Genomic DNA, 144,179 nt, shown 5'->3' on the forward strand with positions numbered 1-144,179 from the left:
CAAGAATCAAAACTCTCAAGGTTTTAACGAAAGATCTCCTTTGATTCAATTTAGATCGGCTGAAGGCCACATCGAGAATCCAAGGCACAAAGCCTAAGCAAGAAATAGAGTTACAAGAGTTCTTGTGGAGGTTTCAGTTCTTTAGAAAAAAAATTATGTCTTCAACATAAATACCCTGAAAGCCTTAGCTTAAATTTTTCCCATAGAACTCTGCTGAAGGCCACACATTAATCAAGAACAGTGATACGGCTTAAGGTTGACACAAAGATTTTCAAAGTTTAATCAAAATGGCCTGAAAACAAGGCCGATGGTCGAATATACACAAAACAATTTAACGGCTTAAGGACTAGGAAGATGAGCTTTCAATTTGAAAAGGCTGAACGCCTTATCTTAAAATGTTTCTTGTAAAACTTGGCTGAAGGCCTCATACTAAAGAATAACAACCTTATGACTTCAGGGCAAGACAAGGATTTTGAGTTTTTAATGTAAGAGAGATTAAAACTCGGCTGAAGGCCACACCATGCAGTAAAGGGAAGAGCTTCTAAATTTCAACTAAAATAGGCTAAAGGCTTTATCTTAAAAGACTTCACACAAAACTCGACTGAAGGCCACATACCACCTTGGAACAAATTTACTGCTTAAGGCCTAGGAACAAGGAATTTTCAATTTTAGTTTTGAAAGGCTGAAACTCGGCTGAAGGACACATACCAAATAAGAAACAATTTTTTTTTGCTTCTTAAGGCCTAAGAAGAAAAGCCTTCCAATTTTGGTAACCTAAAACTCGGCTGAAGGCCACACGGAGTACTTAAGGCTAAAAAGGAAATCACTATGTAAAACACAAGGAGCGGCGCTCAGAAGGTTCCAAGGATTGGTCGGGGAAGGTAACACTAACACATGTTTAGGTGAGACAGGCAGACAAACCGACAACCTCTTAATCTGAAGGCAACCCAACCGAAAGCCAGCCGATGAACCAACCAACAAGATCAGTTCTGCTCCACCCGACCAGCAAAACGACAACAAGAGGTCAATAGCACAACGTTATGGATACTCGTGCACAATCCAACCAAGTCAGTATAAACGCCCAAAACTACCGACAACACCTCACCTGTCGAACTACACGCCGTGCTGGACAGCATCAACACGACGAGGAAAATACACTGCCGAAAACTACATCAACGACCAGGGAAGGTAACCGAAACGTCAACGGCCACAAGGCAGAAGATACCGCTGGTACATTTCATTAATGAAGGAGTGAATTTAATTAAGTTAAACACCGCAAAGGGAGATGGCTGGAATTCTAGCCGACTTCAATGCAGACACATTGTTGCTCGCGGCAATCTCAGAGAAAGCGACAACGAGGATCCAACGAAGAGGAGTAATAGCAGTTGAGGCTTGATAATAGGCTAAGTGAGCACTCAACTTTAGTATCCAGGATCGGTGGGAGACGGACTTCGCAACCCTCGCAAGAAGCGCCTCACAACTCCAGCGGGTCCGACTCGGCTACGCGCTACGGAGACTTCCTCGCTGCTCTGCCGCAGTCTACCGACTGCCTACACCCAGAAACTCTCAAAGGACCAAACACAAGTCGGCGGATGAGACGACCGACTGAACGACCTACCAACGGTCGTTCCGGCTCCAGTCTCCTTCCATTGGATAGATGAAGTGTGCCGCCAGCGGTCAGTGAGCACTGGCTGTCCGCGCCTCACAGGCGCACCTTCCCCGACTTCACTGCTGCTGCGTCCCGACCGAACTCCAGACACACGGCGACCTGGAAATACTATCAGTCGCTGTAGAAATGGTACGACAGTGCACTTATCGATAAGCGCTGCTGCTGCCACTCATGGCAAGTAAGAAAGGAAGTTAGTGACGCCAGTAAATGGAATAAGAAACCGTGAAAGAAGATGACAAACAATAAACTGCATAAACACAAGCTACTATACCATAGATGAATTTTTGAATAGGAATCAATAAATCTATTAATATACTATATGCATAGTGTGCCATTTAATGGAATAGGATAAATAATAGAAATATTAATCTTAACACCATATATATATATCGGATGATCGAAAAGTTAGCATAAATTTGAAAACTGAATGAATCACGGAATCATGCAGATAATACAGAGGTACAAATTGACACACATGCTTGGAATAACATGGGGTTTCATTAGAACAAAAAAAAAAAAACAGTTAGAGATGTTGGCCTCTGATGCATTGTGTATATGATTGATGTTAAGCCCATCAGCATCTGCTGAGAGCTGAAGATGGTGCACTGAAGCACTGAAACTGGTAGCCATATGATGAACAACATCATATGGATGGCTGTAGGTGTTTCGTTTTATAACATAAGTGAATGGCCGATGTCCCGCAGACCTCCACACACAAGGAAGGACACACCAAAACAAAACAAAAAATTACTTGTAACCTAACATGGAAATTTCTTTCAGTACGACCTAGTGAGGTCATTCATTAATTTTATTTTACAACAGTTTACGTAACTGACAACGCTCAGTTCACTGAGGCAACATTGAGGAATAAACAAGGAACACGTAGCTGAAACTTCCTGCCTACTGTTCTGATCGACGACGTTGCTGTCATCAACCCGGTAGTCACCTACAGAAATGAACCATTCCGAAAGCTCGGCACTCCATGTACTTTGACCCTTATCGTTAGAAAAAAGAAAGGAGGCTATAAATGCTGAACTGTTACCACCTAGAGTACCATGTTATAGTAACACTCTACCAATTACAGTTGCGATCGAACCATCAGTACTCACCTTGATTAAAGAATGTATAATATTTATCGTACACAGCACATTAATAACAATAACATGAACTTTGAAGAATCAGCTGGTGAAAGACTACATCGATCTTAGTAAATCGTACATTATGACAAGTGGTCAATTTAAGAAATGTACTGTGCAGTCATTAAATCTCAAAAGTAAACCATGTTTTTTTTTCGTTCTTTCAGTGACGGAAAATATATATCATTTTAAAATGTTAACATCTGAAGGCCACATCACAGTTTTCTCATCTTTGGTGTCGACCGTGCCCAGATGGGGGAGGGTAAATATTTAATTAAATAGTCCTGAGCTCATTCAAAATTCCAGGAATTAACACCAACACCTGACATTTAACATTGTGTTACCATAGGATCGAATAATCCATTGTGATTCACAGCTTATTTAAAATGTCATGATAAACGAAACGCACTTATTGATGTGTGCAACCAGCAAGAAATTGAAACTCCTTAAAAACATGTAAAGAACCCATTTGTTGAAGATGTAAATATATCAAAAAATATCTTGTCAGAAACCTAAACTGGGCAAAACTGTGTTATTGTTATATTTTATACTAATCTGACATGTCATTATTATGTTATTTTTTATTCTACAATTCGTGAAAATACTCAGCCCCTATATGAATTACGATTGAATGACGAAAACAAATTGTTGTCAATTGTCATTCAAAGAGGCATTATAACGAATCACCGTGGTCGTAATGTCACTGACCAGATTGTTTTGAATTCAAAGCAGAAATTATGTGTCTGGAAATTAATGCATTTATGTTTCATTTTAATTTATCCTATGTTTTACAAAAACAGTATAATGCGTTAAGTCTACTTCTTGTTGCCCATTTGTCTCCAGGGTGTCAGCCTGAAAGGTATGAGTGGTTATACGTAATTTGCTTTTAAGAACAATCATAATGAACTAAAACATATTTTCATTTATGGAGAAAGTAGTCCATTCCTTTTTCTGGCAATATGTGAAAACAGTATCTGAATGTTACAGCTAATTAAAGCATTGAAAGTGAAAGGTTTGGTGGCGTGAAAATCGTGTGCCTCCAGTGCCCTGTGCGATGTCTATTTCCATCTTGTGTATGTTGAAGCTTCAGTCTGATTTTTCGTTTATGATGTCTGATTGTTATTACTTTTGTCATGCAAATAATTTTTTACATTGCAATTTACTGTGATCGTGGATGTAAGACACTAAGCTATACCATTCACTAACGACGATTTCTGCACCTGGCCTGCACCAGAATAAGAGAGTTCAGGTAATCATTTGTACCTGATGTGGCAGGAAGTTAATTTCAATCATTAACATAACAATTTTACAGTTTCCTTCATGCACATGGCCAGATGCGGTGATTTCTGAATTCCAGGAACGACAAAAAGTGTTTTCGAACAGAATGTGCAGTGATCCTCTACTTGTTGTCTGATCAGAAGTATCTGTACATCTACTAGCGGAGCGCCTTTGTGACTGTGTGAACATTGCTGGGGACTCGTTCGGTGAGGAATCTGAATCTCTGTGGACGAATGTCAGCCCATTCTTACTCAAGAGCTGATACCAAGAAGGTAGGGATGTTAGATGCTGTCATCTGCAGTCAAAGCAGCGTTCTGACACATCCGAAAGCTTCCCCATTGTGTTCAGGTCACGGCTCCAGACAGACTAGACCAATTCAGGAATGCTATTGTCCAGAAATCATTGGCTCATAGGTTCTGCTTCAAGACATGGCGCAGTTGCCATGCTGATACAAACCATCACACACTACTGGCCATTAAAACTACTACACCAATAAGAAATGCAGATGATAAACGGGTATTCATTGGACAAATATATTATACTATAACTGACATGTGATTACACTTTCACTCAATTTGTTTGCATAGATCCTGAGAAATCAGCACCCAGAACAACCACCTCTGGCCGTAATAACGGCCTTGATACGCCTGGGCATTGAGTCAAACAGAGCTTGGATGGCATGTACTGGTGCAGCTTCGCATGCAGCTTCAACACGATACCACAGTTCATAAAGAGTAGTGACTGGCGTTTTATGGCGATCCAGTTGCTTGTCCACCATTGAACAGACGTTTTCAATTGGTGAGACATCTGGAGAATGTGCTGGCCAGGGCAGCAGTGGAACATTTTCTGTATCCAGAAATGCCCGTACAGGACCTGCAACATGCGGTCGTGCATTATCCTGCTGAAATGTAGAGTTTCGCAGAGATCGAGTGAAGGGTCGAGCCATGGGTCGTAACATATCTCAAATGTTAAGTCCACTGTTCAAAGTGCCGTCAGTGCGAACAAGAGGTGACCGAGACGTGTAACCATTGGCACAACCATACCAACACGCCGGGTGATACCCCAGTATGGCGATGGCGAATACAAGCTTCCAATGTGCGTTCACCGCGATGTCACCAAACATGGATGCGACCATCATGATGCTGTAAACAGAACCTGGATTCATCCGAAAAAATACGTTTTGCCATTCCTGCACCCGGGTTCGTCGTAGAGTACACCATCGCAGGCGCTCCTGTCTGTGATGCAGCGTCAAGGGTAACCGCAGCCATGGTCTCCGAGTTGATAGTCCATGCTGCTGCAAACATTGTCACATTGTCGCACTGTTCGTGCCGTTGGTTGTTGTCTTGCAAACGTCCCCATCTGTTGACTCAGGGATCGAGACGTGGCTGCGCGATCCGTTACAGCCGTGCGGATAAGATGCCTGACATCTCGACTGCTAGTGATACGAGGCCTTTGGGATCCAGCACGGCGTCCCGTATTACCCTCCTGAACCCCCCGATTCAATATTCTGCTAACAGTCATTGGATCTCGACCAACGGGAGCAGTAATGTCGCGATACGATAAACCACAATCGCAATAGGCTGCAATCCGACCTTTATGAAAGTCGGAAACGTGATGGTACGCATTTCTCCTCCTTACACGAGGCATCACAACAACGTTTCACCAGGCAATGCCGGTCAACTGCTGTTTGTGTATGAGAAATCGGTTGGAAACTTTCCTCATGTCGGCACGTTGTAGGTGTCGCCACCGGCACCAACCTTGTGTGAATGCTCTGAATAGCTAATCATTTGCATATCACAGCATCTTCTTCCTGTCGGTTAAATTTCGCGTCTGTAGCATGTCATATTCATGGTGCAGCAATTTTAATGGCCAGTAGTGTAGTTTCGGACTGTTCCTCTACCACTCTACAGTCGCTGTCTGTCATTGCATGAGGTATGCCAGACCTTGGTTTTTCTGTAGTTGTTCCTGCCGGTTTCCACTTCACATCACGAACAGTTACTTGGGGAGCCTTAGAAGGACTGAAATCTCTTTGATGGACTTGTCGCTCTGGTGATATCAACCTAGCTACTCTACACTGGAAGCCACTGACCTCTCCTTATCGACCTGTTATACTGGCGCTGCTTTTCTACCGATAACGTCCGCAACTCCTGGTCTAGTGGCTAGCGTTGCTGCCTCTGGATCACGAAGTCCCGGGTTTGATTCCAGGCCGGGTTGGGGATTTTCTCTGCCCATGGACTGGGTGCTTACGTTGCCCTCATCATTTCGTCATCATTCGTGAAAGTGGAGGGATTGGACTGTGTGAACATTGGCACTGATAACCGCTTTGTTGAGCGCCCCACAAACCAAAGATCGTCTACTGATAACACAGTACTTTCGGCCTCCTTTTATAATGGCGGATCCTCCTCTCATGATATCTGGTGGCCCGCTCCCCGTCACATAGGGACGTCTGGATAGTGTGGATCAGATAGTTCATTTTACGTCGCCCAAACCTCTTCCAATACTGAAACGTCACCTGAGGCTATAGAGCGGGTGGAGCCAGTTACCGCACAGATGCAGCCACAGCATCGCCGGCTTGCCCGCCTCCTCTGCTCGCCCCCTCCCCCTCCGCTCTCTCTGCCGCTAGGCAGGCCATCCATCACGCCGCTGGCGTGGGGGCGGCTGCGGAGGCGGCGCTGATGGAAAGCCTGTCGATGACTTCCTGTTGCGTCACACCAAGTGGACGGCGCAGCCCCCACCACCCCAGCCCAGCGCGCAATTATGAATACAGCCGCCTCATCGCGACGAATGCCAGTGTCCCACTCTAGAAAAATAGCGTTACGCGAGTAGCCGAGGGGCGGAGGAATGCCGATGCTTTCAACATACACTAATGTATTATACGTAGCAGTTGGTGCATCACAGATAGCAGATACTAGTCAGAATTCTTCAACGAAAGCCTTTATTAGTGAACCAGTTTCGATTTTTGCTTATCATCATTAGGCAGAAGATGTTTTTAAATTACAGTGTCAGTAGGAACGTCATGTATGCACGAGGTGTGTGAGGAAGACTAATAACACTGCGTGGAATCTGGGAAAGTTATGTTGTTGTACTTGTGTAGGCTGGTGTTTTCATCCCTCTCGTGTGTGCTCTTGTGAGAACAGACCGAGGTTTCAGGATAGAGATGTTGGGTGACAAAATGATGCCCTTGAAAGGCTGAAGAAAAGGGTGGACCGAGTGAGACCGGCCATTGCAGACAAGGGAATGGTGCATCGTGACAACGCCCCATGTTACACGACCACTTCCACCACGGAATTTTTGACCTCGAAAAGCATTCCTGTTGTTACGCAGTTCCACTGTTCACCTGTTCTGAGTTGTTGTGACTTTCTTCTATTCTCGAAATTAAAAATATCTTAAAGGGGCGTCATTTTGGAACAACGGGGAACATTCAGAAAAGTGCGACCGACATGTCACAAAGGCCCTACCAGTTGAAGGTTTCCAGCGCTGCTACCATGACTGGGATCAACACACAGGTACCGAAAGGAACTACTTTGAACGGGGCAGTATTGTTGTTTGGAAAAAGTAAAAATCTTGGTAGATAAGCAATCAGTCGCATTACTTTTCTCACACTCCTCATATACACACGTACAGTAACTGAAAACCTTCTTCTGCCTGATAATGATCATGGTGGAGTCCTAAATCTGTTTCTCAAAGAGTGCGCTGCAGCACTGGTCCCTTACTTAGCTTGCATTTATTGTTTATCTCTCGCCCAGCGCGAAGCTCCAAGGGACTTGAAAGCAGCACATCTGACTCCTTTGTACATGGTGATTTTTTCCTCCGTGTACGAACTCTACGGATACGTCGACAAGAGGATGCGGAACAAAAAAGTTCTAACGAACGAATGTCCGGAAATGCGTGGTTTCCATGCTAGAGACCATTTATTAAACCATACATTGTTCCAGAGACTGCGGTCTAATACAAACTGTACCATGCAGCCACAGTTACAGCACGCGCTGAAAATAATTTCCATGTGCTTCAGTACATGCGTAGTTACCAACCGTGCACAGGCAGAGTGAAGACTCCAGCGAGCGACAAAATGGTGTAAATTGCCCTGAAGATGACCCCACCGCGGATTGAAACCGGTTGGCGGCAAAATAAATAATGCGATTGTGACTGTCATTTTGAATAATTGATTATTAGTGGCTTTTCCCTTGCTGCTGTTGTTAGACGAATGATTAGCAGAGGTGCAAAGTACCCTTCACCATGCACCGTTTGTTGCCCTGCGGAGTCTAGATGACCAGTAAAATCTAAAGTGGCAGCAATAATAGAGGTATTTCGTAGCCGCTAATGATAGTACAACTTACTTTTCGACAAGTTCTTTCCAATATGGAAACGTATACAAACAGACCTAGCGTGCCTCACTGATTTATGCTTTGAATCCAGCCCATGAATGACAAAAACCTGGTCCGAAACGTCTGTTTCCCTCTGTGGCGAAGTGGCTTCTGAAATATTTAACTAAACCAGGGACCTATTATAAATTATGTGTCTCACTGGAAGTCAGGTCTGGACGCTGGAGGGATGTGGAGAGATTGAGTATCTCTGACCGTTCTTTCCACCGACCTGTTGTCTTCTAAAGTTGTGTCCCCAGCGCAGGAGACAGCTCGTCGGTCGTGGGATCTTCTTCGGCGAAGGCTGCTACGCTGTCAGTTCGAACCGGCGATTGTGCCTTTCGTGAGATGCCACTAGCTCAGGTTAGTCTCTGTATCTACGGAGGGCAAGATGTATAGTACTGTCAATGATGGTACGAAGCACTTCTCATTAATGTATCTTGTTTGGTTATTATTCAAATATTCACACATTTACAGTGTCTTTTGCAACACTCTACATAGTTTTCTTAATTGTGTGTAACTTTTCCATCCAACTTCAGAAATATGATACACGTGTCCAGCTCTCCAGTACGCACTAGACAGAGTGAGTATTACATTTTCACAACTAAGTTACGCCCGTTGTAGACTACAACACGTCCGGCTCTGAAGAACAGCCGAAACATGGTGACTATTACAAATTCACATCTAAGTAACGCACTATACTGAGATACGTGTCCGGCCCTCCAGAACGCCTCAAACAGAATGACCAGCAGCCGGACTTTTCGTCTCCCCAGGCACGCCAAAGTGACCCGAATGTGTCCGAAGCAGATCGGTTGCACTATCGGTACTCTTATGTTTCTCAAAACTCGTGAAATTTAATAAGAAAACGATAGGCTCGTAGGGTAACCATGAGAGAATGTCATACTAATAACTGGGTTAAATACAATGAAAAGTAAGCAAATATTTATTAAGAGTAGGAGTTTTGGCGCCTCTCACCCGAACGTCCCGATCAGTTAGAAGCAGTTCAGTACAACTGGCGCACTCTCCCACGGGACTGGTACATACTGTACCATCTGTCGCTTGTACCTCACTCCACGTTTATACCATATCCCACTTCACGTGTATCAAGTTACATCAAGGCGAGCTTCTAGCAAACTAAAATACTGGTGACCATAGCCAGGCATATCACACTATTTACGCACATGTTATCATAGCAGCAACTCAGGGACTCGATAAAGAAAAATACAGAAAAGTCTATGTTTCAATAATCATGACTCATAATGCGGCTGGTCCCGGCGGAGGTTCGAGTCCTCCCTCGGGCATAGGTGTGTGTGTTTGTCCTTAGGATAATTTAGGTTAAGTAGTGTGTAAGCTTAGGGACTGATGACCTTAGCAGGTAAGTCCCATAAGATTTCACACACATTTGAACATTTGATTTGAACTCTTAATGGTAATTATTCTGTACTGGCTCATTTGGATGGGTTTTTCAGTGGACAGCTGATGTGAATAAAGTCAGTATTCACATCTTTAAACTTGCTCTCTGAAGCATCAAACTGTCGATGACACCCAGTCGCGTGACTCGTGTTTCAGTTGGCAAAACCACCAATACCTTTGCCTGAATGTTTAATGGAATTCGGGAATTTTGCGGTGAATTCCACTGTGCACGAAGTCGATTTCTTCCAAATCTCATCTCATGCAACACAGAACTCATGAAAGTCAAAGATGGTTTCCCTAGTATCGAGATCGGACCAAGAATATATCTGTCATTTATGACTGAAACTAGCTTAGAACCTCCATGACAGAAAAGAGGCTCAAGGCTTTGGCTCAGCTCAGTATCAAGAGCGATCTTTTTAGACAGTTGACAGTTTTCGACGCGGATATGCACTTAAAATTAATGTTCCTGTTTAAATACTTGTTCACATGCAATGTTAATTAATCGTGTTGTATACCTTAATAATTTCAACTCTTTTCATTTTTTTAATCTCATCAGAGCGTTACAGCATAAATTCTACAGTAAAAATTTATACAACTAAATAATAAATGTTAAATGGTTCGTTATAGGCTTTTACTTCGAAAATTGGACTCAAGTGCCGTTTTTGAGGGTTAATCATCACAAAATTTCCCGACGCATTGGGGCGCAACAACAAATTCAGCATACTGCTTACAAATCCTGCATACAGCCAATAACTAATACAAGCAGTGCACCGAATTCGACGTAGAACGAGCCGTCTAAGGTACTACTGTGTCTACAAGGCTCGGTAGTAAGTAGTTTTATAACTCAGTTATCAGTGTAATCGAAAATTAGGAAGTAAATCACTTTACTGAAATCTGTGGAATACAGTGGACACAAATAATATATCGCTGCACATTTGATACGGCACTAATTGATGGTGTTGTCAGTTCATACAACACAATTACATGGCGTCATCGCCTTATTTTCTGGCGGACGTAAAGAACAGAAATACCTTTATTCACAGAAACGTATCAACAAATTAATAATGCATTAAGACGCATGCACATAACACAAAATGATTTACACAAGTTGTTTAATGCAATGCAGTTGAAAGTCGTCTGTTGTTAGAACATTTTCAATCGCGTAATTATGCGCATCGATGAGTATTTGGCTGCATCAAAGGACCTGTATTCATCTAGCTGTCCGTAGGGATTGTATATCGCTGATTAGAAACCTTGAATTAGGTCTGAGGAAGTCATCTGAGCTTTGGCATGAGTCTGCCAGTAGGCGAGTTTGGCGGCAAAATCAGTTTGTATGACTGCGTGGGCTACAGAGAAAGGCTCACTTTATCCCGGTCATTATCTTTCTCCCCTTGCTACCGAGATGACGTGCCGATCTCTTCAGCATAGACGCTTTGTCTAAACCAAAATGTTACTGATATGAGAACAGTAAAGTGATTTCGTTCTGGATGATAATGAGACGGTTGCTGGATTGGAAGCTTGTGCTGCATTTAAGGAACTGTATGTCACGTAAATCTTCAAATTAGGGAATATTCCATTTCTCTACGCGAGGTACTTTGGAGTTGTGTCTAACTTGGGCGATGTTAGGGTTCCATTCGAGTTCACACCTTCCTTAGAAGGCGTAGGAGTCAACACCGAATTTTTATTGAGTCATTAGAGCTAGCAAGTTGCAATACCTGTACAGAGTCCGCTGGACAAGAATTATGTATGAAACATATATTCAATCACTGAGCAATACATAAAAAGTGAATATAATTTTTGACCCTAACGATATTATTTGGGAATCTCTTTGGTCTTTTTCGGGTTAATCTTCCACGTGCTCCATATCTGCACCTATGTTCTCTTAAGAACTACATTGTGGAATATACCACATTAGCTTTAGCGGCAGTTAAAGCTGAGAGGGAATAAGCTGTCTTCAGTGCTGATGAAATTTTTATTTTAAATTAAATTTTCTGCTGTATAGGTAAATTCTCGTTGCTGATGAACTTCAAGACTTATGCTTAGGGAGACGGAGGATTCGAGATAACATTATGTTACCAGAACGGGCTAGATCACTACAATTTATAACGTCTTGTAGAATACAGAGAGCAAAATTATTTGTGTCGTACGAAATTTATCTTTCAGGTACAGTTCACACACATGTATAGGGAGTAGCTGCAAACCGTCTCTTGTAAGAGTTGTGGTTTCAATTTTGGCTGAGCTTTTGAAACCCACCTTTAATTATTCCACTGCGCTCTTGGAAACGTCGACACTTAAAAACAATGTTAGTCAGATTTTGTTTACTCACATATCGGCCACATTTTATGTAGAGGAAGCCTGCTGCGCCAGGGCATTAATGCCGGGGTCATAGTATCTTATCTACGTAACGATCAAAGAATAAAAGCGTGAAAACATGGAAGTTAATTACCCGACACATAGGAATAGATCCAAACGAATAAACTGAACATTTAGGTTCAACCAAACGTCATCTCTATTTCGTCATATCGAGTGGTTCATGTTTACAAAAACGGTAAACTCCGAAAGAAGATCCAAAAGAAAACGGTTAACTCTGAAACAAGATGCAAAAGACAATGCTGACGTGTTACAACTATCACGGAGTTGCAGCAGTCCCATATTTACTGGGAACTCAGAGCACTTTTAAACACGATGGACGTTATCCTGTTGTGGCTGGAACATCCTGAACAGACCAGTGAACGACTCCTTCTGGTCCATTCATTGATGACTGCTCTGGGTTGTTTGCCTCCTTTACCAACTTGAGATACTGCTTAATTATTGCGCATCCTGCTTGCAGCGAAGACGCACTTCCAGTTTTCCGGCTGAAACTTTGTCCTTTTACTCCAAAGGCGCCACTTGTCTCTCATCGCCTGTCCCGGATGAGCCGCTTTCGATAATGTAACTAAAGGCAGATGACAGAGCAGCGGCCGTAGTCAAACTGCGACTCGCATGACTTCTTCTTGCGGTCCGCGATTGTTTCATAAATACTGGTCTTATCGTTTGGAGTTATTTCAGTTTCGCACCAAAACTGGAATGCGAGTAATAATGACGACCAAACAAAACGCCAGCTGCGACGACTACTGCCGCCCGTGAACCTCCGCCGCCGGCCGATCGAACGTAACGAGTTAGCTGTGCATCACTGTACGAAAGGAGCAACTACTGTATAATGTTTTGAATTTCAGTAAATGTGAGTGTTCTTTTATTAGGGACACTTGAGTTCACAAATCGTGCATGCAACCTAATAATCATTCTTCTGTTGCAGTATTTACTCTGAGTTGTAAGCTTAATAACTTTCACAGCGTCCATACATATTCTAACAGCTATTGCTTCGTCGACGCAAACTCTCTCTTATGTAATTGCATATTCCTTATTTGTTCCATGTGACTGTCACATCCTGTCCTCTGCTTAGTGTCGTCGTAGGCCGTCGTTTTCCGTTCTTTCCCAGCACTTTTCCTTCAAGAATTTTAATGATGAAGGTGTTATGCTTGATGACAAGTCCAGTAAGTTTTATGTCCTGTTTTCCATTACGTTTAATATTCTTTTTTCTTCGTTGACGTCCTCGGGAATAGAGGTTAGTTTTCCTTTACGTCCAATTCGTTCTTGCCATTTTCCGCCATATCCACATTTCCGCAGCTTCAAGTCGATTCCTTTCCAGTTTACCCACAGTCCAATTTTCACTTCCACCCAGCAGCGTACTCCATACAAATGATTCTGTAAAGAATGTTCTAACATCTGTATTCATATTTTTGCTGGTTAAAATATCTTTCTTAGTCATAAATGCCGGCTTTGCTGTCTTCCTCTTCACTTCCATTAGGTATCTATTGTCCTCTGTGATTATACTATCGAATAACAAAATTGTTTCACCTACTTAGTTCTGACGCCTTCAATTTTTGTGTTGGTTTTAATTTTTGGCATGCATTTCCGTACTAGCATTACTCTTATTTTGCGTTTGTTCACTTAGGTCACTTTTAATTTTCGTAGTTTAAGAGTGGCTGACAGGATTTTCAACATTAATTTTTTTCGAGGTCTGCAATTATCACGACATCGTCAGCAAATCTTATACAAAGTATCCTTTCATCAGTGGCGTTTCTTCAATTCGTTTTCTCCTTCGTCAGAACAGCTTCCTCAATTAACACCATAAATAAATACGGGAATGGGGGACATTCTTTTGTAACTTCTTTTCTATACTTGCCCTTCCTTTACCTTATTGACTTTTATTTTTGTGATTTGCTACTGATGCAGTTGAATTACAGTCACGTCGTGTTCTTTTTCATAATTGTAAAGAGTAGCTCCCACTTCACACCGTCAAGAAAGTAAGTCCTATTTATATCCGTCCTTCTCTCCAATAGCATTCGCCAAGCCAAAATTGCTTCTCTTGTTCCTCTGCCTCTGCCTCCACTAAATCGCTTTTAACTGTATTTTAGAGCCACGTGATAACGCTGATAGTGTACTGTAATTGGTAAAGTTAAATGCTTTTCCTGTTTTATTTGCGATAACGGTACCACATTGTGTGAAATCTTCTGGAGTATTTCCTCTTTGTAGTATTCATTTACTCTGAATAACTGATGACATCTCCTGTAGAACAGCTGAAAACTGTAGGTAGCAACTTTCAATGTTTTAAAAAAGGACAAAAAAAGATATTACCGGAAGAAAATACTGTTTAACGATGCATGAACACATTTATACTTTCTATTTACGCTTAAGGAACAGACCTGTACCTAACATGTCAAAAAACTCGACGTATGTGGTTCATATCAAGGCTGCACAACAAGACTGCCACAATCGGTCACATTGAGTTACAATTTCAGCGGTTCATACTTCGCATACAAGCCTCATTCATTCCCTGATCCACTCAGACCACATAACAGACCAAAAAAGCAGTATCAAGGAAATTGAAAAAAAATGGGTTTTCTAAGCTTTTAACAGTATGTAACTTACGCTGTTAAACAAACCAGTGTTTAGTGAACTACTTTGGCTACTTAATATTGAATTTATGTCATCATATGGCTTTTTTTTTTATTGTGATTTTAAACACCTTATACAAAGGCGGGCTGTCAGCAACATAGTACGCCGCTCTTCAGCCTTGAGTTTCACAATGAGTATTACAGATAGGTAGCACAGAGAATACAATCAAAATGGCAGGCAAAAAATGTAGACACTAAAAAACAAAAATCATGGAGCCCTTCACGCTGGACGAGAAACATCACTAACACTAGTTGACACGGCGCACATAACACGGATGATGGCGACGGCACACGTGAACAGTGGTGGCGTGACGGCAAACAACCACTAAACACAAACGAAGTCACACACACAAGACACTGATGGCGATGATCTCCGGCGTGCGAATGTTCACTAACCGTGTACGAGTCCGGGGACCTCCCAAGAGAGGAGGAGGGGGTTGGAGAGGGAGAGGGGAGAGTAGAGATGCCATGGGCAGGGGAGATAGGGGGAAGGGAGGAAGGGTAAGGGGAAGCCCGAGGGAAGAGGGGTGGAGGAAGGGGACGGGGGAAAGGAAAGAGAAGGGAGGGAGGGTGCCTAAAGGAAAGGACACAGGAAGTGGGGGGGGATCAAAGTTAATAGGAGGGGTAGATGGAGGGCAGGAGGACATCATCAGGGAGGGGGAGCTGGCGGAAGCCACCTTTGGAGAGGGTATGGAGGGTGTAGAGATGGAGACCGGGTGGGACGTAGGAATACAGGCGCGGCAGTGGGCGGGGGTGGGAGAGGGTGGGTGAGACAAGTGGATGAGAAGGATCGAGTTTGCGGGAGGTGTACAGGATCCATATCCTTTCAAGGAAAAGGAGGAGGTGGGGGAAGGGGATGAGATCATAAAAGATCCGCGTGGGGGAGGGGAGATGGATGCGATAGGCGAGGCAGAGAGCATGGCGTTCAAGGATTTGGAGGGATTTATAAAAGGTAGGGGGGGGGGCGGAGATCCATGCTGGAGGGGCGTAAAAAAGGATAGGGCAGACGAGGGACTTACATATGACTTATTTCTGACGCCGTATTAAAGTGTCTGTATGTTGACTGTAGTAATAAGTTATAAAGTCTCGCTTTTAGGTAATTTTTGAAAAACCCACAATTACTTCACATATGAAACAGAGATCCTTAAAATACTTTACTATTGTTGTTTTCAAATTCGCTAGAAAATTTCCCATCGAGTAGTGTATGGCAAAAGTCTTTATTAATTCTTTGGTTGATGTGTAATTTATCGACAAAGCGCTGTCCGAAGTGGCCGTGCGGTTAAAGGCGCTGCTGTCTGGAACCGCAAGATCGCTACGGTTGCAGGTTCGAATCCTGCCTCGGGCATGGATGTTTGTGATGTCCTTAGGTTAGTTCGGTTTAACTAGTTCTAAGTTCTAGGGGACTAATGACCTCAGCAGTTGAGTCCCATAGTGCTCAGAGCCATTTGAACCATTTTTATCGACAAAGCATACGAGCGACGCTGTACCTAGGAAAGCAAGCAAAGCACGGAACGACAGATGACGCGCACACAGGGTGACGGCGCGTTCGGCGGGGCAGCAAAGCTTATGCTGCATCCACGAGACGCATTTTTTACTGTTCATCTTCGCGCATGCGCATACATTTCCAACAGCAAAAGTACTCATGACCATTTGTGCACGCGTAATTTCCCCGAAACCAAGGCTGTGCTAGAAGCGCATTGCTTCCCGCCTTTCGTAGTACACTGATGCTTTTTAGCAGACGGCAGTTACCTGCAATCAGCTGTTGCTCACGGGCGTGTCCTTGTACTCTGCTTTCTTATTGTGTCGCAGGCCACTAACTGGCGGCACTGATATCTTTTGCCTGGACAGAGTGCACTCTCGAATTCAAGAAGACCAGCCGAGTACCCGCCGTTGCCCGGGTATGTATTTATTCCGATCCTCTCTTCGTCCATCTCCACTTATCCCCCTCTCTGACCATCTTCTAAACCCCCCTTCTCTGTCCATCTCCTCCTCTTCCCTCACTATCCATCCCGTCCTGTCCCTCTCTCCGTCAATCTCCTGCCCTTTGCCTTCTGTGTCCAACTTCTCTCCCAGTCCACCTCCTCGATTGACCTTCCTCTGTCCATTTTCTCCTCCCCCTCTCTCTCCACGTCATCACACTTGCCCCAATAGAGTCCTGTGGTTGTTACCCCTACAGTATTCCTTTCCAGAGCGTAACTAATATGTGTACCAAATTTGAAATCGTTCCAGGCTCTTAGGGCGAGCTTTTTATTCGTGGCTTTGTCCATATATTTAGCATATTTCACACGTATTTGTAGGCGGCCGGTGTGGCCGACAGGTTCTAGGCGCTTCAGTCTTGAACCGCGCGACCGCTACGGTCGCAGGTTCGAATCCTGCCTCGGGCATGGATGTGTGTGATGTCCGTAGGTTAGTTAGGTTTAAGTAGTTCTAAGTTCTAGGCTACTGATGGCCTCGTCCCATAGTGCTCAGAGCCATTTGAACCATTTTTTTTTTTTTTTTGAACGTATTTGTACACATTTTTGTCTGCCTGTCTAGCCAATTTCACCCTGTAGTTTAATTGTCACGCAGCTCAATGTTTATGAATTATGTGCTGAATTGTGTGCTGTATGACAATAAAATTTTGCGAGTACATCCAGTGTTATATCTGGCTACAGTTTGGAAATATGTTGTGAATTGAGTTAATAGTAAAGAAGTAATAAATTTAAACGTCTTACATGAGGTGGCAGTTTTCCGTGCGTCTCCGTGTTTATGAAGTCATATCTCATGACCTAAGTGTTATACAATAATGTAATTTTTCTTGTTCACTCAGTGGTATATGTGAATGCAGTCTGCAGAATGTATCACGAATACCGCTAGTAGTAAGAAAAGTAATACATTAAAAGGTAGTGCTTAATGCTATAAACTTTTTCGATTTCATCTCTTTGTGGGGTAAAGCGACAGGAAGTTTTGTGAAGATTTAAAATTATATTTAAAGTTTGTTGCATGTCTGTGAGTGTTCTTATCTCACGTACTGGATGACTGAAGAATGGATATTCGCCCGTCGTGCTCTACACTGCTGTTTCCTCCCCACTTCCACCCTTTTGATAAGTCGGTGGTTCATACAACCATCTACATTTACAAAAATACCCTGCAAATCTCTCTTAACTGCCTGCCAGAGAATTCATCAAACCACTTTCACGAAAATTCTCTGTTATTCCACTCTCGAACAGCGCGGAAAAAATCCGACCACTTCCGTCTTTCCTTGCGAGCTCTGATTTCCCTTACTTTATTGTGATGATCGTTTCTCCCTGTGTAGGTCGGCGTCAACAAAATATTTTCGCATTCGGAGGAAAAATTTGGTGATGGAAATTTTCTGAGAAGATACCGCAGCAACGAAAAACACCTTCGTCCAGCCGAAGTCCTGTATCATTTCAGTGACACTCTTTCCCATATTTCTCGACATTATAAAACGTGCTGCTCTTCTTTGAACTTTTTCGGTGTACTCCCTAAACCTTATATCAAGACTTTAAACATGGCTGAAACAGCACTGTTGAAATTCTTCACGGTAAATGATAACAGCCAAACAGTTGCAGGATAGAGATTTATTAAAATCCTTGACCACCGTTTCGGTATATCTACACATACCTTCATCAGAAGTAAAATACACCTGAACAGGAAGACACCTTCATTAGCAAAAGCTTGGCACCGGAACTTACAGTATACGCCACGTAAACTGGATGACGTGGAATTGCTTCATGAAGCGAGTAAGGGTTACAAACTGGACCTGCTCGAAGAATTAGAGATCTTCAAGCATCTGTCTCAAAAAGATGTTTTTGATCTTAATGAACAGGTGCAGTTTAGAAACAAAAATATTTTAGATAGTTTTAAACCCCTCCTTGCTCTAATGTAAGATATATTTTCCTTTATTGAGTTTCGATTCCCCCCGAAGGGGGCGGGCTGGCAGCAGCTTAGTATGCCGCTATTCAGCCTACAGACTTTGTTAAAAAGATGAAGAGAATAATTGATAAAAACAGGCGATAAAATCGGAGACTTAAATGGTAACATGCCGGAAAATCGTGGAACTTAAAACATAGAACAAAGGGTTGATGTTGTTAATAAAATACATATGAAGCAGACAGGTAAAATAATAGACAGATAATTAGAAAAACACGGCGACAGTCTGGTTACTGCTCGCAAGAGATATAAAATTCACACCCAGCGACAGCATGATTTCTGTTCGTTAACACTTGGGAAATACGAACAACACTTAATATTCACTTGAACACTGCACTAAAAAATTGGCACAAATATGATACACCACAGCCGAGGGCAGATGGGGGGAACATGGACAGATGACGGGAAAGGGGGAGGGGGAAGGGGGGGGATGTAACATTTTTTTTTTCTTTATTGTTATTTCAATACCTGAACAATCAGGTAGGCTGTCAGCGGCATGCTACGCCGCACTTCAGCCATAGTGGTAACAATAACAGTACATAGAATGGAGAATTAGAAAGAACATAGTGATAGGCAAAAAATAGTGGAATAGGAGCAGATGGGGGAAAGGAATGAGAACATAGAGGATCTGCGTGGGGGACGGGAGGCGAATACGGAAGGCGAGGCGGAGTGAATGACGCTCAAGGATCTGGAGGGACTTACAGAATTTGGGGGGGGGGGGGGCAGATATCTAGGCGGGACTGGCATAACATAGGATGGGACGGATTAAGGATTTGTAGGTGTGGAGGATGGTAGAGGGGTGCAACTCCCACGTCCGTCCAGAGAGGAGTTTGAGGAGTCAGAGGCGGTTGTGGGCTTTGGATTGGATGGAGCGGAGATGAGGGATCCAGGTGAGGTGACGGTCAATGGTGAGGCCGAGGTAGGTGAGGGTGGGGGTAAGGTGGACAGGACGGGTGCAGACAGTAAGGGAGAAATCCAGGAGCCGGAAGGAGCGAGTGGTACGACCTACGATGACGGCCTGGGTCTTGGAAGGGTTGAGTTTCAGGAGCCACTGGTTACACCATGCAGCAAAAAGGTCAAGGTGATTCTGGAGAAGGCGTTGGGACCGATGGAGGGTAGGAGCGAGAGCGAGGAATGCAGTGTCATCAGCATATTGCAATAGGTGTACTGGTGGGGGGGGGGGGGGGGTTGGGGCATATCTGCTGTGTACAGGAGGTAGAGGAGAGGGGAGAGGACAGAGCCCTGGGGCACACCTGCAGAGGGGTAGAAGGTGAGGGAATTGGCATTATGGATGGTGGGAGAGGAAGGAGGCCATCAGATGTAGTTGATAGGAAGGGCGTAGGTTTGGAGTTGAAACAGGAGACCGGGATGCCAGACACGGTCGTAGGCCTTTTCGAGGTCAAGGGAGACAAAAATGGCGGAGCGACGGGAGTTAAGCTGGAGGGAGAGGAGATGAGTGAGGCGGAGGAGTTGGTCATCAGCAGAGAAGGAAGGTCGAAAGCCACATTGGGTGTTTGGGAGGAGGTGGTTTTCGTGGAGGTGGTGATGGATGCGCAGAGAAAGGATGGATTCCAAGAGCTTGCTGGACACCGATGTGAGACAGATAGGACGATAGGAAGAGGCATCAGATGGAGGCTTGTTGGGTTTGGAGAACATCAAGATACGGGAGGTTTTCCACAGGTCGGTATGGAAGCCAGTGGCAAGGATGACATTGTAGAGGGTGGCAAGGATTGAAAGGAAGGAGGGAGGGCAGTGTTTGAGGTGGCGGTAGGTAACGCAGTCCTGGCTGGGAGCAGTGTTGCGTTTAGTGTGGAGCGTGAGGCTGATGTCCTGTGTAGTGATGGGAGTGTTAAGTGCAGATGGTGGGGTGTGGCCCAAGTATTGGAAGCTAGGAGCAAGGGGAGGAACAGAGGTATTCGTACGGTCCATGACATCAGGAAAGAGGGAATAATCATAGTGGGGATGATCTGGGATGGAAAAAACATCAGAGAGGTGGGAGGCAAAGTGGTTGGCCTTACTGAGGTTGTCAGGAAAGGGACGATCATTAAGGAGGAGAGGGTACTGGGGGGGTGGGGCGGTTCCCAGTAAGGCAGTGGAAAGTAGACCAATACTTGGAAGAGTTTATGGGGAGCGTGGTGTTGAGTTGTGTACGTGTCTGGCGCCAGGCATGGCGTTTCTTCGCAGTAAGCAGGTTGCGGATGTGCCGTTGTAATTGCCGGTGGCGGGTAAGGGTATCCCGGTCACGAGTGCGGAGAAAAGAGCGGTAGAGGCGGCGGGACTCTCGAAGGAGAAGGACAGCCTGTGGAGGCAGGGTGGGGCAGTGAGGGTGGATGGCTTTGGTGGGGATATGGGTGGCGACGGCGTCAGACAAGGTCTGGTGCAGGAAGGCAGCAGTGCGAGAGATGTCATCAGGAGATTGGAGGGTAAGGTCGCGGCTGTCAACCTGGGTGTGAATGGAGTCCCGGTAGGCATCCCAGTTGCACGGGAGTGATCATGGACAAGTTTAAGAGGGACGTCAGGGCGCGGAGCGTTGCGGGGATGGCTACCATTAGATATAGTGAGGAGAACAGGAGCATGGTCACTGCCAATGAGGTCAAGGACATCTGCGGTGATGCGCCCAATGAGGTTGGGAGAGGCAAGAACCACATCAGGAGTGGTGTTGGATTCGGGTTGTGTGTGCTGAGGCAGGGGAACCAGGTCTCCCTGGAGAGTGGTGAGAAACTGATGCCACCACTGGAGGTCGGCAGGATCACAGCTGTGGATATTGAGGTCGGCGGCAATCACGTAGGTGGAGAAGGTGCGGTCAATGTGGGCCAGGAAATTGTACGGGATGGGGGTGCGAGGGTGGACATAAATGGTGGCACAGGTGATGGTAAGGGTGGGGAAGAAGAGGCTGAGGGTGAGATGCTCGGCAGGATTGTTAAGGAGAGGTTGGGGCCGGACAGGGAGGTGCTTGAGGTGGCGTATAGCAACTCCGCCACGCGCCAGAGTAAACGGATTATCCGTGTGGTGTAGGGTGTAAGGAGCCGTGGAGACGGAGATACGGGGTTGAAGGAAGGTTTCATTTAGGACAAAGGCATCCACGCGGTGCTGATGGAGGGTGTGGAGGAAGAGGAGTTTGTGGGTGGGCAGGGAGCAAATGTTGTGGTACAGGATAGGGTTGTTGTACCATGGGAGGGGAGAGTTAGAGGAGGGTGGTGAGGGGGGTGAAGGTGAAGTGGGCCTGGTTGTGGGAGTATGTGGCATAGGTGGTAAGATGGAAGATGGAACGGGCAGTGAGGGCGATTTGGGAAAGAGTGTGTGAGCGCTGGAAGGGGTGGATGTTTTGGAGCACAATGGTGGTGAAACAGATGATGTCCTCGGCAGTAGGGAGAGGGCGGAGCGAGTTGTTGGGGTGGATGGGGTCATCAACAGGATGGACAGGGATGGTGAGCTCAGGGGTGACTGGTGGAGGTTTCGCTTTACACTTTGAGGAGTAGGTAGGATGTGGTTCGTTGCAAGTGTTGCAGGAGGGGGGAAAGGTGAGGTTGGGGCAATTCTTGAGGAAGTGTGAACCTTTGCAGTGGGGACAAGTAGGGATGTTCTTGCAGGCAGAGGTAACGTGGTAGGTGAGACAGCGTTGGCAGCGGTAGGATTGGACTGGGTAACGGGAGGGGTCCACCTTATGGCGCCGATTGTAGATGAGGGCTCCCTCAGTGAGGAGGCAGTCAATGGAGGAGGAGGATTCTATGAATATCCGCATGAGAAAAGTCGGCCCGGCATCATTGAAGATGTGATGGGCTGAGCGGATTTCAATGTCGGGCCGGGAGTAGAGTTCCGCCAACACCTCAGCCTCCGTGATCACAGAGCTAAGCTTTGTGATCACAGCGGTGAAGGTTGGCGGATGTCGGGGAGGTTGAGGCTGATGGGGAGAGGACGGGGTGTGGTAGGGGGTGAGGGTTGCACGTTGGCCTAATTGGATATGGGGGATGCAGGAGAGGAGATCGGTGTGGAAGGAAGCATTGGGGGATTTAATGAGGACTGAGTCCTTGCGAGGAATCAGAAGGGAGATGGGGGCATTGGGATAGTATTTCCGGATGGCGAGGGTGAGGGAGCGGGCATCAAGAAATTCAGGGTCAGGATTGGAGAGGACAAAGGTGTGGGTGGGAGGCGGGACAGGGGCGGGGGTGGGGGCCGCGTTCGTGGGGGTGGGTGGGTCATGGGGCTCGGGTTTTTTTTTGGAGGAGACTTCGGGGGAAGGGTCAACATTAGGGCGCTTTGAAGGTTTCGTGGTCACGATTGGGTGGAGAGGGGGCAGGGGGACGGGTTGCAGGGGGAGATGGCGGGGGGCAAGACCACCCTGAGCAGCGGATGACGCAGACAGAGGGGGCGTGGGCGTCACAGAGACTGTGGAACGTCGAGTCGAGATCCGTGCTGGCTTGGAGCCCGTCGGAGGCGATGCAGGGAGTGGCGGAAAGTCAGTAGCTGTCGATGGGGCGACAGTGATAGGGGAGGAGGAGTGGGGGTGGTTACAGCCGAAAGTGGCGCAGGGGTGGGGTGGACAGGGAGAGAAGGAAGGATGGGAAGTGGGGTGGAGGATGAGCTCCATGTGATGGTGGTTGGAGCAGCGGAGGGAGAGGTGAAAATGATAGTGGTGGTGGGTTGGGACATGGTGGCGGCGCGCGAGAAGGGCGGCGGCGGCGACCAGATGGCGGCGGAGACGGGCACCGGCAGGCGGCGGCGGCGGCGGCGGCGGCGAGCACCGGCAGGCGGCGAGGACCGGCAGGCGGCGGCCAGCCGGCAGCGGCGGCGGTGGCGGCGGCAGGCAGCGACCAAACGGCGGCGGCGGCGAACACCGGCAGGCGGCAACCAGGCGGCGGCGGCGGCGGCGGCGGCGGCGAGGAGGGCCGGACGGCGAGCAGTAGTGACGGCGAGCAGACGACACGGCAAGGAAATGGTGGGGATCTTCCACGTCGAAGATGCACCCTGAGGGTAGCCCAGGCAGTGAAAGTCTTCGATGAAGAAGTGAGGGAATCCAACCCTCGAATGATGTAACATACTCTGGTTGACTAGAAGTAATTTTCTTGCCTGTTGATGCTGGTGAGATGTGCTTTTCCTGTCTTGTTGAGATTTTACGTACTTTTGGTGTTTGCTGTTTGTTGCTTTCGATGTGTATGTGTGGTTAAATGACTCTGTTATATTTTATTTCACAACGACAGATGGTTTCGTTTTACTTTATCATTTTGGTTGTTTTCGCTAGTATGTATTTTACCTTTTAAGTTACGCGAGATTCTCGCGCATACCACTAGTGCCCTCTCTCGTTAGATGTGTTCCGTAGCGCAAGCTTCATCTGATTGACACTAGGACACAGGTAAATTGGCTTCGTATTTTCTATTTTAGGTAGATGTTTTTAAATGGTTCTGATACGTTGTATTTATTTATACAGTAGGTTTGAATTAGCACAACTTTTAATAATTTTGATGCGCATGAGTATGTATCCATTGGTTTTAATGTGCGCGAGCGTCTAGCGCATGCCAGAAGTGCCCTCTCTTGGTGAAACTGTCTGCCCTATGGCTTTCACACACACTTCACGCTAGTTCACAGGCGAAGTACTGATGCTATACTGTGTTCGAATCGACCCTCCATTCATAATTATATTGTATAAATGGAGATGATGTTTAAACTACTGACGACGCCTTTGGCACGATTGTTTAATGTATCTCCAATGCAGGATGTGATTTTAGTAAGTGACTAAGAGTTTTTGTGCTTGTAATACTATGGTAATTTTACAATTACTTAAGCTATAGTGTTATTTCTTTCTCATTTTTCCTTTTTCTAAACAAAAAAGTCTGTAGGCTGTAGAGCAGCGATAGTAAGCTGCTGCCAGCACCCAGCGTCCAGCAGCGGTCCCACCCAGCGTCCAATCGCCAGCAGCGGTTCCTGCCAGCATCCAGCAGCCGTCCCAGCCAGCAGCGGTTCCTCCCAGCGTCCAGCTGCGGTCCCAGCCAGCGTCCAGCGGCAGCAGCGGCGGCAGCGGCAGCAGCAGCAGTAGCAATAGCGTCCCCACCGGCCTGCCAGCCGGCCAGCTCGCCTCTCCCGCCAGCAGCAGCAGAGTGGGGCTTCAGCCCCAGTCTTCTTCATAGTTTCTCCGTCCCATCTACTCTGTGTTTCTCGTCGCCTTCTTTGTCCTGTCCTGTCCTGTGCTTTTCCGCTTCTCGTAATGTCGACCCCCACCACCGCCACTACTGCCACCACCACTGCCATCATATACACCTCCCCCTCTGCCGCCGCCACCACTATCACGTGGTGTGCCGCATCACTCCCCCCTCAGTCCATCCCCCCACTCCTCATGTCTGTGGAGGCCCACGTCCCTACTGTCGCCGTCCACCCCCACCGTCCTACCTTACCCCCACAGGCCGTCCTCCTCCTCCGTGAATCCTGTCGTCTCTTCCGTGCCTTCCTCCGCATGCGTGACTCGGAGACACCATGACGCCACCGGCGACTCCATTCTTAATTTGCTCACGGCTAAGAAACGCCGGGACTTGCGACAAACATACACCCGTTTAAATGCTACCATACCTATCAACTCGTCCAAGTTCTGGTCAGCCTTCCGTCGCCTTACCGGAACTAAACACTCCCCCTACTATCCTCTTCTCCATGATGATCACCTCTTCCTTGACTCCCTTAGTAAGGCCAATCACTTTGCCTCTTACCTCTCCGATGTCGTTTCCATGATCCCCAGTTTGATTACTCCCTCTTCCCGGATGTCCGCGACCGAACTGACTGTCCCTCCCCCCGCTCCTGGTTTCCAGTACTTGGACAACATTGCACGCACGGAACTCAATGCCCCTATCACTACACAGGATCTCATTGCTATACGCCCCACGAAACGCAACACCGCTCCTGGTCACGATCGTGTCACCTACCGTCACCTTTGTGAAGCTCCTGTCTTTCCTCTCCACCCTGCCCAGGCTCTACAATGTAGTCCTGTCCACCGGTTACTACCCTGACCTGTGGAAAACCTCCCGTATCCTGATGTTCCTTAAACCTGGCAGACCGCCGTCCGCTGTCTCCTCCTACCATCCCATCTGCCTTACCTCGGTCTTCAGCAAGGTCCTGTTATCTATCCTCACCCGACGCATCCATCAGCATCTCCGCCATCGCCGCCTCCTTTCCATTACCCAGTGTGGCTTTTGGCCATCCTTCTCTTCCGGAGATCTTCTCCTTCACCTCACTCATCTCCTTTCGGACCAGCTTAATTCCCGTCGCTCCGCAATCTTCGTCTCCCTGGACCTCGAACGCGCTTATGACCGCGTATGGCATTCCGGTCTCCTCTTCAAGCTCCAAACCTACGTCCGTCTGATCGGCTCCTTTCTCTCCCGCCGTCCTTCCTATGTCACCATCCGTAACACAGATTCCTACACCTTTTTCCCCTCTGCCGGTGTGCCCCAAGGCTCCGTACTCTCCCCCCTTCTGTACCTTTTGTACCACCTTCTCCAGTTTGCCAATGACACCGCCTTCCTTGCCCTTGCCCCCACCCTGCAGCGCTCCCAACACGTTCTCCAATCCCATCTTGACCGTTTCATCGCTTATTGCAACCAGTGATTGCTCAAGGTCAATCTGTTCAAAACCCAGGCGATCATTGTAGGCAAAACCACCCCTTCCTTCCGCCTCCTTGATTTCTATCTCACCATCTATGGCTGTCCTATCGCCCTCACTCCCACCCTTAAGTTCCTTGGCGTCTGCCTCGACCGTCGCCTCTCCTGGACTCCCCAACTCCGGACAAACCAAGCCAAGGCACGCTCCCGGCTCGGTCTCCTCAAGCTCCTTTCCGGCCATACGGGGGGTCTGGACCCCTCCACAATCCTCCACACTTATAAATCCCTCATCCGCCCTATCCTTTGTTACGCCCATCCAGCCTGGATCTCCGCCCACCCTACCTTTTATAAATCCCTCCAAATTCTTGAACACCATGCTCTCCGCCTCGTCTATAAAATCCGTCTCCCCTCCCCCATGCGGATCCTATATGATCTCATCCCCTTCCCCCACCTCCTCCTTTTCCTTGAAAGGATACAGATCCTGTACACATCCCGCAAACTCGATCCTCCTCATCCGCTTGTCTCACCCATCCTCTCCCACCCCCGCCCGCTGCCGCACCTGTATTCCCACTTCCCACCCGGTCTCCATCTCTCCATGCTCCTCACCCTCTCCCAAGGTGGCTTCCGCCAGCTCCCCCTCCCTGATGATGTCCTCCTCCCCTCCATCTACCCACATCCTGTGTCCTTTCCTTTCAGCACCCTCCCTCCCTTCTCTCTCCTTTTTCCCCATCCCCTCCCTCCTTCCCTCTTCCCCTGGGCTTCCCCTCCCCCTCCCACCTCCCCCCTATCTCCCCTGCCCATCGCATCTGCTCTCCCCTCTCCCTCTCCCACCCCCCCCCCCCTCCTCCTCTCTTGGCAGGTCCCCGAACTCATACAGGGATAATGAACATTCGCGCGCCGCAGATCAACTTCTCGTGTTCTGTGTGTGCCGTCGTTTTGCGCTACAGTGATTCAGTGTTATTCATTTTGTGCTCCTACGTTCACGTGTGACAATTTTCGTCTCTGTCTGTGTCGAAGTGTCTGAACAGTCTTATTTTGGACTCTACGTCTGTGAACGGCATCTTGTATTTTCAAAAGTGTTTGTCTCCGTTTATATGTCCACCATGTTTCTTCTTTAAATGACTTCATTTGTATATTTGTGTTCTCTGCAGCTAAAGAGCGGCGTCGTCTGCTGCTGCATGGCCTGCCTGTAATACAGGTTTCAAAATAACAATAAAGAAAAAAAAAATTCTTTCTCTCCAGCAGTAATCCGGAAGGATACCACCCTTCGATTGGCCTTTCGGTTCTAATCGAAGTGTTAGGTACATTGCAGGTGCCTGCCAGCGTGCAGCAGCAGCAGCAGCAGCAGCAGCATTAGCGTCCCCACTGGCTGGCCAGCCATGTCGCCTCCCCCCGCCAGCAGCAGCAGGGTGTGGCTTCGGCCCCAGTCTCCTTCATAGTTTCTCCGTCCCTTCTACTCTGTTTCTCCCGTCACCTTGTCCGTCCCTCGTTTGCTTCTTTGTCCTGTTCTGTGCTTTTTCCCTTCTCGTAATGTCGACCACCACCACCACCAACACCACCACCACCACCACCGCCGCCGCCGCCACCACCACCCCTGTCATCATATACATGTCCCCATCTGCCAGCGCCACCACTATCATGTGGTGTGCCACATCATCCACCCACTCCTCACTCCCCCATCTCCCTCATTATTTGTCGCCCCATCCCCGGCTCCTCCCTCCTGCGCCTCCTCTGATCCCTTCCCTCCACTCCCTCCCTCTGCTCCTTTCGTTTCTGCGGCCCCCGCTAGGGTGGTCCCCCGGCGGGTTATGTCCCTCGCTCAACTCTCTCCTTTGCCTTCATCATCATCATCGTCTTCACCGTCACCTTTGACATCGCCCTCACCGTCTCCGGCGCCGACACCAGCACCGGGACCTGCCACTCCCCGCCACGTTCCCGTCGCTCCCATCCTCCACACCTCCTCCGCCGCCGTCAAGCGCCCCAGTGGTACCCCTGCCTCCTCTACTCCCAAAAAGCCTCCGCCTTGTACCCCTTTACAGCCCATGCTGCCATGGATGTCTCCCCACCTGACCCTGCACACTCCTCCTCCTCCTCCTCCTCCACCCCCTCCTCCTGCTGCTACCTCCTCTCCCGTCCTGATCCCACCCTTCTTGAGGCCTGGAACCTCACCCAGTTCCTTTGCCAGAATTTGCCTGGTGCCCAGATCTCCCTCCTCACTCCTCGCCTTGATTTGGTGCTCATCTCCTCCCCCAGCCCTACCCTCCACACACATCTCCTTTCCCGCTTCCCTGTCACCCACTTTGCCTCCCTCACCCCTGCTCCTTCCCCACCTCCCTCCCGCCAACACCAACCCCCGCATCGCCCGCTGACCCTCACTGCCGTGATCACTTGGCTTAGTCTGGCGACCATGGAGGAGGAGGTGTTGGCGGAGCTCGAGGCGCATCCACATCTGGAGGTGTGTGCGGTTCGCCCCATCCATAATTCAGCTGGCCCCACCCACCATATGCGGTTCTTTTCCGAACACGCCCTCTCCATCGACCATCTCTGAAAGAGGGTGCCCTTCTCTACCACCAACGCTACCATGTTGACCCTTCCCATTCCCCTCCTCAATCCCTCTGCTGCCAAAGGTGCTTGCGGTATAATGCACACCTGACATCTGAGTGCCGCGAGGCCCCCACCTGCCCGCACTGTAGGCAAGCCCACTTTTTATGGCAGTGCCCCAATCTCCAGTCCCCCCCCTCCTGTAATACCTGTAACCTCCCTCATCCTACTTACTCCCAGAAATGTAAGGCCCGACCCCCTCCTACCACTACTGAACTCACTGTTCCTATCCGCCCTCTGAACGCCACTACCCCTCCCGGCAATTCCCTTCGCCCACCCCCTACTGCTGCGGACATCATCAGATTCCTCACCATCTTCCTTCAGGATGTTCTTCCTTTTCAGCGCCCCCACACCCTCCAACAGATATCCCTCGCCGCCCGTTCCATTTTCCAACAAAAAATATACGCCACCTACTCCAACAACCAGGCCCATTTCACCTTCTCCCGTCTTGACACCCTCGTCTAAATCCCTGTCATGGCGCGACAGCACTGTATCCTTTTCAACAATATCCGGTGCCTTCCCGCCAACAAGAACCACTTCCTGCACACCCACCGCGTGGATGCCTTCCTCCTCAATGAAACCTCCCTCCAATCCCACCACACCGTCCACACTTCGCCCTACCTCCTCCACCATTCCAATAATCCCCTCCCGATTGCGTGTGGCGGAGTTGCCATTGGTCACCACCTCCAGATCCCCGTTCGGCTCCAACCTCTCCTTCCCGACCCCACCGAAGACCTGATCCTTAATCTCTTCTTCCCTGGCCTTACCGTTACCTGTGCCACCATCTATGTCCGCCCTAACACCCCTATTCCCTTCGAGTTCCTCTCCCACATTGACTGTACCTTCTCCTCCTACGTGATCTCCGCCGACCTTAACATCCATGGTCGTTCCGCCGCTCAGTTACGGCGGTGGCATCGGTTCCTCTCCTCCCTTCAAGGCGACCTCATCCCCATACCCCAGCACACCCATCCCGAATCCAACTCCATTCCCAATATTATCCTTTCCTCACCCAACCTCCTTGGCCGCATAATGGTGGATGTCCTGGAGCCCATTGGTAGTGACCATCTCCCTGTCCTCCTCACCGTTTCAGACGGTCGTCGACCCCGCCCCGACCCTCGTAATGAACCTCCCTCTAAGTTCATCCATGACTATTCTCATGCCAGCTGGAATGCCTACCAGGATACCCTCTCCACCAAGGTCGATAGCCACCCTTCACCTACCACCACCCTGACGATGTAACCCATGCTGCCTCCTTTCTCCAGCAGACTTTGTCTGAGGCCGTGGAGGCCCACGTGCCTACTGTCGCCACCCACCCCCACCGTCCTACCTCACCCCCACAGGCCGTCCTCCTCCTCCGTGAATCCCGCCGTCTCTACCGTGCCTTCCTCCGCTCGCGTGACTGGGACAGAATACGACGCCACCGGCAACTCCAGTGACACATTCGTAATTTGCTCGTGCCTAAGAAACCTGTTTAAATGCTACCCTACATTTCAACTCGTCCAAGTTCTGGTCAGCCTTCCGTCGCCTTACCGGAACTAAACCCTCCCCCTACTATCCTCTTCTCCATGATGATCACCCCTTCCCTGACACCCTTAAAAAGGCCAATCACTTTGCCTCCTACCTCTCTGATGTATTTTCCATCCCCGATGATCCCCAGTTCGATTACTCCCTCTTCCTGGATGTCCACGATCGAACTGACACCTCTGTCCCTCCCCTCGTACCTGGTTTCCAGTACCTGGACAACATTGCACACGCAGAACTCAATACCCCTATCACTACACAGGATCTCAGTGCTACACTCCGCACAAAACAAAACACCACCCCTGGTCATGATCGTGTCACCTACCGTCACCTTCGTGAAGCTCCTGTCTCTTTCCCCTCCACCCTGTCCCCCAGTTACTACCCTGACCTGTGGAAAACCTCCCGTATCCTGATGTCCCTTAAACCTGGCAAACCGCCGTCCGCTGTTTCCTCCTACTGTCCCATCAGCCTTACCTCGGTCTTCAGCAATGTCCTGGAATCTATCCCCACCCGACACATCCACCAACATCTCTGCCAGCACCGCCTCCTTCCCGTTACCCAGTGTGGCTTTCGGCCGTCCTTCTCTTCCGACGACCTTCTCCTTCACCTCACTCATCTCCTTTCCGACCAGCTTAATTCCCGTCGCTCCGCAATCTTCCTCTCCCTGAATATCGAACGAGCTTATGACCGCGTATGGCATTCCGGTCTCCTCTTCAAGCTCCAAACCTTCGCCCATCTCACTAACTATGTCCGTCTCATCGGCTCCTTTCGCTCCCACCGTCCTTCCCACGTCACCATCAATAACACGGATTCCTACACCTTTTTTCCCTCCGCCGGTGTGCCCCAAGGCGGACATGCCGCCGCCGTCAGCCCCCGTCCACCTTCTCCAGTTTGCCGATGACACCACCTTCTTTGCCCCCACCCTGCAGCGCTCCCAACACCTTCTCCAATCCCATCTTGACTGGTTCACCGCTTGGTGCAACCAGAGGTTGCTCAAGGTCAATCCCTCCAAAACCCAGGCGATCATCGTAGGCAAAACCACCCCTTCCTTTCGCCTCCTTGATTTCTATCTCACCGTCTACGGCCGTCCTATCGCCTTCACCCCCACCCTCAAAAACCTTGGCGTCACCCTCGACCATCGCCTCTCCTGGACCCCCCATTTGCAGACGATCCAAGCCAAGGCATGCTCCCGACTCCGTCTCCTCAAGCTCCTTTCCGGCCGTACGTGGGGTCTGGACCCCTCCACCATCCTCCACACCTATAAATCCCTCATCCGCCCTATCCTTTGTTACGCCGATCCGGCCTGGATCTCCGCCCCCCCTACCTTTTATAAATGCCTCAAAATCCTTGGACACCATGCTCTCCGCCTTGCCTGTCGCATTTGTCTCCCCTCCCCCACGCAGATCCTGTACGATCTCATTCCGTTCCCCCAGCTCCTCATTTTCCTTGAAAGGATACCCATCCTGTACACCTCCCGCAAACTCGATCCTCCTCACCTGCTTGTCTCGCCCATCCTCTCCCACCCCTGCCCGCTGCCGTGCCTGTATTCCCACGTCCCACCTGGTCTCCATCTCTCCACCCTCCTTACCCTCTCCCAAGGTGGCTTCCGCCAGCTCCCCCTCCCTGATGATGTCCTCCTCCCCTCCATCTACCCCTCCTATCAACTTTGATCCTCCCCCCCCCTTTCCTGTGTCCTTTCCTTTCGGCACCCACCCTCCCTTGACTTTCCTTTTCCCCCATCCCCTTCCTCCACCCCTCTTCCCCTGGGCTTCCCCTACCCCTTTTTCCCTTCCCCCTTTCTCCCCTGCCCATGGCATCTGCTCTCCCCTCTCCCTCTCCCACCCCCCTCCTCCTCTCTTGGCAGGTCCCCGGACTTGTACACGGTTAGTGAACTTTCGCGCGCCAGAGATCAATGGCTCGTGTTTCTGTGTGTGCCGTCGTTTTGTGCTTAAGTGGTTCAGTGTTATTCGTTTTGTGCACCTACGTTCACGTGTGACAATTTTCGTCTATGTATGTGTCCAATTGTCTGAACAAATTTTATCTTGGACTCTACGCCCGTGAACGGCTCCATGCATTTTAAAAAGTGTTTGTCTCAGTTTATATATCCACCATATTTTTATCTCACATTGTCTTCATTTGTACCTTTTGTGCTTCTCTGATGCCAAAGAGCGGCGAAGTATGCTGCTGCTGGCCTGCCTGTAAACAGGTTTAAAAATAACAATAAAGAAAAAGAAACATTTCTCATCAGTTCTCGTGCCAACTTTTTGCTAATGAAGGTGTCTTCCTGTTCAGGTAAATTTTAATTCTGGTGAAGGTATATTTAGATTTGCCGAAACCGTGGTCAAGGATTTTAATAAATCTGTATCGTGCAACTGTTTGACTGTTATCATTTACCGTAATCAACCCTATGTGGTAAGGATCCCACACCGCGCAGCAGTATTCTAAAAGAGGACGGACAAGTGTAGTATAGGCAGTCTCCTTAGTAGACCTGTTACATTTTCTAAGTGTCCTGCCAATAAAACGCAGCCTTTCGTTACCTCTCCCCACAACACATTCTATGTGTTTCTTCCAATTTAAGTCGTTCGTAAATTAAATCCTAGGTATTTAATTGAATTTACAACCTTAAGATTTGACTCATTTATCTTGTAACCGAAGTTTAACGGATTCCTTTTAGCACTGATGTGGACGACCTCACACTTTCCATCATTTAGGGTCAACGGCCACTTTTCACACCATACAGGTATCTTATCTAAATTTCTTGCTGTTTCTGAAATAGCAACATCCAAGTAACCACTTCCTACTGCTCGTAGGACTTCACATTGGCTGCCGCATACCACATCAATGATAGAGAGACTGAGGGCCTTCCAACTTCTGTATATCTTGCGGTGCTTATTGCACTAACATAAGCTTCACTGATGAGTGAGAGTGCTATCTGGTGCCTCTGTTCATGGTCATCGCTGTTAGACACTTCTGGGTGCCAGAGCCTACCTGTCCGATGCGGCCAGGATCAGCTACCTGTACGATCTCTGACACCGTGGCACCTGCCAACGGGCATCGTCATCTTCTGGAATGAGGTCGAGAATGCTCTAACTGTGTGGGGGTGTAATTGCATGCTGTAGCTTCACCTGCAGACCATGAGCAGTCAGCCCACAAGACTTCACCTGTAGGAGCAGCCTTGCTAGCTAGCCGAGCCGACGTCAAGAGCCTGCAATTTCACCATCTCACTGGAATGAGACATCTGTTAAGGCTGACAAGAAGACACAGGAGTACATCTGAACAAATATACATTAACTTGCTAATCACTTTTTTTGTCATCAGTCTTCTGATTGCTTTGATGCGGTCCACCATGAATTCTTCTCCTCCACCGACCTCTTAATCTCAGAGTTACACTTGCAACCTACAGCCTAAGTTGTTTGCTCGATGTGTTCCAGTCTCTGTCTACCACTACAGTTTTCACCCTCTACAGCTCTCTCTAGTACCATGGAAGCTATTGCCTGATGTCTTAACTGGTCCTATCATCCTGTCCCTTCTCCTTGTCAGTGTTTTCCACATATTCCTTTCCTCTCCGGTTCTGCGCAGAACCTTCTCATTCCTCACCTTATAAGTCCACCTAATTTTTGACATTCGTTTGCAGCACGAGATCTCAGACGCTTCTATTCTCTTCTGTTCCGGTTTTCCCGCAGTCCATGTTTCGCTACCATACAATACTGTGCTCCAAACGTATGTTTCAGTAACTTTCTTCATTAATTTGAGGTTTATGTTTGACTCTAGTAGACTTCTCTTGGTCAAGAATGCCCCTTTTGCCAGTGATAGTCAGCTTTTGATGTCATTCTTCCCGTCTAGGTGACAGAATTCTGTAACTTCGTCTATTCTGGGACAGTCAATCGTGGTATTAAGTTTCTCGCTGTTCTCATTTCTGCTACTTCTCGTTACTTTAGTCTTTCTTCAGTTTACTCTCAATACATATTCTGCACTCATCAGACTGTTCATTTGAGTTATCAGATCCTCTAATTCCTCTTCACTTTCACTAAGGATAGCAAAGTCATCAGTGAATCTTATGATTGATATCCTTTCACTTTGAACTTTAATTCCACTCTGAACCTTTCTTTTATTTTCATCATTGCTTCCTCGATGTATAGACTGCACAGTAACGGCGAAAGACTACGTCCCTATCTTACACACTTTTAAATCTGAACACTTCCTTCTTGGTCTTCCACTTTCGTTATTGCCTCTTGACTCTTGTACATGTTGTGTTTCACCCGTTTCTACCTACAGCGTACGCCTCTTTTCCTCAGAATTTCGAACATCTTGCACCATTTCACATCGTCGAACGCTTTTTCCAGGTAGACAAACCCTATGAATGTATCTTGATTTTTCTTCAGTCTTGCTTCTTTTATCAACTGCAACTTCAGAACTGCCTCTCTGGTGCCTTTACCTTTCCTAAAGCCAAACTGATCGTCATGTAACACATCCTCTATTTTCTTTTCCATTCTTCAGTGTACTATCCTTGTCATCAACTTGGGTGAATGAGCTGTTAAGCTGATTGTGCGATAATTCTTGCACTTGTGATTTCATGCAGTCTTCGGAAATGTGTGAATGATACTTTACCGAAAGTCTGAAGTTATATCGGCAGACTCATACATTCTACCCACCAACGTGAATAAGCGTTTTGTTGCCACTTTCCCAAATGAATTTATGAATTATAATGGAATGTTATTTATCCCTTCTGCCATGTTTGATCTTAAGTCTTCGAAAGTCTTTTTAAATTCTGATTCTAATACTGATTCCCCTATATCTTTTATATGGTATCCTGTTTCTTCTTCCACGACATCAGACAAGCCTTCCGCCCCATAGAGGCCTTCAATGTACACTTTCCACCTATATGCTCCCTCCTCTGCATTTAACAGTGGAATTACCATTGCAGTTTTAATGTTACCACCCTTGCTTTTCAGTCCACGGAAGATTGTTCTGACTTCTTTAAATGCTGAGTCAGTCCTTCCAACAATAATTTCTATTTCGATTTCTTCACGTTTTTTCATGCATCCATTTCGCCTTAGCTTCTCTGGACTTCCTCTTTATTTCATTCCTAAGCCACTTGTATTTCCCTAATGCTTTTGTACTTCCTTCTTTCATCGTTCTTCGGTTATCCATGGATTCCTCGCAATTGCCTTCCTTGTGCTATTTTTTTCTTTCCAACTACTGTGATTGCTATTTTTATACGTGTCCAGTCCTCTTCAACTGAACTGCTTACTGAGCTTCTCCTTATCGCACTACCTTCTGTTTAGAGAATTTCGAGCGTATCTCTTCATTCCTTAGCACTTCCCTATGCTACCTCTTTGCCTATTGATTCTTCCTGACTAGTCTCTTGAACTTCAGGCTACTCTTCATCAATAGCTAATTGTGATGTTAGTGTATATCTGCTTCTGGGTACCTCTTGTACCCAGTATCTGATTTTGGAATGTCTGCCTGAACATGTTATAGTCTTATTGGAATCTTCTACTACCTGCCGGCCTTTTCCAAGTATACCTCCTTCACTTTTGATTCTTGAACAGAATATTCCGTATTCCTATCTGAAATTTATTACAGAACTCATGTTTCATTAGCACTGAAAGATGCTTTACAGGTTCCACCACACCGCTCTACCAAGGTGTCTCCGCTTGGCACTTACACAGTTTGTCTTCAGACGTGATTGGACGACAACAATAGGAGATTGATATCCTGGAGTCGCTGACGAACCAGGAGAGGACGTCACAGCATCAGCAACACACATCTGATCTCTCGAATGGCATCCGCATGCCTCAGCCACGACCACAGTGCGGTGAGTCCAAAGGAAATTTTCTACTTGATTTTATTTTGTTATGGTCAGGACTGAACTTAGAGATTGACTTAACGTTTGGAAAGTCTGTTTGGTCAAACCCGAAGAACTTTCAGCTCTGTCACAATTTAGAGGGAACTGCAAGGAAACATATTTGCTTCCTTTGAGATGGGAGAGCTGTATTTTAGCTGGACATAATGTTCCATGCCCTATAATGGTACCAGTAACTTGCGCCACTTGTGGACATTATGTACAGGTAGCACACTGTTGTACCACGTTTTTAGCTGTGCTATGATCAGAATTAAAGATTATTAAGTTTGTCTGTGAAGTTTTTGGTGTACTATGTCTGTGGAGTTTTGATATAGCTTTTAGAAGAGGAACTTTTTTTAATTTTCTGAGTGCAAGGTAGTAATAAATTGCACAGAGGTGGCAGAAACATGATCAGCTGCAAGTCAAACTACACCTGCTCTGATGGAGCACGTATGGAAATTGTTAGAGGATAATACTCAGCATGGGTTGTATAATGATAGGTCAAGTAAGCAACAAGAAGCATTTCAAGATGTGCAACATCCAAGACTGGGCAGATGATGATAAGGCAGCAAAGAGTAGACACTCCTTCTCCAGAGATCCTTCAGCGGCTAACCTAATAACACTCTTCTCTGGTAAAACAACAGAGGACGTGGTCGTATTCATAAATGATATTTTAACCATAGTTAAACTGAATAACTGGTCAGATGAAACGAGTCTGCAAATGACCACCTACTTCTAACAGGTGAGGCTAAAACGAACTACATGTACCATGAAATGCTTGCACATTCAAACAATTAGCAGAGGCTTTACGGCAAAGATACTAGCTCAGAACAGTACTAGTTCTTTTAGAGAAAAGTTGGATGAGTTAGTACAGAAAGACATTGAAAGTGGCGATGCTTATTCTGACAGAATTCGAAAGAATTCGAAAGGTGAACACTCAGCCATGTGAGTTGACACAAAAATCAGTAGCGGATTTATTCTTAGTGAAGCGGAAAATAGGACTCTATACGTTTTTCTATTGGATTTTCTTGCGGAATTTTCACGTAAAGTCCCTATGGGATATCCTGATGACCTACCTGTGGCGCCTTGCACTACACGCACTTGCAGGAAGTCGACATTGCTACAAGGGTACACAATGATCGACGGATCTGTGCTTCCGAAAAAGAGTGCGATAAGTTTGGGAAGAAAGGACATTTAAAGGCACAGTGTCGGCAGCCACACTCTTACAGTTGCAAACCCTTTGGCCACAATGGACTCGAAAGTGAGAGCTAGAAACAGGCTAAACGAAATAAATGCTAGCAGGCGTAAAACGCAAACAGGAAAGTTTCGTCTATTGCGAAACATTCCCAGTAAACCATAATACTGCGAGCACATGTGCTGAGATCGATTGCTGCTTAATGGGCTTAGTACAGGTCAGAGAACATAAATTTCTGGTAGACAATGGTGTACATACGTTAGTCGCTAGTCTGCACCTCATGGGAAAGACAAGACTAAACGCTACAAGATGCAATATACTTGGAGTAGGAAACAGTGGTGTAAAGTCGTAGGGGACAACACAGCTAAGCTTTAGTACGAGAAATAAATGGTTTCTTGAGCATATAGAAGCGTTGTCAAATTTGGGACAGGTTTAACCCGCAATTATCACACTTGTCTTTCTGGATACACATCATATCAAAATTGATTTTTGGCAGCATGTAGTTGAACTTAGCAGGAATTCATTTCCAATGGGTGCAACAGCTGCAACTGTTTCAATGTCACAAGGTATACTAATTGTCAATGTGTCATCAGTACTACTGTGAACATATGCATTAAAGACATTTCCACATGACAAGAGAAGTCGATCTGGGTAACTGTGGATGACGACATACCATAACGAGTATTATGTGAGACTGAGCCCTTGCAGAACAGCGAGGCTTTAGATGAAAACCATTGGTTATGCGCAGAAGCATAAGCAACGTAAAGGGCGAATTTATAGTTCTGGTAAGCCTGGGCAGTTTTGAGATGATTGATATGAGTCTTTTGAAGGGATTAATAGTATCAACCTTAGAGACACTCTGTGAGGATTATATAAATAGATCAGCAATGACTGTAGCCTGAAGTAAACCATGAATGCATTTGCTGTCTGTGCCAAGGTTCATAACCTGGAAGACAGTGAATAGGAAGCTATGGACACATAGTTGTTAGAATACTCAGGCTTGTTTAATTCAGATGGTTAGTTGCCAGCAGCACCCATCACGCATCGAATTCCAACACGTGATAGTAGACCAGTTTACAAGGAACTGTTAATTAGTACATCAACAGCTAACTGAAGGCATTGTAGACCATAAAGATAGTTCCTGGACAGCGAATAAAGTCATTATACCAAAAACGTCATCCAATGGAATCAAAAAGAACAGTATCTGTGTTTCCTAAATGCACATACTTTAACAAATGACTATTCAATCCCAAATGTCATGGAAACATTAGACAACATGGGACCTTGCAAACATTTTTCGACAATGGGTTTATAAGTAGCTATCACCAACATGACTAACTCAGCATTCACAGCACCCTCGAGTCATTGCCTGTATTGCAGCATTCCACATGGTTTTAAAAAATGCTCCTGCTACATGTAACTGCCTGTTAGACAGAGAACTTTGTGGCTTGAAGCCAAAGATACATGTGGTGTTGGTTTTTCAAGAAATGTAGAAAAGTACGTTAAGCACTAGGACGAAGTGTTCAGCAGACTAAGAACTGCACATCTGACACTCACCTTGGAGGAGTGACATTTTGCTCAAACAAAAGTTAAATACGTCAGGTATATTATCAGTCCTTCCCCATGAACCATGGACCTTGCCGTTGGTGGGGAGGTTTGCGTGCCTCAGCGATACAGATGACCGTACCGTAGGTGCAGCCACAACGGAGGGATATCTGTCGAGACGCCAGACAAACGTGTGGTTCCTGAAGAGGGGCAGTAGCCATTACAGTAGTTGCAGGGGCAACAGTCTGGATGATTGACTGATCTGGCCTTGCAACATTAACCAAAACGGCCTTGCTGTGCTGGTACTGCGAACGGCTGAAAGCAAGGGGAAACTACGGCCGTAACTTTTCCCGAGGGCATGCAGCTTTACTGTATGGATAAATGATGATGGCGTCCACTTGGGTAAAATATTCCGGAGGCAAAATAGTCCCCCATTTGGATCTCAGGGCGGGGACTACTCAAGAGGACGTCGTTATCAGGAGAAAGAAAACTGGCGTTCTACGGATCGGAGCGTCGAACGTCAGATCTCTTAACCGGGCAGGTAGAGTAGAAAATTTAAAAAGGGAAATGGATAGGTTAAAGTTAGATATAGTGGGAATTAGTGAAGTTCGGTGGCAGGAGGAACAAGACTTTTGGTCTGGTGAGTACAGGGTTATAAATACAAAATCAAATAGGGGTAATGCAGGAGTAGGATTAATAATGAATAAAAAAAATAGGTTTGAGGGTAAGATGCTACAAACAGCATAGTGAACGCATTATTGTGGCCAAGATAGACACGAAGCCCACGCCTACTACAGTAGTAGCAGTTTATATGCCAACTAGCTCTGCAGATGATGAAGAAATTGAAGAAATGTATGATGAGTTAAAAGAAATTATTCAGGTAGTGAAGGTAGACGAAAATTTAATAGTCATGGGTGACTAGAATTCGAGAGTTGGAAAAGGGAGAGAAGGAAACATAGTAGGTGAATATGGATTGGGGCTAAGAAATGAAAGAGGAAGTCGCCTGGTAGAGTTTTGCACAGAGCATAACTTAATCATAGCTAACACTTGGTTCAAGAATCATGAAAGAAGGTTATATACATGGAAGAGTCCTGGAGATACTAGAAGGTATCAGATATATTATATATTGGTAAGACAGAGATTTAGAAACCAGGTTTTAAATTGTAAGACATTTCCAGGGGCAGATGTGGACTCTGACCACAATCTATTGGTTATGAATTGTAGATTAAAACTGAAGAAACTGCAAAGAGGTGGGAATTTGAAGATGGGACCTGGATAACCTGAAAGAACCAGAAGTTGTACAGAGTTTCATGGAGAGCGTAAGGGAACAATTGACAGGAATGGGGGAAAGAAGTACAGTTGAAGAAGAATGGGTAACTCTGAGGGATGAAGTAGTGAAGTCAGCAGAGGATCAAGTAGGTAAAAAGACGAAGGCTAGTAGAACTCCTTGGGTAACAGAAGAAATATTGAATTTAATTGATGAAAGGAGAAAATATAAAAATGCAGGAAATGAAGCAAGCAAAAAGGAATAGAAACATCTCAAATGGTTCAAATGGCTCTGAGCACTATGAGACTCAACTGCTGAGGTCATTAGTCCCCTAGAACTTAGAACTAGTTAAACCTAACTAACCTAATCACATCACAAACATCCATGCCCGAGGCAGGATTCGAACCTGCGACCATAGCGGTCTTGCGGTTCCAGACTGCAGCGCCTTTAACCGCACCGCCACTTCGGCCGGCCAGAAACATCTCAAAAATGAAATAGACAGGAAGTGTAAAATGGCTAAGTAGGGATGGCTAGAGGACAAATGTAAGGATGTAGAGGCTTATCTCACTAGGGGTAAGATAGACAATGCCTACAGGAAAATTAAAGAGACCTTTGGAGAAAAGAGAACCACTCGCATGAATATCAAGAGCTCAGATGGAAACCAAGTTCTAAGCAAAGAAGGGAAAGCAAAAAGGTAGAAGGAATATATAGAGGGTCCATACAAGGGCGATGTACTTGAGGACAATATTATGGAAGTGGAAGAGTATGTAGATGAAAATGAAATGGAAGATATGATACTGCGTGAAGAGTTTGACAGAACACTAAAAGACCTGAGTCGAAACAAGGTCCCCGGAGTAGACAACATTCCATTAGAACAACTGATAGCCTTGGGAGAGCCAGTCGTGACAAAACTCTACCATCTGGTGAGCAAGATGTATGAGACAGGTGAAATAGCCTCAGACTTCAAGAAGAATATAATAATTCCAAAGAAAGCAGGTGTTGACAGATGTGAAAATTATCGAACTATCAGTTTAATAAGTCACAGCTGCAAAATACTAACGCGAATTCTTTACAGACGAATAGAAAAACTGGTGGAAGCCGATCTTGGGGAAAATCAGTTTGGATTCCGTAGAAATGTTGGAACGCGTGAGGCAATACTAACCTTGCGACTTATCTTAGAAGAAAGATTAAGGAATGGCAAACCTACGTTTCTAGCATTTGTAGACTTAGAGAAAGCTTTTGACAATATTGACTGGAATACTCTCTTTCAAATTCTAAAGGTGGCAGGGGTAAAATACAGGGAGCGAAAGGCTATTTACAATTTGTACAGAAACCAGATGGCAGTTGTAAGAGTCGAGGGGCATCAAAGGGTGGCAGTGGTTGGGAAGAGAGTGAGACAGGGTTGTAGCCTCTCCCCGATGTTATTCAATCTGTATATTGAGCAAGCAGTAAAGGAAACAGAAGAAAAGTTCGGAGTAGGTATTCAAATCCATGGAGAAGAAATAAAAACGTTGAGGTTCACCGATGAGATTGTAATTCTATCAGAGACAGCAAAGGACTTGGAAGAGCAGTTGAACGGAATGGACAGTGTCTTGAAAGGTGGATATAAGATGAACATCAACAAAAGCAAAACGAGGATAATGGAATGTGGTCGAATTAAGTCGGGTGATGCTGAGGGAATTAGATTAGGAAATGAGACACTTAAAGTAGTAAAGGAGTTTTGCTATTTGGGAGCAAAATAACTGATGATGGTCGAAGTAGAGAAGATATAAAATGAAGACTGGCAATGGCAAGGAAAGCGTTTCTCAAGAAGAGAAATTTGTTAACATCGAGTATAGATTTAAGTGTCAGGAAGTCGTTTCTGAAAATATTTGTATGGAGTGTATTCATGTATGCAAGTGAAAGATGGACGATAAATAGTTTGGACAAGAAGAGAATAGAAGCTTTCGAAATGTGGTGCTACAGAAGAATGCTAAAGATTAGATGGGTAGATCACATAACTAATGATGAAGTATTGAATAGAATTGGGGAGAAGAGGAGTATGTGGCACAACTTGACATAAAGAAGGGACCGGTTAGTAGGACATGTTTTGAGACATCAAGGGATCACAAATTTAGCATTGGAGGGCAGCGTGGAGGGTAAAAATCGTAGAGGGAGACCAAGAGATGAATACACTAATGAGATTCAGAAGGATGTGGGTTGCAGTAAGTACTGGGAGGTGAAGAAGCTTGCACAGGATAGGGTAGCATGGAGAGCTGCATCAAACCAGTCTCAGGACTGAAGAGCACAACAACAACAACATATTATCAGTCAAGAAGTAGTGAGAATGGATCCGCATCTCATACTGTTAGGTGTGAAGTTGCAACACTACACACAACAAAACAGTTGCAGCTATTTCTTGAATGATGTATGTATTGTCATAAATTAGTAAAGGAATTAGCTGGAATTGTACAAACGTCTTTGGAAGAGATTAAGTATTGGACAGCAGAATGTCAGGAAGTGTTTCAGAAATTTGAAGGAAACTGATATCGGATCATGTGTTAGCATTCCCTGATTTTGCCAAGGAATTCATAATTTCCTGAACAGCTAGTAACAGTGTGTTATGCCGTATTATAAATCAGAATTACAATGGAAACAGTTACCTGATGGCATATGCATCTAAAGCCGTTAAACAAGGCTGGGCGAAATTACTGAACAACTAAAACGGAGAAGTTGGCAGTAATACATGGAATATCTCTTATTTGTATGGTCAGAAACTTGAACTGGTAACAAATCATCCATCCTTGAAGTGGTTGTTAGGCCTGAAACATTCATCATTCAGTCAGCAAGCCGGCACTCACAGTGAGTCCGGTTAACCATGAAATAGTTCACGAGGTAGAAGTAAACCGTATTAGTGCAGATATCCTAAGCAGAAAATTAGCGGTATTCAGGCATTACATAAGAGTCAGCCAGACTTAAAAAAAGACACCTAACGTACCACGGTAGTCTTAGTTGCTGCCGAGATTGGTCACTGTAACTATCGTGTTCCGTGTGTTGTGTTGAAATGTTGTGCAGCGCATTTACTTAACAAGTGGTGTTTTAGAAAACGTCAAGAATTTATGAATAAATAGTGTCAAGTATTTTTGAATAAATACTGACAACGTAAAAAGCAACAATATGCAGGCGACTTTTATTGAAGCAAAAAAACCGTTTACTTATTAATTGGAAACCATAAACAGAAACAGTCTGCCTAGACAACGATACAGCCATAGCAAGACAAGTAACATTCGTCTGCTAATATGATATTTTTGCCCTCATGTCATTATATAAACGTTGACAACATTTGAATAGTGAGTTCAAAGTAGGATATTTACTTTCTGTTTATCCAGAAACATCTTGATAGTAACGGATATGTAACATTATAGTGTGTTACCATCTATTAAAAAGGAGCAGTTCATTCAACGTACGGGCACGTGAAATTGTAAAATACAACCACTTCTTGAGAAAATGGAAGCAGTGGAGTGTAAAAGAGAAGAAGTATCCCTATTTCCATAAAACTGAAGACCACTGGATTTACTCCATGTTCTCATCAAAAACAGTGACTGTCAGTTGTTACAGAAACGGAAAATCAACAGGAATGACAACATTATAATTACAAAATAGTGGATTACAAATCAACATTACCAAGTGTGACATGTCCAGAATACCCAGAACATGGTTTCATCTTCCAGCTATTATCACAGAAGCAATCATGATTACCTTTCCTCGACAAATTTAGTACTAGCCATTGCGCAGATTACTTGCACAGAACAATGCCAGGGAAGGGAGGAAGTTTAGCTGATCAGCTGCTACAGAAAGTAACGCAATATAATTCAAAATTTCACACCGTAAATCAGTTGCGTGTATGAGCACAGGTTGCTACGTGAGAATGAATCAGCAGGACCAACTTAGACATTCAGAAAAATGTCCACCATGTGTGTGTGTGTGTGTGTGTGTGTGTGTGAGAGAGAGAGAGAGAGAGAGAGAGAGAGAGAGGGGGGGGAGGAGAGAAAGAGAGAGAGAGAGAGAGAGGAATATTCATTAACGCTTGTTAAATGAAGCAACAAACAAGCAAAACATAATGTTAGTGTGTCACCAATAAGTGTTGCCCTGATACTAGTATTAATTACTGCAACCTACTTTTGGTTAAAAGGCAAAATATCCTTTTCAGATGAATCACGAATCCATTAAATAGTCATGGAACATACACGTACCACGTACTACTGATAAGAATTAAAAATAGAAACTATAAAATACATTAGCAGTAGGAAACATACCAGAAAGATAATGTAAAGTTAGATAATTAAGTTAATACAAAGATTAAGAACCCTATGATTCAGCTCAAGATGCAAACAAGGGATTAAACTCAAAATAAGATTAAATTGTAAATAAATATATACAGACTAGGTTAGTGATGGACAGAGAATGTATAATTTGGGACGAATATTTGAAGGAGATGGGAATGTAATGTCACAAAGCAGGAGAGGGGAAGAAATTAAAATTTTTCTTAAGTTCACACAAGCACAGGCTAAGGTGATGACGTAGCTATGCAGCAGAAACAGTCAGCACTGTACGTCAGTTGCGTGCACGAGCACACATTGCTACATCATCATAAATCGGCAGGCACAACTCCCCTGAGAGAGAGAGAGAAAGGGAGAGGGGTACATTTGTTAGCACTGGCTACGTGATGCAGCAAATTACCTTGGATGCAATAGCATCATTCATAGATCCAACAGCGCTGTTAAGAATCTGTAGCAAGTTGTTACACACAGTGGAATGGGGACTGCTGACCACTACTAAAGAACCAGGCCACGTTCTGTCATAATGAATAGAGCCTCATGTTATTACTTTCCACACATCTCCATAAACACTGCTGTGTCCAGCTCTGAATTCAGTTGGTCTCTAGGGACCACACAATTCAATGATTCTTAAGGGTTAGTGACATCCATGTTTTAGATGTTCCAGCTCATGAAGAATGCACAGTTCTCTGCCTGGAAATTTTTTGGAGCTGCTAATGTAGATCAGTGTTGAAAAGCATTTTGCTGGACGCACTACGGTATTTTTGAATATTCCACCAACTGGAATTTTTACCTGACATCTCACGCAGCGGTAGGTAAATGGATAGCTGTGACATACTATAGCCATTAGAACAGTGCTTAAATGTCCCTTCTAATTAAAATAAGAGGTTCGACTGTGCTGTACAAGGTACCAGAAATTATGGAGAGTGAAGGAGTCGTTTCCTAACCTCTTTTATTTAGTTAATGTGTCTACTATGCTGTGGAAAACTCTCTATAAATGCGAAATTAGGCCACTTGCTGGCATCCATCTACATATGAAAACTAATCTCAGAATGAGCTGCAAAAGTTTTGCTCCGATTTTGACCAATAGATACACTGGTCCACGAGGAATGTTTTCCTGTGTAATACAGAAATATTTCATTCAAACTGTCAAAATTACGACGAATTAAAGTTAAATTATGCAAAAGATTGCACTACCACCTAGTGAATGGACGGCGTAAGTCGGAGAGGAAAGGAATGTATGGGAAACACTTACAGGGAGAAGGGACAGGATGACAGGGCATCTGTTAACACACCAGGGAGTGACTTCCATGGTATTAGACGGAGATGTACAGGTCAAAAACTGTAGAGGAAGACAGGAGTACATCCAGCAGATAGTTGAAGATGTAGGTTGCAAGTGCTACTTTGAGATGAAGGAGAAGAATTCATGGTGGGCCGCATCAGACCATGCTGATGACTCAAAAGAAAAAAAAAATAGAGTAGTACCTCAGAAACGCAGCTGGCGGAGTTACCTTTTTATGTGGTACGGTGGCCTAGCGGCACGACTTAGAGGTAAGCTGATTCAATTGCTGGCGATGGGTGGAATTCGTATTCCTGCTTCGCGCTTCGAGCGAGTAAGTTGTCCTAGTTCCTCGTAGCACCGCATGTCGTCCTTGTTTTTGTTCAGTGTCGTGTGGGTTCCTGTGTGTGTCGCGATGCTTTTTGTCGCCTAGTGTGTGGTGTTTGCACAGCCCTTCTTGACACGGCGTTGTATCACGCCGTGATTTCCACCACGCGTCGCGCCGCTATTCGATGTAGAGGCACCGTCGGCTGCAGTTTTGATAAATCCAAGCAGCATGTGCAGCTCGGCTTTTTGGAGATAGGCGACTGGTGTGTACTTTGATTCGGAATTACATGTGTTTTCTCGTTAAATTTCTTGAACCGCTTCAGGGTAGCCGGATATTACTACGTCACGGTTCTCAGGTCACCTTTACTCGTACACTAGCATGTAGTTCTTTTGGTGAATGCAGAAGTGATTTATACAAATGGTTTTTAATCTTCTACTCGTTATAGATGACAGTTTTCAGAGGTCCAGCATGCTCTCTTATGGGGGTAAATGACATTTTCGAAGAGAACGTTGGTCTCTTCAGCACCGGGTATTCAGAGTGGCCACCTTCACACAAACTGCCCATGTCGTGTGGTTTGATTAATACCCGCTGATGAACAACGTAAAAAAATGAATTTAGCAGATCTTTTCCCACGGGAATTTGCAGCTGAGCCAGCCACAGTTATCTGACGGATGTTGTTGTGGTCTTCAGTCCTGAGACTGGTTTGATGCAGCTCTCCGTGCTACTCCATCCAGTGCAAGTTTCTTCATCTCCCAGTACCTACTGCAACCTACATCCTTCTGAATCTGCTTAGTGTATTCATCTCTTGGTCTCCCTCTACAATTTTTACCTTCCACGCTGCCCTCCAATGCTAAATTTGTGATCTCTTGATGCCTCAGAACATGTCCTACCAACCGGTGCCTTCTTCTAGTCAAGTTGTCCCACAAACTCCTCTTCTCCCCAATCCTATTCAATACCTCCTCATTAGTTATGTGATCTACCCATCTAATCTGCAGCATTCCTCTGTAGCACCACATTTTGAATTTTTCTTTTGTTTCCTTTACTGCTTGCTCAATATACAGATTGAATAGCATCGGGGAGAGGCTACAACCCTGTCTCACTCCCATCCCAACCACTACTTTCCTTTCATGTCCCTCAACTGTATAACTGCCATCTGGTTTTGTGCACAAATTGTAAATAGCCTTTCACTCCCTGTATTTTACCCCTGCCACCTTTAGAATTTGAAGGAGAGTATTCCAGTCAACATTGTCAAAAGCTTTCTCTAAGTCTACAAGTGCTAGAAACGTAGGTTTGCCTTTCCTTAATCTTTCTTCTAAGATAAGTCGTAAGGTCAGTATTGCCTCACGTGTTCCAACATTTCTACGGAACCCAAATTTACCTTCCTCGAGGTCGGCTTCTGCCAGTTTTTTCCATTCGTCTGAAAATAATACGCGTTAGTATTTTGCAGCTGTGACTTATTAAACTGATAGTTCGGTAATTTTCACATCTGTCAACACCTGCATTCTTTGGGATTGGAATTATTATATTCTTCTTGAAGTCTGAGGCTATTTCGCCTGTCTCATACATCTTGCTCCCCAGATGGTAGAGTTTTGTAAGGACTGGCTCTTCCAAGGCCGCCAGTAGTTATACTGGAATGTTGTTTACTCCCGGGGCCTTGTTTCACCTCAGGTCTTTCAGTGCTCTGTCAAACTCTTCACGCAGTATCGTATCTCCCATCTCATCTTCTTCTGCATCCTATTCCATTTCCACAATATTGTCCTCAAGTACATCGCCCTTGTATAGACCCTCTGTATACTCCTTCCACCTTTTTGCTTTCCCTTCTTTGCTTAGAACTGGGTTTCCATCTGAGCTCTTGATATTCATACAAGTGGTTTTCTTTTCTCCAAAGGTCTCTTTAATTTTCCTGTAGGCAGTATTCACCTTACCCGTAGTGAGATAAGCGTCTACATCCTTACACTTGTCATCTAACCATCCCTGCTTAGCCATTTTGCACTTCCTGTCTATCTCATTTTTGAGATGTCTGTATTCCTTTTTGCCTGCTTCATTTACTGCATTTTTATATTTTCTCGCGTCGCAGAACGTTGGACAGTGACGCAGCTTATGTGCCTCCATTGAAGGACCCTCTTCTCCGGCCTGATTTTATAGACGAGGACGACATGAGTGCTTCTGCACGAGATCAGTCGGTTTCTGATAATTCACCCAACATAGATGCCGCCCCTTCAGAGCCTGTTGTTACGGAATCTGTTTCAGGACCCCACTTGTCTCCCCTGGCTCTATCGGATACCTCTCCTACTGTCTCAACTTCCCAAACTACTCTGTCCCGGCCTGTGTCAACAGCCTCTTGATGTCCATAACCTGATTAATTTCCAAGGGCAGGAGGATACCATCGTTGCTAAACAACTTCTCCTTACGCGAAACTCTGTCCGCCGACGAGTGGGGTGTGAAGATCTCTCTGTCACCATCTGAAACGGACTTTCTGCACGACCCACTCACACAACCGTATGAAGGAGCACCAATTCCAAGGAGCCGGAATAAACAAGTTATCCAGCATGAGAGATACACATTACGGAAGAAGAAAAACCAGTTGGAAGACTGGGGAAAAGTTCACATTTCTTGTTTCTCCATTTTTTCCACTGATTTTGCCATGGGTACTGCTATACAGCTCCGTCAGATGGTTGTTTTGTAATTTCGTGGTCTTTGTTTTGATTTCTCACTTTGAACATTAACGGAATTTGTTCTAAACTCCGACTCGCAGCTTTGTGACAGTTTATGTATGACTATGATGCAGACTTTTTTTAACATGAAGTATTGTTCGATAATTTTTCAATTCCTGTCTTCTTGATCATTTTTAATGTGGCTTCCAAACATTATGTTTTATAAGGAAGGAATTCCATTACGAGATTTCGAAACTCTCGATGATGGTAGGAATGCACTTATTGTGATCCCACTTTTCTTCTTTTCTACGCTCATTCTGGCTTTGATCGATTTGTGGAATATTCGCGTTTCTACAGAGAGGAAGTGATTTAAATATTTCGCAAATTCCTCAGAGAGATTCCATTTCATAAGCCGTATTGCGTCAACTTTAGGATAACGCTAGGCAAGCTCCTCTATGGATTATGGATGTACGGCGAATTACAGCCAGATTGCTACAACTAGATTAATTTCAAGTGGAGGGATCTCGGACGAGATCTCATCCGCGTTCGTTTTTACGAGATGGGCTGACGTCACTACATCCTCTTATTCATTTGCGAGCGCGCAGGAACCGTGTTTGCATTGCATCCCTCGTTAACGCCGATGGTCGATTGTCAGCGTCCCACTGCGACATTTTCAATTTCAGTTTTGACTAATCTAATGAACTGTATGATGCTCATGTTCCGACTGAAAACTTTTCTGACGACTTTTCCCCTTTTCTGGATTGTGTCGTCACCCCTGAATCAAATTACAGTTTCTTGAGTGATTTACGCACAGCCGATATATATCATGTTATCACCAGGTGTCAGCCGCACAAATCACCTGGATTGGGTACCAAAATAACGTCGATGGTCAACGAAGTGATAAGGGTTGTCTCGCTTACTCCTCCTTTCGAGGAACGGAAAATGGCCTTTGCTCCGAAAACCACTAGTCAGTATGATATTGACTCACTTCCTCCGATTGCTCTCCTACATCTCGCCTATAAAATTGTCGCTCGATCTATAAAGACCCGTCTCTGTATGGTTCTTACTTCGATATCTGCGGCCACAAATATCTCGCCATCCTTGCATTTTTCGACTTCCACAAGGAATATGGCCGTGTCAGCCAATTTTTATAGTGAGCGTGTTAATCAAATGGATCAAATGGCTCTGAGCACTATGGGACTTAACTTCTGAGGTCATCAGTCCCCTAGAGCTCAAAACTACTTAAACCTAACTAACCTAAAGACATCACACACACCCATTTCCGAGGCAGGATTCTAACCTGGGACCGTAGCGGTGGCGCGGTTCCAGACTGTAGCGCCTAGAACCGCTCGGCCACTCTGGCCGGCTGTGTTAATCGTTTTGAGTTTTACTCACGACACATGCCAGATACAAGCCAATCTTTTCACTGGTATCCGTGCCTTAGTGTTTGTGAATAGATCAAAGGATTCTACCCCAGGGAGCCGCTTGTCCATATTACTCTTTTGTTCTTGGAACCCTTGCTTCACCGTACTGTCACGCAATTACATGGCTCGCTATATTGGAGGAACGATTTTCGGTCAGCACGTACTCCTATGACGTCATGGTTTTAGTATGAAATGTAGACATTTCCGGGCTCAAGGATACTTTGAATTTATTTTGTTGCTGGGGCCCCACATTAACGATCGGAAATGCACGCTGCTGTACTTTAAGCAAATGGTAATACCTTAAGCGATGGTGATCGATCGTCGCAGTACTTTATGCATCGTAGCGGATCGCAGTGGTACCAAATGGTGGCGCATGACTTGTAAGAGGTTACGATTCGCGCTCGGGGAACGATTCCTAAACACTAACGCCGTTCGCTTAGCTTCCTTCACCAAGCGCGGGTCTTAGACACCTATATTTTCAGTAAAGTGAATTATATGGCACAGATACTCCCGCTTCCCGCGATATTGGCACGAAGACTCAAAACAACTGTCCAGTTGATTGCTGTGGTGGCGCCACATCTTTCGAGTTCGGTGTGAAGGGGTCGCCAGGCCCCCAGGCTGGGAGAATTAGGTCTTCCCGACATTAAAGTGAAGGCGTCTGTCTTGTTTGTACGGCACAATATCTTAACATGTATACAGGCGCCATATTCCATTACATCTCTTTTTATTTTCCTGTCTCCAACAGCTCAATCTGACTCCACCCAACGTTGTTGAACGGATTAAACGCGAATTGTGTCATTTCCACGAATATTTTATCATTGTCAGTTTGTTAGGTTCATTTATTCTCCCACCAGTTCACAATTTTGACAAGAAAATGCTGCACAGGATGGCAGCCAGTCAAGGAATATCTTAGGGAATTTGTTTAAGAAATTTATTTCAAAGGCCCAGTGGAATCTTTACAAGTTTTATCCCAGAGTAATTCACGCCGTGTCTACATGGCACAAGTCGCTCGCCTTTCAAAACCGAGGCGGTTCTGTCCAGTTAAAGCTGCTGACAGGGGACGCCCTGAGCCCTCTGCTGAAACTGCTAGCGAATTCACGCCATTGATTTTAGCCAATAGCGTGCGCAGGATACCGATCACATATGTGGACGCCCGAGCGTCTTGCAGAGTGGAACACACTTGCTTCTCTCTCTTGTAATCCAGACCTCGAGCAGAACAGACGCCTTTTTGGAACCCAGAGCCTCCGGCTTTGCCTTTCGCGACCGGCCTCCAACGTAAGTTAACATGAACCGCTTCCATTTCCGTTGCCAACTTTTATTAATTATTCGACCTCCTAGACCGGCCTAAACCTGCTAACTTCCGACCCTAGACACGCCCTTTGTACTCCGCATGTTGAAATATATCCTCTTCATTGTACTTAATTTCCTATTTTGTCATTTAACGGCAGCTCCGGATGCCCACTATCAAATCCTGACCGCTCGACCTCCTGCACACTGTCGCCACGAGGCGTATTTAACAACCTTCTTCCCCATTTCTTGCCGAGCTATATATTAACATCGGTTGGAGAAATCCCTCGTAAACTTCCCCTAACTTTACAATGCTTAATTCTCAATTATATTTCATAAAGCCATCCTGTTGCAACATCTCGATAAGGCAACCTGTGTCAACGCAGATCTGTTAATCTGACGTGGGAGAAAACTGTAAATAATTCATAAAAGTGCAGACTGATCGTCATGAAATGAGTTCGTAAAGTACAGAGCTGCTGAAGGCAACACGTAGATTTACGAAAGATAGTATTCCACATCTGTTATAGAAAAGTAAACGTTTGGTGATTGGTAACGCAAGTCGTCTGAGTGAAGCTGTAAGTTGTGACTGATTTGAATTACCCTATCACATGCAGAAGCAGCTCGGTCTTACCATATTACAGCTTTTGGCGTAGGAATGCCGCGACCTCAATATGCGGTAGCACCAGCGATCTTCCGTCTACGATGGTGTCAAAAGGAGAAGTTCTGCGAGACGACCAGGACGAGAGAAGAGTCACTGAATTCCCTGTATCCTGTGAAACGCCGTCCATCAAGGAAGCCTCGCTTCACAGCATTTTGCGTTGTGAGCTAGCCTTGGTTGGCTGGATGTTTATTCTGCGAGCTCCGACCACTAAGAAGGGGTCCTTAAAGAGCAGATCGCCTTCCCTCCACTATGTTTAACTTTGTTGCCCAGTGAAATTCTTCCTAATAATTTCCTCAGAAAAAAAGTCGTTCCTCACTCTTTCTGTCTCATTCTTCAGCCAATCAGGGAGCTTCTTTTCAGCGACGCTGTGGTCTCAGTCACTTTGGGACGAGTTCCATAAGAACCTACGTCCACCCTTTTCATTTTCTTAAACAAAGATTTTGTGTAGGAGCTGTAAGCATTAGGAACTTTCTTTTTACTTACCCAATAGCAACATCCAGTGTCCGTCCTAACAGTTGTATCTGCGTGCGGCAATTAATAGCGTTTTCTGCTATCTTTCCTCCTCACCTCAACTCACAAAACATTTTCGCACGTAGTCGCTACAGGAAGCCCTCCCTGTTGCGGAATTCGGCAGGCGGCGCCGCACGGGGTCAGAGGAGATCCTTCCAGACACTCAGCCACTGTGTTTCGCCCAGTGTTCGATTCACTGACTGGGTCCTCCAGTTTGCTTCCAAACATTTCCGAACTCCTCAAAAAAATGCAAAACTATATTTATACTACTCCAAGTAGGAATCAATCGCTTGTTTAAGATCGATTAATGATGCAGATCGAGGCTGGGTCTCAAATTTCAGGCACAATCAAGAAGAATATTTTGAGGGTTTTACTGATAAAAGTGGCGCATCTCGTGTTGTACGTATACCTTAGGGAGAGACACGACATAGGATGATGTCTCGTCAGAACAAGCCAAGGACGGCGCTATTGATATGTTTACCTGTCGTTTAAGTCCTCAAATCGAAGGTGAGATTAAAGGGACGTCCCATTTCTGTTTAGCTGAGTTAGTTCGCCTCGCACCATTGTTTGAGAAAGCTAGAAGATTCATTTAGTGTCCTTCATATAATAATGTCCCTCATCACGTGTTGGCAAACGAACAAACCGCGTGAGACGCTAGCGGCAGGGTCGCATTGTCGACAAGAGCCATGTCCCCGGCTGCATTCTTTGTAAACAGATTGGCCACCAGTGTGTCTATTGCCGCCAGTCGCGTGGTAGATCAACCAGGCACAGAGCAGAATTTCGAAATTGACATAATTTTTCTACTTTTCCAGACTCTTGCAACTTTCGACTTACGGAGAAGTAACCACAGAGACTCCTAATCCAATCCCGTGCCACGATCCGTCCTCTGCTCTTTCATCTTGCCTATCGACTGCAATTTGTGTGCACTTCGATGGTTGCAACCTTCACCTTGCTCCACAGACGTGAGTGATTCAGGGACCATGCAAATCCTTGTACTCAGAAAGAAACGCCACTGGCACACCAGGAAATGGAATCTTGAGGGAGGTAAGTTTTTCTTTCAAGGCCAAACACAGATTTGGAGCCAGAATCTAGACGTTGAGAGAAAGAACCACAAATTGTCAGTTCTAACAATCCTGATAGTGCCCATCACGTTAGTAACAGGAATAGGCGGCTATAGGCCCGAAGTGCAACAACAACAGCACTCGTGTCCGGGAATCTGCTGCAACGTTGCGTTACATATGATCACACTGCCACACTGCGAAACGAAAGGATTCATTTTCCCTTCTTTCTTCGCCTTCTTCTCTTATATAGCCAGGGAGTGAGAAGTCTTTGCATTAGAACTGGAAGTTAGCGGTGATAACTCTGGGTTTTTTGAAAAATGGTTCAAATGGCTCTGAGCACTATGCGACTTAACTTCTGAGGTCATCAGTCGCCTAGAACTGAGAACTAATTAAACCTAACTAACCTAAGGACATCACACACATCCATGCCCGAGACAGGATTCGAACCTGCGACCGTAGCGGTCACGCGGTTCCACACTGAAGCGCCTTTAACCGCACGGCCACACCGGCCGGCTGGGTTTTTAGAAAGATAACGTCGATAGTATGTTAATTATGCGAGAAGATTAATGATAAAGACTAATGAATTTATAGAAAGAGGGGAGAACCCCTCCCAGGAAATAATGTGAAAGTGCTGTGCACAGGTATTAGGACGGTTATTTTTGTATTCATTTTTATACTCGTATCTTTCTGCTGACATCTTCAGTAGAACCAGCGAGATACGGGAATGGTTTCGAAGCGTGTTAGCAGCACCAAACATCAGTTACTTTTGGAGTTGTTTTATTTCGCAATCTCTGTCACCATCGAACGTTTGCTACAGTCTCCAGGCAGGAGAAACTCCAAGTATCTCAGCTGTATGTGCTAATGGAAAGTGGTGACCTGGAAAACTATCATGAACATTTCATGTTTAAGGAGAATTACACATTGTCGTAGAGACTATTATTTTGTTCGTGTTTCATGGGTGACACAATGCTACCTAACTGTTTTTGCATATTTTACCCCTATGTTAGGTGACTAAAGACATGAAATTTGGGTTGACATGTAATAATAGAATTTTATATGTGTGCTCATTACTATATCTACGAGCCCCTTTGATCGAGCACCATTCCTTGTCCGTTATCTGAATTTTTTAGTTCTAAACGCATGCCTTTTGTCTGTAAATTAATTTGAAGGACTACTAACCTGTGGTTTTACACATAAAGAAAAACTTCTTGCCAGACCTGCTGCTCCTACACATTTCTGGGTATATCTGGCTAGCTTATATTGTCATTTTTCCAGTGATGTACCTAAGTGGAGGCTATAGTATTTGTTGACCCTGATATAGATGTAAATTGTGTACCTGCCTTAGGATTCATTTAAATGCATGTTCAGTGGTGGCAGGCTAATTAACAAGTGGTAAGTAGACTATTCCCTAGCTGTACGTTGTTATAATTGCCTTTTAATATTCAGTGGCACGTTTAGTTCAATGCTGCTGAGCCGATGGCACTAAAAGTGGCCGGGCTGCCAAACTGCCCTTTGATTTTGTATTGGTGGGCGATTGCTGTCTTGCACTGAGCAGGTGATTTTGATACCAATCTTATTTACTCTTACGCTCTTGCCATAGCACTGGTGCTATTCTGTCCTCTTCTGCTGAAGAAGGGTAATTAACACTGAATTATTCCAGCAGTAACGGTTTCTATATCTCATCTTTCCACCAACAGTTATTGAGGCATCGAGCTTCCATTCTATCAAACTTCCTTAGCAGAAGTCCTGTGGCCCCATTGCTGATGTTGACACTTTCTTGATTTACAGACTAGGCCCTAAAGATATAACACTCCACAGTCACACATTTTAGTCCAGTACTTCCCATTTTAAAACAGAATCATTTTATTATTTTTAATTTTATTATTGCTGTACCCATTCTGTTCAGTCTGTGTTACTCACATTACCTTATGATACATGGCAATGTCACCTTCAATTATCCCATGAGCTCTTTCTGCAATTTTTTTATTTTTCTGAGTCAACAATCGTCTGACTGGTTTGATGCTGCTCGCCACAAATTCCTCGCCTGTGCCAACCTTTTCATCTCAGAGTAGAAATTACAACCTATTTCCACAATCATTTACTGTCTTCCTCTGCAGTTTCTACCCTCTACAGCTCCCTTCTTCTTTTCAGTATTTTCCATATGTTTCTTTCCTTGCTGATTCTGCAGAGAATATCCTCACTCCTTACCTTATCAGTCCACCCAATTTTCAACATTCGTCTGTAACACCACATGTCAGATGCTTCGATTCTCTTCCAGTGCACACAGTGCATGCTTCAGTGTCATACAGTGCTGTGCTCCAAACGTATGTTATCAGGGGTTTGTTCCTCAAATTAAGACCTTTTTTTAATACTAACAGACCTCTCTTGGTCATGAACGCCCCTTTCTTCAGTGCTAGTCACCTCATTACGTCGTCTTTACTCCATCCATTAATTTTTTGCCTCGGTGGCAATATTCCTAAACTTCGTCTACTTTACAGTAACGGAAAGTGGTATGTTCTCTATTATCTCTACACCGTTACAGGGGATTTCACGGGTACATATAATTCCACTGTCTATGCTTTAGGATATGGTTGGGTTTCAAGGTTTTCTATACAATTTTTTCCAAGCAGCTACAGAGCTAGAGATGATTAAAAGAGCTGTGATGGTTACACTTAAAGGGCACTATTTCAGTTTGTTTTACTTTCCCAATGTATTAGTAGAGTTTACGGCCTACAATTAGTTTTACAATAACTATAATAGCATTAAGAAATGCAGATTCCCTACCACTTCTGACAAGTGCCTAAAACTGTCGCACGTCATACCTATGTCTAGTAGGAAGAAAACGTGGAGTTTTAATACATTTAAAAGTAAATTACGAATTAAATCTAAAAACAAGAGAAGTTTAAATGTAATAGTTCCTGCAAAGTATCTGACGTTCCACTGTAGTACCTTGAAATAGATGTAAGTACTGAGTCATTTGCCCTAAACCGATCTCTCCCATAGAGATAAGTCGTTACTAGGGTCAACCCCCACCCCCACCCCCCACTCCTATGGATCTAAAGGAAGAGAGAAGGATTGTACAGCATAGGAATAATCCATTAACCTTTGTTGACAGTCTGCATAGACTTTCATGTTTGAAGCTGCGACCAAGCTAGACACCTGTATTCCCAAAGTGTCACACACAGTGCATGTCGGAAGCAGTGAGCATTAGCATCATGCCCGCTTTGTGTTGAATAAACCAGCATCACACGTAGTGTGTGCTAAACATATCACCATCATGCCACCACTGTGCTGAGTCAGCGAGCCACACGAGGCTGTAGGCCGCCAATAGGAGGCGTGAGAATGGGTTTACGCGGCGGTTTGCTCGCCGTTGTCTTGGGGAACGGCGACCTAGCGAGTGTCGCTCTTAGATTCCAGATTTCGACCTAGCCGACACCTCCGCACATCTGTCACCAGACAGGTGGACGACCCCATACTCGGAACATTCATTTATGCATATAGTCCTAGTTTACTTAACTTCACTCTTTTGTTTCGAACTCTCCGTCCCGACACTGTCCTCCCCATGCCTACCACGTCGCTGCTTCTTGTGCCTCCGCAAGTCGTGGAATATCTGCCTCCTAATATCGGGCCAGACATCTTTTCGCCCAGCGTAGTACAGCAACACGACGTGGCTTATACTCAAGCAGTCATTGGAGGACACATGCAGAATTAGTCAGCCATGTTGCGTATACAGACGTTCCATAATAGCGAAAGAGTTGCCGATGCAGGATTTTGTACACGAACTGACCTCTCTATTGCGTCCCGTAAGTGTTCTATGGATGGCCAAATCATTCGCTCGAACTGTCCAGAATGTTCTTCACACCAATCGCGAACAACTGAGTTCCGTTAAGATGCCGCAAAGTCGATGAAAGGCTGCAAATCGTCTCCAAATAGACAATCATAACCATTTGGACCATAGCATCCAGTCCATTACAAGTAAACAGTGTCCACACCATTATGGAGCCAACATCATCAACTTGCACAATGCCTTGTTGACAAATTGGGTCTATGCTGTCTGCGCCGCACTCTAACCCTACCACCAGCTCTTAACAACTGAAATCGGTACTCATCTGAGCAGACCATGGTTTTCCAGCCGGCTAAAGTCCAACTGATATGGTCACGAGCCCAGGAGAGGCACATGGTGCAGGGAGTGGCAACTGACCCCTAACACAGGCAAATGTAATACATAGAAAGAAGGATCCTTTACTGTATGATTATATGATAGCGGAACAAACACTGGTAGCAGTTACTTCCGTAACATATCTGGGAGTATGCGAACGGAACGATTTGAAGTGGAATGATCATATAAAATTGTTGGTAAAGCGGGTGCCAGGTTGAGATTCATTGGGAGAGTCCTTAGGAAATGTAGTCCATCAACGAAGGAGGTGGCTTACAAAACACTCGTTCGACCTATACTTGAGTATTGCTCATCAGTGTGGGATCCATACCACGTCGGGTTGACAGAGACGATTCAAAGAGCGGCGCGTTTCGTCACAGGGTTATTTGGTAAGCGTGATGGTGTTACGGAGATGTTTAACAAACTTAAGTGGCAGACTCTGCAAGAGAGGCGCTCTGCATTGCGGTGTAGCTTGCTGACCAAGTTTCGAGAGGGTGCGTTTCTGGATGAGGTATCGAATATATTGCTGCCCCCTACTTACACCTCCCAAGGAGATCACGAATGTAAAATTAGAGAGATTCGAGCGCGCACGGAGGCTTTCCGGCATTCGTTCTTCCCGCGAACCATACGCGATTGGAACAGGAAAGGGAGGTAATGACAGTGGCACGTAAAGTGCCACACAACGTTGGGTGGCTTGTGGAGTATAAATGTAGATGTAGATGTAGAGGCACTGCAGGCGATGTCGTGCTGTTATCAAAGGCACTCGCATCCGTCGTCTGCTGCCATAACGTATTAGCGACAGATTTCGCCCCACTATTCTAATGGATACGTTTGTCGTACGATCCACATTGCTTTCTGCTACTATTACACGAAGTTTCGCTTGTGTGTTAGCAATGACACGTACTATACGCAAACGTTGCTGCTGTCGTTACGTGAAGGCTATGGATCACTGCGTTGTCCGAGGTGAGAAATAATGCCTGGAATTCTGTATTCTTCGCACACTCTTGACACTGTGGGTCTCGGAGTACCGAATTCCTCAACGATCTCCATAGTGGAATGTCCCACGCCTCTAGTTCCAACTACTATTCCGCGGTTCAATGTTTTATTATTCCAGTTCTACGGCCATTAATCACGTCGGAAACCTTTTCATATGAATCAGCTGAGTTAAAATGCCAGCTACGCCAATACACTGCCCTTTCATAATTTATGTACGTGATACTAGCATCATTTGCCTATGTGCCTCTCGCTACCCCATGACTATTGTCTCCTCAGTGTATCGCGCGCCATAAATGAAAATAATAGTCAGGAACAATTTCGCGAGATAATTATTAGGCTAATCTAAGAAAATAACATCAGAAGCCTGCTTTTCTGTGGATATGCTTTCTTTCCACTTCTAAAATATTCAAAGGTAATGAGTTCTTCCTAGCTATTAATATTCAGTCTGTTGTAGGGAGCTTCATAATCCAGAAGCAGCCACTATCGCTTCTGCACTGGCTTGCGTCAGAAAAATAAAGTAGCTGATTTAAAATTGTACGATTGGAGAAAGAGCTCATTATTATTGCACGTTGCAACAAATTAATCTAAATAATTAATCATTCCATTCAATAATTATTATCGCAGAGGTTTTGAAATTTTAATTACATACTAAAACACTAAAAACTGTTAACTTCCTGTTTTTCGAACGATTGACTTTTATTATGTGTACTGAATGAAAGCAGAGGACGTTTAGGAACGAGAAACAGAATACGTTAGCGAATAATAAAGCATACTAATTTTCTTTTACAAAAGGTGGAGGATGTGATTTAAGGACAATTGATAAAATGTGTCGTAATAACCTTCACCGAGAGTGAGTCTCTCGAAAAAAGTTGAATAATTTTCCGTATCCTTAGACAGGTTGACAGCGTTTAACGCTCTAGAGCTCCAGTGGCTTGAATACTAATCTCTCCAAAATCAAGAAGCTGGTGCCTGCAAGAGTTCGCTGTCTAGTATATTCAAAATACCGGCTTCCACTAATAAGCACTCCAGTCCAATGACTGGACCTCAAAGGGCTAGTTACATAGCTGTTTAGCTGCATATGATGATATTTTTAGCCACTGCGCGTTCTGTTAAGTCCTAGATCTTGACGAGGATTTGTACTCTAAAACCAAGCAGACAGAGCTTTACATGCAGCAGCGCCTCTGTGATACTTTCCAGACACTGATACGGCGCCATGAATTAAACCTCTATAGATAAGCCCTCGTCAGTACGAAGGTTTCCTGTTAGATTCCCGGCCAGCCACACAGTTTTAATTTATTACGCAATTTGAGTACAAACTCAGTTACCAGCCTTAGCCCCAAATACTGATGGCGAGATGTTACGAAGTCCATGTCTGGAGGTCAGCAGAAATTACGCATTGTCCCGGCGGACTGCTCAGCGCTCGGATTTCTGATTTCCAGGACAGGATGGGCGTGGTGTGGCATCAGTCGCTGACATACAACGCCCACACACGCACCCACACACACACACACAAACACACACACACACACACACACACACAAATACACGCACACCGATATGCACGCTAACGTCTCTACGTGTCATTAGTGTTCATTTGGGCGTACACTAGCTACCGTATATTTTGGAAATGATAATTAAATGGACACTCTAGCTGCAAACAGGCGTTGACGTACTTCATTGGGGACGAGGATTTGTACTCTAAAACCAAGCAGACAGAGCTTTACATGCAGCAGCGCCTCTGTGATACTTTCCAGACACTGATACGGCGCCATGAATTAAACCTCTATAGATAAGCCCTCGTCAGTACGAAGGTTTCCTGTTAGATTCCCGGCCAGCCACACAGTTTTAATTTATTACGCAATTTGAGTACAAACTCAGTTACCAGCCTTAGCCCCAAATACTGATGGCGAGATGTTACGAAGTCCATGTCTGGAGGTCAGCAGAAATTACGCATTGTCCCGGCGGACTGCTCAGCGCTCGGATTTCTGATTTCCAGGACAGGATGGGCGTGGTGTGGCATCAGTCGCTGACATACAACGCCCACACACGCACCCACACACACACACAAACACACACACACACACACACACACACAAATACACGCACACCGATATGCACGCTAACGTCTCTACGTGTCATTAGTGTTCATTTGGGCGTACACTAGCTACCGTATATTTTGGAAATGATAATTAAATGGACACTCTAGCTGCAAACAGGCGTTGACGTACTTCATTGGGGACATGTTGAAAATGTGTGCCTCGACCGTGACTCGAACCCGGGATCTCCTGCTTACATGGCAGACACTCTATCCATCTGAGCCACCGCGGGCACAGAGGATAGTGCGTCTGCAGGGACTTATCCCTTGCACGCTCCCCGTGAGATCCACATTCCCAACATGTCCACACCACTATTGGGCGCACTACGAATGTAGTGGTGTGGACATGTTGGGAATGTGGATCTCACGGGGAGCGTGCAAGGGATAAGTCCCTGCAGACGCACTATCCTCTATGCCCGTGGTGGCTCAGATGGATAGAGCGTCTTCCATGTAAGCAGGAGATCCCGGGTTCGAGTCCCGGTCGGGGCACACGTTTTCAACATGTCCCCAATGAAGTACATCAATGCCTGTTTGCAGCTAGGGTGTCCATTTAATTATCATTTTGTTTCTAGCAAAGCTGCATGGTCATCCACGGTAACTGTTCTTTCGGGAACAGACACTACCGTCATATATAGTATATTTTGGAGTTTAAGGCTATAAGATTAAATGTCATTAACATTGCTTCTACTGAAATTCCTCTTGTTTAAGGTACTTTTTTGTGAAGCCACTTCGAAAACTCGATTTCTTTGATTTTCGTCTTAAATGGACGTTTAGGGTTTTTTGAACAAAGGAACTGAACTGTACATAACGAAGTTGTTTAAAAATCAACTTAAAAGATCTCTCGGTGTGCGCCCACATCCATATTCCCGCTGCCCTCACACTTCAGTGCTATTATTAGACCCCTGTTCGAGAAACATATTCTATACAACAGTTTTTCAAGTTGACAGCACTGTGCGTTTGTTTATGTTTTGTTTGTCTGTCTTTGGTTTTCCAGCGTTGTTTTCCTTATACTCTTTTCTGTAGCTTGGGTTGCTGCTACTTTATCATTCTCGGAAGTTATTATACCTGTAATTTGTTTTAATGTGAGGCAGTTAACAGGTGTAAAGTTCTAGAGTTGCTGGGAATATATTCTGGGTTTAATATGAGACAATCACTGTTGACAGTCGATTCTATGAGAGTGAGTGAAGCAGATAAACGGTCGTTGAAATAACTAAAGAAGCCAAACTAACAATTAAAAACAGGAAAAGGTAGAGAGAAGATGCACATGTAAATCAATAATATTATGCAGCTGTAGTGTATTAGGAACAACAGGGGTGCGTCATAGATGAAATATAACTTTGAATTGAATTTCCCTAGAATTAATTTTTCTAACACGTTTACTTTATGCACAAAAAATCTATTTTAGCTAGAGGTCTAAATTTATGTTGTGACGCTTCAGGGGACTATTTGGAGGAAAGTACGTTACAGACACTAAGGTACTATCAACATGAAGGTAAATACACAGTAATTAATTATAAAATGTGACCGTAACTTTGATTATCAGCTGCAAATATTTTTAGATCAAAAACTTGTAGCTGAAATGACATGATTGTAGTCTGGTTTTTAGATAGACATATTGTTTATGTGAACTTAAGGTTTCAAGCGTCTAGGTAAGGTAGTTAGTGCATAAATTTCAAGCATATAAAAATGTAATTTAGCCTACATCTCTTCACAAAAACTTTTAACTAAGTCAACGTGTGAACTAATGTGATCAATTGTATATCAAAATATTCAGTAATAGTCACTCCTATACTCCAACAATATTGATCCCACAAGGAGTTTACTCTTTTTTAGTTAGAGCTATATAAACTTTATGAAAAATGTTTGTGTTTTCCCAGGGGTTCCCAAGAAATTTATCTGAAGTACCTTGGTTAGTAAACGAAAATAGTAGACGCTTCACCAGCCGTAGTGGTCCAGTGGTAAAGCGCGTGTATGGAAACCTAAACGTAATGGGATCGAATTCTAGTCAGAACACGGAATTTTCAGCCCTAGCCTACCTTCACGTATCAGTGATGTGAATATTTGCCAGCAACGGCATGTGGATCAGATTCCACCTGCCACCGAAGGTCCCCATTCCTTGGTTCGGTAACTGGGGTGGGTTAGACACACGCAAATCGCCGATGTAGCTTCAGATTGAAACAAACTTGCACTGGGGCACTGACCCACACGGAATTAAACAAGTACAGTAAACCCCCATCTCAGGTTCTTTAATATATCGAACTCCCATGTGTAAATCAGCTTCAAACTTCTGACGTGAATCTACAGTTAATTCGTTGAATGTTTGGCGTTTACCATGCAAGCGGGAAAAACTCATGGAAACCTACGGGTTTGTAGTTAAAGTTTGCTGGAAGTCGCCAATTTCTCTAATTATCAAATATTGCGTGACTATAGTCTGGGTAACTAGCGCTCCGGTTTAATCAAACACTACGTTTATACGCATCTCACTCTTTCTGAAGCCATGTCGCCTGTACTGTGTGTCATACAGTGACATAATTTTGCGGGTACATTCAGTTGTATTTACGGATACAGTCTACAAACTCCGTTACGAAGAGAGGTGGTAGTAAAGAAGTAACCAATGGCAGTAAACAAGTAATGAATGGCAGTAAAGTTGTAATCAATTAAAACGTCATGCTTGGTGTTGACATTTTATTGCGTAGAACAGAGAAAATCTGGTAAGGGATAACTTTTTTTTTTCTTTTTCGTCATTTTGTGGCCGGTATCAGCCAAAAGGATTCCGTAAATGTTTGAAATTTTGCGTAAAGTTTGTTACAAGTCACTGACTGGTGTCATTGTCATTTAGTGGAAGAGTTTAGCAAGGGTAATTTTCGCGCTGTGAATTACACGGCCTTCCGACATACATACAGTTTCTGACTGTACTATTTGTCTTACTGTGTTAACCCATTAACAAAATATTCTACTTCTTATTGAATAGATTATTACAGCATTTTAAACATTTATATTCAGGAAATAATAAATGAAAAACTGAAAACTAAATGTTGTTGTCCCTAAATCCGTTAAATAGGCAACCAGCAACTGGGACTGTGCACCATGAACCGGATTAGCCATCCAGTAATACAGACATAGAGCCAAAGACAACGCTCAATGTCAAATGAAAGGGCATTTCTGTAATATATTCCGCTGCAAAAGTACCTTCCAGCCACGAGCAGTTTGAAGAGAAAATGTACTTTAATTTCTTTTCGTTGACTATGGCATACTGCATTACTTATCACTGTGTGCGCCCGTACACCATCCAACTGTCCAAACCCAGTTTATTGCAGTAACCTTTCCTTTCCTATTATGGATCGCAGAGTATTGTCTTTTTTCTCATCTTTTAGAGTTTCATCCGTTCTGACTAACTAGTGTAGGACGTTCACCGTCCTCTTCCAATTCGATGTATGAAATGTTTAAGAGACGGTGCTACTGAACGCGGTGGAAATGGCTATTAGAGGAATTTTGCTCTACGACTCTTTCATTTGTGCAAGAACCCTCCAACTGCAGACCCATTTGAATTCTACAGTCCTATCCAAGGCTTTAGAATATATAGTTCACGGACAGCTCACTAACTATTAAACATCACATAACCTTTTAAATGAATACAAGTCTGGTTTCCGGCAAAGGCAGCAGGATGACTGCGCTTATAAAAGTGACTGACGGTTTAAAACGAGCCATGGACAAACACCAAGCGACTATTATGTACTTTTTAGGTTTCAGCAAAGCATACGGTACTGTGGAGTTTGACAATTTACTTGCTGAATTCAAAAGCTTAAAAATTTCTTATAGAGTTGCAGAACGGTTTCACTCTTACCTTATATCGCGCCAGCAATGTGTAATAATTTAACTAAAAGGTCACAGTGGAGGGACATACCATTAGGAGTCTCTCAAGGATCAGTACTGGACCCGCTAGTATTTACATCATATATTAATGACGACTCAACAGTTCTCACCCTCTGTAAATATCACTTATACGTTGATGATCTCTAGGTGTGTCCAAGTGCAAACCCAAAAGACTTTTGCACAGTCATCAAGCATGTAAATGCTGATTTACTCGCCTTTTCAGACTAGGCGCAGGAATCAGATTTAAAACTTAACTCATCTAAAACACAAGCTCATAAACGGCTCATCACCAGTCAACACAGAGAATCTCTTTCACCATTAATCCCAGCCGGCACAGAAATAACCTTTCGTCCTTCTGCAAAGAGCTTGGGAATAATTCTGGGCCGACACCTAGAATGGACTGAACACACAATTGCAGTCTGTAAGAAGGTGTCAGCGTCACTTCATTCACTACAGAAGTATAAAAAAGTTTTTTCTTTCGTGCTTAAAAATAAGCTTGCAGAGTCACTTATACTCCCTATACTCGGTTATGGCGATGCGATTCTCCAAAGACTTTCATACGAAAGCTCACGCAGATTGGAACTAGCGATGAATACTTGTGCACGACACATCTGTGACATTCTCTTTTTCCTCCATATCAGTGCTGCCTACAAACAATTGTCATGGTTACATGCATTATCCTGCGCTTGCTCTATCTTATTCTGAATCACTGCACTCCCTCCTATTTGTCGTCAACTTTTGCACTACTATCTTAACAGCACAGCAGAAACACCCGCTCTCAACATAGTAAAATCGTCTCTATACCAGCACATAACACTGCCATATTGTGTAAATCATTCTCTGTATGAGGAACCCGACTGTTGGAACAATCATCCACAAAATATCAGAGAAACCAGATTCCTTCCAAGCTTCAAAAGACAGCTATTGGCCCACATTCTATCCCATACTCAGATCCACAGCTTAGTCTCGCAAATTCCTATCCCACAAATCGCCCCTCCCCCCTCCCTCTGCTATTTTGTATTAAATTGTTTCCTAAAAATAATTTATATGATTTTTTATGCCATTCACTATTTTTGTTATTATTAGCATTATCATTATTATTATTACTAGTGTCAATTATTACTATTGTTACTATTATCATTTTTAATATCATTATGAGTATTAACACTGCGAACTATTTTGTACATGCTGTTCCTGGTCAGATGGAAGAAAAATCATAAGGCTCTTTTCTGGTCAGGCTAATTCAGCAATAAATAACTAAATAGATAAATATATTTAGCAGCAGCTACATAGCAAATACAGACCCAACGATACTACTTACCGATTTTATTTTTGTCTGTGATCCCGAGTCAGCACATCAATCTCGTAAATTCTTCCAGGAACTACGCTTCCAGGGACTTCTACTAACAGCGAAACAGAACGGATATGTGATCACGGCTTGAAGGTAAAGTCCCTCAGTGCCTCAAGGCACTTGTGTACTGAGATCATAACTGTGGAATCATCAACATCGAGATTTCTGAAATAGTACTTGACGGAACGTTCTCTTCACGGTTGTCTGCCTTGTTTCTATTACGGTTCTCGCCACACATTAATACCTTGAGGTTAAGTTGAATAAGATCCTCTGAAGAAAATGGAAGGAACGAAACTTACAAATTAACGCCCCGTCGACGAAGTTTGGGACTTACAGTACAAGTTTTCATTGGAGATGAATACGGCAAAATGTATGCTGCAGCCTTGTCAGAGAAGCCATTTGCCTCAAGCCAATTAGGAAAACCACAGGGAGTCTACACGGTTACAATTAGTGAACTATATGGAATAAAATCGTCATAGCTTCTGAACGGTATACGCTATTGTGGTGTCACCGCCAGACACCACACTTGCTAGGTGGTAGCCTTTAAATCGGCCGCGGTCCGTTAGTATACGTCGGACCCGCGTGTCGCCACTATCAGTGATTGCAGACCGAGCGCCGCCACACGGCAGATCTAGAGAGACTTCCTAGCACTCGCCCCAGTTGAACAACCGACTTTGCTAGCGATGGTTCACTGACAAAATACGCTTTCATTTGCCGAGACGATAGTTAACATAGCCTTCAGCTACGTCATTTACTACGACCTAGCAAGGCGCCATTACCAGTTACTATTGATGCTGTAAAACATGTACCGTCAAGAGCGATGTTCACCAATTACGGATTAAAGTTAAGTATTCCAGCAGCTATGTACGTTTTTTGTTAGTCTCATTTCATTGTCCTGTTCCAGACCTCACGCCAGCCTGCGTGAGCTAAATCGCGTACCTTTCGGCTTCCTCTCATAGTGGGTTGGCTCTCTTGCCAATCCACAACAGTTATGATGTTGAAACTGCACGTTGGCCGCGTGGCATGATGAGAATTAGTATGGGATGTATGGTTTGGTTTAGCGATGACCTCACTTTCGTTTGGATGGGTTAGTTAAGAAGCAAAATTTGTGCATTTGAGAGACTGAGATTCCGCATTTCGCGATCGAGAAGTCGCAGCACCATCAACAGGTGACTGTGTGCTGTGCAGTGTCCAGGCACGGAATAGTCGGTGCTATATTCCTTGATGGCACTGTGACTACCGAAAGGTATGTGAAGATTTTGGAAGATTATTTCATCCCCATTATCCAGAGTGACCCTGATTCCGACAGTATGTGGTTCATGCAAGACGGAGCTGTGTCCGTCAAAGCAGGAAAGTGTTTGATGTCCTTGAGGAGCAGATTGGGGGCCGCATACTGACTCTGGAGTACCCAGAAACCACTGGGCTGGGCCTCGATTGGTCGCTATATTCTCCGGATCTGAACACATGCGATTCCTTTCTGTGGGTCTTTATTAAAGACAATGTGTACAGCAATAGCCCCAAAACCATTGCTGAAGTGAAAACAGCAATTCAGGATGTCATCAACTGCATCGATGTTCCGACCCTTCAGCTGGTCATGCGGAACTTTGCTATTCGTCGGTGCCGCATCACCGCCAATGATGGTAGGCATATCGAACATGCCATAACCTACATCCAGATAGCTGTAGTGATGTTCTCATGTTGAATAAACTGTGTGCAAGCCGTAGTTTGTATCTAATTTACGTTTTTTTCATATAGTTGAGTAATTGTCACCCTGTAAATCTGGAGGGCTACTCGGGATTTGGATGTGGCGGTTTGCATCTTTGAGACCAACCTCTGTCCTAACAACAGTGCCGTCTGGCTCTGTCGCAAGAGACAGACTAGTGTGACGGAGGGGAGTATCTGTAGTGAGCAAACGTGTTGGTGGGGGTGTAGAGCCGCATATCTCCGTTGACGGTCGCAAGTCCATTGCTACCACTGAGAAGGTCCTAGAAGAAGTGATGAAAATTCTCATACGAATGTTAGTCAACATCTCATCATCACGTATTGATTACTACTCTGTAGCGGGATGATGACGTTTTCCAAATTCCCAAAATATGAGGACCGCAGACAGCGGATATACCTCAACTTGTAATAGTAAAGTACATTTCTAATTCTTGTCTTTTTGTATCCACTTAGTAGTTAAAAAGTTTATTAGATTCTGATTAAACTGTGGCTAATTTGAAATAATAACAATACAGTATCTACATCGTCGTCTGCATGTAAAACCCGGAAGCCACCTATCAGTGAATGGCGGAGGATACCTTGAACCACTGCTGGTCTTTCCACTTCTTGTTACACCTGGAAATGGAGCGAGGGGAAAACGATTACCTTTATAATTTTGTACGAGCCCTGATTTCCCTTGTCTTTGCAGTCCCTCACAAATAGCGGTTCTCTAAACTTTCACCATAACGTTTCGCGAAAAGCACGTTGTCTGCCCTCCAGGAGAGCGGCCACGTGATATTAACGTGCTGATTGGACCTGCCCGTTACACATACAGCACCACGACTCTGCAATGCGACTTGGTGAGGGGTCCTAAACACTCAATATGCCACACACGCGTTCCGTGCGCGGTCTCCCCTATAGATGAGCTGCACATTTCTACAATACTTCCAATAAATCGAAGTCGACCATTTGATTTTCCAAAACCGACTTTTAAGTACTCGTTCCTTTTCATGTCGCTTCGCACTGTTTCGCCAAAGTATTGAATCGACATGACTTACAACGTGCGTTTCGTTATAAAACGATTAAACTTTTTCTGTTTGTTAAAATCCTAGAAAGAGTTGTCAAGTATAGCGAGCTTGCTACCGCCTTTTAAGGGTTTTGAACTTTTAAGTGTTAGTTTCTTAGCTTTGTAATGTTCGTGAACGGATCTGCTACATGTAAGTTTTAATCAGAATTACTGAAATTCCCAAATCTTCTTTTTCTAACAGTGTTCTGCTACACATTCTGTTGTGTGTTACCTGCAACGTGAAGGTGAGCTCAGTTTGAAGGTATAGAACTTCCCTTGATGTCGATTCATACGTATGTGATTAAACGAAATGAAAGATTTATTATTAATTCCTTTGAATTATCACTTATTATTTCCAATTTGTTTTCGATTGAAACTATGGACACAGATCCTTACCATTGTTTTCATTCTGTTCACCACTTCGCTAAAGTAAAACATATTCAATAATGTACTCACCCAAGTGTCACAACCTGTCTTGTCCCCTCAGTATTCTTTCTAAATTGTGAATTGTCTCGATACACCTACAGCGCGGAGGCGGAGGCGGAGGAACGGACCGAGGTTCAGGACCGAGGTTCAGGCACTCTCTCGCCCTTGGGGTGGATAACTGCTCCTAAATACGGAAGAATCAGCAATTATCTGCGGCATACGGATGCAGAAGGCAATGGAAACGACTGCATCACGGGCACATAAAGTCTGCGAGCAGGATGTGTGTTCTGTACTTATCATGACGATCTCTCTATTGGCTAAAGATTCCGAAATAGTTCCCCAAGCGGACCTCTGGGACCGGACTGCTAAGAGCATGGCGACCGTAAGAAAGAGACTGAACAACCAACGAAAGGATAACGTTCTACGAGTCAGGGCGTGGACCGTCAGAAAGTTGAACATGTTAGGAAAGTTAGACAAATCTCAAAAAGGAAATGCGAAGTTCAGTCTACATGTAGTGAGGATTGGTGAAGTGAAATGTAAAGAATACAAAGATCAGATGAGCATAGGGCAATATCAACAGCAGCAGAAGGTTGTATAACAGGAGTAGGATTCGTTATGGATAGGAAGGTAGGGCAGAGTGTGAGCTACTGCAATCAGTTAAGTAATAGGGTGGTTCTCACCAGAATGGACAGTAAACCAATACCGAAATCAATAGTTTATGTACATATGTCGATGTCACAAGCAGAAGACTAAACAGTAGAAAAGTATATGAGGATATTGAACATGTAGTTCAGTATGTAAAGAGAAATGAAAAAAGTCACAGGGACTGGAATGCGGTTGTAGGGGAAGTGGTAGAAGAAAAAGTTACAGGAGAATATGGCCTTTGTACTAGGGATGAGAGAGGAGAAAGACTATGTGAGCTATTGATTGGCGGCCCCATAGAGTGTTGTGTGCACAACGACAATGTGGTAGGTACAATTAGAAGGAAGCTCTGCATTGGCGTAATTTTGATGATTTATTAACAGCAGAATCGATTTCCCATCACATAATGATCATCTTCAGTGCTTTAGCGTACAAATTAAAGCTCGTAGGCACTGGTGTCTAGTTAATAGCAGTAACAGAAGCTATGAAACGATCACAATATTGTCACCGATTTTATAATAGCTTTCAGTACATTAACACCTAAAACTTCGATTCCTCCTTTAACCGGTGTGGCCTTGCGGTTCTAGGCGCTTCAGTCTGGAACCGCATGACCGCTACGGTCGCAGGTTCGAATCCTGCCTCAGGCATGGATGTGTGTGATGTTCTTAGGTTAGTTAGGTTTAAGTAGTTCTAAGTTCTAGGGACTGATGACCACAGATGTTAAGTCCCATAGTGCTCAGAGCCATTTGAACCATTTTGAACCTCCTTTAACTTTTTTGATTGTATCAATAAAAGATTCATCTTTTTATATTTTTCATATTTAGTTGCTATTTACTTTTCCCAAAACTTGAATCCTTCTTTCACTTCATCAATTTTTTCTATTTTCTTTAGTATTTTTAACATCCTCGGGGGTATAATTCGAAAATATTTACTAAGAATAAAAACATTATTGAAATTTATTTTTATACATGGATTTATAAACATTTAATAAGATAGTGCAGTCTGCTATTTTACATTTATCAAAAAAATAGCAACCACATTTAGCTTCTTCAATAGCCCATGAACACTTGGTATGATGATAACCAGTTTTTTCTAGCTTTTGATATTCTATTATATAGTCCAAAAAGTCTTTAAATTCATTTATATGTTCAAGTAAAATACCATCATCGTGGTCTAACAGATATGTAATTTCATCTGTAATAAGGATAAAAATTCAGTTTACGAAATCATTGATACGACATCTGTATTTCCTTCCATTAGGTTTGCTAGTCATGTTAATATAAGAAAATTGGAACTGATCATTCTAATATTTTTTACACATTTCTTTAAAAATCGTTGAACTTTAAATCACCACCAACAAACTCACGATAAAAGTGATTTAAACGTGTATCACCTTCTCTAAAATTATTTGAAAAATAGACAAACCTTTTCTAATTATTTTTTATGTTTGAATATGTCATAGATAAATAAAAACAGTCCACTCCATTATGTCTTCCTCTTGCAAAATATTCTCTAGCTGCATCTTGATTTTCAAGAACGAAATCATCGAATACTACAAGGGATCTAGTAGTATAATTTCCTCACTGTTTGCAATAAACATAGTAATCTTCTATCTTTAAGTTTTTAACACATTTTTGTATGTGTGGTACTTTGGTTGGTCTGTACTTTTCAAATAAATATAGAAGTCGTTAATTCTAGTACAATTGAACTATTGTAGAGCTAGAATATTATTACAATCATTAACATTGTTTTTCCTCATTTACTTGGGCCTTTATTGAACACTAAATAGAATTTGGTAAATGCTTACTGTATTTATATTTTTATTACTTCTCTGTAATTCTTTTTTGGCACCCAATCTGTTTTCATCTAACTAAATAAAATTTTATTCATATTACATGATTTTCTTATTCCAGTTGAGTGTTAAGTCATGTGATCTCAGAAAAAAGATTGACTGTAGCTATATGAGTAAGTTATATCAATGTTGCACTAGAAGGTTTTATACAACTTTTTTAACTCCAGATATTCCATTGCAAAATAATAAATTATATTTTGATGGAGACATTCCTTTTGGCCAATAAAGTATGGAAAGCTTGAAAAAATTTATGCATTCGAAAAAGCGAAATATTTACACTAAAGTCAATGAAATTTTAAACAGAATTAATATTGAGAGTGATACTGAATTGTATTTGTATATAAAAGGTAGTTCTGGAAGTGCACTTGAATTTAGTGGTCAAACTATTGATGCTAATGACAAACAGTTACTAATGATATTCCTAAAATTATTCCATTCAAATTAATCAATGTAAATTTTAATCTAGCTGGTTCAATGTTTGTGATGCAAACTGACTGCTTCATCAAAAACAAATATTATTGCTTCATTGAAGTCTAATGCTCAATTTGGTGGACCAGTAATTGATGAAGCACATTATCATGTACATATGCCAATTTTTATACTATACTTGAATTAGAAACAATTGTAACTGATAGAAATGATAATTTAATTGACTTCAGTGAAGCCTGAGTGACAGTTGTTTTAGAAATGTCTTTATACAAATTTATGCTTATTAAATGAAGAAGATTGAGAGCTATCAGTTCTACTCATTACCTCTGAATGAGAAACCAAAAAGAATCTATATATTCCTAACAAGCATACAGAAATTAATGTAAATATAGGAGACTGATGGCGTCATCCTAATCATGCTCAGATGTGTATGACCTTCAGTATTAATGTAACTAATGATACAGATTATCCATCTTATGTTGCAAAATCTAATTAAAATTTATGGATAAGTGTGTGGCAAAGCTACTTCATTTTATAACCATAAAGAAAAGAAATAATATTACATCCAGATATAATATTACTTAAACTTTTAATGACAAAATCAATATGGAAGGACATAAACTTAACAGTGGTAAAGTAAAGAATAAGAAAGATGAAGTATTTTGGCTACTGAATATGCTCATTGGTTTCTTTATGGACTATAATGAAATTTTATGGGACGAGGATCATACTGTAATTTTTACTTGGAGTTCCAGTGCTGGAGACACTCTTCTTAGATAGGCTGACCTTAATGATTATAAATTTGAAATAAAAGATACACTCTCAAAATAGGGTAAAATTGTAGGAGAATCTATATAAATCTTTGCACCCATTTTTAAATATGAACCTAATTTATTGTGAACTTGAACAATGTGTAAATACACTGAAAAATCCTAAAATGATACTGTTTATAAACTACAATTATCTAGATCTCATGAACTGGTACAACTCAATATAGTTTGATATGCCCTATTTTATTTTTGTAGCATTTCAAACTAATTGAAAAAATGACTATTTGTCTGATTCATCACTATATGATCACATAAAGATGCATAATCTGTATTTGAAAAATAGAAATAACAGTTAATATTTACTTAAGGAGCACTCAATTTTGAACCATCAGCTAGTTACTTGGAAGCTTATCACATTCTTTCTGATTTTAAACGAGTTATTCCAGTGAAAGGAAATGTTGATATAAATCCTTACAATTTAATAAGAAATTATCCTATATATATGATCAACAAAAACAGAAAAAATATTCCAGAATGAAATTTTCACTCTGCAGCGGAGTGTGCGCTGATATGAAACTTCCTGGCAGATTAAAACTGTGTGCCCGACCGAGACTCGAACTCGGGACCTTTGCCTATCGCGGGCAAGTGCTCTACCAACTGAGCTACCGAAGCACGACTCACGCCCGGTACTCACAGCTTTACTTCTGCCAGTACCTCGTCTCCTACCTTCCAAACTTTACAGAAGCTCTCCCGAGTTCGAGTCTCGGTCGGGCACACAGTTTTAATCTGCCAGGAAGTTTCATATCAGCGCACACTCCGCTGCAGAGTGAAAATTTCATTCTGGAAACATCCCCCAGGCTGTGGCTAAGCCATGTCTCCGCAATATCCTTTCTTTCAGGAGTGCTAGTTCTGCAAGTTTCGCAGGAGAGCTTCTGTAAAGTTTGGAAGGTAGGAGACGAGGTACTGGCAGAAGTAAAGCTGTGAGTACCGGGCGTGAGTCGTGCTTCGGTAGCTCAGTTGGTAGAGCACTTGCCCGCGATAGGCAAAGGTCCCGAGTTCGAGTCTCGGTCGGGCACACAGTTTTAATCTGCCAGGAAGTTTCAGAAAAAATATTGTTACAGTTGAAAAGACAATGATGAAATAGGTGGATACATTCATTGATATGGTACCAAAAGATGCACTTCTATATACAGTCATGCACGGAAGAAAAGTGTGAGATGGGTTTCTCAACATAGAATACTTAATTAAAATTTTTGATTAGTAGATGATGTTAGCATTTTTAAGATTGGTTGATAATTAGTTGATGAATTAACAAACAATCTATCTGTTTGACTGCCCAGATGGAAGCTGCTGCATTTGTGTCGGACCTGTGGCATATCTCTGTTTTGTGTAAGCTAAGTGCAGCTGATAAGGATACATAAGTATGCCTTCCACTTCGAACCCTCCTTTTCTCTCCAGCTCATCCACTCAGTAACTCTTTCCTGCCACACAGTTATACACTCTTCATTAGTCTGTAAGAGAGTGTTTTAAATGCTGAAGCCATTGCAACGAAGTGGAATAAGAGGTCTTATGCATATTTTGTCTATTTCTTAACCTATAATAAGGTTTAAACTGTGAGTGATAGATATTTAAGTCATTTACCATCCTTGTCTTAATGGTTAAATTTATTGTAAAAAGTACTACATGCTTCGATTGGCGCAACACTTGTTAACAATTTTTTCACTTATTTTTTAATCAAGTTTTACATTTAAACTACGAATTCACGCTATTTAAGTTGGTTACTATCGTTTCCAATGCGTCAATACGTGCTTCTAGAGATATGAATATAATTAAAATGACATTTTCCGCCTTGGGCAGTTGACCCAGCGACCAGGTGAACGTATTCAAGTCACGAAATGTTTCGTAGGGGCATTTCATGGTTTGAATCCTGCTCGAATACTGGGTACTTTTAAAAAATTCTGGGTAGTTTTGCCTAGGATTTCACTACACGAGACAGGAAGTTTAGCTGAAAAGAAACAATATTTTGAGCAGTAGGTTTTTAACAATAATTTTTTATTCATTCTGTTATTATTCTTTCTAATGATTTTAATTATTTTGCAGAAGATAATATTCGGAACAAAACTTTGGAAAATAATGGCAATGAATTTCATTAGCAGTATTTTTTTAAATTAATTATAGTCTGCTCAAAACTGATGTGGATTAAGGTATATAAGTAGAAAGTGGGTACACTGAGCTCAGTTCGTTTGCTTTTTATACATAAACGCTTTTACGAATTATATTCTATTATAATTAATTTCTACAAATGTGTGTGCATAAAAATCACGCCAACTGCACTCATTGTACCCATTTAGTACCACTGAGGAATGAAAGCCGTAAGAAGTGCAGGGAAGCTAAGACGAAACGGCTGCCTGAAAAATGTGAAGAAATCTAAATAGAAATAATTTTCGAAAAGAGTGTCTAGCATGTAGGAAAGTCAAAACAATCTTCGGTGAAATTAAAAGCAAGTGTGGTAGCATTAAGAGTACAACGTGAATTCCACTATTAAATACAGAGGAGAGAGTGGATGTATGGAAAGAGTACACTGAAGGCCTCTATGAGGTGAAGGTTTGTCTGATATGATAAGCGAAGAAACAGGATCGTTAGAAGAGAAAGGGATCCAGTATTGGAACGAGAATTTAAAAGAACTTTGGAAGATTAAGTACCAAAAAGGTCAGAAGCGATAGATAATATTCCTTTGAAATTTCTAAAATCATTGGGGGATGTGGCAACAAAACGACTATTTACGTTGGAGTGTAGAATGTATCATCTGGCTATATACCCTCATGCTTCTGAAAGAATATTATCCACACAACTCCAAGGACTAAAAGAATTTGCAAGTGCGAGAATTATCGCAGAATCAGCTGAACACCTCATGCATCGAAATTGCTAACATGAATGATATACAGAACAATGGAAAAGGAAATTGAGGATGTGTTAAGCTGGCTGTCAGTTTGGCTTCAGGAAAGCTAAAGGCACCAGCGAGGCAATTCTGACATTGCAGGAGATAGTAGAAACAGGACTAAAGAAAAATCAAGTCACATTCATAGGATCTGTCGAGCACAAAAGAAACGTTTGAGAATAGCAAATGGTGCAAGATGTTGGTAATTCTGAGGAAAATAGGTGTACGCTATATGGAGAGATAGGTAACATACAATATGTACAAGAGTCAAGAGGAATGATTAGTGTGGAAGACGGAGAACGAAATGTTTAGATTAAAAAGATTGTAAGATAGGGATGTTGTCTTTCGCCCCCAGTGTTCAACGTATACATCGAAGAAACAATGACGGTAAGAAATGGTAGGTTCAAGAGTGCTATTAAAATTCAAGGTGAAAGGATATCAACGATAAGATTCACTTATGACATTGCTATCCTCAGCGAAAGTGAAGAAGCATTAGATGATCTGCTGAATGGAATGAACAGTTGTACAGAATGTGGATTGAAAGTAAAGTGAAGAAATACGGAAGTAATGAGAAGAAGTAGAAATGATAACAGCGAGTTAACATCAGGATTGACAACCACGAGGTAGATGAAGTTAAGGAATTCTCTTACCTAAACAGCAAAATAACCAGTGACGGACAGAGAAAGGAGGACATCAAAAGCAGACTAGCACTGGCAAAAACGGGCATTCCTGGTCAAGAGGTGTCCACTAGTATCAAACATGGGCCTTAGTTAGAGGAAGAAATATCTGAGAATGTACATTTGGCGCACAACATTACATGGTAGTGAAACATGGACTGTGGAAAAACCGGAATAGAAGAGAATCGAAGCGTTTGAGACGTGATGCTACAGACGAATGCCGAAAATGAGGTGGTTCAAAGGTTGGCTCTGAGCACTATGGGACTCAACTGCTGAGGTCATTAGTCGAAAATGAGGTGGACTGATAAGGTAAGGAATGAGGTGGTTCTGCGCAGAGGTGAGAAATATGTGGAAGGCACTGACAAAAAGAACGTACAGGACGATAGGACATCTGGTAAGAGATCAGGGAACAACTTGCATGGTACTACAGGGGGCCGTGAAAGGTAAAAGTGTAGAGGGTTTCAAATGGATCCAGCAAATGATTAAGAATGTACGTTCTAAGTACTGCTCTGATAGGAAGAGATTGACGCATCAAACTAGTTAGAAGACTGATAACTCAAAAACAAAAAGGGTGATACGTTTGTGTTGCCGCTAAATGGTGAGAGACACCCTCCTTGGAGAGCCACTGCTGGGCCACGTTATTGGGCCGGGATTGTGGTAAGGCAGAAGCCCCTCGCTGGAGGTACAATGGGAATGCTCATGTAGCTACAGCTGCCCGGTTTCACGTCACGGGAAAGGCCTGTGGAAGGCCCATGGCTACGAGGAGTTACCAAGCCATGAGCAGTGTCCTGTTGATAATGCACTACATTGAATTGTTCCCAATGTTAGCCGTAGAGCCTTATGACAAGTTTCAGGCTTTATTGCTGCCCTGGAGATGGTTCCCTGTCAAGAGACAAACTTTTTTGGAGTTTGCTAATATTCAGAGGACATTTTTGAGATAAAATTTACCTCTTAGGATTGTAAGAACGTCTCTCCTCGGAGTTGTTAGATGCCTGATAATGTGTTGCCAAGGCAGCCGTGTGTATTTTTTGATATGTTTGGGTTCCCAAATCAAGTGATATCCTGTACGCACTGAAAATGAGCGCCTTAGTTCAGAATCAGATGGTGACATCAGAATATATACCGAGGGCGTCAGCAAGTTTTCGCGGCAAGCCACTTTATTTGGGGCAGTAATCTTTGCTCATCTCATGGAGAGAAATTGTGCGCTATTTGATTATGTCATGGCATGATGAAATCCTGCAGTGTGCAATTTATTGGTAGCTCGAGCTGTGTGAGATTCTGGAGTGTTTTTGAAGACGTGCAATCGAGAGAAAATTTTAAGAGGTGATGCAGTATAAAGATTGGGGTTCGCCCTGGTGTGTTGATTGAGTTATAATCCAGCATTTGTGTCTGAGCATGGCCACCTAAGCTGCGAACTTGCATATTTTGCAGCGCTGTGCACAAGGACCACTAACGACGGGCTGCTGCTTGTAATGACCATCTTTGCAGCTTCGGCAGATATGGTATTTTGTATGGTGCTTTACACCCTCTGTGACATTTTCTTTCAACTTGTGGTAGCAACTGTTCAATCACTGCATGTAGCACAGTCCTACAGTCTACTATTTTTCGAAATCACTTTCGCTTAAGAATCTGTCACATACCCTTAAAGTTCATACTCTCAGAGTAAGGTGTTGCGTGGAGAATCCCTTCATACCAACCTTGCCAACCAATCATTACTGTCTGCATAATAGTGATTTAAAATGTAGAATGGCAACGGCAAGGAAAGCATTTGTGAAGAAGAAAAATTTGTTAACATCGAGTATAGATTTAAATGTCAGGAAGTCGTTTCTGAAAGTATTTGTATGGAGTGTAGCCATGTATGGAAATGAAACGTGGATGATAAATAGTTTAGACAAGAAGAGAATAGTAGCTTTCGAAATGTAGTGCTACAGAAGAATGTTGAACATTAGATGGGTAGATCACATAACTAATGATGTATTGAATAGAATTGGGGAGAAGAGGAGCTTGTGGCACAAGTTGACTAGAAAAAGGGATCGGTTGGTAGGACATGTTCTGAGAGATCGAGGGATCACCAATGTAGTATTGGAGGGCAGCAAGGAGGGTAAAAAAGCGTAGAGGGAGACCAAGAGATGAATACACTAAGCAGATTCAGAAGGATGTAGGCTGCAGTAGGTACTGGGAGATGAAGAAGCTTGCACAGGATGGAGTAGCATGGAGAGCTGCATCAAACCAGTCTCAGGATTAAAGACCACAACAATAAAAATTATGATTTATACATATTTTATAGTTTATGTTTTTAGTATTATTATGTTATCACAACACTCTTATGCTCATCGGTTTGATCACAAATTAATCGTTTCAACGAATAACATTTCTCATTTGAATCGGGAATATACTCAGTTCATTTGATAATTATTTAGTCTTATTCTGTGGGATATCTGACATGATTTATTAATTTACCATCTGCCAACTGATTGTTAACTACTGGGAGTAAACATTAATAACATACGTTCAGACAGTCATTTGCGCCCAGGTCACACTAGTGTATGTTAAGGGTGGTTACATGTCAGGGATCATTCCAGCACACAAATTAATCACAGGTAATTCCGCATTATGTACGACTATGGCATCCTTTATATATTGGTGCCACCACCATTGATTTTATGTGTAGTCGGTAAACTTAGATGTTATTCCTCGTAATTTATTTCATATTGATGAATGTGAACAGTAATATCCATGATGATCATAGTTACTGGTGTGAATTTAATAACAGTTCCCTTTAATTTTCAGCTCATTGTTTTATTTCCCATATTTTATTTCCTATGATTTCTGGTTTGAGTGTGCTTTTGCAGTGTAAAATTTCTAACACTGCCACGAAAATGTGTAAATGAGGTGAATAATTTCTGTTACATTTGTGGTGAAATAATATTTCCTTCACAGAATCGCAGTCTGACACCTCTTTTGAAGACCTCCTAACAGTATTATTTCTGTATGAAATTAGGGGACGAGGATAAGTCTTGGACTCCAAATATATGTTGCTACCCATGTTCAGTTATACTGTGAGAATGGCTGAATAATAAGAAACCATCTATGGCTTCTGCTGTGCATTTTTTTAGGCGGGAACCTACAAACCATATAGATGATTGCTATTTCTGCTTGACTGCACCTATAAATCCAGGATTGATTATGAAGAAAAGAAGAGCAGGTTAGTACCCGAATCTTCAATTTGCTAATCGACCCATTCCGCAGTCAGATAGGTTTTACCACTTCCTACTGCACTCGAAAACGGTGTGTTTGAAATAGAAGATGAAGACAGTGTGGAACAAGAAGAAGAAGAACCAAACAAGCCTTCCACATCCAGTGACCCTGATTCTGAGCGGAAAGGTGATAAACCGCACTGACTGAGTAAAGCGAAATAGAGTGTCCTCATTAGAGATCCTGACCTGTCAAAGAAGAAGGCAGAAATTCTTTGGTCTCGACTACAGCAAAGGAATTTACTCTAAAGTCTTCCTTCTATTCCCGTTGGTAATGCAGTTCACTTATACGGAAATATGACAGCCTTCTTGGACTCAATCGAATATCGTGATCACGAATGGAAAATCTGTGGTGATGTAAAAGCCACTGCTGTACTCTACTTAGTGACAGTGCTCCTGCAAAAATACCCTAACCATGGATGCTACTTATCCCTTAAAATACATTTTTTCCACTCCCGCGTCGACTTCCCCCCCCCCCCCCCCGCCCTAGTTGTGGAGCTGTCAGTGATGAACACGGAGACAGACTTCATCAGGACATTTCTGTCATGTAACAAAGATATCAGTGCCATTTGATTGAAGCAATGCTTGCGGATTACTGTTGGTCCTCGTGTGGGGATGCTCCGGAACTCCGTTACAAGAGGCAAGCCAAAAGACGACGATCTCATGCAGACACCACATGATTCTCATCAGAACCAACCGTCTGCGAGGTATTCTTCCATCAATTTAGAACTCTTAAAATATTACAATCATTTAAATAAATGAAACATACTTTCAATGTTGTTAGCACATGTAATGAAAATGTATCTTCTTGTCTTAATCTAGTAATATGAAATAATTCCACACAGTGCGTATCACAGAAGCTATAGTTAAGGAAAATTTTTCATTGTCATTTCGTTTTTCTCTACCTGAAATTGGTACGAATTGACTCATGAAGTGCAGGAAACATTAAAAATCTGTTCTTTTTTTGGCTAAAGTATTATATGTGCCTAGTAGGATCATCTGCAAGTGCAATCCTATGAACTTACACCCACACATCACACTTTTGCCACAATGGCCCATAAATATGCTTTTTCTATTTACTCATTATAAAGAGTATCTATACATGTAAATAAGACCATTCTTTGCCGTAAATGATATGAATGCATGTGAGCTGCAAAATCTGGCACTGGTTGTCTTGTTCTTTTTGTGTTATCTTTACTGCACTTCACATTTACTGTGCATAAAGTCGTTGCTGGACAACCATTTACTCAGTATGTATGAATTGTGTGCAGGGCCAGACCAGAAGTGGCACAGTATTAGCACATTACATACATAGTGTTTGGTGGGTGCTGACTGGAGGTGATTAGCAGTGGAGACGGTGGGGTGCTGGACTACCCAGTTGATGGAAGGGTACTGACCTACATTAAAGGCAGCTTATGGCAGCCTTGGGATCAGTGGAAGAGGAAGTCCCCAGCAGTGCAGGCAGTCCTCACCTGCGTGGGCAGTGTGATTTGGTGGAGGGGGGGAGGGAGTGAATGTCGAAGAACCTGTTGGTGATGTACTCAGCCATTTGTAAACGTGAAGGGTGTCAGACAGTCTGATGTCTCGGCAGACACTGATCCTAAATGCAGCCCTATGCTTCGACAGCGATGAGGGAGTACAAATGAGGTCCGAATTTTCTTCGTCATGAAGAACTGCCAATGGTTCATTGTGGAAACATTTCCTGTAGTCACATTTGGGAACCGACTGTAATACTTCCTTCATCTTCAAGTTCACATTACTGGATCATTCGGCAAGACTGATACACATTTCCGTGCTGGGAAATGCTGTATTAAATTTATCTGATTTTTCTCTTCGTGGGAATACCAACCTGATACCGTTCACAAAGACGGTACCGATTAGCGATACATCTTCAATTAGCCCATGGATAGCAACAACACGTCGGTTGTGCTACTCAATTTTTCGCCTTCTCCTTGTTGATACTAGAGTCATGCACTTCCTATTATAACCAGACAATGGCGAAACTGTGTTATTACCTAAAACAGAGACAAGGATGTCGAAGAACGACACTCTTGGAGTGTCATTATCAACGAGACTATATTGAAGCCATCCAGGCTGTCCACCAGATCGTTAGTATTGCGGCTCCATGATGTTGTGCACTGACATTTCGACGATGAGATTCACTTTTTCCAGAACAAGCTGTCATTTGTATGAAAGGAAGGCTTTCTAAGTACTGTCTGTTGCTGTTCCATATACAGAGATACAACTGTAAATGAGTCCTCGCCACTGCTCATAAACTTCATTGCTCTATGTTCACCCACCTATTACAACCCTGAACTTCGAGTGTAAGTGAAGTCCATTGTGTTAGGTGGTAGTGTCTGGGCACTGTATACTTGTGTGATGCAACATGGGAACTATAGCGACAAGGAATTTTTTTTTAAAATTAAATAACATGTCACCTGATACTGTGATGATATCAACTATTCATGTAGTATTTATCTAATATGCTTGATTACTATGGATGAATTTAGATTTTTAAATATTTAGTAATTTATCCGACACATGGTAGTGATATACTAACATTTTTTCCACATGGGATCTACATAAATGACACCCATAAGATTAATTGTTGGCATTCTCATGGTTCTTTGTTAATCAAAGATACCAGTACACAGCAGATTCTTCGTTTTTGTATATGTCACATTTCATTGGCAAACATATGTTTTTATATTTCTCTTGCATGTATGAATGATGGTGAGAATGCCATAACTACAAATTTCTTATAGTAAAATTCATCTTAAGTCAATTTTAATTTTTATCTACATTTTTCGCATTTGTTCAGGACAACCATATGTTGAAGTGCTATAGAAGCTTAAATGCGGATTCTCAGTTTTATTTAAAACTGTCAGCTCTGGGTTCAATAATCGAGTAAAAACGTTGGTATGCTGGACACATTTCCTTTGATTGTCTGAATTTGTGCCTCGAGTGATTATTGAGACCAGGATGTCTTACATTAAATGATTCCAATATCCTCCACAACCTTAAGCCTCTTGTCCAGTGGACAACTGACTGTGCAGACGACTGTGTTGGTATCCCTGTGTGTTGGATGCTGATTTAGTATGTAGTGCTATGTAGTGAAGTTTTTAAACAGTACATATGCGTTTTAACCGATTATGATTTAAATAGGAATGCATTAGGGCAGTTATGACGTTTAATAATGTGGGTTGACAGTGTCTACTGCTTGTCTTGGTATCTTTGGTATCTGTTTGCACTGTATAATTAGAGATGAAAGCTCGTCCTTTCTGTCGATTAAAATTTTGTGATGTGATTGTGTTGCTTCCGCGTGGGGAGAGGCACGCTGCTCAGAGTGTCACCACAGGACAGCCTTGATGGGCCAGAGTTCTGGGAAGCTGCAAGCGCCTACCTGCAGGTACAACGCTAAGGACCAGTCGCCAGTTCCACGTCAGGGGAAAGGCTTGCGGAAGACCCGTGCTGACGGGAAGTGGCCGAGCCACTTCCAGTCTCCTTCTGTGCTGCTGTTAACCAACTCTGTTGGCTTGTTCCCAATGCTGGCTGGAGCGTCTCTTCACAATTTTGAAGCTTTGTCGTTGGAGGGATTGGCGCTATGGAAAATGTTCCACGTTTAGAGTGAAATGTTTTCATAATCTGCAAGTATTTGCAAGCCGGCTTTCAGAGGAATTTTTTGAGAGGATCGTGAGGACTGTACGAGAAACGTTTCTCCTTGGCGCTAAGTGATATCCTGTGTGTGCTGAAAGTAAGTATTACGATTGGAAATTAGTTAATGACGTACGTAAATATACTATTGGAGGCAAGGTACCGTGTTGGGGCGCAATCTCTGCCCATCTGAAGGAGATATTTGCTCCGGTGATTTACTTGATGAAATTCTGCGGCATGCAGATGCTAGTTTGATTTTCTCGAGGTGCCCCACATGGAGCGTTTTTGAAAGACGTGGGAGAGAATGTTTCCTTGAATGTTCCAGGGACGGCATGGTTCGAAGACTAAATGGTTCACCCAGGCGACGAGATCGACTAGATGTCCAAGATTCGATTCCCATCACCGTGGCCCAGTTGCCGAGCCTGCAGATTTTGCAGGTCCACCCATGACGGGCGGCTGTCTGAAGCTCCAAGACATAGGGAATTTTCTGTGGTGCTTCACTCCCTCCGCAGAGAATTCTTCCAACTTGCGGCAGAAAGTGTTCAGTTAATTCATGTAGCACAGTCTTCCAGTTTAAATGTTCACAATCACTGTCGCTTAAGAAAGTATTTGTCATATGTTCATAACTCACAGAGAGAGACACTGCGTAGAGAATGGCAACCCTTCAAGCCAACCTTGCCAAACGACTATTACCACTTACACAATTATGATTTATAGGTGCTTCATTGTCTATCGTTCTTTTTTCGTACTACTGTGTTGGAACAACAGACTTCACGCACTTGGTTTGGCAAAAAATTAATCTATTCCATGAATAACCAACCTTTCCCACGTCAATGGAGAATATCTGATAATTTCTTGTTTTTTTTCCGTAATATTTTTGACATCATTTACTAATTTATTACAAGTTCCCAACTTGGATCTCATCACTAGGGCCGTACCTTATTAATACGCGTTCACAAATTCACTTGCACACAGATGACGGTAGTGCATCTTAACAGTGGTGTCCAGGGTTATTCCACTGAAAACCTGATTACAGCTAATTTCCACGTCGTCATACCACCGTGGCATCCGTAAACTGGAATTAAAGCAAAGTACGGTGTACACAGTTCCTGTCTCAAAAACCTTGTAGAAGCACGACTTGAGTGTCACAAGATGTTCACGTAACCTTAGAAGCCGAGCGCGCTGCTGTTCTTAGTACCGAAGACGGATAAACCAAGTTAAAAAAATGGTTCAAATGGCTCTGGGCACTATAGGGCTTACCATCTGAGGTCATCAGTCCCCTAGAACGTAGAACTAACCTAAAGACATCACACACATCCATGGTCGAGGCAGGATTCGAACCTGTGACCGTAGCGGTCACGCGGTTCCAGACTGAAGCGCCTCGAACCGCTCGGCCACCACGGCCGGCTTAGAAGCTTAAAATCAGTACCGAAAAGCTGCTACGTTTATAATAAAAATAATCTCCTCTGCTGAGTCTGCTTTACATATTTCTACTCCACTATACCTTAGCATGTTTAATCAGGAGCAATACTCTGCACTGATCAAAAAGGTTCGAGAAAGGGCATTCGGAATGGTCTATGGTGTCACATCGAGAGCCTCATGCGGGCCATTGTCCACTCGTTGCGGAACTGTGTTAATGCCAATCAAGAGTATATACTACCGCACGAGATTTGTTGTTCAGACTATAGATTCATTCAGAACTAGCTGACGCATTCACTCGAACTTAAACGATTTACGTTTTGATAATACTTCAATAACCACTGCATAGAAACGTGGGCGCTATTTCTGCTGATTTCATTTTGAATAGGGCATTGTAGAACTGAAGGTCTGGAATGGGAAACACCACATTTTCAAATCTAATTTAAAACCCTAAATTATGCCACAATCCTATAATCCCGTACTAAAGTTCCTGATAGCAGTTTCTGGTCTCACATTGTAGCGCAACTTTTATTGAACGAACTATTTCAAATCATTTAAATAGAACATAGTAAAACTGAAGGTCTGGAATGAGAAACACCACATTTTCAAATCTAATTTGAAAGGCTCAATTACGCCACAATTTTTTAACCGCGTACGAAATTTTCTAATAACAGTTCTTGGTCTCATTTTGTAACGCAATTTTTATCAAACGAACTATTTTAAATCATTTTTGACTATGGTGCATGGAACCTGACGTGTTAAATTAAATTAAAATTGTATTATTATTAACTCAAATCTGTGTGTGTATGAATCAGTATGAGAGTTGATCAGTCATTCTATTTTTCTGTTCCCTGTTTTATTTTCATTTTTAAACTTTCAATTCAGTTTCTTGCTCATTAATATGTGAAGAGTAACGACAGTCATATGAAAATTATCCGGTAATGGAACACGTAGCTGCGGAATTTCTAGTCGTATTGACTAACGTTAATTCATAACACCACAGAGACTTAGAGTTTTAATTGATCCCTGAAGACATTAACGTCTTCTAGAAATCATAGTGTCTCTGAGTGTTAGTAAAGGTAGAATACGTTCTTCTTAGACTGGAGAATTAACCTGCTTGCATGATTATATGTTTATAAGACCAAATTCCATCATCAGAGAATAGCAGTATGACGAAAATTGATGGCGACCCTATTATTAACGAAATATATAGAAAAGATTGCTAGTTACCACTATTATGGTTTTTGTCATTTGCTCATCGGCAACTAAAGTAATACTAGGTTGCTAGAGCAGGAGTGCCAGTTTTGTTCCTTTTCCTTGAAATAATAAAATCTCACTGTCGCGTAAACTGTATGTACTACTTTTTATAGGAATTACACAATGACTACCGTCTCTCAAAATCTGTAGTTTCGGTAGAAGTTCGGCACTCAGTACAGTAGATAGGAAGCAAAGTAATAGAGCGGGGCAGAATGTACACTACAGGCCATGAAAATTGCTACACCACAAAGATGACGTGCTACAGACGCGAAATTTATCCGACAGGAGGAAGATGCTGTGATATGCAAATGATTAGCTTTTCAGAGTATTCACACAAGCTTGGTGCCGGTGGCAACACCTACAACGAGCTCACATGAGGAAAGTTTCCAACCGATTTCTCACACACAAACAGCAGTTGACAGGCCTTGCCTGGTGAAACGTTATTGAGATGCCTCGTGTAAGAAGGAGAAATGCGTACCATCAGGTTTCTAACTTTGATAAAGGTCGGATTGTACCCTATAGCGATTGCGGTTTATCCTATCGCAGCATTGCTGCTCGCGTTGGTCGAGATGAAATGACTGTTAGTAGAATATGGAATCTGTGGGTTCAGGAGGGTAATACGGAACGCCGTGCTCGATCCCAACGGCCCCGTATCACCTAGCAGTCGAGATGACAGGCATCTTATCCGCATGGCTGTAACGCATCGTGCAGCCACATCTCGATCCCTGAGTCAACAGATGGGGACGTTTGCAAGACAACAACAATCTGTACGAACAGTTCGACGACATTTGCAGCAGCATGGACTATCAGCTCAGAGATCATGGCTGTGGTTACCCTTGACGCTGGATCACACACAGGAGTGCCTGCGATGGTGTACTCAACGACGAACCTGGGTGCACGAATGGCAAATCGTCATTTTTTTCGGATGAATCCAGGTTCGGTGTACAGAATCATGATGGTCGCATCCGTGTTTGGCCACATCGCGGTGAACGCACATTGGAAGCGTGTATTCGTCATCCCCATACTGGCGTATCACCCGGCGTGATGGTTGCACGTCTCGGTCACCTCTTGTTCGCATTGACGGCACTTTGAACAGTATACGTTACATTTCAGATGTGTTACGACCCATGGCTCTACCCTTCATTCGATCCCTGCGAAACCCTACATTTCAGCAGGATAATGCAGGACCGCATGTTGCAGGCCCTGTACGGGCCTTTCTGAATACAGAAAATGTTCGACTGCTGCCCTGGCCAGCACATTCTCCACATCTCTCACCAAATGAAAACGTCTGGTCAATGGTGGCCGAGCAACTGGCTGGTCACAATACGCCAGTCACTACTCTTGATGAACTGTGGTATCATGTTGAAGTTGCATGGGAGCTGTGCCTTTACACGCTATCCAAGCTCTTTTTGACTCAATGCCCAGGCGTATCAAGGCCGTTATTACGGCCAGAGGTGGTTGTTCTGGGTACTGATTTCTCATGATCTATGCGCCCAAGTTGCGTGAAAATATAATCGCATATCAGTTCTAGCATAATATATTTGTCCTATGAATACCCGTTTATCATCTGCATTTCTTCTTGGTGTACCAATTTTAATGACCAGTAGGGTAAATACTACCATGGTTGTTTTGCAGGAACCATATCCTCCCTAAGCACGTTAGTCATGGGAAATGTGATGGATCCAAGTGTAGGGCATTTCTGTGTGCCTACTCCTTTAGGTGAATGAGTTTCCATCCACAACAAATGCCATCTCCCTCGGTAAGGGCAAAGTGGTTTCGAAATGTACAGGTCACTGGGTACGAGCTGTCGGGAACACGGCGTTTCTGAAAGGCACCGAGCAGTTCACAGTGGCTTTGCAAGAGTCCCGTCAAACAGATCTCTCTACCGCCTTCGTTTCCCGTTGCGGGAGCAGTGGTTCCCTCATGCACCTGTTGCTTGCCACTAGCTACTAGGGTAGCAGAGTACGTGTGGCGTGCACACGGGGGTTTTTTAGGTTAGAGGGACCCCCCCTTGGGCGAAACGATAAAATACCTGACGGCTTACCAGAGAGGACATTATCATCGTTGATAAAGAACGTCCGTCCTCAGAGACCAAAAACAGGAAAAGTTAACGTAATATTGGTAAACTGCAGGAGTATCCATGGCAAGGTTCCTGAATTAGTATCTCTTATTGAAGGAAATAGTGCGCATATAGTATTAGGAACGGAAAGTTGGTTAAAACCGGAAGTGAACAGTAACGAAGTCCTAGACACAGAATGGAATATATACCGCAAGGATAGGATAAACGCCAATGGTGGAGGAGTATTTATAGCAGTAAAGAATTCAATAATATCCAGTGAAGTTATTAGCGAATGCGAATGTGAAATAATCTGGGTTAAGTATCAAAGGTGGGTCAGATATGATAGTCGGATGCTTCTATAGACCACCTGCATCAGCAACCGTAGTAGTTGAGCGCCTCAGAGAGAACCTGCAGAACGTCGTGAAGAAGTTTCGTGATCATACTATTGTAATAGGGGGAGACTTCAATCTACCAGGTATAGAATGGGATAGTCACACAATCAGAACTGGAGCCAGGGACAGAGACTCTTGTGACATTATCCTGACTGCCTTGTCCGAGAATTACTTCGAGCAGATAGTTAGAGAACCAACTCGTGAAGCTAACGTTTTAGACCTCATAGCAACAAATAGACCGGAACTTTTCGACTCCGTGAATGTAGAAGAGGGTATCAGTGATCATAAGTCAGTGGTTGCATCAATGACTACAAGTGTAATAAGAAATGCCAAGAAAGGAAGGAAAATATATTTGCTTAACAAGAGTGATAGGGCACAAATCGCAGAATATCTGAGTGACCACCATCAAACGTTCATTTCTGAGGAAGAGGATGTGGAACAAAAATGGAAAAAATTCAGAAACATCGTCCAGTACGCCTTAGATAAGTTCGTACCGACTAAGGTCCAAAGCGAGGGGAAAGATCCACCGTGGTATAACAATCATGTACGAAAGGTACTACGGAAACAAAGAAAGCTTCATCATAGGTTTAAGAGTAGTCGAATCATAGCTGATAAGGAAAAGCTGAACGAAGCGAAAAAGAGCGTAAAGAGAGCAATGAGAGAAGCATTCAACGAATTCGAACATAAAACATTGGCAAACAATCTAAACAAGAACCCTAAAAAGTTTTGGTCATATGTAAAATCGGTAAGCGGATCTAAATCCCCTATTCAGTCACTCGTTGACCACGATGGCACCGAAGCAGAGGACGACCGAAGAAAGGCAGAAATACTGAATTCAGTGTTCCGAAACTGTTTCACTGCGGAAAATCGTAACACGGTCCCTGACTTCAGCCGTCGCACGGACGCCAAAATGGAAAATATTGAAATAAACGATATCGGAATTGAAAAACAACTGCTATCACTTAGTAGCGGAAAAGCATCCGGACCAGACGAGATACCCTTAAGATTCTACAGTGATTATGCTAAAGAACTTGCCCCCTTTCTATCAGCAATTTATCGTAGATCGCTGGAAGAACGTAAAGTACCTAGCGACTGGAAGAAAGCGCAGGTCGTTCCCATTTTCAAGAAGGGTCATAAATCAGATGCGAATAATTATAGGCCTATTTCGCTTACGTCAATCTGTTGTAGAATAATGGAACATGTTTTGTGTTCTCGTATTATGACGTTCTTAGATAATACAAATCTCCTTCATCATAACCAACATGGATTCCGCAAACAGAGACCATGTGAAACTCAGCTCGCCCTATTTGCCCAAGAAATTCACAGTGCCGTAGACACTGGCGAGCAGATTGATGCCGTATTCCTGGACTTCAGGAAGGCATTTGATACGGTTCCGCACTTACGTTTAGTGAAAAAAATACGAGCTTACGGAATATCGGACCAGGTTTGTGATTGGATTCAGGATTTCCTAGAAGAAAGAACACAACATGTCATTCTTAACGGTTCAAAATCTGCAGATGTAGAGGTAATTTCGGGAGTACCGCAGGGAAGCGTGATAGGACCTTTATTGTTTACAATATACATAAATGACTTAGTTGACAACATCGGTAGCTCCGTGAGGCTATTTGCAGATGACACGGTTGTCTACAAGAAAGTAGCAACATCAGAAGACTCGTACGTACTCCAGGAGGACCTGCAGAGGATTAATGCATGGTGCGACAGCTGGCAGCTTTCCCTAAACGTAGATAAATGTAATATAATGCGCATACATAGGGGCAGAAATCCATTCCAGTACGATTATGCCATAGGTGGTAAGTCATTGGAAGCGGTAACGACCGTAAAATACTTAGGAGTTACTATCCGGAGCGATCTGAAGTGGAATGATCACATAAAACAAATAGTGGGAAAAGCAGGCGCCAGGTTGAGATTCATAGGAAGAATTCTAAGAAAATGTGACTCATCGACGAAAGAAGTAGCTTACAAAACGCTTGTTCGTCCGATTCTTGAGTATTGCTCATCAGTATGGGACCCTTACCAGGTTGGATTAATAGAAGAGATAGACATGATCCAGCGAAAAGCAGCGCGATTCGTCATGGGGACATTTAGTCAGCGCGAGAGCGTTACGGAGATGCTGAACAAGCTCCAGTGGCGGACACTTCAAGAAAGGCGTTACGCAATACGGACAGGTTTATTATCGAAATTACGAGAGAGCACATTCCGGGAAGAGATGGGCAACATATTACTACCGCCCACATATATCTCGCGTAATGATCACAACGAAAAGATCCGAGAAATTAGAGCAAATACGGAGACTTACAAGCAGTCGTTCTTCCCACGCACAATTCGTGAATGGAACAGGGAAGGGGGGATCAGATAGTGGTACAATAAGTACCCTCCGCCACACACCGTAAGGTGGCTCGCGGAGTATAGATGTAGATGTAGATGTAGATGTACTGCCGGTACCCTCACAATGCTGTTGTTATCACAGAGGCCTTCCGCCTGGTGTGCGTTTGGCTTTTCTTGTGTAATGTGAATTTTTATTTGACACTCAAGCGCCAAAGAAACTGGTATAGGCAGGCGATTTCAAATAGAAAGCATTGTGAAAAGACAGAATACGGCGCTGCGGTCGGCAGCTCTTTTGTAAGAAAACTAAGTGTCTGACGCAGTTGTTAGATCGGTTAGTGCTGCTATTATGGCAGGTTATCAAGATCTGAGTGAGTCTGAACGTGGTGTTATATAGTCAGAACACGAGCAGTGGGACAGCATCTCCGAGGTAGCGGTGGAGCGGGGATTTTACCGCACGACTATTTGACGAGCGGACCGTGAATATCCGGAATCCGGTAAAACGTCAGATCTCCGACATCTCTGCGGCCGGAAAAAGATCCTGCAAGACCGGGACCAACGATAAGAGAATCGTTCAACGTCAAGCGAACGAAAGAAACATAATCGATATGGGATTCCGGAACCGAAGGTCCGATAGTCTGATGACTGCAGGAAAGAGAGCTTTGCGCCTTTCCTACGCCTTTCAACACCGACATTGGACAGTTGATGACTGGACACACGTCGCCTCGTCGGACGAGTCTCGTTACAAATTGTATCGAGCTGATGCACGTGTACGGGTGTGGAGACACTCTCATGAATCCATGGACCCTGCATGACAGCAGGGGACTGTTGAAGCTGGTGAGAACTCTGTAATGTTGTGGGGCGTACGCAGTTAGAATGATATGTTACCTCTGATACGTCTAGATGTGGTCTGACAGGTGACACGTACGTGAGCATCCTGTCTGATCACCTGCATCCATTCGTGTTGATTGTGCATTCCAACGGACGTGAGAAATTCCAGCAGGACAACGCGACACCCAGAAATTCTACAGAGTGGCTCCGGAAACACTCTTCTGAGTTTCAACACTTCCGCTGGCAACCAATTTTCCCATACGTTAACATTATTGAGCATATCTGGGATGTCTTGCAACGCCCTGTTCAGAAGAGATCTCGACCCCTTCATACTCTTACTGATTTGTGGACAGCTCTGCAGTTCCCTCTAGCCCTACTTCAGACATTAGTAGATTTCGCGGCACGTTGCGTTACTGCACTTCTGCGTGCTTGCGGGGTCCCTACACGATATAGGGCAGGTGTACCAGTTACTCTGGCTCTGATATCGGATCTTCTAGTTTCTGTTCAAAAAATGGCTTTGAGCACTATGGGACTTAAGATCTGAGGTCATCAGTCCCCTAGAACTTAGAACTACTTAAACCTAACTAACCTAAGTACATCACACACATCCATGCCCGAGGAAGGATTCGAACCTGCGACCGTAGCGGTCGCGCGGTTCCTGACTGTAGCGCCTAGAAACGTTCGGCCACGCCGACCGGCTCCATTAATATCAAAGAAGGGTTGATAACGCATATCATATGTATTCATTTACTATTTTTCAGAGGAAGGAAAGTGCTTAAAATCTTTTTTCCTATATTATTTTAGTCCGCCTGCCATAAAATCGTGTAGGAGTTTATACACTTTTATGCCGTCTGTCGTCAACTGAAGCTCAATGTTTGGCGGTAAAGCGTTGCCAGAGGGCATCAGACGCTGTAAAAGTTTCGTAGTTTCTTGATATCTCCTGTAGCCACAGAGGAAAGTGTGGTCAAACAATTTGCTCACTGCCATATTCACATGGAGATGGTGCGATAGTGTTGAAACCGTACATAGATTACCAGTACCCCGCTGCAAGGGAGTTTCTGCTGTATCTGCAGTTTTGGTACCAAGGACGTGATGCGAAATTTGGTGCAACTTCGTCGTATTGTTGCCCTTTAATTTTGTGGGACCGATGGATGTTTTCGTTCTATTTGGCCCTGATTCCAGCACTCACGGTTGTAGGAGATCGTCAAGTGGCACTTCTGTTTCCCTGAATCAGTGTTCATACTTTACTTGGTCAGAGTGTCTATTTATTCATTACTCATTATTTACACGTGTGAATTCACCCAAAACACGGTGGCAGTGTTATTTAGGCGAAACAGCAGAAGCAACGAAAACAGTACGCTGGCGATCTTTTACAGAAGCTCGAAAGTTAGCACGGACATCAGTGCTACATGTTTATAATAACTTCCACAACGAAATTATATGTCGAAACCTGGCAGAAGATCCAAAGAGGTTCTGCTCGTATGTAAAGTATGGTAGCGGCAAGACATCGCCAGTGCCTCCTCTACACTATAGAAATGGAAATACTATGGACGAAGATGCTGCGAAAGCAGATTTAGTAAATACGGCCTTTCGAAATCCTTCCACCAAAGAAGGCGAAGTAAATATTCCAGAATTCGAACCAAGAATAGCTGCCAATGCGAGTGACTTGGAAGTGAATATCCTCGGAGCAGTGGAACAACTTAATAAAAGCAAGTCTTCAGAGTAAGGTGATGCAATAGCTCCATACTTAACAAACATATACAACATGTCGCTCGACGAAGGATCCGATTCCAAAGATTGGAAAGTCCCACAGGTTACACCAATATTCAAGAAAGGTAGGAGGACTAGTCCACTAAATTACAGGCCCATATCATCACCGTCGATATGCAACAGGATTTCTGAACATATATTGTGTCCGAAAATTTTGAATTACCTCGAAGAGAAATGTCTATTCAAACACGGTCAACACAGATTTAGAAAACATCGTTCTTGTGAAACGCAAATACGCTAAAGAGCCAAATCAACTGGTACAGCTGCCTAATATCGTGTAGGGCCCCCGCGAGTAAGCAGAAGTGCCGCAACGCGACTTTGCATGAACTCGACTGATGTCTGAAATGGTGCTGGAGGGAATTGACACCCTGAAACCTGCAAGGCTTTCCATAGATCTGTAAGAGCAAGAGGGGGTGGATATCTCTTCTGAACAGCACGTTGCAAGACATCCCAGATATGCTCAATAATGTTCATGTATGGGGAAATTGGTGGCCGGCGGAGATGTGGGGCGTCGCGTTTTCCTGCTGGAATTTCCCACGTCCGTCGGAATGCACAATGTACACGAATGGATGCAGGTGATCACACAGAATGCTCACGTACGTGTCACCTGTCAGACTTGTATCTAGACGTATCATAGGTCCCATACCACCCCAACTGCACAGGCTCTACATCATTACAGAGCCTCCACCACCTTGAACAGTCCCCTGCTGACATGCTGGGCCCATGGATTCATGAAGTTGTCTCCGTACCTGTACACGTCAATCCGCTCGATACAATTTGAAACGAGACTCGTCAGACCAGGCAACATGATTCCAGTCATCAACAGCCCAATGTCGGTATTGACGGGCCCAGACGAGTCGTAAGGCTTTGTGTCGTGCAGTCATCAAGGGTACACGAGTGGACCTTCGACTCCGAAAGCCCAAATTTATGAATGGTTCGCACGCTGACACTTGTTGATGGCCCAGCATTGATATCTACATCAAACTGCGCAAGGGTTGCGCTTCTGTTACGTTGAACGATTCTCTTCAGTGGGTCCCGTTCTTGAAGGATCTTTTTCCGGCCGCAGCAATGTCGGAGATTTGATATTTTACCGGATTTCTGATATTCACGATACACTGGTGTAATGGTCTTACGGGAAAGTCTCCAAATGGTTCAAATGGCTCTGAGCACTATGGGACTTAAATCTGAGGTCATCAGTCCCCTAGACTTAGAACTACTTAAACCTAACTAACCTAAGGACGTCACACACATCCATGCCCGAGACAGGATTCGAACCTGCGACCGTAGCGGTTGCGCGGTTCCAGACTGAAGCGCCTAGAACCGCACGGCCACACCTACCGGCGGAAAGTCTCCACTTCATCGCTACCTTGGTGATGCTGTGTTCCTTCACTCGTGCGCCGACTATAACACAATGTTCAAATGTCTTATGTAGACGTAGCCGACTGCACCGCCGTATATTACCTGATTGCATATCTCTGTATTTGAATACGCATCCCTATGCCAGTTTCTTTTGCGCGCCTATACCAATTTCTTTTGCGTATCAGTGTAGCTCTTTACGCACACGAAGGTTTGAGTTCCACTGACTTGGGATTTGAAACTGATATCGTATTTATAAATTTTCAATAGGCTTTTGACACTGTACTACAAAAGCAGCTTGCAGTTAAATTGTGTGGTTGTGGAATATCTTCTCAGTTATGTGACAGGAATGCTGGTTTCTTGTCAGAGAGGTCACTGTTCGTAGTAACTGACGGAAAGTCATCTAGCAAAACATAAGTGATTTCTGGCGTTCCAGAGGGTAATGTTTTAGGGTCTTTGCTGTTCCTTATCTGCGTAAACGATTTAGGAGACAATCTGGGCAGCCGTGTTAGGTTGTTTCCAGGTTATGCTGTCGTTTATGGTCTAGTAAACTCTTCAGAAGATCAAAACAATTTACAAAATGACTTAGAAAGAATATCTGATGACGCCAAAATTTTGAATTGAACCCAAATTATGAAAAGTGTGCGGTTATCCACATCAGTGCTAAAAGGAATCCATTAAACTTCACTGACACGACAATTCATTCTAATCTAAAGACTGTAAATTCAACTAGATACCAAGGAATTACAATTCCTAACAATTTCAATTGGAAAGTACACACAGAAAATGATGTGGGGAATACGAACCAAAGACTGCGTTTCATTGGCAGAACACTTAGAAAATGTAACAGATGTACTAAAGAGACTGCCTACAATACGCTTTTCCGTCGTCTTTTGGAGTATTTCTGCACGGTCTGGGATCTTCACCAGACAGCATTAACATCGAGAAAACTCGAAGAAAAGCAGCGCTTCTTGTATTAACGCGAAATAGGGGAGAGAGTGCCACTGACATGATACAGTATTTGGGATGGACACTGTTGCCTGGCAAGACAGCCAAGCCACTATGAGGAAGCCGAAAGGCACGCGTTTAAGCTCACGCAGGCTTGCGTGAGGTCTGGAACAGGTAAAGTAATTGAGACTTGCAAATAAAGTACGTAGCTGCTGGAATATTTAACTTTAATTCATAATTGGTGAACATCGCTCTTGACGGTAGATGTTTTACAGCATCAATAGTGACTGGTGATGGCGCATTGCTAGGTCGTAGCAAATGACGTAGCTGAAGGCTATGCAAACTATCGTCTCGGCAAATGAGAGCGTAATTTGTCAGTGGACCATCGCTAGCAAAGTCGGCTGTACAACTGGGTCGAGTGCTAGGAAGTCTCTCTAGACCTGCCGTGTGGCGGCGCTCGGTCTGCAATCACTGATAGTGGCGACACGCGGGTCCGACGTATACTAACGGACCGCGGCCGATTTAAAGGCTACCACCTAGCAAGCGTGGTGTCTGGCAGTGACACCACATTCCTCCCCCGCAAATCGGCGTACGGTTGTGTTATAAGGCTTCCGCCCGCCGTGGTGAGGACCTCATGTTGACGTATGCGACGAGGTGGGGAACCTAACAACAGGCGAGGCTGTGCCACCCGCACCCTGCCATTCGGTCCGAGGGGAGCTAGGAAACGCCTGAAAACCTAGTCCAGGGTGCACGCCAACAAGCGGTGGATGCGCCCGTAAAGAGACAGGAGGGGCCGAAGGGTCGACCTCCATCGGGTCGGGGCTCCCGACGGGCGAAGACGCCATGTGGTCCGGAGCGGGCAAGAAGTCCATGGCGGAGGTCAACGGGTCACAGGAAGCGATCGGCGGCGCCTGACCCAGGGAGGCGACCGGCGGTTGCAGCGACGCGTCCACTGCGGGCGGCGCCGGGGGGAGAACAGGCGGCGGCGGCAGCGCGTCGCCATGGGGCAAAATGGAAGGCAGCATCGGTAACACCTGGGGCTGAGGCGAGCCAGTAGATGGGTCCCCAGGGCGCTGACCGGACGGCACCGTCGCTGAAAGCAGACGGGGAGCGGCAGAACCCGTGCGACGACAGAGGCGCAGCTGGATGAGATGCCGGCGCACCTAACCAGAGCCCCCCAAAACCAAATACATAGCGCGGCCGAGGCAGCGAAGAATGCGCCCTTCGAGCCAACGCCGTGAACCTCGGTAGTTACGATAATAGACAACGTCGCCCGGAGCAAAAGCAGGTGTCTGCCGCTGTACAGGAACCTGATGCGGCGGATGTAGCAAAGACATCAAGGTTTGATGAGGGCGACCGTGAAGCAACTTCTGTTTCCCTGAATCAGTGTTCATACTTTACTTTGTCAGAGTGTCTATTTATTCATTTCTCATTATTTACACGTGTAAATGTGACCATCTCGGGGCTGAGAGCGATACGCGGACAAAAAGAGCAATAACGCGTCCTCCCGAGAATGCGACTCTTTCAACTTCAACATCTGTGACTTGAATGTCCGGACCAATCGTTCAGCGGCACCGTTTGACTGTGGCGAAAACGGCGCGGTTGTCACATGTTGAATACCATTGGCTTTGCAGACTGACTGAAATTCTGCGGACATGAATTGTGAGCCATTGTCGGAATCAATAGTCTGTGGAAGACCTTCAATGCAAAAGATGGTGGATAACGCTTGGATGGTGGCAGATAACTTCGTGGAAGACATCCGGACAACAAAAGGAAAATTACTGAATGAATCTACCACAACCAACCGTCGAGCATTCCAGAATGGACCAGCAAAATCGATGTGTAAGCGTTGCCAAGGGGAAGTGGCTTTTGGCCATGCAAAGAATTTCCGCGGTGGTGCGGATTGTTGTTCGGCACACGCCATGCAAGAAGAGCACCTATGCGTAATCGCAGCATCGATTCCGAACCAAGTACAATGCTGACGAGCAAGTTGTTTCGTTCTCACTATACCCCCATGTCCTTGGTGGAGAAGCCGTAAGACAGAGGAGTGTAACGAACGTGGGACCACGACCCTGGACTGATAATTATCAGAACGTAACAGCAAAACACCACGTCGTACAAAAAGTCTCTCCTTGTGAGCAAAAAATCGGCGAACGAACGGATCCTCGATCCGTGACTTTGACAAGGGCCATTGCGTAGCAACAAAACGCAGAATGGTAGCAAGGACAGGGTCAGCAGCTGTGGCTGTAGCTACACGACGAAAATCAATCGGAAACGAGTCGACCACGTCATCGGTTTCCGAATCAATGAACATGCAAGCAAGTTTGGAGGAATCGAATGCTCTATCCTCAGCAACAGGCAAACGGGACAACGCATCGGCGTTTCCGTGCTTAGCAGTGGTCCGATACAAGATATCGTAGCGGTACTGCGAGAGGAAAATAGATTAGCGAATGAATTTCTGCGCTGTACGTGGAGGTACAGGCTTGGTCGGATGAAAAAGCGATGTCAAAGGTTTGTGGTCAGTGATGATGGTAAAGTGACGACCATACAAGAAATCATGAAACTTTGTAACACCAAATAGAGAGAGCCAATGTCTCTTTCTCGATCTGTGAATAATGTCTTTGCGCAGACGAAAGCAATTTGGACGCAAAGGCAATAGGGCGATCGAGCGAACCATCTTTGTGCGCAAGCACAGCACCGATCCCGAAATCCGATGCATCCACCATCAACAAAAGGGGTTTCTGGGGATCGAATGGTGTAAGGCAAGTATTGGAAAGCAACGCCGATTTCAACTGGTGAAAGGCGCGTTCGCATTCCGTCGTCCAGACGAACGGAACACCTTTACGGCGTAAGCGATGAAGCGGAGCTGAAATGGAAGAGGCGTGGCGCACATAGCGATGATAATAATTGATTTTTCCCAGCACACTCTGTAGCTGCTTCAAATTCTGCGGCGAAGGCAAGCCTTGTATGGCACGGAGGTGCTCTGGACTGGGATGTATGCCTTGGGCATTGAGTACATGGCCCAGATAGGGTAAGTCACGAGCAAAAAACACACATTTATCCTTCCGCAAGCGAAGACCATTTTGTCGCAAGACCTGAAATAACGTTCTGAGATCGGCTAAATGTTCTTCTTCCGTCTTTCCGGAGATCACAATATCGTCCAGATAGTTTGCTGCAGTAGGGACCGACGCACAAACAATTTGTAGATATTGCTGAAACAATGCAGGGGCGGATGCACACCCGAATGGCAGTCGTTTGAATCGGTACAAACCAAGATGCGTGTTAACCACCAAAACGCGCTGGGATTCTTCGTCCACCAGTAGTTGCAAGTACGCATCTGCTAGATCCAACTTCGAAAAATATTTGCCCGGGCACAGTTTGTCAAAAAGATCTTCCGGGCGGGGTAAAGGAAAAGTTGCAATCAATAGTTGGGGATTCACTGTTGCCTTGAAGTCCACACAAAGTCTCAATTTTCCTGAAGGTTTTTGCAAAATTACTAAGGGTGATGCCCAGAGAGAAGCCTGCACACGTTCAATTACACCTCGTGATTCCAAATCGTATAATGTTCTTGCGACCTCATCACGCAATGCGTGGGGAACATTGCGCGCTCTGAAAAACCTCAGTTGCGCGTTTACTTTCAGTTTCAAATGTGCTTCATAGTTCTTAGCACAACCAGGGCCTGGTGCAAAAATGTCTGCAAACTCTTCACATAGACGAGAAACACTGGCTGAAGGCACAGTCTGGTTCACTGAGAGGACCTGATTTACTATAGACAAGTTAAACAACTGAAATAAATCGAAACCAAACAAGTTCACTGCAGAAGAAGAACGAAGTACGTAAAATGACACAAGTTTTGTTTGTCCTTTGTATGTTGCAAGAAGGCTGCACTGTCCTAACACAGGGGTTGCTTCTCCTGAATAACTACTGAGCTTAACATTTCCGGCACGCAACGGAGGTGTCCCCAGCTGTTTGTACGTGTCGGGATTGATCAGTGAAACTGCAGCTCCGGTATCGAGCTTGAATGGGATCACTTTGCCGTTAATGTCGAAATCTACAAAAAGTTTATTGTCCTGCTGACGACAAGAGCGACTGTCTCGTGCAACGCGAACAGACACTGGCACAGAATCACTTGCGACTTGACGGGATTTCCGGCGATGTCGACGCACACTATTTGTGGGACCAACACAGTCACTGTTAGAGAGGGTGGCACTGGGCAGAGTGGAATGAACTACATTAATTTCCATGGGCGAAGGTTCACGAGCCTGAGTATTCTTGGTTCGATTCCAGCGCGAAGCAAAGGACCTGGAGTGGTTGTGGGTGTCTGATCTGAGCTTTTTCTGGCAAACACTTTGAACATGGCCTTTTTTATTACAGAAAAAGCAAATAGCCTGGCATGACGGGCAATTCTCACGCGAATGTCTAGTAGCACACCGCGGGCATGATTTTAGCACTGCATTTGCTTGCTGGCGCGGTACACGTGGCTGAGAGCCTGGCGGCTTTGGCGCGGCCGGGCGCGAGGACTAATTACTGTGAGAGGCACCCACATGCATTGCTCATACTGTGGCATCAAGCAGTCAGGCCTGCAATGTGAGTGGTCTGCCAAGCGAGTGGATTCATTCTTAATTTATCGAGTAACATGAACTCTCGTACTCACAATTTAAGTTACAAGTTATCCTCCTATATGATTAATACGCAACGGAAACACGCATCTGACTATCAATACTTTACAGAGCTCTGACTGTACACTACGCACTGGCAATACCACATTTTCTTTTTAACTTCTATTTAACGACTTTTGTCAACACGTGGCCACCGCACTGAATATGAATGGCGCACACATTATAAACTCGGGACATTATGACAACACACAATTCGAAGGAATAGTCTACCAATCTTTTTCTTTTCACTATCTTATTTATTCCGATAAATTCTCTAACCTAAACACACAAATTCTACAACCTAAAACAATAACACATGAGAAATTCCGCCCAGTGGGCATGGCTTTACAATGGTGAATCTCTATATTATGGTCTCGTAATTACTTTTAACGCTACAGTGCACTTTCTGGATAGGATGGTGGATCTTTTACTATACCTCACGCTTCGACTCTCACAATCATCACCACTAAACTTTCCTCCAGACCGAGCGGTACCGAAGGAACAAGCATAACCCACTAATCTTTTGAAACTACCTCACTACTCTCCCATGCAAACCACACATACCCAAATTACATGACATACACCACAGTACAAAATGAAATACTACACAGAGAATAGTCACAACATTATCACTTTCAGCTTTCCCACTTCAATCAATATTTATCCCAGTTTCACACGACACTGCCCCACTTCATAATTCCACTTTCCTACTATGAACTCTGGAGATATTTGCACGTCTTCCTGTGCAATGCAAGCCAAGTGGCGTTGCTGGATAGACGGCCGACTCACCTTGCTTCTCTCTCAGAGTTTGAATCAAGCGTCACACGGAATCATATCACGCAAAGTAATATTAAGAACATCACACACGCGAGTCCTCAACTGATACCATGGACGAGTACTTCTCTTTATCTTTTGTCTCATACACAGTTTGAGACTCCCACAGTACTCACCACATGGAAGTACTCGTCTCTAATTTCAAGTCCTGCACACGCCATTTCTTAAATATTTCAACTTATGGTACACACGCTATTTCTTAAATATTTCAACTTATTGTACACACGCTAGTAATTCAGCTTAACTTAAGCACACGGAAGTATTTCAACTTATTGCTACACGTGGTTTCATTGTGACCGTTGGTCACTTCCGAAGATTCCTACAATCCCATTAATATTGCCTGCCTGACATTTAATTCTCCCCACAAAAGTTCCTGAAATAGAGAAATTAATATTTCAAACTACTCTTAAATATTACACATGCATACCATATCTCCACTCTTTCGACATTACGGAGCACAACTAAAATAGGTCTTAACAGCACAAGATCCAGCGGCAGAGTGCTGAAACATGGCCGTTCTCGAGGTCCTCTCCCATCTCTGTCGAGGTGGGGGAAGCACCTTGCTATCGTATTGGTCAGCCACATTTCAGGCGCTCAAAGCTCTGGTAAATTTCATCTCTTTGGTCTCACCAAAGGTGGCCAAAGGATCGTCTCAAAGATGATCATATATTCACATTCACTATCTGCGGTTAGCAGACGACCATACATTCATTTATTTCACAGATCTCACCAAACTGGATGTAGGAATTTACTTTGTGGGCGTGCACATGTGATCAATTAAATGAATAAATTGTCATTCTTTCCCACACTGGTATCCGGCTTCGCTGTATTAATTGAAATTGAGTTATTTTACAAAAAAAAATGTGTTGTTCTGACAAAAATAATGAAGTATGTTGTACCTATTTTCAATGTCGGGCGGTACTGTACCCTTTCACCACCGGCTACCCATGCAGAAAAAAATGGGACGGTACTATCCTTGCTATGCGAGGGTAGTTCCGAACATTTTTTTAAGAAAGCTGTATTAGAACAAACGTAGCAAGTGATCAAAATAACCAGGAGGAGACCTTAGCCCCTGGTGACCTCAAATAGACGACCAAATGCTGTTAGTTTACCAAATTACTGACACAGTTGTTGCATTATTGTACTCTCCACAATCCGGAGTAATGTACACATACATATTTACAACAAACCAAATGACAAATGAAACATTACATCATACAAATAAAAAATAATGTTGAGATAAAAATTTGCTTAGTTACTGGGCTCTTCGTTATTTTTATGAGTAATCCAAACTTTACTGATTCTATGACAAATAAAAAAAAATACTAATTGTACTCGTGAAATTGTAAATAGCTCACCGTCCAAACACAGAACAAGTAATCTGACATTCATAAATTGCGTTGTAATAGTCTTTACACGGCAATGTCTAAATACAAAACAAAATCAACAAAGAAAAAATTTCGTACACTAGTTACACGTAGAATGTCAGGGTCCATATCAATACACGCAATAAATAGTTAGCAATAACTGCTTGAATCCACCAGTAGCTCTCGTATCTTACTCTACTGCTCATTTCTCTATTGTTACATATTTGGACGACAAGAACTTGCATTTCGACTAGCCTTCATTACACTTTAATATGAAATATCACCACTGTGATAATGAAGATAAGTGACTTCAGTCAACACACCAACAAGATCATTATTGTCCACGACATCAAAATGCATCAGTTAATTCCGATATTTGTTGTGCAATTCAAACTCTTGCCCCCTGTGACAATCTTACTGATCAATGCTACAAGAGCCGCAACGTTAGTATTACGCCACTGGCTAATAATTAAAGCATAATTGTACCAAATATTCTAATAAACATGCTACGTGAACTTGATAACCCAGAACAAACAAACAAAACAAACACTAACTTTTCTAAACACAAATGTTAATGAAATACAATTACACCTGCTGTCCCTTCAGGGATGAAACATATAATATAAAAAAAAACATTTACACAATTACAAATATATTATCCCCTATCTTGCGAGTCACACAGAAACATTTCATTCTGTGATTTTCTTGGGGTCAAAAAAGTTGCTGACACGTTCCCTAGAAACACTGTCTCGGTGTCAAAGCTCTCCCATGGTTGTTGTTGTTGTTGTGGTCTTCAGTCCTGAGACTGGTTTGATGCAGCTCTCCATGCTACTCTATCCTGTGCAAGCTTTTTCATCTCCCAGTACCTACTGCAACCTACATCCTTCTGAATCTGCTTAGTGTATTCATCTCTTGGTCTCCCTCTACGATTTTTACCCTCCACGCTGCCCTCCAATACTAAATTGGTGATCCCTTGATGCCTCAGAACATGTCCTACCAACCGATCCCTTCTTCTGGTCAAGTTGTGCCACAAACATCTCTTCTCCCCGATCCTATTCAATACTTCCTCATTAGTTATGTGATCTACCCATCTAATCTTCAGCATTCTTCTGTAGCACCACATTTCAAAAGCTTCTATTCTCTTCTTGTCCAAACTATTTATCGTCCATGTTTCACTTCCATACATGGCTACACTCCATACGAATACTTTCAGAAATGACTTCCTGACACTTAAATCAATACTGGATGTTAACAAATTTCTCTTCTTCAGAAACGCTTTCCTTGCCATTGCCAGCCTACATTTTATATCCTCTCTACTTCGACCATCATCAGTTATTTTGCTCCCCAAATAGCAAAACTCCTTTACTACTTTAAGTGCCTCATTTCCTAATCTAATTCCCTCAGCATCACCCGACTTAATTAGACTACATTCCATTACCCTTGTTTTGCTTTTGTTGATGTTCATCTTATATCCTCCTTTCAAGACACTGTCCATTCCATTCAACTGCTCTTGCAAGTCCTTTGCTGTCTCTGACAGAATTACAATGTCATCGGCGAACCTCAAAGTTTTTATTTCTTCTCCATGAATTTTAATACCTACTCCGAATTTTTCTTTTGTTTCCTTTACTGCTTGCTCAATATACAGATTGAACAACATCGGGGAGAGGCTACAACCCTGTCTTACTCCCTTCCCAACCACTGCTTCCCTTTCATGTCCCTCGACTCTTATAACTGCCATCTGGTTTCTGTACAAATTGTAAATAGCCTTTCGCTCCCTGTATTTTACCCCTGCCACCTTCAGAATTTGAAAGAGAGTATTCCAATCAACACTGTCAAAAGCTTTCTCTAAGTCTACAAATGCTAGAAACGTAGGTTTGCCTTTCCTTAATCTTTCTTCTAAGATAAGTCGTAAGGTCAGTATTGCCTCACGTGTTCCAGTGTTTCTACGGAATCCAAACTGATCTTCCCCGAGGTTGGCTTCTACTAGTTTTTCCATTCGTCTGTAAAGAATTCGTGTTAGTATTTTGCAGCTGTGACTTATTAAGCTGATAGTTCGGTAATTTTCACATCTGTCAACACCTGCTTTCTTTGGGATTGGAATTATTATATTCTTCTTGAAGTCTGAGGGTATTTCGCCTGTTTCATACATCTTGCTCACCAGATGGTAGAGTTTTGTCAGGACTGGCTCTCCCACGGCTGTCAGTAGTTCCAATGGAATATTGTCTACTCCGGGGGCCTTGTTTCGACTCAGGTCTTTCAGTGCTCTGTCAAACTCTTCACGCAGTATCATATCTCCCATTGCATCTTCATCTACATCCTCTTCCATTTCCATAATATTGTCCTCAAGTACATCGCCCTTGTATAGACCCTCTATATACTCCTTCCACCTTTCTGCTTTCCCTTCTTTGCTTAGAACTGGGCTTCCATCTGAGCTCTTGATATTCATACAAGTTGTTCTCTTATCTCCAAAGGTCTCTTTAATTTTCCTGTAGGCGGTATCTATCTTACCCCTAGTGAGATAGGCCTCTACATCCTTACATTTGTCCTCTAGCCATCCCTGCTTAGCCATTTTGCACTTCCTGTCGATCTCATTTTTGAGACGTTTGTATTCCTTTTTGCCTGTTTCACTTACTGCATTTTTATATTTTCTCCTTTCATCAATTAAATTCAATATTTCTTCTGTTACCCAAGGGTTTCTACTAGCCCTCGTCTTTTTACCTACTTGATCCTCTGCTGCCTTCACTACTTCATCCCTCAAAGCTACCCATTCTCCTTCTACTGTATTTATTTCCCCCATTCCTGTCAATTGCTCCCTTATGCTCTCCCTGAATCTCTGTACAACCTCTGGTTCTTTTAGTTTATCCAGGTCCCATCTCCTTAAATTCCCACCTTTTTGCAGTTTCTTCAGTTTTAATCTACAGGTCATAACCAATAGATTGTGGTCAGAGTCCACATCTGCCCCTGGAAATGTCTTACAATTTAAAACCTGGTTCCTAAATCTCTGTCTTACCATTATATAATCTATCTGATACCTTTTAGTATCTCCAGGGTTCTTCCACGTATACAACCTTCTTTCATGATTCTTAAACCAAGTGTTAGCTATGATGAGGTTATGCTCTGTGCAAAATTCGACCAGGCGTCTTCCTCTTTCATTTCTGTCCCCCAATCCATATTCACCTACTACGTTTCCTTCTCTCCCTTTTCCTACACTCGAATTCCAGTCACCCATGACTATTAAATTTTCGTCTCCCTTCACAATCTGAATAATTTCTTTTATTTCATCATACATTTCTTCAATTTCTTCGTCATCTGCAGAGCTAGTTGGCATATAAACTTGTACTACTGTAGTAGGCGTGGGCTTCGTATCTATCTTGGCCACAATAATGCGTTCACTATGCTGTTTGTAGTAGCTTACCCGCATTCCTATTTTCCTATTCATTATTAAACCTACTCCTGCATTACCCCTATTTGATTTTGTGTTTATAACCCTGTAGTCACCTGACCAGAAGTCTTGTTCCTCCTGCCACCGAACTTCACTAATTCCCACTATATCTAATTTCAACCTATCCATTTCCCTTTTTAAATTTTCTAACCTACCTGCCCGATTAAGGGATCTGACATTCCACGCTCCGATCCGTAGAACGCCAGTTTTCTTTCTCCTGATAACGACATCCTCTTGAGTAGTCCCCGCCCGGAGATCCGAATGGGGGACTATTTTACCTCCGGAATATTTTACCCAAGAGGACGCCATCATCATGTAATCATACAGTAAAGCTGCATGCCCTCGGGAAAAATTACGGCTGTAGTTTCCCCTTGCTTTCAGCCGTTCGCAGTACCAGCACAGCAAGGCCGTTTTGGTTATTGTTACAAGGCCAGATCAGTCAATCATCCAGACTGTTGCCCTTGCAACTACTGAAAAGGCTGCTGCCCCTCTTCAGGAACCACACGTTTGTCTGGCCTCTCAACAGATACCCCTCCGTTGTGGTTGCACCTACGGTACGGCTATCTGTATCGCTGAGGCACGCAAGCCTCCCCACCAACGGCAAGGTCCATGGTTCATGGGGGGGGCTCCCATGGTTACCCGGACGAAAGTCTTTAAGTCACTCAAATCGGCATTTTGAACACGCACTGAACAGTGAACTGTATCTCACATTAAACACAAATGTCATAGTCACACTCAGCGTACCATCCACACGAATCTGGTCGTCCAGAAATGGTCCTACAACTACTATTACCCACGGTTCTGTCCTTTCAGTTCATGGTGTAATTAAAAGTCGTAAGTTCCAACAAACAGCACTTATTCCCGCAGCAATTAAAGAAATGTCTCCTACTACAGACGCAAATGTCAATGTCCCAATCTAGTTTCTTGCGTTCATACAATAATTAGTCACCAAACGACAACTGTCCTCTTCAAGAATACCAAGCGCCCCACATGCAATTCACAAAGAACACTTAACAAGTCACTGCCAAAAGTTTATGGATCCCACCATTCAGTGGTCAAGACAAAACAAAACGATCGTCCTGTCTGCTAAAGACAAAATCTTTTCCACTACTCACAACGTGGGAACACCAGTCTTTCACTTTCCACCTTATGGAGACATACGAGCAGTCATCTTGCTTCATGGCCCCACAGTCCAGTACTAGTTAATAGTTGCTGGTAACAAATGCCCGCCGGGCTCTGCTGCGCGTCGTCCTTTCTGCCGTGGCGCCGCTGCGCGCGCCGTTGAGCAGAAGAAACCACCCGCTGTTGCCTCCGCGGGATACTTTCCCCAGTCGTAAGTGTGGCGGAACTTATGAATGGCCAGTGGTACGTGCGTGTCGCCCCAGGCCGTTGACCTGCTGTAGCGGGTGCGTGGAGTGTACCCCATCCGGCAGTGGAGTGGGGAGTGCCGCGGCTCTGTCGCCCGTCGCCATGGCTACGTCAGCTCGGCCCGCTAGCAGTATGGGCGTTACGACACCCAATCAGTCAGACCCTTCCGTGCATCTCGCAACATTACAGACAAAAGGATATATTTAGATACTCATTGATTACATGTATGATCTGTTAGATACATTGGTAACAAAAGAATCTTTGTTCTAAAAAACATAAAACTATACACCCTAGTTTTCTGCACATACATCAACATTTATCCCTTTTCTATATACAACCCACACTGGCGCTATTGATTGTACCTGTCGTTCCTCATACAAAACATGAAAGTGAAAAAAAAAAACAAAAGGAGTAATAAACAATCTATACAACTCATAATTACAACATAATATAGTAGACTACTCTAACATCATATCACAGTGAAAATATTAGAAACTGTTGATTCTAAAACTACAGTATACAATGAACCTTTGTTCTTGTGACAGACTGAAATTAATACCCCTTGAAAGTGTTCTAACAAAAAATAAGAAATAATCTACACAGCTCTCAATTACCTACCACATGTTATTAAATAGTAAACTACTTTAACATCCTAACACAATAAACATTTGAGAAACTGGTGACTCTAAATCTACAACATACAATGCACCTTTGTGCTTGTGACAGACTGAAATTAGTATCTCTTTATATATTTTACCTTTTTTATTATATATAACAACATTTCTAGGACACGTATGTACCATCCACATGTCAGATCCTGACCTGCCATCGAGGTTCATCCAAATCAAACAATACACAATAATGTTTTAGTTACAGATCGGTAGCATCCCCTTCACAGGAGTGTGCGCATTGATCACACTACTCTACGACTCTCACTCACCAGACATCACATTTTCCTTCTCATTCAATCCATTAATACACTAACAGAATAGGTATAGAAGTCAGATAACCTTAAAACCACCACACCCACGACAACATACCATACCTTTGCTCCCTTATACTCATAACACCACCACACTCACGACAACATACCATACCTTTCCTCTCTTATACTCAACGACATAACACATGAAGCTGTTTCGGAGATAGCTTTCCAGTCTCCGAATTCGTCCTTTCAGTCTGGCACCTCTCTCCATCGGCTTACCTCTGCATTCACTTTATGTTAAATATCAACTTAGAATTGCGACATTTCATCTAAGAACAAAAATACACAAATTATTCAACCTGCAAAATAACTGTACACATTCTTGGTACCGTTTTGATTAGTTATACTGGTACCAGGCTTCAACAACAACAACAACAAATATTATTTTAGCCAAATCGCAAATGTTATGCTAAGAATTAGATCTTACACTTATATTACATCTTACGTCAGTATTCCACAACGTTCACCATCTGGATCTCATACTCCCTTTATGTCCTTTCACATTGTGCAGTTGTCCTCATCTCTTCATTCGTATTTCGGCTCTCCGTCCGTCCATTACTCCATCATTTCCTGGTCTTCCTTCGCCATTGGCATCAATCTCTATTGCAGCATACACAGGCCTCTCTGTAACATACATCTAAGACATCTCCACATTATTAATTCTACTCACCTTTATTTACCACTGTTTCATCACGTCAAATCTCTATTTATTAATCACACTGCTTCACGTCGCTTCTCTCCTTAAATATCACCTTTATCCACTACTATTTATCACGTCGCTTCTCTATCTACCATCTTTATCCACTCACTAATCATCACGTCATTTCTGCTTGATCCTTATTCATATGACAAAAAACACGTACATACACCACTCTGTCGACTCCTGTTCATGGCTCATTCGACCAGTCTATTCCGCCATACTTCCTGACATTCCGCCTGAAAATTCTTATGTTCGATTTGGCCCTGCACAACGTTACACACCACAAATAAATACACTGACTATCTACCATAAATTGCCTACTTTAGATCTATCCTTAACTTTTCCATAATTTGATGTTAGAAATGTGATGAAGCCCACGAGATTGTTTTCCCTTGATCGTCTCAATCAGTGCAGCATTTTCATGGACAATCCGCCTCACTCTGAATGGTCCACTATACACAGTAAAGAATTTGCTAGTTAGGAATCTAAGTTTACATGAAAATTAAATGTGTGCAGAGAATATACAAGCTGGGAGAAATGGGCAGCCCAAGTGTTAGAAACTTAGGTGCTAGTGGCCTCTTTCCCTAACACCAGATTCCGAACAACCACACACAGCACCTCATTATAATTGTCACCACGACAATGACATCAGATGGCATCTAATTTAAAAAACTTCGGTCACATTACAGATGTTTCCTGTAACAGCAGTATTAACGTACCCTATTCCATACTGACCACAAAGTTGATTTTTTTTTTTTTTTTTTACATTACGTGTTAAGTACCAGCAATAGTCAAGTCACACCAATTAAACTGGACTCATTGGCATTATTACATAATATTTTAGCAACTGGTTTCTTTGAGGAAACAGTCCTTTTACTTTACTGTTCGAAATAAAAATTTGCAAATTTTGCTCTGAGAGACCAGCCTAACAGATGCCATTACTGGTGTTTTATTCTCTGATCAGAAGTATGGTATCTGCATTCCTACATATCAGTAGAGTATGTCTGCTACATAGACAATTTTCAGTGCCAGCTGCATGTGTTTTAAGGCAAGATGCTAAGGGCTGATATGTTGGATTAGTTTCTCCTATCCATCAATCTATTACGACAAGAAAGAAATGCCAGGATTCCATGCTCTCCTGTCATTCTGATAGCTTCTGCCGTTCCTATCCTCGACACTATCTGACCTATGAGTCGTGTCTCCGTTCACGATATTGCTCTCATTACCCAATTCTTGTAACAAGTGCTGAAGTGACGCGGAATCGTGTAAGCCTCTGCCTGCCATCACTATACCTCTGCGCAATTTCACTGGCAACTTCGTTATACAGATCCTAATGAACTCCCCAGGTTCATATGTCACGTCCAAATACCTGTTTCGTCTGAACATTTCCTGATAGCACGACACTGAATCCCTTATACCACCTTCGTTACGATTTGGCATCATCAATATGCTTTGCTTAAGCTGGTCCTGCTTACTTTTCGACCAGAATTCATTTAAATAGCTACTACACTCTTTAATGTCCTCCTACATTTTCGCTCTAGCCTCGTCCCTCAAATGGTTATACACAAACTTCGTTTTGAGGAGCAGTCTCCACGATGAAGGTGATGAATCTTGAAATTGAGACAGCTTTGGACTATACCCAGTTGGGTCTGCCACCTGTTTTAACCGACACAACCGTTCTTCTGACTCTGTGAATTCGTCTTCCTCTTTCTGCCTATTTTCGTTTTTTGAATTTATCTCACTCTCCCTCTGCAGCCTACCTGGTGGTGTGTCACCTTCGCTACTGCACGCTAATTGCAACTGTGCAAGTTCTTCCCTATGTTTCCTATTTGTTTCTAATTGTACCTCTTTAAACTGTAATAGTGATTGTATCTCCCCCTGGTTCGCATAAACCTCTCGCTGCATACTGTCAGAGCCTGTCTCGTCTCTTATACAGAGCTTTTCTACATCTGCACTAATCGTATTCATTCTGACCACAACCTCTTTGATTCGCTCATCCGGCAACACGTCCCTACGCTCAGTAGTATCACTCTCTATTGCAAATACTTGTACCTCCAAATTATTAGCTTTTTCTTTCATGGCGTCGCATACTTCCTTCAACGTACCCAGATTCTTCTCCCCCTCATCTAACCGATTATTAACTGCGGGCAGACGCTCATCGATTACTGTGTGTAGCTTCCTCATTGCCTCTTTATTTCCCTTATCAAATGCCTCCATACTTTCCTCACTATCTTTATCCATCGCTTCCCATCTTTCCTTATTACCTCTACGCATCGCGTCCTCTATTTCCTTAAACTCCCTATCCATCTTTTCCAATCTTTCCTTATAATCTTTATCCATCTTCTGTAAAAACTGCAGTATCACATTGTCATCTGCTACTTTTGACGCGCTCACCTCGTTCGCCTGTGAAACCGTAGCTTCGCTAAGGGTAGCTACACTTTCACTGCATACCTGACCTAGTCCCGGCTCGCCCGCATCGTCGGGAAAAGCCCGAGTTTGTGGACAAAGCCCGCCGCATAAAGGATCACCCAGCAGCGGTCCACTGAACAATTCAGCCCCTTTGGAGTGTTTGCCGTCCCCGCTCATTAACCCATCGTCAACAGCTACTTCCTGCTGTACTGCTACGTTCACCCCAGAATCGCTATTCTCCGTGGTGGCTACACTTTTCGACTGCGACCTAGTTACTACGGACATCACGCAAAAAAATTATGCAACGATCTTCCAGCCTCGGACGATATAGCAATTAATTACATAAAAAAATAAAAGATCCTCACCAATCCAGAAAGAATTTGCAAACTAACAAAAATTTTACTTCTTAGCGCTATCACAATATATTCCATCAAAATAAAAAAAAGTCTTAACAGCAAAAAACCTAACAGCAAAATATCCTGGCAGGGTCGAAATTATGAGAGGCACCCACATGCCTTGCTCATACTGTGGCATCAAGCAATCAGGCCTGCAATGTGAGTGGTCTGCCAAGCGAGTGGATTCATTCTTAATTTATCGAGTAACATGAACTCTCGTACTCACAATTTAAGTTACAAGTTATCCTCCTATATGATTAATATGCAACGGAAACACGCATCTGACTATCAATAATTTACAGAACTCTGACTGTACACTACGCACTGGCAATACCACATTTTGTCTTTGTCTTTTACTTAACGACTTTTGTCAACACGTGGCCACTGCACTGAATATGAATGGCGCACACATTATAAATTCGGGACATTATGACAACACACAATTCGAAGGAATAGTCTACCAATCTTTTTCTTTTCACTATCTTATTTATTCCGATAAATTCTCTAACCTAAACACACAAATTCTACAACCTAAAACAATAACACATGAGAAATTCCGCCCAGTGGGCATGGCTTTACAATGGTGAATCTCTATATTATGGTCTCGAAATTACTTTTAACGCTACAGTGCACTTTCTGGATAGGATGGTGGATCTTTTATTATACCTCACGCTTCGACTCTCACAATCATCATCACTAAACTTTCCTCCAGACCGAGCGGTACCAAAGGAACAAGCATAACCCACTAATCTTTTGAAACTACCACGCTACTCTCCCATGCAAACCACACATACCCAAATTACATGACATACACCACAGTACAACATGAAATACTACACAGAGAATAGTCACAACATTATCACTTTCAGCTTTCCCACTTCAATCAATATTTATCCCAGTTTCACACGACACTGCCCCACTTCATAATTCCACTTTCCTACTATGAACTCTGGAGATATTTGCACGTCTTCCTGTGCAATGCAAGCCAAGTGGCGTTGCTGGATAGACGGCCGACTCACCTTGCTTCTCTCTCAGAGTTTGAATCAAGCGTCACACGGAATCATATCACGCAAAGTAATATTAAGAACATCACACACGCGAGTCCTCAACTGATACCATGGACGAGTACTTCTCTTTATCTTTTGTCTCATACACAGTTTGAGACTCCCACAGTACTCACCACGTGGAAGTACTCGTCTCTAATTTCAAGTCCTGCACACGCCATTTCTTAAATATTTCAACTTATGGTACACACGCTATTTCTTAAATATTTCAACTTATTGTACACACGCTAGTAATTCAGCTTAACTTAAGCACACGGAAGTATTTCAACTTATTGCTACACGTGGTTTCATTGTGACCGTTGGTCACTTCCGAAGATTCCTACAATCCCATTAATATTGCCTGCCTGACATTTAATTCTCCCCACAAAAGTTCCTGAAATAGAGAAATTAATATTTCAAACTACTCTTAAATATTACACATGCATACCATGTCTCCACTCTTTCGTCATTACGGAGCACAACTAAAATAGGTCTTAACAGCACAAGATCCAGCGGCAGAGTGCTGAAACATGGCCGTTCTCGAGGTCCTCTCCCATCTCTGTCGAGGTGGGGGAAGCACCTTGCTATCGTATTGGTCAGCCACATTTCAGGTGCTCAAAGCTCTGGTAAATTTCATCTCTTTGGTCCCACCAAAGGTGGCCAAAGGATCGTCTCAAAGATGATCATATATTCACATTCACTATCTGCGGTTAGCAGACGACCATACATTCATTTATTTCACAGATCTCACCAAACTGGATGTAGGAATTTACTTTGTGGGAGTGCACATGTGATCAATTAAATGAATAAATTGTCATTCTTTCCCACACTGGTATCCAGCTTCGCTGTATTAATTGAAATTGAGTTATTTTACAAAAAAATGTGTTGTTCTGAGAAAAATAATGAAGTATGTTGTACCTATTTTCAATGTCGGGCGGTACTGTACCCTTTCAACTGTACCGTGCAGCTCGCTCGGCGGGCCGGTTAACCTGACACACGGGCGGCAAAGTTTCCTGAGCAAAGTCAAGTGTGTCCTGCTGATCCAATATGTCCATCACTTGTTGAAGGGAGGGATTGACTAGTTTCAATATCTGTTCCCATATACGAACATCAGAAACGTTCTGTGCAATTGCATCACGCACCATAGTATCTGAATAAGGGAGTCCACATTGACACTCAAAAGCACAATCCCTAGTAAGGCCTTGCAAGGTTGCAACCCACTCCCTATTAGTTTGACCTGCTGTACGTTTTGTACGAAAGAAGGTATACCTTTTTGCAACTACATTGACTGATTCTTTGAAATATGCATCTAATGCAGACAAAATTTCTCCATAGGACAGAGTTGCTACGTCGCGTCGGGGTAACAATTTGACTATCACACGGTACGTGGACACTCCGACGCATGATTGTAAGAAAGGCTGCTGCTCGTTACCTTGAATTCTGTAGGCGGCGAGATGGAATCCAAATTGGCGAGACCACTCCATCCAGCTATCCAGTGCCGCATCAAAAGGACGAAAAGGTGGTGCAACTGCGTGATGTGGCTGCGGTAGCGGTGGAGCGGCGGCTGCCGCATCGTTTTGCATTGCACGTTGACCCTGGACGAGCTGTCCAAGGGCATCCAGTAAGGCCTGCGTCTGCTGGTTCTGTAAGCGATAAAATTCGGACAGTACATCTGGAGATTGTGGCGAAGCCATTACACATCAGGGCAGTATAGGTACGAACGCGAATTGGCCTCGTCGTCAAACTGTTGTGGCCTGGCAAGACAGCCAAGCCACTATGACGAAGCCGAAAGGCATGCGTTTAAGCTCACGCAGGCTGGCGTGAGGTCTGGAACAGGTAAAGTAATTGAGACTAGCAAATAAAGTACGTAGCTTCTGGAATACTTAACTTTAATTCATAATTGGTGAACATCGCTCTTGACGGTACATGTTTTACAGCTTCAATAGTGACTGGTGATGGCGCCTTGGTAGGTCGTAGCAAATGAAGTAGCTGAAAGCTATGCTAACTATCGTCTCGGCAAATGAGAGCGTAATTTGTCAGTGAAACATCGCTAGCAAAGTCGGCTGTACAACTGGCTCGAGTGCTAGGAAGTCTCTCTAGACCTGCCGTGTGGCGGCGCTCGGTCTGCAATCACTGATAGTGGCGACACGCGGGTCCGACGTATACTAACGGACCGCGGCCGATTTAAAGGCTACCACCTAGCAAACGTGGTGTGTGGCGGTGACACCACAATTAAAACAAATGCGTTTTTCGTTGCGGCGGGATCTTCTCATGAAATATGAATCACCAACTTTCTCCTCCGAATGCGAAAATATTTTTTGACGCTGACGTACATATGGAGAAACGATCATCGTAATAAAATAAGGCAAATCAGAGTTCGCACGGGAAAACATAGGTGTTCGTTTTTTCCACGCGCTATTCGAGAGTGGAATAATAGAGAATTATTGTGAAGGTAGTTCGATGAACCCTCTGCCAGGCACTTAAGTGTAATATGCAGAGTTCCATGTAGATGTAGATGCAGAAAGCCCCAGACTTCCTTTTGTAGCGTGATATACTAGTAAATATTTGGAACTGTTAGCATATTACCAACATCAGTGCTGAGCGTGAATTTAGTAAAATAATAATTGTTTCTTCTTTTGTGTACTTAAGACTTCCTGAAAACGCTGTAAGTTCTGCAGTACGAACGCTATTTCAGGAAGTTTGAATCTGCCTCCTCGGTTACTTTGTCCCTTTACGAATGCACTACCTGCGCCGTCGTTTTGTATAGACACGTTTGTGTAAATCTTTATTGAGGATCCAGAATGAGACGAGATACTGGTAGAAGTAAAGCTGTGAGGACGGGGCCTGAGTCGTGCTTGGGTAGCTCAGATGGTAGAGTACTTGCCCGCGAAAGGCAAAGGTCCCGAGTTCGACTCTCGGTGTGACACACAGTTTTAATCTGCCAGTAAGTTTTATTGAGGATGGCCATGCTGCTGCATAGTCAGCTAAAATTTTCCCATTTAGTGCACCTTGGACGAATACAAGGCGCGTCAGTCTCACTACTGTACAGAGACCAAAGAGACGTAGTACACATAGAGAGGCTGTGCTACCTTATATAACGCTCCTTGCGGAGTTACGCTGTAACATTATGCTCATATTTTCGGAAATTCTGTGGTTATTTTGAAAACGAGGTAGTACATTTGCGAACTTTGAAAATAAAGCTATTTCCGTCCTTTTTTTTTTTTTCAAATTCATGTCTAATATATGGTCAGCGTATTATTCCTCTCACAGAAGCAATAAAATTACGAACTGACTTATTTAAAATAAGTATTGTTAAAAATATCAGCTGTTAGTGCTTTGTACATCGACGGAAAAAATTTCACAACCCCAAGAAGGAGATGTGCGACATAAACGAAAGTTGGTAGGCTTTTTTCTACATGTGAATGATGACGTCTATTCCAATATCGCGCCAGTTGCATAAGTGGTGCACTTGTGACGCCACTATGATGATGCAAATCAGGTTTAATTTAAATACACGCTGCAGTGGTCGAGATCGTAGTTACCTTTGACACTAGAGTGGTGATTTGATATTAGTCAAGGATGCCATTAAGGCGATAACGACACCACTGTCAACACCTCCATGAGTTTGAACGAGGTCGTGCAACAGGGCTACGAGAAGCTGAATGTCCCTTCCGCGATACTGCAGAAAGACTTGGTAGGATTGTGGCCACTGTACATGATTGTTAGCAGCGGTGGTCACGACAATGTGCAGTCGCAAGAAGGCGCCCACGGGGCACTTCCGGGAAGGAAGACCATCGTCTTCGATGTATAGCTCTGGCGAATCGTACTACATCTGCAGCAGCGGTTTGAGCAGCAGTTGGCACCACAGCGAAACAACGAACTGTTACGAATGAATCACCTGAAGGGCAGCTCCGAGGCACACGACCTGTAGTGTGCATTCCACTCAACCCAAACCGCCGCCATTTGCGACTTCAGGGGCGTCACGCCGAAGCTCATTGGACGGCAGGGTGGAGGTCAGATGTGTTTTATGATGAATGGTTCTGCCCCGGTGAAAGTGATGGCCGTGTATTGGTTAGAAGGAGGCCAATTGAGAGGCTACAACCAGCCTGACTTCGTGCTAGACACAGTGGACCTAAACCTGAAATTACGGTCCGTGGTGCGATTTCCTATGACGGCAGGATCACTGTCGTGGTTATACCACGCACCTTGGCTACAAATTTGTACGCCAGTCTGTTCATTCGACCTGCTGTGTTGCCGTTCATAAGCGTCATTCCAGGGAACGTTTTCCAACAGGATAACGCTCGACCACATTCTGCTGTTACAACCCAGCATCCTCTGCAGAGTGTCGGGGTGTTGTCTTTGCCTGCACGATCACAATATCTGTGCCCACTCGAGCACATATAGGCCATCATCGGACGACAGTTCAGGCATCATCCACGATCAGCATCAACAACCCCTGTGTTAACTAACCAAGTCCAACTGGCATGGGGCCCCATGCCACAAACTGACTTTTGGTTCTTGTAAAACATAATGTACATTCGGTCGGTTACACCGGTTATTAATATGCAAGCTTTTCACATTTGCCATGACTTATAATTCGCTTACACTGAACTGTGATCTTGGAATGCGTATCACTTATGTATTTACCTAGGCTAATGTATTCCCGAAATATCATTACTCTATATTGAACCGGTTTTTGGGTGTTGTCATTTTTTTTCGTCAGTGTACAGAAATATCTTTCGCGTGGTTAGCTACACGTGAATATATGAATTATTATTTTACCCACAGTTTGATAATTCCCCTGCGCAGCATCGCTTACCATGCCACTTGTTTTCGACTTCCTAAAATATGGCGGATAATTACGCAGTTTGCTTCACTCTGGTCGCCGTGATGCTTTTCTACGGTATTCTCTACGCTCTTCGTTTGCATACGACGTGCTGAAATAACTCATATTTGACGAAGTGATGTAAAGGCAAAGAATGAAATTAAAAACCTACTAAAGCCGGCACTTTTTCATCAAACAAATACCAATCTGCACTTAATAGTCAGCGCTCTATGTGGGTCGTTTGAAAAGTCCGTGCAAAAATAAAAATTACTTACGTGTTTGGGGTAAACATTTTTTTATTTTTCGACATAGTCTCCTTTTAGACTTATACACTTCGTCCAACGCTGTTCTAATTTGTTGATCCCTTCCGAATAAGAGGAATTGTCCAAGTCTGCAAAATAGCTATTAGTTTCTGCAATCACCTCCTCGTCTGAATAAAATCTTTCTCCCGCCAGCCATTTCTTCAAATTGGGGAACAAATAGTAGTCTGAAGGAGCCAAGTCTGGAGAATAGCGGTGTGTGAAACGGGTTGGAATCCTATTCCCATTAATTTTGCGACCACAACTGCTGAAGCGTGTGTTGGTGCAATGTCGTGATGGAAAAGGACTTTTTTGCAGTCCAATCGGCGGTGTTTTTCTTGCAGTTCGGCTTTCAGATGGTTCAGTAACGATGAATAATATTCCATTGTAATGGTTTTATCCTTCTCCAGACAGTGTGGATTATTCCTTGAGAATCCCAAAATACAGTCGCCATAACCTTTCCGTCCGAAGGAGTGGTCTTCGCCTTTTTTGGTGCAGATTCTCCCTTGGTAACCCATTGTTTATGTTGTTGTTTGGTCTCAGGAGTGTAGTAATGTATCCATGTTTCATCACAGTGACGAAATGACGCCTGAAGTCGTGCGGATTCTTCGTGAACAGCTGCAAACCATCCTAGCAACACTCCACACGATTCAGTTTTTGGTCAAGCGTGAGCAGTCGCGGACCCCATCTTGCGGATAGCTTTCTCATGTTCAAATATTATGTACCCGTTCATTCGAGATGCTCACAGCACTAGAAATCTCAAGCACCTTAATTCTTCTGTCATCCATCACAATATCATTTATTTGATCAATGATTTCTGGAGTCGTAACCTCCACAGGGCGTCCAGAACGTTCAGCGTCACTTGTGCCCATATGGCCACTCCGAAAATTTTGAAACCACTTATAAACTGTACTAATCGAAGGTGCAGAGTCACCGTAATGTTTATCAACCTTCTCTTTAGTCTCCTGAGGCCTTTTGTCTTTCATAAGGTAATGTTTAATCGCGACACCAAATTCTTTTTCGTGCATTTTTTGACAATCACTCGACTTCCTTAATTCACACGAATTCCAAAACCAAAGAAATAGACCAGTATGACTGAAACTTTGTATGCGTTCTCTCCAAAGATACTACAAACTGAACATGACATCGATACGTACCGGTGGTACTATGCCTTGGACTCTGCATGGACTTTTCAAACGCCCCTCGTAATGTCCGTTAATAAAATCTGTCAAAACCGCTTAGATCAGTGGATTTCCGCATTTGCGGCAGGTGTTTTCGCTATAAAGACTGCCTATTCGTCTCTCTTCCGTTTACATTCTTTCCTCACTACGAGATGTCCCCACAGCACCACCAGGAAGTATTCACTTCGCGGTGGGCAGTGGTCGCAATATTTTGGCTCGTTAGTGTATATGAAACATGTGAAATACGCTCAGACTACAAGAAGTATGTAACAATTCCAATTCCAAAAAACCAGGTGCTCACAGTTACTGAACTATCGGTTTATCATTGAAAAGCACTAGAACGAATTATTTACAGAAGAATGGAAAAACTACTAGAAGCCAGTCTTTGGGAACATCAGTTGTGGTTTCGGAGAACTGTAGGAACACGCGAGACAATAATGACCCTGCGACTTCTCTTAAAAGATAGGTTGTAGACTTAGAGGAAGCTTTTGACGATGCTGACTGGAATATTCATTTGAAATTCTGAAGGTAGCAGGCTTAAAATGCAGGAGGAGACAAGTTATTTACAGCTGATACAGAAACCGACGGCACTTACAAGGGCCGAGGGGCATGTAAGGGCTCTGAGCACTATGGGACTCAACAGCTGAGGTCTTCAGCCCCTAGAACTTAGAACTACTTAAACCTAACTAACCTAAGGACATCACACACATCCATGCCCGAGGCAGGATTCGAACCTGCGACCGTAGCGGTCACGCGGTTCCAGACTGTAGCGCCTTTAACCGCTTGGCCACACCGGCCGGCGGTCATGTAAGGAAAGAAGGAAGTGAAACAAGGTAGCACCCTATTTAGACTGTTACTGAATCCGTAAAATGAGCAAGCAGTAAAGGAAAGCAAAGAAAGCTTTGGAGAAGGAATCAAAGTTCAGGGAGAAGAAATAAAAACATTTTGGCACTTGCCTATGGCATTGTAATTCTGTCACACACATAAAAAGACTTGGAAGACCAAAGAAAATGGATACAGTCTTGAGTGGGGGGGGGGGGGGGGAGGAGGGGGGGGGCGATGTAAGGTGAACATCAACAAAAGCAAAACAACGATGGTGGAATGTAGCCGAATTAATTCAGGTGATGCTGAGGAAATTAGATTAGGAAACGAGACACTTAAAGTAGTAAATGAGTTCTGCTATTTGTGCAGCAAAATAACTGACGATGGCTAAGGTAGGGAGGATATAAACAGCAAGATAATTGTTTCTGAAGAAGAACAATTTGTTCAAATGGCTCTGAGCACTATGGGACTTAACTACTGTGGTCATCAGTCCCCTACAACTTAGAACTACTTAAACCTAACTAACCTAAGGACATCACACACATCCATGCCCGAGGCAGGATTCGAACCTGCGACCATAGCGGTCGTGCGGTTCCAAACTGAAGCGCCTAGAACCGCTCGGCCACTCCGGCCGGCTAACAATTTGTTATTATCGACTGTAAATTTAAGTGTTACGAAGCGTTTTGTGAAGGTATCTGTGTGAAGTAAAGGCATGTATGGCACTGAAAGATGGACGATAAAAAATTAGTTAAAAAGAGAACAGGAAGTTTTGAAGTGTGGTGGTAATGACGAATGCAGAAGATTATATGGGTAAATCGTGTACTTAATCAGGTGGTACTGAATAGAATTGGGCTGAGAAGAAATTTCTGACACAATGCAACTAAGAGAAGGGATCGGTTTATAGGAGACACTCTGAGACATCAGAGGATCACCAGTTTAGTATAGGATCAAGAGGTGAATGCCGTAATCCGATTCAGAATGATGAATGAGATTTTCACTCTGCAGCGGAGTGTGCGCTGATATGAAACTTCCTGGCAGATTAAAACTGTGCGCCGGACCAAGACTCGAACTCGGGACTTTGGCCTTTCGCGGGCAAGTGCCGAGTCTCGGTCCGGCGTACAGTTTTAATCTGGCAGGAAGTTTCATATCAGCGCACACTCCGCTGCAGAGTGAAAATCTCATTCTGGAAACATCCCCCAGGCTTTGGCTACGCCATGTCTCCGCAATATCCTTTCTTTCCGGCATGCTAGTGCTGCAAGGTTCGCAGGAGAGCTTCTGTAAAGTTTGGAAGTTAGGAGACGAGGTACTGGCAGAAGTAAAGCTGTGAGGATGCTGCGTGAGTCGAGCTTGGGTAGCTCAGTTGGTAGAGCACTTGCCCTCGAAAGGCAAAGGTCCCGAGTACGAGTCTCGGTCCGTCGCACAGTTTTAATTTGCCAGGAAGTTTGAGATGAAGAGGTTTGCACAGGACAGAGGGATAGAGCAGCATGGCGAGCTGCATCAAGCCAGTCTTCAGACTGACGACCACCACAACAACATGGCGTCTCGAACTCCTGCTGCCTCTATTTATTAAACATATTTTGGCCTTGTTTGGGATTTCATTATATATGATCTGGCCGAGATTTGGAGACCTCCCAGGCTTCTCACCTCCTGCCCCCTCTCCCCCACCTCACCCCCTTTAGTCTTCTTATGGGTCCGGCAGTTAGTAAATTAAGATCTCGCTGTCAATGTGGACTCGGAACAGAAAAAAAGATCGTAAATGGGAATAGTGGTCGTCGGGAATCAATCTTAGCTACGAACTGCGGTTGGAGTCCAGACAGCACGTTCTCATAACAGCAAAACATGCAGCACTTGAAGAAGACGTCTGGATCGCTCGTCGAAATTGTGTATAAAATAGGAATGGAAACAAGAGTTCGGCTGAACATCGTTAATCGTTATAGAATTTTAACAGATAAAAAAGAATAGGACATTCATTGTTCTGTCTTTATGTCACTGGCCAAGCAGTATCGGCCGCAAGGGGAGCGTCCTTTATCTATGTTAGAACCCAGCAGTGGGCCTCACGAGCTGGAGGCAGTTGAGCCCAGCGTGCGTGCCACCGCACCTTGCGCCACTGTACTCGGCTTAGGTAGAGGCGCCGTGGTCCTCCGCTCCCCTTCCCTTGCCGTGCCTTGCTAGGCCGCCGTGACCCGGGCGTGACGTCACGCGGACACCTGGCCGGCCCGTGTGCCGGCGCTGCACGGCGCTCGATACGCCGAAGCGGGGCGCGGAGCAGCCTGGGCGAGCAGCCCCTGCGTGCTGCCGAACACGCGCCGAGGCGCGCCGGGGCCCTGCTGGCCACTGCGCATGCGCGCCACCGTCACCAGCGGCGCACGCTGCTCAGCGCTCAGCGCGGGCCGTCCGTGCGTGCTCTCTCGCAGACGTACGGCCGTGCAGCAGTTATAACCAAGGGTTCTCCGGCTCACTGACCTTAGGTGGAGGTTTCTTCCTGGCCTATACGCGAACTCCAGTCACACCAAAGTTAACCAAAAGTGCCCAGCCGCACCTTGGCGATAATGGATCCAGCACGCCACCAAGCATGGCTGGTGGAGGCCACCCCCCGGACTCAAGGCCCACCGCAACACAACCAACACATGCGAACTCCTGAGTCACACCAAAGTTAACCAAGAGTGCCCAGCCGCACCGTGGCGATAATCGGTCTAGCACGTCACCAAGCATGGCTGGTGGAGGCCACCCCCTGGGCTCAAGGCCCACCGCAACACAGCCAATACTGCCGAACAGCATCCAACCCCACCCACAGGCCGCAAGCCGGAAGATGGCAGCATAATGGGCCACGCTCCCCCACCCGTAAAAAATTGCTCTAATGGCTCTGAGCGCTATGTGACCAAACGTCTGAGGTCATCAGTCCCCCAGAACTTAGAACTACCTTACCCAACTAACCTACGGACATCCGTATGCCCGAGGCACGATTCGAACCTGCGACCGTAGCAGTCGCGCTGTTCCAGACTGAAGCGCCCAGAACCGCTCGGCCACCAATGCCGGCCCCCTACCCGAGCCATGAAGAAGCTAACCGAGTCCGTCCCTGAACCAACTTAGTGAGCCGCCACGCAGCCACCCGTTGCACCCGCCATGTGGAGGCACCCCGGCAGCCCCATGTCCGGCTGTAGTGCGGCAGCATCGCTGTCGGATTCTGAAAATGCAACATTAGTCTATGCTTCACGTAAGTAAGGTGACGAATTCTTTTTTGTACCAGTAATTTTTACACAGAACGCAGTTATTTAAGGAACACTGTACAATGAACTTGTTCGCACTGATTATAAACTAACTACACTACTGGAAATTAAAATTCCTACAACACGAAGATGACGAGCTACAGACGCGAAATTTAACCGACAGGAAGACGATGCTGTGATATTCAACTAATAAGCTTTTCAGAGCATTCACACAAGGTTGGCGCCGGTAGCGACACCTACAACTTGATATCATGAGGAAAGTTTCCAACCGATTTCCCATACACCAACAGCAGTTGACCGCCGTTCCATGGTGAAACGTTGTTATGATGCCTCGCGTAAGGAGGAGAAATTCGTACCATCACGTTTCCGACTTTGATAAAGGTCGGATTGTAGCCTATTGCGATTGCGATTGATCCTATAGCGACATTGCTGCTGGCGTTGGTCGAGATCCAATGACTGTTACCAGAATATGGAATCCGTGGATTCAGGAGGGTGATACGGAACGCCGTTCTGGATCCCAATGGACTCGTATCACTAGCAGTCGAGATGACAGGCATCTTATCCGCATGGCTGTATCGGATCGTGCAGCCACGTCTCGATCCCTGAGTCAACAGATGGGGTCGTTTGCAAGACAACAACAATTTGCACGAACAATTCGACGACGTTTGCAGCAGCATGGACTATCAGCTCGGAGACCGTGGCTGCGGTTACCCTTGACGCTGCATAACAGACAGGAGCGCCTGCGATGGTGTACTCAACGACGAACCGGGCTGCACGAATGGCAGAACGTCATTTTTTCGGATGAATCCACGTTCTGTTTACAGCATCATGACGGTCGCATCCGTGTTTGGCGACATCGCGGTGAACGCACATTGGAAGCGTGTATTCGTCATCGCCATACTGGCGTATCCCCTGGCGCGATGGTACGGGGTGCCATTGGTTACACGTCCCGGTCACCTCTTGTTCGCATTGACGGCACTTTGAACAGTATACGCTACAATTCAGATGTGTTGCTACCCGTGCCTCTATCCTTCAAACGATCCCTGCGAAACCCTACATTTCAGCAGGATAATGCACGACCGCATGTTGCACGCCCTGTACGGGCCTTCCTGGATACAGAAAATGCTCGACTGCTGCCTTCCCAGCACATTCTCCAGATCTCTCACCAATTGAAAACGTCTGGTCAATGGTGGCCGAGCAACTGGCTCGTCACAATACGCCAGTCACTCACTACTCTTGAACTGTGGTATCGTGTTGAAGCTGCATGGGCAGCTGTACCTGTACACGCCGTCCAAGCTCTGTTTGACTCAATGCCCAGGAGTATCAAGGCCGTTATTACGGCCAGATTTGGTTGTTCTGGGTACTGATTTCTCAGGATCTATGCACCCAAATTGCGCGAAAATGTAATCACATGTCAGTTCCAGTATAATATATTTGTCCAATGAATACTCGTTTATCATCTGCATTTCTTCTTGGTGTAGCAACTTGAATGGCCAGTAGTGTATTAAGCGTGGCCTACCGCATGATTGGATCGAAAGGTACCCTGACGTCGACTGCCGACTATAGTGCACTGTCTGTAACTTGAGCGTACCGTCCCTATAGTTCTTGCACTGTACAGCCAAAGAAACTGGCGCACCTGCCTAATATCGTGTAGCACCCCCGCGAGCACACAGAAGCGCCGCAACAGGACGAGGCAGAGACTCGACTACTGTCTGAAGTAGAGCTGCAAGGCTGTCCATAGATCCGTAGGAGTACGGAAGCGTGGACATCTCTTCTGACAGCACGTTGCAAGACATCCCAGATATTCTCAATAACGGTCGTGTCTGGGAAGATTGGTAGCCAGCGTAAGTGTTTAAACTCCGAAGAATGTTCCTGGAGCAACTCTGTAACAATTCTGGACGTGTGGCGTGTCGCATTGCTTGCTTGAATTGCCCGTTGGAATGCACAAAGGACGTAAACGGATGCAGGTGATAAGACAGGAAGCTTACGTACGTTTTACCTATCAGATTCGTATTTTCCCGTATCAGGGGTCCCATATCACTTCAACTGCACGCGCCCCACAGTATTATAGACCACCATCAGCTAGAATAGTCCCCTGCTCACTCGTTCAAATCTTTCAAATGGCTCTGAGCACTATGGGACAACATCTGAGGTCATCAGTCCCCTAGAACTTAGAATTACGTAAACCTATCTAACCTAAGGACAGCCCGAGGCAGGATTCGAACCAAACTGAATCGCCTAGAACCGCTCTGCCACAAGGCCGGCGATCGCTCGTTCGACACGGCAACATGTTTCCAGTTATAAACAGTCTAATGTCAATGTTGACGGGTCCAGCCGAGGTGTAAAGCTTTGAGTCGTGCAGTCATCACGTGTAGATGAGTGGGCCTTCATCTCCGAAAGCCCATATCGATGATGTTTCGTTGAATGGTTCACACACTGACACTTGTTGATGGATTAGCCCTGAAATGGCCGGCCGGAGTGGCCGTACGGTTCTAGACGCTAGAGTCTGGAGCCGAGCGACCGCTACGGTCGCAGGCTCGAATCCTGCCTCGGGCATGGATGTGTGTGATGTCCTTAGGTTAGTTAGGTTTAATTAGTTCTAAATTCTAGGCGACTGACGACCTCAGACGTTAAGTCGCCCCTAGTGCTCAGAGCCATTTGAACCATTTGAAGCCCTGAAATGTGCAGCAATTGGCGGAAGGGTTGCTCTTCTGTCACGTTGAACGATTCTCATCAGTTGTCTTTGGTCCTGTTCTTACAGGATCTTTTTCCGGCAGCAGCGATGTCGGAGATTTGATGTTTTACCGTATTCCTGATATTCACGGGGGGGGGGGGGTGCGGGAGAGAGAGAGAGAGAGAGAGGGGGGGAGGGTTTGTGGGCGCACGAGAGCAAGGTCTTTAGCGCCCGTTCAGTATCATAGTGAGACGTGTCAAGAAAAAAATCTCAGAACATTGACATAAAACGGAACATAAAACACGGGGAACAATCATTGAAAAATATGTGCTCACCCACACAGAAGCGTGGGATGAAGCAGGGCGTCAGCAGTAAAACATGGACAACACAGGAAGAAAATGGTAGAGGGAGCTAAAACAATGTAGCAGATGGAAGTGGCTGGCTGACCGCAAGGAAAAAAGGGAGGAGTCAGCCACTCTGCAACACACTAAAACCTTCAGCCTAAAAGTGTAGGCCAGAGTCCAGACACATCACAAAACTTAAAAACCCTAGACACACACGTCTCATCGTTAGCTAAAACACAAGGCAGATCCCCATCACCTTGTGCTTCTGCCCTTGCATCATGGTATAAAATGCAGTCTGTTAAAATGTGCCGGACAGAGACGTGCACACCACAAGCATCACAAAACGGAGGATCCTCCCGCCGTAATAAATAGCTATGCGTCAGAGGACAGTGCCCGATCCGAAGACGTGTGAGGGCCACCTCTTCCCGCCTGAGCAACCGACAGGAGGAACGCCACGGCCGAGTGGTTGACTTGACCGACCGCAGTTTATTGGCCGTCACCGCCAGCCATTCGTCCTCCCACAACTCCATGCACTTCCTGTGGAGTGCAGCGATGACTGACTGCAAGGGGATAGGACACTGGACCACATCTGCTCTCTGCAGGCCTCCTTGGCAGCCCGATCAGCATGTTCATTGCCCCATATGCCGACATGACCAGGCACCCAGCAGAAGGATACCTCTTTACCCCGCTGTTGGAGCAAGTACAGTTGGTCATGTATCAGCTGGACCACCTCCTCAGTCGGGTATAGGTTCTGCAGTGATTGTAAGGCACTAAGAGAATCGGAGCAGAGAAGAAATCGATCGCCCCGAACACGATGCATCTGCTCCAGTGCCTTCAGGATCGCGTGGAGCTCCGCTGCGAAAACGGTATATTCAGCAGGGAGACGAATCCGGATAACATGATCAGGGAACACCACAGAACAGCCAAGGAAAGTCTCCTGTTTGGAGCCATCAGTATAAACGACAGTGAAACCATGATGCACATTTAAAATGTTAAAAAAACAGAGATTGGAACGTAAAATCTGGTGTGCCATCTTTCTTAAAATTAGTCAAATCTAAAATAAGTTTGGGTCTCCGGAGGAGCCAAGGTGGAGATCTGCTCCAACCGCGACGTAAAACACGAAGACCAGCCATAGACATCACACCGAGGTAATCCTGTGCGCGAATCCCATAGGGCTGCGTCGCACGTTGCCGGTTATGAAACAATCGTGCCAGAGGAGGCTGAGCAAAGGTATGGTATGCCGGGATGTATGGTGTGGACAAAGTTTTATACGCCTGGCACACTGTAAGTAGCCGTCGCCGCATATGAAGTGGCGGTTCACCAGCCTCTGCCCAGAGGCTTGGTATGGGGCTAGTTCGGAATGCCCCAGTGGCCAACCGAAGCCCTTCATGGTGCACAACGTCCAACAACTTTAAGTAAGAAGGCCTCGCAGACACATACACTGTGCACCCATAATCGAGCCGAGATTGCACAAACGCCCTGTAAAACTGGAGCAGACAAGTCCTGTCAGCTCCCCATGTACTGTGGCTAAGACATTTTAAAATACTTAAAGCCTTAAGTGACCGCCGTTTCAGGTCATTAAGATGAGGTAACCACGTGAGCTTCGAGTCAAAAATGAGCCCCAGAAATCGCACCGTGTCTTTAAAAGTAAGAACAGTGTCCCTCATCCTCAACTCAGGAAAGGTTAAAATCGAACGAGAACGGTTAAAAAGAACACATACAGACTTCTCGGTGGAAAACTTAAAACCACTCTTCTGCGCCCAGTCATCCAAACGCCTAATCGTAAGTTGCAACTGACGAGTTGTCGTTGCAAGGCATGAAGAAGAGCAGAACAAAGAGAAATCATCCACAAACAAAGAACACTGGACAGGACTTTTCACTATGGACGTAATGCTATTAATAGCGATGGCAAAGAGAGTCACACTTAAAACGCTACCCTGAGGGACACCATTCTCCTGCTCAAAGCGATCAGACAGGACGGCACCAATTCGGTATCTAAAATATCGTGGCGAGAGGAAAGACTGAATAAAAAGAGGAAGACAACCACGAAAACCCCATTCGTGAAGCTGCTCCAGGATGAGACGCCTCCAAGTGGTATCGTAGGCCTTCTCGATGTCGAAAAATACACCTAGAAGGTGATGACGGCGTAGGAAAGCTTGTTGTATAGCCGCCTCCAGGAGGGCAAGGTTATCGAAGGTGGAACGAAACCTCCTGAACCCACACTGAAAGCGACTAAGGAGTTGCCGGGATTCTAACATCCAGACAAGGCGGCGGTTGACCATCCGCTCCAAGGTCTTCCCTAAGCAACTAGTGAGGGCAATACTACGGTAGCTACTTGGGCTCGTGCGGTCTTTCCCAGGTTTTAAAAAAGGGATTAAAACTGCCTCACGCCACACGTCAGGAAAGTGACCCGACGCCCAAATGTCATTAAAAAGTGCGAGGAGGAGTTCTCTGTTGCGCATTGTGAGGTGCCATAGCATACTGTAATGGATCCTGTCGTGACCAGGGGATGTGTCACGAGCTCCAGACAATGCAGAATCCAGCTCCCACATAGAAAATGGGCAGTTGTGAGCTTCATGAGAGGTGGACTGGAAGTTCAGACTACATCTCTCAGCAACCGCTCTAGGGCGCTGGAAACCTGGATCCTGACTGGTTGTTGCAGTAACTGTGGCAAAATACGCTGCCATAGTCTGGGCAATGTCTCGTGGCTCCATGTGGAGAGTGCCGTTAGTCATTAAAGCAGCTATGGGGCACCTCCCTCCTCTTCCAGAAATTCTCCGGATGGTCCCACACACAATGGAACTTTTGGTGGAACGATTAATGGTGTTCAGGAACGTTTGCCACGACCTCTTCTTGCTCTCACGAATAATGCGGCGGCATCTTGCTCTCGCCACCCGAAAGGCTGCAAGATTCTCAGCAGTCGGCCGACACTTGAACCGACGAAGAGCCGCACGCCTCGTCCTGATTGCAGAGCGGCAGTCGGCACTCCACTAGGTGGCCTTTTCCGGTGGCCTGTGGACTGTGGAATGGATGCTGCAGCGGCGTGGTGGACCGTTTTGGTAATATGATCCACCCACATCTCAACATTCTCACAGTGTTCGAAGTGGGCCAGCTGGCTATAAAGTGTCCAGTCAGCTCCACTGAGCACCCATCGTGGTGGTCTCCTTTCGGGGCCTACGCTATCTGGCAGGTGAATCCAGATTGGGAAATGATCACTGTCGTGCAAGTCAGCGACCACTTCCCAGTGAGCACTGGCGGCAAGAGCTGGAGAGCAAAGCGAGAGATCAATGGCAGAGAACGACCCAGTCGCCGTGCAGAAATGAGTACTCTGTCCTCCATTGAGCAAGTAGGCACAGGATGACAGGAGAAGCCTCTCAATTGCTCTACCCCTGGGGTAGGTAATTGCAGAGCCCCAAAGCACATTGTGGGCATTAAAATCACCACAAATAATGAATGGCTGGGGGAGCTGCGTAAGAAGGTCGGTGAGGGCCGCTTCAGCAAGAGCATCATGTGGGGGCAAGTAAGGTGAACATACAGTCAATGGATGACGCACGTGCATGGACACAGCGACGGCCTGTAGAGTCGTCGTAAGTGAGAGAGGCGAGGAGTGGTAGTCCGTCCTGACGAAAATTCCTACGCCTCCTCTAGCTCTCTCTCCACGCAGGTCGTCCTTTTTGTGGAGTGTATAGCCTCGTATCTCATGGGAGTATGATGGATGGAAATACGTCTCCTGGAGACAGAGACACAGTGGTCTACCCTGAGAAAGTAGTTGAAGTTCCTCCACATGCGTCCTGAACCCTTGCAAGTTCCACTGGAGGATGGGAGCCATCTATGTTGGGGGTAGCACCTTCATCCTGTCTCTCCGACGGGGCGGGGAGACCGCAGCAGGTGGAGGGGCAGGCGTGGGACGAGATGATTGCCCCACACATACATCGTATTCCATCAACTCTGGGGAAGAGTCAGATGAAGCCTCGCGTAAAACAACATCCGCATGGTCAGATGGTTTACCACGGGATTTGACCCGCTGTTGCTGCTGTACAGTAGCTTTCTGTGGTTTGGTGGACCTTGAGGGAGCTGATGTGGGAGTGGTAATTGGCGCACTGGGCTTGGGGACAACCTCAGGTGTTGGAGGCGCGAGGGGCTGGACCAAGTTCGCCACTGTATCTTTGTCTGCCGTTCGAGCAGGGGCTACTGGCTCTGAAACACTGGCTGCGGTGCAAGTGCACTGACAGCTGCAGGTGTTAGTGCCAATACTCACCACCTCAGTCTGCGTCGAGGCATCGACTTTTGGAGTAGGCTTCTGTACCAGGGATGCAAAAGATGTAGCAAATGTGGGAGGTTGCATCGACTTATAAATCTTCTCGGCCCCACCATAGGGGATACGCTTGGTTGTTTTTATTTCCTGGAACTTGCGTTCCTCTAAAAATATGCGGCAGCCCCGACTCCAAACAGGGTGGTTTCCAGAGCAATTAATACATTTAGCCGGAGACGAGCAACCAACTCCTTCATGAGCAGCTTGACCACAGTTTCCACAAGTCGCTTCGCCTTTACAGCCTAAGGTGGTATGCCCAAAACGCTGGCATTTAAAACAGCGCATTGGGGTCGGGAAATAAGGCCTCACACTAAGGCGAAGGAAGCCAGCTTTAACATGTTCAGGAAGTTTTGTGCTACTGAAGGTCAGAATAAAGGAATCGGATTTGACAAGAGTGCCATCAACCCTATTCATGATGTGCTGGACATCAACGATATCTTCTGGAGCCCACTCACGTTGCAGTTCTTCCTTGGGAATATCAACTAGATCCCGGCATGTCACAACACCTTTGATGCAGTTCAAGGTGCTGTGCAGTTCAGTGTCTATGGCATACTCTCCAAGGCATTTAGCAGATTGGGGGTTAGTTGCTTGCTGTGAAGTGGAAGTTTCCACTAGCAAGGTCCCATTACGTAAGCGCTTCACCGATTTTAAGGAGCCACAGATTCCCTCCAATCCCTTTTGTATATAGAAGGGCGAAACCTTCTCAAAACTACCCTCCTTCCGTTTCACAATGAGAAACACATTCGGATTACCAGAATGCATTCTGTTACCTAAGACTGGACTTTTTAAAGAAGCGCTGGAGTCAGGGGGACTGACTGCACGGGCCCTCTCAAGAGACTGGGTGTTAGAACCTTCCAGCGGCCCACCCTTTCCGCTGGGAGGAAGAAAAGAGGATTTCGAAGGATCCATCGCGGTCCCACGAGCAGCTATGGAACTAGAAGGCCACCTAGACAGAGCCCCGCGTGCCTAGGTAAGCCTTATAATACTGAGGTGCGGCAGGTTCCCCAGAGGTTGCCCGCTATCGACTGTTCCACCTCAACAGCCATGCATCTCATCAGCACGCAGCACACCTTGAGACTGAGGTTTTTTTTATAGAGGTTTATTCCATCCTCGCGATCCGGGCGGTCAAGCCAAGATCCCCATTCCCTGAGACACACAACGTTCAACCGCCGCGCCGCACGGTGGTCGCTGAAGTATGCTCACAGGTTACGGTGACAGGGAACCGGCGGCGCTTACCAGTCCCCAGCCCAGGAACCCCGGGGTCGCCAAGCCCGTACCCAGCAAATGAATGCTGAGCCCCTGGGGGCTGATATTAACGGTACACTCGTGGAACTGCGGTACGAGGTAATCCTAACTTCATCGCTAGTTCGGAGATGCTGTTTCCCATCGCTCGTGCGCCGACTGTAACGCCACATTCAGACTCACTTAAATCTTGGGAACAGATCTAACAACTATGCCAGACACTTGTCTGATACAGGTGTTGCCGACGATAGTGCCATATTCTGCTTGTTTACATATCTTCAGTTATGCCAAAGCAATTTTTTTATTTGTCAACATCAACATTTCCTGGCACTGTATAATTAGTGAAAGGTAGTATTAACGACCTATAGACTCCTCCTAATGTCAGACTGGTAAGATGCAACTTTTGTTAGCAAATATTTATTAATTACTCTTACAAGTGATTTATGCATCGGTACCTCATCCCACTTGCTCTAAAAGCGCCAGATGGCCAACGGCCTGCGCTAGCCAGTGTATAAGCCTACAGCTCGCTCCTTAGTCCATACCCACATGTGAAAGAGCAAAACTTAAACTAAACTGAAATGTACTCTTATCTGCAAATAAGTGGTGCCTTACGCCTTCCACTGAAAGCGAATACCAGCCATCTCCCAGATCCTCCACCAAACATCGTCCTCCCTATTAACGGGTATCAAACCATAATACTCCGTTTATTATGTAAATAATATTGTATTGACAGAAGAAATGGCTCTGAGCACTATGGAACTTAACATCTATGGTCGTCAGTCCCCTAGAACTTAGAACTACTTAAACCTAACGAACACAGCACCCAGCCATCACGAGGCGGAGAAAATCCCTGACCGCGCCGGGAATCGAACCCGGGAACCCGGGCGTGGGAAGCGAGAACGCTACCGCACGACCACGAGATGCGGGCGTATTGACAGACTTACATCTTAAGTCGTTATAAACCTATGCACTTGCCGGTACGTTTGTACATGTTCCTGTCCACTCTTCTTGGCTACATTCTATTTCCTTGGTTGCTTTGGAAATGTTTGCCTTCGGTGCCTGCGTTGTATGTGGATTGCTCCAGCAGACAATACCTTTTAAGTAGACCCACAGAAAGAACTCTTGGACTACACAGACCATGGGGTCGTGATGGTCACAAACCTGTTGAAATGATTCTTTCATCAAAAATAGTCCTGTAGCATCTCCATAGTAGAGCTACAAGTAGCGGCATCCTGTTGCAATCAGGAGTCACGCTCATCCTTTATCTCTGCAAGGCCTTGAACTGTTCGATAATGTCTTGGTAGGCGGCAGCATCCACAGTTGCGTCAGTACATAAAGGTTCTATTATACACTCCTGGAAATTGAAATAAGAACACCGTGAATTCATGGTCCCAGGAAGGGGAAACTTTATTGACACATTCCTGAGGTCAGATACATCACATGATCACACTGACAGAACCACAGGCACATAGACACAGGCAACAGAGCATGCACAATGTCGGCACTAGTACAGTGTATATCCACCTTTCGCAGCAATGCAGGCTGCTATTCTCCCATGGAGGCGATCGTAGAGATGCTGGATGTAGTCCTGTGGAACGGCTTGCCATGCCATTTCCACCTGGCTCCTCAGTTGGACCAGCGTTCGTGCTGGACGTGCAGACCGCGTGAGACGACGCTTCATCCAGTCCCAAACATGCTCAATGGGGGACAGATCCGGAGATCTTGCTGGCCAGGGTAGTTGACTTACACATTCTAGAGCACGTTGGGTGGCACGGGATACATGCAGACGTGCATTGTCCTGTTGGAACAGCAAGTTCCCTTGCCGGTCTAGGAATGATAGAACGATGGGTTCGATGACGGTTTGGATGTACCGTGCACTATTCAGTGTCCCCTCGACGATCACCAGTGGTGTACGGCCAGTGTAGGAGATCGCTCCCCTCACCATGATGCCGGGTGTTGGCCCTGTGTGCCTCGGTCGTATGCAGTCCTGATTGTGGCGCTCACCTGCACGGCGCCAAACACGCATACGACCGTCATTGGCACCAAGGCAGAAGCGACTCTCATCGCTGAAGACGATACGTCTCCATTCGTCCCTCCATTCACGCCTGTCGCAACACCACTGGAGGCGGGCTGCACGATGTTGAGGCGTGAGCGGAAGACGGCCTAACGGTGTGCGGGACCGTAGCCCAGCTTCGTGGAGACGGTTGCGAATGGTCCTCGCCGATACCCCAGGAGCAACAGTGTCCCTAATTTGCTGGGAAGTGGCGGTGCGGTCCCCTACGGCACTGCGTAGGATCCTACGGTCTTGGCGTGCATCCGTGCGTCGCTGCGGTCCGGTCCCAGGTCGACGGGCACGTGCACCTTCCGCCGACCACTAGCGACAACATCGATGTACTGTGGAGACCTCACGCCCCACGTGTTGAGCAATTCGGCGGTACGTCCACCCGGCCTCCCGCATGCCCACTATACGCCCTCGCTCAAAGTCCGTCAACTGCACAAACGGTTCACGTCCACGCTGTCGCGGCATGCTACCAGTGTTAAAGACTGCGATGGAGCTCCGTATGCCACGGCAAACTGGCTGACACTGACGGCGGCGGTGCACAAATGCTGCGCAGCTAGCGCCATTCGACGGCCAACACCGCGGTTCCTGGTGTGTCCGCTGTGCCGTGTGTGTGATCATTGCTTGTACAGCCCTCTCGCAGTGTCCGGAGCAAGTATGGTGGGTCTGACACACCGGTGTCAATGTGTTCTTTTTTCCATTTCCAGGAGTGTATGTCACCCTGAAACTGCACGCCGTACACCAATTTTTTGTACGTGTAGGAGAGACTCAACGAAATTGTGTGGGTTGTCAGTACCCCATGTCCAGTAGTTCTGGCTATTAATTTACCTACCAAGCGTCATCTGTGGAAAACACTTAACCTAAAATGCCAATGTTTCGTCTAATGAGGGTCCTAAACTGTAGGCAGAGGTGACTCCTGACTTTTCTTGGCATCAGTAGTTTGGCTGGTTATACGTGGCCCCTGACGAATTCTTCTTCTGTGCCAACCAGTCTCGGCTACTGTGTAAAAGGACAAGAGCACTAAATTTCGACACTTTGCGGATTCATCTGTTATTTTTCTTTGAAGACATTCTTAAATCTACCGCGCTATTGCTCCTCTAGACTCTGTGAAGCTTGGAATCAGGGTCACAAGCACACCTTCAGTTGTGCACGGTTTAAGGAGCTTTTGTGCACGCGCTACTCGCGTGACGTAATTGCCTTACGGGACGAATACCTACAGATTTGATGAAAAACGTGCACGGATCACGATGTGCACAGCTGGCCCTTGCCGCTCAACTAGAAGTTTACGTCAGTGCCACCAGGTGGTAGCACGCTGTGGCAGGCTTTTATCCCCGTTCGCTTGGCATAAATCCAGCTAACGATAGCACACTCCTCAGATATGGTAATTCACTCATCATATAGTAAAATTAGATCGGACGCCAGTAAATGATAAAGTTGTGCTGATAAAACGCCTATTTTGCGGGTTTCTGAATGAGTTATAGGGTATTAAGTTATGAATTTTATCACACAGCAATCCATTTGAGGCGCTGACGCCCAAACCTACAGACTTCAGACACTCAGATTGGCATCAAACGTTGTATTTCTATGGGGTATCAACCGAAACACCGATTTAGTTCGTGCTACGTGTTGTCCGGCAGAACATGCGTAAACGGTAATTGAAAGTAGCACCGAACGACAGACAGGAAAAACGTATCTCTTGATAACTGCGTCACAGAAGTCGCTTGAGTGAAAGCGCATAATACCGTCGTAACAAAGGTCCCGCATTCGAAACCAACTAATGGCAACTTTTGTTTAAATTATCACTCGTGAAACTGTTATATGGGAGAACATCTTCCTGCCATGTAACGAGACTTCCCGGAGTTTGTAGCAACGTTCTTTTGGCAGTCTGCTATCGCTTCGTTATTTGAAATTAGCAAACCTATTGGGTAAATTTGTGTAGATGAGTGTGGTGTTCTGTCGGACACGTGCGGTAGAACAGACACCACTCGTGATGAAGCAGCTAGTGCACTTGTCGTTTCACAGACTAAAGAAACAATTCATTACACGTGTGGAATTGTTGTTAGTCCCATGTAACACTTTCACACATAATACCGTGAAAAAACGCAGGACCCCTGGTATGACAATCTAACGCTATACCAACTTTCCCACTATTTGGACAAATTATTCACAATTACACTTCTACAGAGCTCCACCGCTCTGGTGTTAATTTTAATTAAAGTTTACACCCGTTTCTCCTGGACGACAGCACATAGTACGAACTAAATCGGAGTTTCGGTTGATACCCCTCTACCGACGTACAACGTTTAGTACCGATCTGAGTGTCTCACACCAGGAGATCTGGGTGTGAGAATCATAAGAGCCTAAAGCATATCACGTCGATAGCGAGACTGCAGCATTTATTCATGCTTCTGAAATCTGTTGATCTTGTGTTGAGTCACGTTTATGTGTGCTGTAGGCCAGCATTGTAATATGAAAGTCCACGAAAAGCTGCATCACTGCTTTCTCTGATATTCATTTAAATGTGGGATCGATGGTGGTGTGTTTTAGGCCCTTATGGATCTCAGCGCCTCATTTGTATTCTAATCAAGTGACCTTGTTGGTAGACAATACTGCTTGAGTTCAATCATTTCCACAAACGGCAGTTTTTGTTTGGATTTTCTTGTTCACTGTGCGGGAAATGGCTTCCGTGGGCAGTGTTAACACGTGTGTGCGACAGGGTGCTATTCTGTCATTCTGCGCAACGGATTAATTTGAGATGTACCCTTTACCCTGTGGCTCCTGCAAGATGCAATTTCCACCCCCACACTACTACAGAAGTCAGACAGACGCTCCTAACATTCTAAAGAGAAATCCCTGAAAAACTTTCAGCGATAAATATCTTCTGGAGTCGTCTGCTGTAAGGAAATGACACAAAAATTCACAAAATTTCTTACGTAACTAGTGGGATACTTGGGTACTGGAGTGGGGCTAGTTAGTGTAAGAAAAAACATGAAACTAACGAAAATTATTATTTTTTTGCAAAAATTCTGAGAAATCACAATTGCACTTTTAGTTATGAACTGAACAAGTTATTTCCAGGTTCTTTTTGGAATGTGAAGTTACCTCTTAAGGATAGGATTTGCTAATGAATTTTCTATACAGAGTTTAAGATTGTTATTGACTTGGCAGAATGGCTGAGAGCCGCGCCTACTCAACTTGAATAATTAACCGTTAGAATGTAGCTAGGTACGGTCGAGGCTGTCACGTGTGAAATGCAGTGAAGTGTACTGTTGTGGAGGAAATATGGGGCTCACAAGAGCTGTAGCACACAGTACCGTAAGCTGCGATGACTGCTGCCTGTGCTGCCTGCGGATGACAAATAAGGTAACTCTCTTTCTATCTGGATTGACCTTCGCAAATCAAACTCTCTCTATGCCTTGATGAAGTCAAGGACTCCTATTCGCCCCTAGTCTAGCTATTGACGTGGTACACCAGTCAGATAAACCAGTCCACCGCGATGCTACTCAAAAATTCGTTTGCGGGCGTTTAACTATAACTCTGTCCATTCATACCGCACAATAAGTGTGGCAGCCTACACAGTGAACAATGCTTACTCGCAAGAACTCAATATAGAGTCGCACTCCGATTCGCTTTCGACAGAGGTGCTCTCCCAGTGAAGTACTGAGGAGAGACTTGTTCGTCGTTCTTTGAGTACACGTATGAGCGCGCACACTCTCGTTACATGTTCTCACTCCAAGAGCAACAACGGAACGGCCCCTCTCCACACCAGATGTGGAGGGATATATCTTTCAGTCTCTTCCATTACTCCTTCAGCTCAAGGTGTCAGGAATATCGTCTGCCAATCAGCATTGCTCTTCTAAAACGGGAGAATGACGTTTCGTTTAAGGCGACCAACCAGAAATCTGTGGCATCGGCTTTTGGCGTTTGCTCTCTCCCTGTGAAAATCTCTGAAACTGCGTGCTATGTTTGTAAAGAATACATAGGCTGGGCGCTCCCACACAATGTAGCGGAATTTGCAATTTGCTTTTAAGCTGAACACGGTGTCGTTCCAACTTTCACTCGGGCAAATGCTGTCTGCTCTACGGGTGGTCGCCGGCTGACGTAGATAGGTTCACGCATCCTCTGAAGGGACCGGCCTCCTGGCATGCGGTTTGCCTCACCTGAACTAAAAGCTCTTATGACCGTCTTGTCTTGAATGTGTGGGTGTATGCCAGCCTCAAGTATTTCAACCTTGGTGCGTGCTTTGTGATTTACTTGTTATTTGCATATCGTTTACATGAATTCATACAACATTGACTTTATGTTATCTAGTTTGGGTTCGAATGAAGCATCTTGATGTGCAGAATGTGATTCTGAGGGTGGAATATGTAAGCAATGAAGGTCAGGAGACCACGACATCTTACACACGAACTATGTTGAAGCTATTTTACAAGCTTACAGAAAAGCAAAACTGTCAGGTCTGGTCGTGAGTCTTGCTTGGGTAGAGCGCTTGCCTGCGAAAGGCAAAGGTTCCGAGTTCGAGTCTCGATCCAGCACATATCTTTAATTTTCCAGGAAATTTCATATCAGCCCCTCCGCTGCAGAGTGAAAATCTCATTCTGGAAACAGAAAAGTAAATTACTGGGTAAAGTTAGCTGCAAAGGAACTAGGGTATCGGAGAACAGGGCCTTTGATTGAGAGAGAGATGAAATGAAATAACTGTACAACAAGCGAACACTTGACAAGGAAGTGTACAATTAGCACAAGTTCTTGTGTGGGTGCAGAGTAAGAATATCTGATTTTCAGCCCAGAGGGAAATTTGTGAAGTAATATATGTGTTACTGATGTTGTACATTTGTACGAAAACATGTAAAAGCATGAAAAATCCCACTTACACAAAAGTGTGAAACAGAGCGTTGCGAAGACTTAAACTTTATTTCGTTATTTCCCTAAACTGTACTTAATTAAATACAAAACAACAAAAATCCACAAAAGCAATTCTTTCTCTTGTCAGGTAAGTTACCCATCCTATATTATAATTATAATAATAATTATTATTACTACTTCTGTTAGTATTATTGGCAGTGGCTGCAGTTGCATATTCTTGTTATACAGTAGATGCTATTAATTTCACTCTCTCAAACTTCCTGACTCTACAAAACTGTGAACACCCAGAATGTATACTCACGAGCCCCCATTGGTGCTAACCTTTTCAACTCAAGAGAAGTACTGCAACCTACGTCCTAAATTACTTGCTGGAGGTATTCGAAACTCTGTCTTCCTGTATTCAATCTACAGCGGCCTCTACTACCCTTGTGTCTAACCAGGTGTCATAACATCCAGTCCCTTCTTCTTGTCAGTGTTTTCCATATATTTCTTTCCCCACTGATTCTCGCGGTTTTCCCGCAGTCCATGTTTCAGTACAATACAATGCTGTGCTCCAAACTTACATTCTCCGAAATTTCTTCCCCAAACTAAGGCCTGTGTTAGATACTAATAGACTTCTCTTGGCCATAAATCCCCTTTTTGCCAGTGCTAGACTGCCTTTTATGCCGTTGCTCTGTTTGTCATGGGTTATTTTGCTGCCTAGTTAGCAGAATTCCTTGAGTGCGTCTGCTTCGTGATCTGATATTAAGTTTCTCGCTGTTCTCGTTTCTGCTACATTTCTTTCCTCTTTCTTCAGTTTATTCTCAGTCCATGTTCTGTATGCATTAGACTGTTCTTTCCGTTCAATATATCCCGTAATTCGCCTTCACTTTCACTTAGGATCGCACTGTCACAAGCGAATCTTATCGTTGGTATCCTTTCACCTTGAATTTTTTCCGACTCTTGAAGCTTTTCGTCATTGCTTCTTTGATGTGCAGATTCAACAGAATGGAGAAAAGACTATATCCCTTTTACCCCTTTTAATCTATATCTCCCACTCTTGTTGTTCCCTCCTTTGTCTTCTATATATGATATATTATCCGTATTTCCTTACAGCTTCCTCCTACTTTTCTCAGGAATTCAAACACATTGCACCATTTTGCATAACCAGCATTATTCATCTCGTGGAAAACCTACATGCAGTACAGATTACATTACGATTCTTCTCACTGCAGTTTGGGCTGAACAAAGTGAAATGTTCTGTTCCTGGCTAAATCAACACAAAGATTAATGAGGAGATGTTTGAACTGCAAATATATCCGGATCATATGCATCGTTAAAAGTGACATTTGTTTGGCACGTTTCTTGTCTAACATTGAACCTGTTTCACTAAATTTTTTAACTAACAACACTTTGAAGTGGTGCTTTCTTTTCAGTTTCTCCGTGAACTTTCGCTAACACACGTGATGAGATTTCATCACAAGGTAAGTTTCAATAACGAATATGTGGTATCGATAGCTACGATGCCACGGCGTAGGTTCAAGTTCGTACGCTGGTACTGCACCGACACCGACGACAGCACCCTCTAGCCGGCGCTGTGCAGCTCTACGAGCGCCACTGAAGATGCAGTCAGCCCCATTTGATTCCGAGCCGACGACCAAGCAACTTAGCCTCTACTCCATAGGGGGCTAACCATTACAGGCTTTGTTACTTCACTGGTAGTTAGCCCAGATACCAGTAGCTGGTAGCGTTGATACCTGTAGGCTTCGCTCCTACGTGCTCATCACAGCCAAAGTTAAGTAATATTATAATTTGTACATGTTCATGCACCAGTAAAAGAGTTTTTAACTTACATGCAGTACCGCAGTACTTCGCCTTTTCCTGCTCCTATGCGCTTCCTACATTCGGCCTACCCTTCAGTTTACAGGAGCAGACCCAAGCGCCGCCTTCCAAGCGGGATACAAAAGAATACACATTCATCAAAGTTAAGCGCATATTAACAAACAACAAAACACGATTATGCGATTTTGTTCAAACGCCAATGCTCAACAGTGACTGACACAATTAAGGGTGCAGACAAGAGACAGCCCTCCCACTCCAGGTCCAGTTGTAACCACGTCACACAAATATATCGATTTCAAAAACAATATTCATTCATTATAAACTACTGAAAGATGGGCCTCGTTTTAAGCTGAAATCTCTGTATAATGAGTCAACATTGTAGCCACCATGTGATGCTATTCCGAGGTAACTGCTTGTAGTCAAGTATCTTCCTCATTTCACGTCATGCAGTATTTTTATTCCTCTCCTTTTTATTGAAAATCTCTTAATGCATGCCTTATAATCAATGAATAAAATCCTATACGTCTGTCTTTCCACTGCACCATCGATGGCTGTTGACATAACTCTGATTCCTCGCAGTAGATGTCAAATTCAATTCCGCTTTCATTTTGTTAACCTTGTTTAGGAGAGATCTTTCTTCCATTACGCTTTCCAGTAGTCCCTATTCTTCACATTAACCAATCATTTTATTTTTTAAGTTTTGCTCCAAACTTATATCTCGAATGTTTCAATGTATTTGAGAGATTGCACGCCACTCTTTCACTTTAACCACATTGTTAGTTTATATTTTAGATCATGACCTCGGTGTTCCCCATACCTATAATATTTTTGGTGTATGTGATTTATATCTTTCTTACATGAGGAAATTACGAGCACAATACTCTTATAATCGCATGTATAACCTGTACAGTACTCATACCCAAGGGGCTATAATGGAGGATATGGAGGAGAGGTAGAGAGATGAATTGGGGGTTATAAATGCTGAAATCTGTGACCTGGCTGTGTGAGTGATTCTGGGAAGCAAGGCTCAGTGTATTCTACTTGCAGAGAGATTTCTGGCTGAAGCCCCCTTCTGCTTCCTGTTTAGGGTGGGAGAGACGGGTGACGATTCACAAACCATTTTACATGGGCCACGCAGCAGTCGTTCGTGAGGGCAGCCAGATTGTGGAAAGTGGATGCAGGAAGCCATTTAAGAGGGACTGCTGTAAACTGATCTTTTGTGCAAACGGTGTGAAGGTCATAAAAATCTGTACATTTTTAAGTTAGAATCTGGGATGATATGGACATAGTGGCTGGTGCATGCGTTTAGTGGAGCCAAGACTGTAACCCCTGATGATTTCAGGAAGCCGACAGATTCTTTTAGAAAGCAGCAAAAACATATGTTTCATGGGCACGACTGTCTGGAAAACTTAACAGCCTTTTTTCAGAAACTGGAAATGATTGCCCAGGAAAGATTAGATCTCTCCATAAATGAGGGACTATTGTGCTATCTAGGTAGACTTTTTTTGTGAAAACATGGCCATGTTTGCTGTTAGAAAGACACCTCCTTCGTCTAAAATCTTCTTTTCTCAGATAAGATATATTGTGAGTCGCTGATAGGCTCTTCTCTGGATACCGAAAGTGGAGGCTTGCTCCCCAAGCGTGGGCCCCCGGTGCTGAAACTGGATTGGCTACCATGCCAACTTAACAGTGAAGAGCGGCAGGAGGGGAGAAGCAATGACTAGAGCATGATTCTATTGCTTTGTGCAATGTGGGGGCCATTTATGTTTTGCTAATTTGGCTCCCATATCGAGCCGTTGTAGAAAGTGGATGTGTTTCTTTGTTTTTCTCTTCTTGTTCTGGTCTTTCTTGGGGGAGACCTTTGTGTCTTTCCTTAATGGGTGAGACTTGTGGCCTGTATCTCGTGGTGGACTACTAGCCAGTGCCAGTTTCCAACTTTACCGACAGTACAACTGCATAACGTCTCAGACATATTGTGTGTAACGAAGATGGCCTTATTCGTCCTGAGTCGACATTTGACATTTGACAATAACAGCATGCACCGTCATGCCTGTAGTCAGGTTGGTCTGGCCAGACCAGCGAATAGGTGCATTTCTGATAACCTGAACGACTGACCGCGTGGTTTGCAAATTTCGAGGGACACGTCAGAATATTACAGCCGACGCAGCGCACCACTCCTCGCCCACACCGCGCCGCTTTCCTGCTGCCACCTGAATCAAGGTGATACCGCTGCACTGGCATAGGGTTGTTAAATGATATTCACAGCTCCCCGTTTTCAGGTGAAATATAGTTTCTGGTATACTTGGTCGTAGTTGTGTATGCTTTACCAGTTAAACACCACTCCTTTTCTGATTTATTTTTGTCATTTTTGTTTAAATTTATCAGCTAGTTGTAGTTACAAAAGAATTAATAGAATTTCTCATTGTTTTTGGAAACTTAAATGCACCTTTGTTCTCATTCTACTCCCTCAACTATTCACTGTTTTCATTTTATTGTGGTGGTACATGTGTAAATCAGAAATTTATTGTTCAGTCTTCTTAAATTAATTAATTTCAATATTAGTTTGAGTTCTGAAACCTGCCATGACATAGATAACAAAAGTGCAATGAGTGAATTCACTAATTCATATATAAAAATTAAGGATGTAGCTCACAATTTGAAGGTTATTGAGAAGATAAGACTTTCCTTCATGTAGAAATAATGACATTTAGCGTCACGCGGCCATATGTTTATTAGTAAAGTAAGCGACAGCCTGTATTGTCTGCTTGTCTTTTCTTTACTGTCCAGCCTTCACAGCCATACAGGAAAAAATCTGCACACAAATTATGACGTCAATTTACCATGGTAGGTGTTAAGTCTTTCTTATCTCGCACTTTTCAGTTTTTCAAATGTTTCGTCATAGTTTTGCATTTTGTATTTTCCTGTTTCTTTATTTCCGATGATAATTCGGAAGAGGCGAAATCGGTGAGATGCTGTAAATTCATCCAATACAATCAAGGTAGCAGCGAACAATAAATTACTTTCCAAATAAATCGCATGCTGCAATTTGACAGTGTCGTATTTTACTGTCGCAAGATGCTACAGTTTGTTACTCAGTACGCTGTCGAGCCGTGGCAGACGGCGTCGAATTGTCGACGCAGACAGGTTCACACCTACTGATGTGAACAGAGCAGTAACGTTTTTCAACCCGTCG

Source organism: Schistocerca americana, chromosome 4, assembly GCF_021461395.2.
Source record: "Schistocerca americana isolate TAMUIC-IGC-003095 chromosome 4, iqSchAmer2.1, whole genome shotgun sequence".
In the NCBI taxonomy this organism is placed as follows: Eukaryota; Metazoa; Arthropoda; class Insecta; order Orthoptera; family Acrididae; genus Schistocerca; species Schistocerca americana.